The sequence below is a fragment of the Melanaphis sacchari genome, unplaced genomic scaffold (assembly GCF_002803265.2).
Source record: "Melanaphis sacchari strain LSU unplaced genomic scaffold, SCAv2.0 Contig64_pilon_pilon, whole genome shotgun sequence".
Classification (NCBI taxonomy): Eukaryota; Metazoa; Arthropoda; class Insecta; order Hemiptera; family Aphididae; genus Melanaphis; species Melanaphis sacchari.
In genome coordinates this window covers 1,724,890-1,869,068 of record NW_020271462.1, presented here as the reverse complement: position 1 = coordinate 1,869,068, position 144,179 = coordinate 1,724,890, and the positions used below count along the sequence as shown (strand labels likewise).

The 144,179-nt window shown below is 25.1% G+C and overlaps 10 protein-coding genes across 15 annotated transcripts; 5 read left to right on the top strand and 5 right to left on the bottom strand.

The window, feature by feature from the left end:
* The first annotated feature begins 2,560 nt into the window (after window positions 1–2,560).
* Window positions 2,561–8,527, top strand: LOC112600410 (D-glucuronyl C5-epimerase). 2 transcript variants are annotated; one of them, XM_025347611.1, is made up of 10 exons: window positions 2,561–3,220; window positions 4,046–4,217; window positions 5,012–5,134; window positions 5,305–5,479; window positions 5,571–5,798; window positions 6,455–6,627; window positions 7,118–7,258; window positions 7,357–7,544; window positions 7,782–8,055; window positions 8,115–8,527. In XM_025347611.1, the coding sequence occupies exons 2-10, from the start codon at window positions 4,086–4,088 to the stop codon at window positions 8,379–8,381; spliced, it is 1,701 nt and encodes a 566-aa protein (XP_025203396.1). In that variant the 5' UTR covers window positions 2,561–3,220; window positions 4,046–4,085; the 3' UTR covers window positions 8,382–8,527. The 2 variants fall into 2 exon arrangements, with proteins under 2 accessions (XP_025203396.1, XP_025203395.1); XM_025347610.1 differs by having other exon boundaries at window positions 2,562–3,224.
* A 3,273-nt stretch (window positions 8,528–11,800) lies between these two features.
* LOC112600448 (mitochondrial thiamine pyrophosphate carrier-like) lies at window positions 11,801–16,082 on the top strand. Of its 3 annotated transcripts, none has more exons than XM_025347673.1 (7): window positions 11,801–11,997; window positions 12,400–12,553; window positions 12,703–12,858; window positions 14,043–14,213; window positions 15,276–15,450; window positions 15,527–15,678; window positions 15,843–16,081. In XM_025347673.1, the coding sequence occupies exons 2-7, from the start codon at window positions 12,425–12,427 to the stop codon at window positions 16,020–16,022; spliced, it is 963 nt and encodes a 320-aa protein (XP_025203458.1). In that variant the 5' UTR covers window positions 11,801–11,997; window positions 12,400–12,424; the 3' UTR covers window positions 16,023–16,081. The 3 variants fall into 3 exon arrangements, with proteins under 3 accessions (XP_025203458.1, XP_025203457.1, XP_025203459.1); XM_025347672.1 differs by having other exon boundaries at window positions 11,801–12,289; XM_025347674.1 differs by having other exon boundaries at window positions 11,801–12,553; window positions 15,276–15,381; window positions 15,843–16,082.
* Window positions 16,083–16,134: 52 nt separating this feature from the next.
* LOC112600447 (astacin-like) lies at window positions 16,135–29,232 on the bottom strand. The gene is made up of 7 exons (XM_025347671.1): window positions 28,670–29,232; window positions 20,094–20,197; window positions 19,923–20,019; window positions 19,614–19,743; window positions 17,736–17,932; window positions 17,554–17,653; window positions 16,135–16,332 (listed from the first exon to the last, which is right to left on the bottom strand). The coding sequence occupies exons 1-7, from the start codon at window positions 28,797–28,799 to the stop codon at window positions 16,158–16,160; spliced, it is 933 nt and encodes a 310-aa protein (XP_025203456.1). The 5' UTR covers window positions 28,800–29,232; the 3' UTR covers window positions 16,135–16,157.
* A 10,294-nt stretch (window positions 29,233–39,526) lies between these two features.
* Window positions 39,527–75,481, bottom strand: LOC112600424 (DNA ligase 3). Of its 3 annotated transcripts, none has more exons than XM_025347633.1 (21): window positions 75,397–75,481; window positions 58,237–58,540; window positions 57,924–58,145; window positions 57,295–57,413; window positions 56,887–57,104; window positions 56,735–56,812; window positions 52,236–52,395; window positions 52,021–52,176; window positions 51,669–51,800; window positions 51,521–51,600; window positions 50,313–50,400; window positions 50,157–50,234; window positions 48,602–48,725; window positions 48,425–48,537; window positions 47,275–47,379; window positions 45,317–45,463; window positions 45,118–45,237; window positions 44,673–44,768; window positions 44,434–44,516; window positions 40,900–40,987; window positions 39,527–39,643 (listed from the first exon to the last, which is right to left on the bottom strand). In XM_025347633.1, the coding sequence occupies exons 2-21, from the start codon at window positions 58,529–58,531 to the stop codon at window positions 39,527–39,529; spliced, it is 2,619 nt and encodes an 872-aa protein (XP_025203418.1). In that variant the 5' UTR covers window positions 58,532–58,540; window positions 75,397–75,481. The 3 variants fall into 3 exon arrangements, with proteins under 3 accessions (XP_025203418.1, XP_025203416.1, XP_025203417.1); XM_025347631.1 differs by having other exon boundaries at window positions 75,203–75,442; XM_025347632.1 differs by having other exon boundaries at window positions 75,271–75,442.
* LOC112600392 lies at window positions 63,069–74,477 on the top strand. Its single transcript, XM_025347586.1, has 5 exons — window positions 63,069–63,366; window positions 73,058–73,206; window positions 73,293–73,497; window positions 74,124–74,228; window positions 74,425–74,477. The coding sequence occupies exons 2-5, from the start codon at window positions 73,069–73,071 to the stop codon at window positions 74,475–74,477; spliced, it is 501 nt and encodes a 166-aa protein (XP_025203371.1). The 5' UTR covers window positions 63,069–63,366; window positions 73,058–73,068.
* Window positions 75,482–82,860: 7,379 nt separating the features above from the next.
* LOC112600391 (protein cereblon-like) lies at window positions 82,861–90,621 on the bottom strand. The gene is made up of 11 exons (XM_025347585.1): window positions 90,539–90,621; window positions 87,791–87,855; window positions 87,629–87,684; window positions 86,150–86,352; window positions 85,928–86,074; window positions 85,235–85,351; window positions 85,044–85,150; window positions 84,646–84,797; window positions 84,384–84,589; window positions 84,077–84,311; window positions 82,861–82,884 (listed from the first exon to the last, which is right to left on the bottom strand). The coding sequence occupies exons 1-11, from the start codon at window positions 90,619–90,621 to the stop codon at window positions 82,861–82,863; spliced, it is 1,395 nt and encodes a 464-aa protein (XP_025203370.1).
* Window positions 90,622–97,772: 7,151 nt separating this feature from the next.
* On the top strand, window positions 97,773–103,306 carry LOC112600469. Its single transcript, XM_025347705.1, has 4 exons — window positions 97,773–97,950; window positions 99,214–99,287; window positions 99,690–100,754; window positions 102,013–103,306. Exons 2-4 carry the CDS (start codon window positions 99,258–99,260, stop codon window positions 102,988–102,990), a joined length of 2,073 nt encoding a protein of 690 aa, XP_025203490.1. The 5' UTR covers window positions 97,773–97,950; window positions 99,214–99,257; the 3' UTR covers window positions 102,991–103,306.
* Window positions 103,307–109,693: 6,387 nt separating this feature from the next.
* LOC112600390 (eukaryotic translation initiation factor 4E1-like) lies at window positions 109,694–116,698 on the top strand. The gene is made up of 5 exons (XM_025347584.1): window positions 109,694–110,037; window positions 113,452–113,639; window positions 113,858–114,035; window positions 114,093–114,232; window positions 116,587–116,698. The coding sequence occupies exons 1-5, from the start codon at window positions 109,993–109,995 to the stop codon at window positions 116,696–116,698; spliced, it is 663 nt and encodes a 220-aa protein (XP_025203369.1). The 5' UTR covers window positions 109,694–109,992.
* A 1,809-nt stretch (window positions 116,699–118,507) lies between these two features.
* Window positions 118,508–123,029, bottom strand: LOC112600416. The gene is made up of 7 exons (XM_025347622.1): window positions 122,297–123,029; window positions 121,612–121,905; window positions 120,086–120,157; window positions 119,738–119,962; window positions 119,323–119,633; window positions 119,027–119,250; window positions 118,508–118,963 (listed from the first exon to the last, which is right to left on the bottom strand). Exons 2-7 carry the CDS (start codon window positions 121,903–121,905, stop codon window positions 118,731–118,733), a joined length of 1,359 nt encoding a protein of 452 aa, XP_025203407.1. The 5' UTR covers window positions 122,297–123,029; the 3' UTR covers window positions 118,508–118,730.
* Window positions 123,030–134,210: 11,181 nt separating this feature from the next.
* LOC112600428 (chitobiosyldiphosphodolichol beta-mannosyltransferase) lies at window positions 134,211–136,402 on the bottom strand. The gene is made up of 6 exons (XM_025347642.1): window positions 136,020–136,402; window positions 135,463–135,805; window positions 135,171–135,385; window positions 134,794–134,955; window positions 134,610–134,724; window positions 134,211–134,517 (listed from the first exon to the last, which is right to left on the bottom strand). Exons 1-6 carry the CDS (start codon window positions 136,213–136,215, stop codon window positions 134,304–134,306), a joined length of 1,245 nt encoding a protein of 414 aa, XP_025203427.1. The 5' UTR covers window positions 136,216–136,402; the 3' UTR covers window positions 134,211–134,303.
* Between the last annotated feature and the right edge of the window lie 7,777 nt (window positions 136,403–144,179).

The following is a 144,179-nucleotide window of genomic DNA, read 5'->3' as shown; positions in this document are numbered from 1 at the left end:
TTATCGCGAAATAAATAATCATCGTATTTTTGTAATTTAAATGTTGAGTTTACAGAATTTAATATTATTTTTAAATTATAATTTAATACTTAAGCCTGACAGTCAAATATTTAAATGAAGTAGAGTACCAATACCTACGTAAATGATTAAAAGATGTAAATTATATTTTTTTTAGAGCTTTCGTCGATCGGATCGAATCTATTGATTCGTGTCCTATGTAGCTATGTATCCTTAAGGTAAAAAGGGAACTGCTCATATTTAAGCAACATACCTTTTTTAATAGAAAAAATTATTATGATAACAAAGTCATATACCTATAAATTATATGTTATAACATTTTTGTTTATAAAATTGTAATTAATTTTCAAATCACGGTCAAAATATCACCACATTAGTAATTAAAATTTATTGTCTATCCCTTGTTCTCCTATAAAATACACGCGCATAAATCAATGTCTAAATTACTAAAAATAAAAAAAACACAAGAAAAGCGATATTATTTATAATTTTTTGATAAAATAATTTTGTTTTATTAGTTGTGTTTAATGTTATAAATCGTGATTTATTATGATACGTTTGATTAGTAATTTAGTATTAAATTAAACAAATAAAATATTATTCTGAGAAACTTGACACTTTATGATCTTTACAAATTTTACCATTATGACATTATGTATAAAGTATAATACTAACTATTTACTAACGTTACCATATAAAATATATTTAAATAAAATTTAAGTAACTTATACTACGAACCCATTCACACCGTTCTACAAAATATCAGTAATGGCATATTGTAATATTGTAATATAAGACAAACTTAAAATCGATTTTCGGAGTTTTTGATTTAAATTAAATAAACCACATATAATTCAATGATCTTTCCTGATTTTTTTTATATTATCATCACTAGTTGGTTATACATATTTTAATACAATATACGTTAATACATTTTTTACAGCTTTTTTTTTTTTTTTGCTTGGAGGATTTTTGTTTTGATATAGTATAAAATATTTTGTACCTATACAGAGTGATAGTATACGTACATTTATAAATTATAATATAGTATTGCAGTACTATCCCTGATCAGTATTATAATAATTAATTTTATCGTATTTTATTTTTTATTCGAGCGCGAGTCGTCTAATATAATATTGTAAGTAGAATACAGCTCTGTAAGAATAAGGTAACGATGAAGCGCGTCGTGGTTGCATGGGATCCTGGTTGTTTGGGACGGAAAAAAAACAGACTACATACAATTTTTTTTTAATATTTTTTATTTACACCAGCGTATTTTATTCACATTTTATAATAAAAATGTCCTTAAAAAAAAACAAAAGAAATGACGAAATATAAGAATCAGGCAATATTAAACAATTGATAAATACATGGGTGTTCCTATAAGAACAATTTTTTTAACGTGATTTTTGAAAAATACTGATTAGTTTATTGAAATCAAAAAAAAAAAACCTGTGAATAGCGAATTTAATAGTGTATTATAAAAAAAAGAAAAGTCCATTTTAGTCATTTAGTGATTATTAAAAAAAAATGCAATAAGTATAATTATATTTAATAGAATCCTACATACATTTTTCTGAGACTGGTATATTTAAATTAGTTATACTATAAATATTAAAAGTTGTTATAGCGATTTTGTTGATCACCAATACCACTAATACCAGTGTTTATTAACTCCTAAATATCAAATAGCTTTAACTCATCTTAGTAAAACATAAAAGGTATAATTTTTCTTAAAGGATAAGATTTCTTTTATTGATCATTTTTAGAGCCTACAGGTAAAAAATAAATAATTATTTATTATATACTCGATGAAAATATTTCAATCGTAAAAATAATTTTATAAACACGGCCGAATAAACAAATAAAATAAAATAAATATGCTTCACTTATTTCTTAAATGCTTTAATTTTTTTATAATGCTTAACTGGAATACATTGTAATTTTTTAGTTTTTTACACCTATTTATAATAAAGAATCGAGAAGATTTTTGTGTTTAATTCTGTGTAAAAGTAAATTTGTTTATCAAGTTTAATACTTATAAGAACAAAATCTTTTGGAATGATGAAATAAAATTGATAAAAATAATTTTCATACACCCACTTACACGCGGAAATAATATATTGATTCCCAGGCATGTCTGAAAATAAATAAATAGGATCACGCACATTCAAATTTCTAAACATCTAGAATTTTAATGAAAACAATAATAAATTATAAATAATAGATAAAATATTTAAATTCATATAACAACGAATGAACACTGGAGTGTTATAGCAATATTAATTCAAAAATCGGCGTTCAATGCACCGACAATATTACGAGATATTAGGTATACCTATAGTGTACTGCTGTGTAATCGATATTCGGCAATTAGTTAGGTAGGTAGCATTTACTAATAACTATGTTATTGTAATTTATCAAACATGAGATAATTAAATTTGAATTTTCATAAATCCGTGACATTCGCACCGCAGTACCTTACGATTTATTACTAATTACTATTATTTATTATCTACACGAGTAGATGAAGATTTAGAGAGCCCGAGACTTTTTATCGGCCGATAGTATCATCATATTACGTCAAAGGTGCGAATGCCGAACGCGTACCGCTCTAGCACTCAGACGGACAATTACATTGCTATATAGATGACACATTGACACCAGAAGACAGGAAGACGTGTATTATTCGCAAGCGCCGTGAGTAATTTCAGTGGTTATCAAAACCCAGTATCGTTATCACTTATCAATTACGAGCAAGTGCACCGACACAAAATAATATTATTCATAATATATTATTACACATAGACACATAGTAACAAGTGACAATAATAAATGTCGTTCATCGTCGCGATTTTCAATTATGACCGGCTGGCCGAAATAATATTAACAAGACAATCGTAGTTGTCGGTTTTTAGCCATCGTGATAAGATCCAAGAGGTAACAGTTATTTGACAGCAAGCACTGACGAGAATTATCTTCTTTTTTTTTTAACGATTGTGCACCTCGACGATTTCGTACCGTATTATCCGACGCCTGCTGTCTTGATGATGGACGGCATTTTGTTGCGAGACAGTTATCGTAGAAATAATCATAATCATCATCGTATGTCGACGACCATCTAAAATGATTGGACCACCGCCACATTTTGCCCTACCGTCCGGTATTGTATGGCGCAAATGACACATGTACGACGGACATAGTAGGTAATACGTTTACACAATTATAATGTAGCATTTGTCTACATCAGGTCTACTCATACTTTGTTTGACCATAGTGATTGAACTAAATAAATTTTTATAATTTGAGTATCATAATATGATTCATATTTTATGTAAAATTATCATTGCAAGATTCTAGGTAATATTGAAGTTGCTTTTGAGCACTCATCATTTCTACTGAAAATAATTATATTTTGACTAAGTTTACAATATTGCATTACCTACTAAATATATTGAACATGAATAACAAAAATAATATCTCATAAACGTTTATCGGCCGCTGTCATAATTTAGAATTTTTTATTATTCAATAAGCCAATGGCTTGACACACTAATGCACTTTTAGATTTTCCTTTCTTTGGATTAATTATTATAACATGGTAAATTTTTATGTATTTATGTTTTAATTTTTTTAAATGTATGAGTATGATATATAATAATCAATTCAGATTGCATATGCTACAATTTTAAATATATAAGATTATCAATTAATTCTTTTTTGAATAATAAGTTAATTAAATTCAATAAGGTATAAAATATAATACTGTAAGCATCTAAAAAACAACATACTTTTATCATAGTTTTTTAATGAATGTCTAATTTTTTTTTTTTTTAATCTCATTCAATTAGTATATCTACCTGCATCTTCAATAAACATTTATTTGATATGATTATTATTGATTTATTAATAGTAAAATAGTCATTAAATTACAAATAACATACCTATTTATCTATAAAATATAAACTATAACACAGTATTTTAAAAATAACAAGTATATAAGAATATTATTTAAATTTTTTTTCAGCTATTCATCGTTCAATTATTCAAATGATTATTAAACCAGTATGAGATTAAACATAAGAACCCTCTTTTTAACTATTTCTACTTTTATTATAATATGCACGGTGTCATTATGGTCCAATTGCTCAAATCAAACATTTGATAAATTTTCAAAGAATATCAAATCTGACTATGAAGTAAGTAATAAATTATTCTAATATTTATTGAATAAAATACTAATAAAAATGTAAACAGTATCAAGTATTTTAAAAATATTTAATATGCTTAAATTTTCTTTTTATTCAATGTCACAGTTAATTTTAAATTTTGAACAGTGCGATAAATATATTAATTTTAAAATAATGTGTATGTGTGGGTGTCGAAAAATAAACAAAATTTGAGGGAAAAGATCATTTTTAGCAAAACCAGTTTTTAATGAAAATAAATTTTTTTATTTTGATTTAATTCAAAAATAGATAGCTCTCAATTTTCACCAAGCTTATAATATTATACTTTTCTCTACTTAGTTAAATTTTTGAAATATTTTGTAACATGAATGGCATTCAAGTAAAAAAATTTGAAACTGAATGTGCTAAAATTATTCGTTTTTTTTTTCAATTCTAAATATTGTTGAAAATTAACAATCTTTTACCTTATGTTATTACATTAATTTAAAAAAATAAATATAAATAAATAGCTTTGATTGATTAATTTATTTATAATTTATATTATAGTACTTATTGTATAATTAAATTGTGATAAGGTAGTACAGATAAGAATTATAAAAGGAAAAAAAATGACATTTATGTAAAATTATCTTATCATACTTCTTCCTAAAATACATCCTTTAATAGCAAAAATATTTTAAAGACAATCTCAATCACGATATTGTAAAATATTGTTAAATACAGTATTTAAATATTATAAATTAATAAAATTCTGTTTAAATTGGATAAATGAATCAAACTTATTATACTCATTTTTTTTTCAGTCATTAGTTCAAAATATAAAGCCAATAGACTGTCTTATTAATGGAAATAAAATTCATGTGGATTGCCTTTTAAAAAATAATACAGTTTATATTCCATTTTCATTTCTAAAAAATTATTTTGAGGTTTGTACTTTCATTATTTTATTTCTGGAATTTACACAAATATTTATATATATTTATATATATAATAATAGCATGTACCAAATGAAAGTTATATGTACAACACATTTATGTTTAACGATTTGTTTAAAAAATTGCTATCTTAAACAAAGTTAATTCTATTATCTGTTTAGATTTATGGAAAAATTATTGAAACTGGTGAAAACAAAAAAAAGTTCCATTGGTCACATAGTTATTCCAAAATATATCAACAAAATGGAAAATATGATTCTCGGGGTGTGTTTACAAATTTCCAAAATTATAAAGTTGAAGAAAGAGATCGTGTGAAGTGTGTTAGTGCTTCTGAAGGTAAGTTTCAAGTTATAATTATATGTATTAATAAACAATGAAATATTTGAATATTTTTAATTATAAAAGAATTTATATTTAATAATTATAGGAGTACCAGTGTCAACTCAGTGGAATCCTCATGGTTATTATTATCCAACACAAATAGCTCAATTTGGGTTATCTCATTATAGTAAAAATCTTACTTTACCATCACCAAAAATAACTGTTTTGGAAAATGGTCAGTTAAACCCTTTGTGGAATGTTCCTGAAACTTCAAAAATACAAATAGTATTCAATGCTCAAGCCAATAGTAATGTTATTGATTTTTTCAGTACTGGTAAATTAAATAAATATTTATCTATATTTTAACATGACAACTTAATATATATCAAGACCTGGGTTCACCAACTAGTTTTGAAACTTTCTAAACTTTCCACAGACCAAAGCACAGTTAATAATTTTTTTAACACTAAAGTTAAAAAAAAATATTACATATTGTATTTATATAATATTTAGTCTTAAAATATTATATTTTACTGTGAAAAAAAAAAACATTCTTTAGTTCTTATGAGCAACTTAATATTTGAGTTTAGTCAGTGCAACTGATTTGTATGAAGTTGCTAAGAATGTTTAAATTGTTATTAATTATGTTTTAAAAAAAGCAGCTTTACACTTTACAATACATTTATTGAACCAAACATTACACAGTGTTTTGTAACAAGATTTTTAATTTACTTCAAAACTGTTTTCACTTTTAGATTACACTTTTCCTTTATAACTAAATTTTCCTAGAAATCCATCTACAAGACAGTTCAATTAAAGTTTAAATCAATTACAATAATACAATTGTATCATACATTAAAACTATATAAGAAAATATTAAAAATACTGAACACACAATATCGAAAAATAAATGTATTAAAAATTGGCTAGTTGGTAGCTCTTGTTCCAGATTATTAAAAACTAATGCTATTTCAAAATTATTTTATTTAGATAAACCAATTTCATTGAAAATTGATAGCAAAGAAGAATTTTTCATTAGTTTTGATGTGGCTTTATCTTTATCAACAAGTAGTAGTATTGTTGTTACTATAAAAGATATGAAGGAAAAGAACGAAGTATGGAATCTACATTACATATGTTCAAGAACATTTATATTTGCAAAGGTAAAATTCATTATTTTACATAAAATGTATTCTTGTTAAGAGAACACTGTACTCTCATAAGTTTTCTACGATCTTACTAAGGTACAAGTGTACAGCATATGCAAAATTGCATAAAATTTTAATTTTAAAATGAGGTATAGTTACGGAAAGTATTACTTATTGTAATGCTCATAATTCACTTTATAATATTAAAAAAATAAATAAATATTTATATTTCTTGTATTTTATTTTTATGCCAATACAACATCCTCTAAATATTATCCGATACTGAAATATTTTCTTAAAAAACATTCAAATTTATATTAATTATCTTTAAATAATAATTATATTTTATTTACTATTATTGACATAACTTAAATACATTAAAAAAAAAAAATCAAATTGTTTTAATTTTATTATTATTTAATTAATAATTAAAATAGTAGGTACAAATAACATGATTATAATTATGCATTTACACCATAATTATTTATAACTATTTTTTTAATAGGGTCATAATATTTATCATGGAATGCATTGCAGTAGAGAGTTTGGTTGGAAAAAATTGACAAGAAATGTATTAATTGATTTACAAAAGGGGTTACATGTATTAAAAAAAACAACAACAAAAATGTTTCGTTCAAAATATAAGGTACTGTAGTTTCCCTTAATTATTATCAAAATATTTTTTTTTATAATTATTATTTAATGCTAATCATGTATTGAATTTTCAACTATGATTATATTTAGTTATGTGATTTTAAACTGTATGGAGTTGGATTCTTGGACAACCTAACACTTAGTTCTAGTGATCATATTAGTCAATTTTATGCTGCTGCACATTGGTTCAATAAACATCAAAATAAAGAGTCTGGTGGTTGGATTAATCCTGTTACTCGTAAAATATCTCCTTTTATTAAACCATTAAAGCCAGGATGGTAAGTTTACTAACTATATATATATATTTTTTTCTATTTATATTAAAACATTTTCAATATAAAAGTTAATATAGTTATATATATTTTATTTTTTTTTTTAATTGATTAGAAGAAAATTTATTTCATAAACTATGTAATATTATTTTTAACATTTAAGAAAATATAGTTTGTAAATTCTCAACATTTTTCAGTAGTTAAAAACACAAATATTATTGATGATTAAATTTTACTCTATAGGTTATCTGCAATGGGTCAGGGTCAAGCAATATCATTGCTCTCCCGGGCATTTTACCATTCTGGTGGCAATGAAGTATATTTAAATACAGCTTACACCGCTCTAAAACCATTTAAAATCTCGAGTAAAGATGGTGGTGTTTTGTCTAAATTTATGAATTTACACCCATGGTATGATGAATATCCTACAGTTCCACCAATATTTATTTTAAATGGTTTTATGTACTCCTTGATTGGATTATATGATTTATTTTCATTGGCTCCTAATGGTTCGGAGGTAATTTAAAATGTCCCACTCTTTATGATTCTATATTTTATACAATACTATAATTTTAGGTTTCACAAGAAGCTTATTCACTATGGAAACAAGGTATGATATCATTAAAAAATTTGTTACCATTGTTTGATATGGGTTCAAGATCAGCGTATGATCTAAGACATGTAACACTAGATATAGCACCAAATATTGCTCGATGGGATTATCACGCTACACATATCAACCAACTATTATTGTTGGCAACGCTAGACAATGCTACAGTTATACAAACTACAGCCAAAAGATGGATTGGTTATATGAATGGTGCTCGTGCATCGCATAATTAAGTTATTTAAACTAAGAGTATTGAACAAAAACTAGTAAAACGTAACTAAGAAAATGTTGGGGAAAAAGTATGGCTGTGACAATTTTTTTTTCCTAAATATATTACATTTTTAATTAATTTTGTATTTTTAGAGGAAATGTGCATTAATTAACTATAATTTTTAATTTTAATGAAAAACTATAATTTGAACATTAAAATCAAGATTTAACAGATAATTTAACATTTAGTTTCAATGAAGTGATTTTTTTTTTTTAAATAAAAACTGTAGTGTTTAACACTATATCATTAAAGTATGTGGGATTTGTCACTTTAAATATCAAATATTCAATAATTAAATTCTGAAGTCAGGTTTATCATATACCTTCATATTTAAACTAAATATTTTAATCTTTTTTGGATAAGATAAAAGTTTTGTTTACACTAGAAAACTTAGTTATTGATATTTTCCTGAATAATATTAAAAATAACATACTACTAAAAACAATTTATAAAATATTAAATAGATTTTTTTTTTAACAACAATTAATTAAATTAAATATTTTCATAGGTGCTGTTTTAAAATAATTTAATTCAGGTTTGAAAAGTTTTAAAATATAATTATTCTATTAAGATTATAAGGTATATGAAATATTCTTGTTTAAACTAAATATTTGGATGTAGCTTGTGTATATTATATATACAATTCTGATATGTAATTATTAATAATCATTGAATTTTAATTAACTCTGTTTAATAAATTATATTTTGTTAAAACAAAAAAAAAAAGCATAAATAGTGGTTCAAATGGTTATTAATTAATAGGTAAAGTAATAACTAAATAAAAGAGTTTGATAAAAAACAAAAATACTCCTCGTTTTGAAATCATATTTACTTAACTGATAAATTGAATATGTATTTATGAAAATGTTTAGATAAATTATAATTTAAATAACATTAAATTATATTATTCTTAAAGAAAAAAACTAGTGTAGTTGATTTAAAATATATATATTTATATAGCATGTTTTAATTTATAAATAGACTATAAAAAGAAAAAGTATTATTGTTAAAAAGTATTTACTTTTGTATTATTTTTATTTTAATAGTTATATTTTAGTTTTAATTTACTTTCATTGAAAAATTTGTACTGTTATTTTATGTAGTCTACCTGTGTAACTGTTCTGTTTTTAGTATTTATTTTAAATTTAAATTTTGCTGTTATAAATTTATTTGTCATATGATTATCATATAGTGTTACAATTTATAAACAGAACCATTACAAGTAAATTTATAAATACACTCCATTAGAATTATAGCGACAATCAAAATTTATAATAACATCTTATTTTTATACAGTTTATATTATTAACTTCAAAAATATACACTATATGATTCCCATTGCTCTTACTTGCCTATTACTGCACTAGTGATCTCATAAGTTATTATAAAATTATTTATGTTTAACTATAGTTATAACAATTATTAATTTTAGAAATTATTATGTGCTCTATAACTATACGTAATTATATTATAAACTGCTAAAATCATAATGATATGTAATAAATATTTATATCCAAATTTAAATTGTTTGCACATTTTAAAATGCTCTTGGCTCACTTAAAAAAAAAAAGAACTGTGAGGTTCATTAAGTAATTTTTTTACTTTTAAATTTGATAATGGATTTCACTGTTATAAACATGCCATAGTTAAATACATTATTCAAAATCAACAATCTGCTATAGTATGTGTTTGTAAGACAAATACACCATATGTGGGTATGGAGTGCTCTTAATAGCTACATAAAAAATATGAATTATTTGATAATATAGATTGATAGATCTTTCCACTCAGAATTTTTTTTCATATACAATGATGTATCATTGAATTAAAATTTAACAGACTTATGTTAGTAACTCACTCGATATCTAATACATAAAAGAGTAAAACACGTATCGATTACTATAATTTTTTGTTTTTATTTCCTCAATTCATATATTTATAAATACACGTAATATTACTGTTCTTACCATTAAATTTAAAACTTTCATAAATAGCTTTAAAGATATTGAATATGGTTTTTGTGCTAATATATTTATGTGAATATAATTCAAATTATTCTGAATAGATTATTATTTTCATTTTTTATTGAAAAAAATGCTTCAACAACTATTGGTTAAATTGTACACAATGAATCACAAAATTCATCAAGTATACATAACTTATCTAACCTATTTTTATACTATAATATTTAACAGAACACCATCTAAACAAGTAATTATAATAGCAGTACAACAGGTAATAAATACAGTTTCACATAAATAGTAACTATTCAATTTGACGACAATTACTTAAGTATTGGAATAGAAATTGTTGACTGTTGTAGCTTATCATTTATGTCAATGCCAAAAATAAATTAATTTCATTGCAAATGTATAATACATGTTTGATTAGATTGAATTTTCGTATGTACTAATATATAATTATTTCAGATATCTAGTATTCGTTTAAATATCAATACAATATAGGTAAGAAATTATAAAATACCCTCAAATTTCAAACAATTGTTTGAACTTTGAAGTATATATTTAAAAAAACTGGTTGTCAATAAAATATTGATAAAAATAAATTTCAAAAGCATAAATCATATCATTTCTACCTAAAATTAAATTTTGATATAATCTACGTTAATGTACAGAATAGGTAATTTGTCGGAAAATACTTATCAAATAAATCAACATCATTTTAAATCAATCACCATATTTACAAACTTACAAAAATGGACAGCATCAACATACTAAAAGTATAAAAAGAATAATGCCACTAAAGACTTTCACAAAATACTAACTATAAAAATTTGACATTAATTTACAAATGTATTACAAGACCTTCAATAAACCAATTCAGAATTCTCTCTTATATTTCATCATTAAGAACGATGCCCAGACAATTTAAACAAATACTATCACAAAAGAAGTATTCTTCATACTAAAAAAAAAAAAAATGTTTTCTTATGTGAACACACAAATATTCAATAATTTGAATATTGATGACAAAATACAACTTTCCTTCATTTATATTGATACACGGTTTGTTTTTAAAATAGAAAAAGTTATAATATCAATAATAATATGTTGTTTTGTATTTGTATATTTATTATACAATTTTTTTTTATGAAATTATATTAACAGGTTTCATTTAATTTCCAATAAGATTATCTTTTTTAATATAAGCGATATGATTAATGATCATAATAAATACCCGCTAAATTTTGTACGACGGGTGACGTCACTAGATAGGGGACGGAGCGGTGGGTTTTGATTTGTTTACACGACTTTGAGGCAACCACAGATATATAAAAATACATATATATCTGTGGAGGCAACCTCTATTATCTATAAGCCTTGGTGGTAGTTACCGCTTTATCAGAAGTGATAAGCGGTAAATTTACAGTATAAATAAATAATATTATTATGGTTTAGTCTGGTTTAGTATTTTATTTTGAAGCACCGCTGTCTTCCCAGACGACCGTATAAAATAAATAGTAAATACCATAAATTGTACTGGTAAGGACGCGTTCCTTATCATTTATCAGAGATCGAAGTAACGATTGATCCTCAAAAAGTCATGTCAAGTTAATCGTAAGCTGCCGAGATTTTTATTTTCAATTTTTTATTATTAATAATCATTATAATTCTCCGACCATGACTTATATCATCTCTGGATAATGCACGCCCGCTCGTATTCGGCCGCGATTTCACAAACGTTTATTCATCACTCAACTTAACTACTGTTGTTAATCGTTGTTGCTGCGCACCTAACGTGTGTCTAAAAAAACGATCGTCGATAAGAAGTTGCGTCGTATTCGCGATTGTGGCAACCATTTTATCGTCGTTTGAAATGTTTTCCAAATAACAGTAGACTGTGAGCTATGTGCGTTTCAGAGTTTTGTGCACTAAAAGTGCTCGTATTCGATTTGTATTGACTTATTGAAAATTATTTTTTATGATATACGTGATGTTTTAAAGAATTACTACTTTTAGCTGTTTGAACTAAAAGACTTCATTAATGTCGCAAGATATTAGCAATACTGATAAAAAACCAACATGGATATTACATAGCACAGCTGGTGCGTGTAGTGGAGCTTTTACACGTTTGATTTGTCAACCATTTGATGTACTCAAAATACGATTTCAGGTAAATTTAAATTGTTTCTCTAAGAATAGTTATCTTTAACTGTTATGAAGTTATAGTTATAGTTATAGTATGACTTTGACCGTGACACAAGTCTTGTTTTGATAATTATTAGTTTCATTATGAGACTCATGAGTACATTTTATTTTTAGTTGCAAGTCGAGCCTTTATCGAGAAATTCGAATAACTCTAAGTACAAATCTATTCACCAATCAATTAGTCTCATATATAAAGAAGAAGGTTTTAAGGCGTTATGGAAAGGTCTTTTACCTGGACAGTTCTTATCAACTACCTATGGATTAACACAAGTAATTAGATTTTTTTAAATTATAATTTATAAAGTTAAATTTTATTAAATTTTTTTTTTTTTTGTTATTCACTATATGCTTTTGTTACAAATGATTCTTTAAATTCACTATAATATACAACAAAATACTAAGTTAACTAAGTAATAGATACTAAAATTAGATTAAATTTCACTATTTATTATGTTTAGCAGTTTATTTATTATTATTCTACAAATAATAAAACTGTAAAATGATCATTAATTACTCAAGTTGTGTACATAAGTTGCTTATTATTATATTAAAGTATTCAACAAGATTAATATCATTCTACAATCAAGTTTAGTTTTAGCATCTGGTTGTGTAACACCACAAATGAGTAAATTAGATATCATTATAAAGAATGTTAAATTTATTAAAAAAAACTACTATACCATAAATATAAAATTAAAAAAAAAAAAAAAAGAAATGTTTTTATTATATATAATTATATAAAATAATGTAATATACCTATTCCATAATAAATTTATCATTATTGATGAGAACTTAATACAAGAATAATTAATTGAGATGATAATAATTTATATCACTGCTTATTAAGCTGCAATTTTTTTTTATCCATAATTGCGTGTAATGCCAAAAACTAATTATTATTTTTAATTTTTAAGTTAGGTACAATAAATATATATTTTTTTTAATATTAATATTTATAAAAGATAATTTTTAAATTATGAGTTTATAACTAAAAATTTTGAATTTAATATTTAATTTTTTTTTTTTTCTTAAAAACCAAATCTACCTTAAAATTTCTTTACTTGTATCTCCACACCGTAATTATCATTTGCAAAAATGTAAACTTAAAAACTGTTTTAAATATAATTTTGTATTTTCTTTTTTTAATTAAAAAAATATGAAACTTTATTATATTACATTATTCATTGTATACATTTTAAATTTAATATATTTAATATGTATTAATATTTTAAATTTGGATATGATGATTATTCATTATATAATTTTACACAAAATTAAATATTATTATACTTTGACAAATGGGAATCTATTTATTTTTTTAAACTAAGAATTTGTTATTTATTACGTGTATTTAGTGGATTGGAAGTATATTTTAATATTACTTATAGAGTAACACCTATAGTACCTATTTATTATTGTCTATTGTATATAGTATATTTAATCAATGGTTTTAGTTTCTAGTCTTTCAAAAAACTTTGGCATTGCTATCAATAACAGAAAAAGAATTAAATCAGACCTCTAGTGTTCATTTTCTGTGTGGGGTTACATCCGCTACTACTGCTACTTTGGTGTCATATCCATTTGATGTCGTGCGCACTCGACTGGTTGCTCAAAAATCTAATCAGGTAATGTATATTGTAATGGGTGTGATAAAATGCCTTCCCTAGTATTAAAGGCAAATAAAAAAAAATTTAGCTTATTTTTTTCATATGTTTATTGTTTTATGTAAGAAATTTTAGTTTTTGTAGTTTTAAATAAAATTTTATTGACATCAACAATTAAATGCTCTAAGTGAAATGAAAAGCTTTACACAACTTTTTCAAGCATTTCTTGAAGTATACGATGAATTTCTGTTATAATTTCTTCCTTCAAACCTTTCAGATTCCTTGGATGGTATTTATAAATCTGAAATTTGACATAAATCTAAAGAAAAAATTACACTCATTTAATTTAATAAATTTCTATAACAAACATGCGTTACTGGTTTGACCACTAAATGTTTATAACTGAAACTAATTGTAACATAAATTTCTCGTCCTCCTACATAAATAGACTAGATTCCCACCATTCTACGATTTTAAATAATTGTAGAAACTTGGGAGGATGTTTTTCCGGACTTTGTTTAACTATAAAGCACAATTTTGTAAACAATTCAAATTAAATATAGTTAACAATTTCAAAGAAAAACAATGTTCTATCTCTCAAGTAAATAAAATTTTAAAAATTATGTGTTTAGCTTAATATTTAATTGTTACCAAGTTTTGATGTAGCCATATAGGAACATAATAATGTGTTTACTATATATTATAATGCAGTGGTAGGCGGGCCAGCGGGCCAAATCCGGACCTCGAAGGAAAAATAATTGGACCACAAAAAATATTTTTTTTTAATAATGCTGGTTTTCTTCATATAATATATATTTTATCTTTTTATGATGTATTTAGAGATTACGATGGTGTTTATCATATATTGCTATTTACAATAATAGTTGCAATAACACAACAATTATTAACTAATATCTGAGTTTTTAGTTTTTACTAGCCCTCAACAATTTTTTTTTTGATTTTCTGGACCTTCATAGAATTTAATTGCCGACCCCTGATATAATGCATAGGGACTATACAAATTATAATACGTTTTTAAAGAAGGAAACAAATTGCAAAACAAATATTATATTTATGTTGTAGATCTATGCAAATATGAGAAGTGTGGCCATATCTATGTTTAGGACAGAAGGTGTATCTGCATACTACAGAGGGTTTTTTCCTACTATAATGCAAAATGCATTGCAAGGCGGGTTCTTGTTCATGTTTTATAACACATTTTCAAAGTTTTCTTCTACTAATACTAGTACTAATACAAGTACATGATTTGATCAATTCTAATCGTATTCATTTTAAAAAATGTATGTATTTAACTTTATTTATTTTCCAAATAGTTGCTCACGACAACCGCATAAACAGTGTGAAACAATTTAGTTCTGGATTTTTAGCGGGTGTATCAGCAAAAATAATTGTGTATCCACTAGATGTAATAAAAAAACGGCTACAATTACAAGATTTTATTCATTCAAGGGATGGTTTCGGCAAGGTAAACTAGTTGTGTTTTATTATCTTATCATATACTTTTGATTAAATGCGAGTATTTTATTGCTTACCATACCTTGTACAGTTATCTTACAAGACAATTTTACTGAGTGTACATCTTGCATTTTGATTTATACTCGTTTAATTGTATATCAATCTTTTTTTTAGAAATTTATATGCAATGGATTATTGAATTGTATCTATGTGACAGTTAAAGAAGAGTCTATTCGTGGTTTTTTTAAAGGGCTCTCTCCATCATTGATAAAAGCTGGATTTACAACTGCGTTACATCTAACCCTTTATGAACAAACCTTTAAGTTACTTCAATCTTTAGTCAACAATTTCTAGTTATTAGCTATTAAGTATTTTAATAACCATTTTTTTTTTTTTTTTTTTCAGAAACATAGTTTGGAAATAAATAACTAAATGTCTGATTTTTTTATTTTAACATTTATTTGTTTAGTTTTTAAATACATTTGCCAATTAAAGACCCATATAATTACATAATGTGTAATATTTATAATTGTAATTTGGAGGAGTCCCTAGACATCCATACAAATCGTTTATTTTCAAGCAGTCTGTTTTGCTCATCATTTTTCTTTGACCGATTGTTTTACCTTCAAACTTTGGCACAATGGTTTGCTTTCCTTTACCAACACTGCAGAAAAAAAATTGTGTTATAACTCATAATTTATTTGATTAAATTACATATAAAAATAATAACAACTAATGATAGTGACGACACCTCTCCTTACTCCTTTAATATTAATTCTAATCATAAAAAAATTACCATTTTAAAGTTTTTTTTTTTTTATATATAATTTTAAGTTATTAGCTATTTTTTCGTAACTGTGTTACCAAGCACAATGTACGTTTAAAAAATATTTTTGTGAAAACCCTATTTATTTATTAGAATTTTTCAATTGTAAGATGATAGATTACTAAGAACAATTTTTGATCATTGTAATTTATAATTTGAAAATAATATTTTATCATAACAATTTTGGTTGTTTTGGAAAGTGTTCAAAACAAAATCTAAAAATAACTTCTCAACAAAAATAAATTTTAAGTATACTGACTTGATCTGTCTACTTGTGAATATAATATTTTATTGTCAAATTAATAAAACAAAATTCTTGAATAGTGTGATAACTTCTAAGGCTTAATAGCAAATTTCAAATTTGACCATAGTCTGTACTTAAGTATTTTATTAATATCATAATTAATAATTACTTAAGTTCGGAACTTGTTGGTTTTGGATATTAATTATAAATCATTGTATAAAAATTTGAATGAGCTGCAATATTCTTTAGGATTAAATAATACTAAATTAACAAAAAAAAATTGTTGTGAAATGTATACCAAATTTTCTTCTTCATTTAATAACATTCTAGTATTTATGAAATAAAACTTAACAGATATTGACGATTTTCGTTGTGTACTAGTTAAACTATTATGTTTATTCTTTATAAACTAGTAGTGAGTAACCGGTATATTTTTATTAACTATAATATAATTAGATATTAATTACATTTCATCCTATAACATTTCTTTTCTTAATTTAATATTTGCTCGGAATTCAAAAACAAAATGTTTTATTTAGTTTAAAATATATATTTGCGATTTCTGAGATCAAGATATAGCGACTTACAATGTATTTACTTGTATTATATGATACATATTATGTCGGTTTTCACAAACAATTACTGAACATTAAATCAATAAATAGTGAGTTATGTAATCATCCCTTAAAAATTATTTAGTAACGTATAGGTCACGATTAATTTATTAAATTTTAAATACATAATAGTATAAACGAATAAATTTTTAATGAAACTCAGCTACAGACATTAACATTTAAAGTGATGCATTGACTTACCTGAAAAAGTTTTTGCCATAGTGCATAACACTGTCGTAATCATATTCAAACTGATACGTGGTGTTTTTCAAACTTTGTTTATCAAAATTAGAACGATATTCTAAAACAATAATTAGGTACGTTAATACATACTTACAAGCCCGACGTTAATAAATTAATAATAGTATTGTTTAACTACGTACGTGGTATAACGTTTTCAAAATTAATCTTAACAAATTTATCGCGGTCTGATCTAGATTGCTCGTGGAAAATGCCTAAAGCGTGTAATAATTCGTGAATAGGTCGTCCGTCGGTACCTAAGCAATTGGCTCCAGTGTCATCTGGAGGCTGCAGAGACACAACTTGCGGTCCCCCGTAACGGCCCACGTACGACCAACACCTGTAATGTTAAAATATCAAAAACAGCCGTATCAATATTTGTCATCAGTATATTAAAATATCTATGTTAATTGAACAAAAATCGAGTTGGTTTTTCTTTAAAATGCATCTTAACATTTTAGTAGATTATATCGTTAAATTATTATTTTACGATTGCCAAATATAATTTTTATACTTGGTTTGTTTTATTTTATCTATTATATTTATATGTTAAAGTAATAAACTTATAAAGTGTAAGCAACCTACGTGTTATTACAAGTTTAATAGATTGATAATTCTAATACCTACTTATATATATATAATATATTTATGCACATCGTATCAACAATAGTTAAGATAGCTCAACCTGCAAACGCTGAATTTCCGATTTTTCTACTTATTTTAATAATGTTACGTGATTAAACAATTTTATACAACTTTATTGCAGAATAGAAAACAAATGGTATAAGTATTGTACACTTTATCGGAAAAAAGAATATCAATGACATTTATTTGTTCCGATGTAGTGATTTCAAACGTTCAATATTTTTCCTATTGATCATTCAAATCTCAGTCCTTAATATTTATTGTTGTGAAACTTTTTATTATAATATATACTTAAAGGATAACTACGGATAATAAGTAATTTTCTTAATATCAACAATAATAATTTAATAGTTTAGTACAAGCAATCAAATTCGTAACTATCTATCTACTGATAACTAACGAACGGTCACAACGTGGATAAAAGGTGTTTTAAACTTATGTTTAGAAACCTAAATTGATTGTGCAAGTATTCGGTAATATCGGAAACTATACTATAGTACTGAATCAATTGATATCAAATTTTATGTGCATAATCTTTGAGACTTGGAAGTTAGGTAATTCACGAAAATCAAATGTTTTGTTTATATAATACAGAGTTGCCGTTGTATAGAGAAATTAAGAGATCTGTATACCTACCTAACATATTATACCTATTATATATATATTTCTATGTTTGTAGGCTTGAATCCTATACAACTACTCGATCAACTTTGTCAAAATGTTTAGATATTGTTTTTAGTGATACTAATAGCAGAAAAGCAAAGGTTTTTTCAAAATAGAGTATAGTTTTAATCACACTCGAGAAAAATATACAAACTACTGTATCCAGTTCACCACAGGCTCCTATCTAGGTGAAATTTGTTACCGAAATGAGGTATTGTATCGACGTCGATTTGTCAGAGATACCTACATCAAAACTAAGGTATACCGTGCACCTATTGATTATATTTAACACAGTATTTTATATTTATTGATTTTTTTTGTCACAGTCAAAGATGGATTATACAGTAACTATACATTTAATACATACGATAAAAAGTGCGTGAAAGTATTATTCATTATCGCCGTAAGCCCGTAAATATATTTAGTATAAACAACTAAAAAAAATAACAGCATAAACCCGAAAAATCAATTAAAATAATATATATACACATTTAAAATCTTAAAAACGATGTCGATATTTGCTCTGCTAACTTGACGTCTTGTCCGTTGATAATTTATCTGTCGCCACTATACCTATTGATGCCTTATGGCCTACACGAGCTACACGTAATACTTACAAGTTATTCTAAAAGACTATGTATATTATATAATTATTCGTAGAACAGCTCTCTTAATATTTTGAATAACGTATTATATTAGGTATATATAATTACCCAGAAGGATATTTCACTGGCCATATCAATAAATAATCCTTTTCTTTGCCGGTCCACGGCACGAATTTGACGCAAGTCATAAAATTGATCGTCCTGATGGCTTGGTATATCAGTATTCGGTGTTCGGTTTCTGAAATAGAAAACATAAGAATGTTATTTCGATATAAAAATAAAAACAGGCGTCGATTGATCGTGAAATCGCATCAATCACACCTCGGTTCGAAATAATTTTCAAACATAATAATCTAATAATGATAAAAATAATTAAACTTATAAATATGATGATTATTGAAATAATTGTATGCATACCATAAAGTGGACTGATCAAATATGGTACGGTGCGGTTAAGCCAAAGTTTCTCCGGGAAAATGTCCCATCGCAGGCCGACCCGCCAATAATCGAAAATCTGTAAATTCATGTACAAAGCGCATAAACCTTAAACTTAATAAAACCTAACCAACAGTAATGTGGTGTGCTTACTTCGTTGTTCATCGCCATATCACCTTGAAACAAGCCCGGCGATACCTCTGGATCGATATCCTCCACGGATAGGAGATCATCCACATCTCCTTTTATGTATCCGGCTGTAAATCATAATTTTGAAAACACGTTTACGTAAGTTATTTTACATAATATAGTAATTCTTTATTGATTCACTACAAGTATTGGATTATATCATTTGGTGGCATATCCATTAATGAAAGGGGAGGGTCAAGTCTTTTTTTGACCTCACTATCACATAAATACGGCCCCAACATAAAAACACTTGGAAAATTGCATAAACAAATTTTTGTTTAAATCTTTTTTTATCAGATTTCTGACTTGAAAATCATGTATTAAGTTTATGCAACCATAATAAATTGATATTAATTTAAAATACACGGATGAGCATATAAATCGGTGTGAGTCATTTGATTAATGATCGAATTACTTTTTAGTCGAAAAACATATAATCGAATATTTTATTAGTATAGTCGAAATACTTTGTGACTGAATGGTTTATTTTTGGTTAAAGTAAAATAGTTGAGGTAAAAGAAAAAAAAAGAAACAAGTTAATAATTATATTTTCGTTTACTTTATCTAGTATTTTTTTTTTAACTGTAGTCGGTGTAAACAGTATTTATCGACTGTTCAATATACGTGGACTTTTAAATTGATTTGCTTATATTTTATTCGTCATATTTTTGCAATAACAATTCAATATTTTTTTTTTATTTTATTATGAATATTTATATATTGTATATTTATCCGTAGAGAAATGTTATTAAATATAAATAATTTCTTATAAAAAAAAAAAAAACAAAGCTAAGTGGTGTTTAACTGATGACAAACATGTATTATATTGGATTTGTATTAATAAGTGTAATGCAAATATTGAAATTTCAAAGACAAATGAAAAAAAAACATGAACTAAATGAAAATTGACAGAAAATTGACATTGTAAGCTATTCCCAATCCTGTATAAGCTCGGAAGTATGAAAATTAAAATCAATGTGAAAATTTTCAAGTGAAAATGAAATCATTATATAAGTACTTATCAAAATCTATTAACGAATATTCGAAAATTGTTGCCTCACGCATAAGAAAGTATTCTGATAAGCAATTAATAAAACGTTAAAGATGCAGTGTTGAAATCTATAAAGAACCAAAATATATTAGATAATGAAATATACCTAGCCTCAACGATGTGTTAAACTCTTTCAAAAAATAAATTATTTTAAATTTTTAAAAAAATGAAAATTTAATATTATTTACATCAAACGAGAATAGTAAACATTTAAGTGAATCTATCAGCTGGTTAATAGATGCTACTTACATTCAAGAGGTTTGCCTATTTTTTAATATTATAGTATTATATATTATATAAACATGTAATGTGCATCACAATTAAAGGGTATTTATCATTGTTTTACATTATCTTTAAAGTATAAGTAAGATTAAATAGAACATTATGCATATTAAAATTTATATATTTGATAGAAATGAAAAATAGTCTATTATTATTTTTTTCATTTACCTATAACATAAAAATGTAGGTAAGTGATATATGTACAAATTGAAATATTAATATTTTTAAGGACTCATAATACACGTCTTGAAACCTTCAATTAATTTAATGTACAAAACACCTCAACGATCTTTACATACGTAATATAGAACGTAAACGTATAAATAATAAACTATGTAGATAGATATATAAACTACAGACTAAAAACGAACAACTTCATAATCAGTGCTGACTGCTGGTATTAGCGTGGTATTTGGGTCTATTGCCGCCGGGACCAAATTATATTAATAGCAAGTATCAACAAACTACTAAAATTTCAAACAACAAAAAAGGAACAAAATAATTCAACGATTATAAACTGCGTTCAAGGTATCTACAAGTAAACTGCGCTCGAGTTCTTATTAAATTTAAAAAGGTGATAATAATCTAAACTACGTACGGGTAAAATTTTAAAAATGTATGACTTTATTTTAGTAAAATAAAACAAAATTACAATCTCTAATTTATACTTAATTCGTAACAGCCACATAATATGAATAATTATTAGAATAAAATAAAAATTAAAAACAATTTATAATTTTAAAAAGTGCAATTAGAACAAATAATAACATATTATTGATGAATATCATCAATTGGAGTTTAACCACTATATTATTTATTTATTAATTAAACTTCGTAACTTTTCGAGTTTTTTTTTAAGAATTTTGATATAAAAAGGGTTGTTTATATTATACAATCTAATATATTATGTTTCTATTTGAATTTCTTTTAACTTTTCTACAAACAAAAAAATATTTGGATGAGTTGTATAAAAGGTAGAATTAAAAAAAATTATTTCTGTGATATTATTTAAAAAAATATGCAATCATAATTATAATATATTACAAGCTGGACACGACTTACGTTATACCTTTTTAACATAGATAAAAATTCGGGCGCGGTTTACATAAGTCTAAATAATTATAGTTCATTATTATATAGCAAATTACGATTTTTTTTTTTTTTATGAAAAATGTCCAATAATGGATTTTTACACCATTAGTCGTTTCATTAAAATTGTAAACTGATTGAAGTTTCTAATTTTTTACCTAGATATTATTCAAATCAAATGCAAACATCTATACGATAGGTACATACCTATGCAATTTGATAAATTTGCCATTTCCCTACAATTGTTGATAGATATTTGTAGACTTGTTGACTTATAGTAAACTTTAGTCATGTAAATGTATAATACATCAATATATATCTTTATAGTAAATAAATAAAATATAATATATATAGATTTATAATATGCATAAAAAGGGAAAATTAGGTAACCGCTCTGCTGTATCTACAGAAAGTTTTAAGTGTAATGTAATACTCGCAGTGGCGAAGCGTCATAGGAGACAATGAGACAACGTCTCCCCACTTAAAAATTAAAACACGGGACAAATAATTATATTTTATAATATAATATTTATAAATTTTAACGTCTTTTTATTATAAATATAATGTATGTACTATGTTTTAATATTTATTAAAATCAGTTTTCCTTTGTACAGTTAAGTTATGATAGTCATTAGTCTAACAGAATTCTTAAAATAGATTAGATGCGCTCGATACGACCGTCTGTACGAATTGGCGATGCGGGTCATTCTAAATATCAATATGGTATTAAATCAAAGAGACGTTCCAATGCAACGTCTCATAATCATTGACGCGCGGGTACAAGGGAAATTTGAATGTGAGTGGGATTTACCATGTATGTGATGAGACGCGTCTCATTCGTCTCGCCGTTCGTATTTCATCGATTATTGTCGTTCTGTCGCGTTGTCACGCCATCGTCAATAAAATTGCGATAGCCGATAGTTATACATAGGTACGTGTTTATTAATATTTTTTAATTTTAAATTATAAATTATGGCTGATGATTTAATTAATGCTATTTTGAACGATGGAATTAGTAATTATTCATACGAAAAAAAATTTGAACTAAAAAATAAAAAACCTTGTCCTTTATTAAATTTAACGACAACTGACGGAAAATCCATTCGAAAATTTCAATTTGTGTGGTATTCAAAATATAAGTGGCTTACTGGTAGTCAAGTTAGAAATAAATTATATTGTTATTATTGTCTATTATTAAGAGGAGAGAAAACCTGGAGCCAAGAAGGTGTATCAACAATTAAAAATTTTGAACGAAAAGCAAACAAGCATGCTATTTCTGAAAGGCATCTTGTTTGTCAAGAACAATTCAAGTTACTCGGGGAAAATATGATTTTTTTTCAATGTCTCCCCAACTAAAAACTCCAGCCTCGCTACTGAATACTCGTATATGTTATATTTGAATTTTATGATAAATCATTACATACGAAATACAATTTTGAAATATGAACGAAGACTGTATCAATCTATATTGTTATATAATGCTATTAATGTAATATATTTTGTTATTAGTAATACGTTAGATTGAATTAATTTTTACCCAAATCTTCAAATTCAAATATCATACATTTAAATTATATCAATATTCATTAAGAGTTGTTTGTAGCCACGAATAATACTTTAAGGTTAAAACAAAATAATTAAAATCGTTATTCTCCGTTTAATTATAAATTTTGTTAGGGTAGGCCGTTGGGTAGTATTATGTCATTTTTTGCTAATCGAATAATTTGATCAATCGCCATTTACTGAAATGAAACTACTAAGGTATACATATCTAAACCATTTTTTTAACACAATTTTACCACTATCTTCTCCACTTTTCAAATATTGATTTAAATATCCTGAGTAGGTATTGTAAAAGCAAATAATATTTTAAATATTTAATGATACCTAAATATATTATCTTCTTATTTAATTCTTGCATGTTGCGTAAATGTAAATAACTTTTCATTACCCACGGACCAAAATTATGATATAATTAATTCACTGTATGTTTTATAATAAAATATAAATATAAAATACAGTAATGTACTATAGTGTGTACTATGAAGGTGTGTATTAGACATATGTAAGTATGAGTGTGAGCGTAATGAATGACTAATGTGTACCTACCTAGTAATTAGCCAGTAGCAACCTGGGTACGTTTTACTTATAACTTAATGTATAATAGACAGTAAAACTGAGGTCCTTATTTTTCTTCACGATATACCCACCCACTCACCCACTTATTTACCTATGATAAATGTGATAGGAAAAACCAACAATAGGCGCCTCTGTATTATTTATACGTATTACAAACCAATTACTTAAAACAACAAATAATAATATATTAGGTATTTTATTAATTTGTTAATTGAATATTATATAAGTGGATCGGCTTTGTTGTTATGGCACTATATATGTATAATGTTACATACAATTTTACTATAATTCATTGTGTTTATTATTTAAATAGTATTAAAAAAGTGGGCCGTCATAAATTTAATTCTCCATAATATTTCCTTTTACTAAGACCTTAAATACGTCACTGGGTAGTTAAATATTGCACTCGTTTGGCGAATCTTTAACCGTACTTGTCTGTCTGCAGTTATTATAATATTATTTTATTAATTATCTACGTCAAAAGCCTAAAACACGGTATATTTATAATTTCAGTTTCGAAACTGCATTAATAAACACTATATATTGAAATATTGGACTGCGTTTGATAATATTATTATATATTTCCAATAATCACATTCCGAACCATTTTTGCGACGCAGTCAGTTGACTTTCTTTCGAGTTGTCACACTTTTTTTTTAGCGCAGTGCTCGCAGTTATGTCTTGTTATGTTGACTGTAAGTTTCGTAAATCGTATTATGATAGTACAATATATTATGAGAAACATTTAGTTATGTAGATCATCAAACGAAATACATGGACTGATTACCACACTTATAAAATAATATATAATAAACGATGTTTTGGCTAAAGTTGGTTCAAAATTCCTAATGTTACTAATTAAAAAACAAATAACTGAAATTATAATAAAATATATTCTTAAAAATAGAGAATTGACTCCACATCGGTTTTCCTAAAATTCGTTTTTCGCATAGATACAATTGTGACGAACAGTAAAGGAGAACGAATGCTAAGAAGGATCGTTTTCAATTATACGACGTATACATTTCAATTGATTCTAAATTGTTTTTATTTTTGAGAATAATAATTTAATTTCTACAAGATATACCACAACAAAGGAGCGAATCAACAATCTTTAGAATTCTATAAATGTAATAAAAGATTTATTAATTTACACGGCACATACTATTTTATAATAAGTAGGTAATTACTAATTAGTAATATTAGTAATTAATAATAAATTTATTATAATCAATAACGTCGTAGTAATCCAGGTAGAAAAATTGAATAGAAAGAAAAGTTCATATTTTGAAATTACATATCTCGGGATAAAGAGGGATTAATTAAACTAATTAAAAGGTATTTTTCCTTCTGTAAAAACTTCCCAATATGTGTTGATATATAAGGTAGGTATTATATTGTTATTATGTAAAATTTTGAGTGTATGCGCGGTCTACAATATACGTTGTTGATATAGATAATATACGCTAGTACTACCGAAAAACGATTTCATATCACCACAAACACGTCACCAAATAAATACAACTATGGAAGTGCGACACATATATTATGCATACATTATAAATTATATACTTTTGGCATGTTTCAAAAATTTGCAGACTTATATACAATATTTTAATGTATATACTCGTGTATACACACGTGCGTCCTCGAAACCACCTTTCCCTCAACTCGTGCCGCACAACCACTCTTGTTATAATTTGCTAAATGCACTTTCTCCGAGTTCAATATAGTATATAAATTATAATGACAATCATATATTCCACAAATTATCAAGATTCATAACCTCATAAGACACATATTCTAATGAATCGTACCAGTTATAAAACGTGATCGATCGGTTTACTGACCACTTTTCTTTAATAATGTCAATGCCTAAATATAATACTTTTAAACAAAAATGTTAAGTTTTAAGAACTGTTAATTAATTATAATATTATGTTGAGTGATTTTTTAAAATAAAAAAAATAGGAGAACGTGTATACTTCAGTATTGTATTACAAATATAAATTATTATGTTGATAATTTTCATGAGTAAATATTTAATACAATTGAGAGATCGAGTAATTTGAAGCTAAAAAAGACGCGAGGAATGGATGGTTTTAAGTTAACGTAAGTCAACTCGGATAAAATATGAGTTGTCTAAAAAAGATTAGAAAACACCCTCTAAGTATAAATTTACTTACATGTTATAAAAAAATAAACAAATAAACTAACTGGCCTAATTAGAGCAGCAAAATATAATTTTTATGAGCATATATTTTCAACAACTTTTGAAAATCCAAAATTAACTTGGAACTTGGTTAATGAAATTACTGAAGCGAAAAATAGTTATTAATCTATAAATCGTATTAATAATAATAATCAGATTGTTAATATACAAAAAGATCCGGTACTTGCCAAGGAACAATTTCAATGAGTTCTTCATGAATGTTGAAAAGAATATCCAGACAAACTTAAACAAACGCCGTTAGAATCAAGTAATATAACACGTAATTATTCATTTAACGAATGATTTTTAATACCTCTTGAGACAAATGAAGTGTTAAGTATAATAAAAAACTTTAAAAATGAATTAGCTTCTGGCTTTAATGGAGTGCAGTTAAAATATTAAAAACAGTTCAAAATCATGTTGTAGAACCGTTAACGTTTATATTAAATAATTATGTTTAAGACAAGGTTTTTTCCTAAATAAATTTAAAATAGTCATAGTTATCATATAAGTTAGGGAATAAAGAAAATGTTTAAAACTACAAACTAATATCCATGTTACGTATTTTTTTTTTTTAAATCATTGAAAAAATAGTTAAATTTAGGCTTTATCATACTTACAAAAAAATGATTTATTTTCAGTATAGTTTTTGACTAGGTACTATTTTTATTTTTAATTGTATTTACATTTTTACTTTATATTTTTACCTATTGATTTATTTACTTGAATAATTTTATTTTTAATATTTCTATTTTAATTCCACTCTTTTGTCCCATTACAAACAATGTTTATTGAGATTCAAAATTAATCAAAAATTAGTTTTTTTATTTAATTGTACATTATTGCAAATTTTTGATTTGATAAAAATGTTGTCCTCTATATTAAAAAATAAAAAGTAAAAAAAAATAAAAAATGAAAAGTTAAAAAGTAATAGTAACTAGTGGTAATAGCCTCCTCGGTATTAGAGTACTCAGTGATCGAGAAGGGAGGGGGAGGGTTTGTGAGCGAAATAATAATAACGCAATATGCATACTATTTTCGTTAGATTAGCATCGCAAACCACTCGTATCTATAGTACATATGAAAATATAATACTATGTGCACTTTCGGTTATCGTTCTCCAAACAGCCAAACAGTTAAAATATTTATTTCGACTTAAACAAATATGCTGGAAAACCACAAAATATATTATTCTGCTGATCCGATTAGGTGAGTACAAACTTAAAGTATTGAACGTTTATCATCGTTTATGGAGATCCACTAATACGGATAAAATAAACGAACGCTCGAGAAATTATCAGTCTATAATAAACTAGATTCCAATATCCACACGTATTTTTTTGGCATTAACAATACAAAAGTGCTGTTCCTAACTGTTTATTTATTCGAATAATAAATGACATACCTACCTATTTGTTAAATACACGAATCGCGTACGTCTCTTTTATAAATAAATTTATATCAATTATAATTGTTTACATTTTTATTTTCATATTCTTTAAATTCATCATTATAATCAATTAACAAGTATCCAACGATACTAAATTCGCCGCGTGTATGTTCGTAATAAATAACGAATAGGGTATAAACCTAAAATAAACATACTAAATTGCAGTTCCGCGGAGTACCTGCGTGTATACATGTATTATACGACAACGGAATTGAGATTTTCCCCGGCAATCGTTTCTCTGCCGCCGGAATACAATGTACCAAAAAAGTACCGTGATAAGAAGAAAAATAATAAATTATTTAACACAGAAAACGGACCTTGGGAGGACGGCACCGGGGGGTGTAGACGGTCCGGAACGCTGGGCAATATCAGATTGATGTTCCTGCACTGGACGACTGTTCCGGTCAACAGCTGCAGCAGCGCCCCCATCAACAGTAGCCGGCACATGTTACACGATTGTCGCCGTCGTCGTCCCTACATGCAATTTCGGGCGCGGAAGTACCTCTATATAGTTATAATGCGGGTGCTTCCTGTGTGCAAACGAATGGTCTTCGGCGCGGCACTCTACCGTCGTCTCTGCAGGGCGGCGCGAGGAGGTCCGGCGCGGCCGTGCAGCATCACTGCGGCGGGCGGTGAACCGCCGATATATGCGTACACAAATATATTAGGTATGTTATGGTGTTATGTATTTACTGTTAAGTGCTGTAAGGTATTGTAATGATATTTTGTTATAGAATAATATTATCGATTTAAAGTTATTACGCGAGCGGTGGCGGCGGCGGCGGCGGCGGCAACGACCCGTGCGTGCGGTGAGTGTATCTAGACGCGCGCGCGAGACGGAACGGTCGGAAGACGGAAGACTACTAACGGGCTCGTTAGAGGTTTAACGATTGATATATAAACGCGAACGCTCGCGTGCGTCTACCTATATAATATTGATGTGTGGTGTGCGCGTGGTGCGATCGAATCGACCAGGATGTGCAGCGTGTCGATTTCGACGTACACACACACACACACACACACACGTATGTATATACAGGGTGATTCCAGTATTGGGAAGTGACCTAACTTGAGTTTTAAGTCGTTGCGGGGAAAATAATTGCTTTTTAAGTAACTTGTGTTGTTTGTTCGGAGTAAAATTACAAAACTATACGTCATCTTATTTTTTGCTTTAATTCATTTTAAGATCAAAGTGAAAATATACATGTAAATATGCCACACGAATGCGATTTTCCGACAAAAAAATTTGAAACTAGCAAATAGAAAACTTATCATTATTTGAAACAAATTAAAAAAATTGAGAATATGTTATCACGCGTTAAACAATTATTGTCTCTCCTTTGGTTTTTTCAAATATACACATTACATAATTTCATACAGTTGATTGTTGTTACTTTGTTAACGTATGTACATTGATAACATAATTATTAAACTCCAGTAATATTAATAAAAATAAAATATGAAACTAACTTTAGTTGGTCGAAGTTACTTTTTTTAATTTAAGAGTAATGCAATTTGACCAAATACAAACAAAGCAACTTGAGAATAATTTAATTACAATTTTGAAAGGTAATTCATTATATAATTTTAATTACAAAAAACAAAAAATTCCCCGTAACTGGATAATTTATCGTGCATGATCATCCCCATAATTTTCCGCTTTAATAATGTATTTATTCAAACTGTTATTTTTCTGAATTTTAAACACTTTATAGGTACTTTTAAAAGCCACCGTATTTTAAAATGATCGAATTTTTTATACCGTTCAAGGTTTTTATTCGACTTCATTTTTTTTTTTTTTTAATGAATCTCACCTATTTTTTACTTTACAAATAGTTAAATATAGATTTTTTTTAAACTTTTTTATGTTTAAATTTTAAATTGAAATGCGAATAAGTATACAGTTTTCGAATCATTACACTATTTATATATATTAAGGATAATAGTTCTTGATATAATAGGTTTGCCTAAAATATAAAATCAATCTAATTTTTTTTAGTCTGGTATATATATGTATTATGTTTGCCGTTTAGACAGTTTTAATCTATAATTAAACTGTAATAAATTAAATAAATAAATATTAAATAGGAGGTACTACCTACTACCTATTATAATTTCTAAACCATCAAAACCCCCATATCTTCATACTATTTTATTATAGGCTCAAGTATATTATCCTTACACTGCACAAAGTTTAATAATTCAAAAATTACTAGTTCGAATTTCGATTTGAATATACCTAAAATTAAGAAAAATAATTATCTGCTAAACAATTTAGTGTGAAAAAGACACAGTGGGACAATCCTCAGTGTTTAAAAATATGTTTTGATTCTTCAGTATAATGGTTACAGGTATTTAAAAATTCTTTTATTCAGAATTTGAATAAATTCATTGTTATTACCGAAAAAATCGGAGTAACCATAACAAGTGAATCACTCTGTATATATCGTGTTTGGGCTTGTCTGTCATCGACTGCATTGATTTATAATAACATAATAATATCTTTATTATCATATACACTGCTGCCGTAGCCGTTGCCGATGCGGTCTCAGTGGTTGGCAAATACTATTTTGATTTAATATGTCGATCGCCACCGCCGACAACGACGACCAATATTGTGCGTGCGTATAGTTTGTAAATGAAAGTTTGAGCGCGTACCTATATATTTAGCCGTTATCGATCATTTCGTTTTGTCGAATTAGGTTCGGCGGCTTCATTGTATCGATATATACATATAGGTACGAAGACGACGACGACAGCATACAGAATAATTCACCAAGCATGCTCATCCCCATTTATTTCTCCATTCATTCATTCAAATTCTTATTTCTGGACGCATTTTACGCATTTTGTACCTACCTATAATAATAACTTATAGAAAATCATATTATTTTCAAACGCATATAGATTTATAGAATATTTAACGAATGTCCTATGTCGATACAATGTTTTTTTTTTTTTTAGACAAGAAATGACCAATTTACTTTTAATTATTAAGCAGATGATTTTTTTTTTTTTATGAACTATTAGTAAGTTCCCAATATCCGATTTATTAGAATGCATTAATCTACCGAGAATTATAGTCCTCAAAATAGTTTTCCATAAATTTAAAATATGAGTACCTAATACATATTGGATTTAGTGTGTACTAAACTCAGAAAATAAAATATATTTACTTAAAAATATCTAGTAAAAATGAGAATTTGAATAAATAAATAAATTTGTTAAATAAATACATAATACTTAAATAAATTTTTTTTTAAAAATGGGGGTGAGCTTGCTGGATGAATCACACTGTATAATAGAAATGTGTAAGCGGGTATTGTTCATACGTTGATAAATGATAATCATATAGTATAGACTGTATAGGAGGTACGCGCGTGACATGCCTAATGTATGTATTTGCGCGTAGCACCGTTGATTATCTCGCTGACGGATCCCGATCATTTCTCGCGGCAGCAAATTTACAAAATGTTCCACATCGTTTCCTGATGTAGATATAGTAGGAATATCAATGAATCATATTATCTAAAAATCAAAGTCGGTACCACTATAATAATAGTTCAACCTTTGAAAATCCCGCGGAATACATAGGTACCTAAGCGAATAGGTTTATCCAACACATATAAGTATGCACACCAATAGGCAATATTACTATTCTATAATTATTAAATTATACAAGTACCTACCATCTATTTTCATTGAAATTATATGCGTTTAAAATAAATTACACGTAGGTACACAGTATTATAATATTAAAATAATATACCTATGTTTAATAGAAATGTTGTTTGCGTGCCATTTGTCTGTAAAATAATTATCTATACCTACCTATATGTCGATAAATTTAACTAGTGTACTCGATTGTTTTTTAATAGATAGAATTCCAATTCCGCTTTATCTTTTTTCACACATCGTGTTTCGTAAATAATTCTTGATTAAGCTTTAATTTGGAAAATGTATAGAATTTTTGATATAATTATATTATTTTACCCATATTTTGATAACTGCTACAGGTATAGAGAGCTTGCTGTCAAGTGAATAATCGTGTTATGTACTTTTATAAAAAGCAATATGTGTATAGTAACTATCAAAAATTTAATTTATTTTTTAGTGTATTTACATTGACGGTGACAGGGTACTATTATTGTGACGCACAATTTTGGAGACCATCCAATTATTGTGTTTTGTCAACACGATAAAGTGGCTTTAAAATCGAATTAGCATTTTTCGATTTTAATTTCAATTTCGCTTATCGAAATTAGGTTTTGTGATTTCTTATTCAATTTTTATACAACTTTGAATATCATAACATAAAAATTTCATTTTTCATATTAGTTTTGATTTCTTGTAGATAATTTTTAACGATTTTTGTAGATGTATAAAATTGATTTTGAAATTCATTCGAAATCCCGATGAAAATATCTACGTATTCAAAGTTCACGTAATCAAGAAAATTTTAACATGAACAAGTATATATTTACTAGCATAATACGAGTAGTTTCGGTAATTTGTTCTTCCAAATTATTTAATTATTGTATAGAAAAATAAATAAGAAAATAAAAACGTTTAACTGCACAATCGTTTACTTATAAATTTATAACATACGCTGAAATCACTTGGATCGCACATAAAATAACGCATACCTACCTACTTATTGCCTACTATAAAGTATGATGATATATAATGTCACACAGTATGGTCATTAGTATATCTCTATTTAAATATAAATATAAATTTTCTTTTTTAATTCTAGACGTATTTTTTGTGTAAACACATTAAAACGGATACCAATCTTATGATTTTAACGATGATGAGTTTACATCGTCTTTTAAACTTAAGGGAAAACAATAGAAAGATAATTTTAACCTTGGAAAAATCGGTTATGATACAGCTGATATTATTATATTCCTATTTAAATGAAAATTATGTAATAGGTATAATAGCCAATAGGTGTAAACTGTACATCGAACATTGTAGTTAGGTACTAAGCGTAAAACCTTACCATTTTTTTTTTAAGTTTTGAACCGATCCAGTGTACACGAGTAGCACTTAATAGACAGGTGATTGCTTTTAGAGTGTTTTTAAACTAAAAATTATGAATTCATACACTTATAAATTACATAAACGAAAAAAAAAAAATTAAACATTACTTAAAGAATACATTAATGTACCTACTTTGTTATACCTAATTACTATTAGCTGCAGTACCTATCCGTTATTTTTTATTAAACTTATTATAACTATTATATTAATAGAGCATACTAAGTTAACCAATTAACATACAAAATCATGATACATTCAAAACACTATGAAACATTACAAATGAATATCTAAATTCGATATACATAAATATTCAACATTATATTATACTTGCGAACTAATAAAAGTATTACATTTTTGTTACACGTTGCAATTTTAAAATATTATGATCGTCAACTTTTTTATTTGACAACAGATAAAATATTGTCATTATTTTTCTCTTGCTTATTTGGTTTTCTCGTTAACCGTATCTGCAACTTAAACAACTTAAATTTATATAAATAGAATAGAGTAATAAATGATGATCGTGGTTTCAGTTTGATTTTTTTTTACTCTAATAACGTTATGCTGAAATCATTTGTAATATATAAATATTTTTTTCTACTAATATTTTTTCTGGTTTAGGGGGCGAAATTCGAATATACACTTTTAATTTTTATCACTATAGCTCCGATATAAATGTACCTAATCCTAAATAAATCTTTGCTTACATGTAAGATACTACTCAAATCATGTGGGCCCGTTATCAACGATGCATTTAGAAGGACCTCCCATTCTAATCCTCGGGACCTGGGTGACTTGAGCGAATGCCTTGGGCCCCAATTTTAGGAGAGGGAAAAATTAAATATATACGTAAACTTAATGACAAAAATTTATCAGCGGTTAAGCAAATATTTTTTTGGCGAACAATTTATTGATCAGCTCCCCTAACCCACAGTAACAAACACTTAATTAAATATATTGTTGATGTAGGTACCTATTAATTTATTTTTGGGACAGGTCCACTTGTAGTAGGTGACCTCTTGCTTGTTTTTCACAAATATGTAACGAAAGTACAACTAAAATTTACTTACTTGCCATAAAATGGATTTTTAGTAAATATTTATACCTTTATAAAAAAATGTATGCACGCTATGATTCATTTTAATTTAGAAACACAGTTTTTTACAAAAAACAAACACTAACAGAATACGTTTCATATAATGGCTATGATTTCTTATTTATATATACTAGTATAAATAGTAATTTATATTCCCATTATTATTTTATTTAAGTATTACCTATGTGATTGTTATACACTGGTACAAACAAAAAGCATTCTGCATTATCAATATATGTATATTGTATAATGTATATTATATAAATATGAATTTTATATCGGTATTCATATTATTACGAGAATACATTTCGACGTAACTATAGCTTAAAAATCTAACCTAGGTCACATATTATAATAAACAAAATTTTATGTTAAGTCAAATTAAATGACATAAAACATGTTGCAAGTCATATTCATTATTTTTTTGTACAACATAGCTTATGTGATAAAATAAAAATATTATCTGTTTTTTCTGACAAAAATAAAAAATATAGTACTTAAACGGGTTTCATATTTTTCCGTTAATAATATAATAATGTAGCGCGGTATTGTGGCAATCTATTAGTCATTAAATACAATCTAAAAATAACATTAAAAAATATGAGTACTTGCTCTGCTGTATTGGAGATTATGAGTGTACCTCGCCATTGATTATGTCATTGTCCGTGTTCAATTTGAATTCAATTATATGTCACAATATATCTACCTAAAAAGCAATTCTTAGTGGAGGCGTATCGCAGATGATATTCCTAAGAATATTTTATTTCACTTGCAATATTAAACATGCACCTATAATCAATAGTTTTTGTTTAAATATTAGAATTATTTTAAAATGTATAATACATTATTATTCACTTTCTACAAAATACAATCAATATATTACATGTACCTATTAAATAAGGATTAATCATACACTGAAGTTCGTAATGCTGATCCCTCGTGAAAGGAGAGGGAGTGCCAAGAAAATGTTGACTCGGGGCACACAGACACAGCACATAAATACGCCAGTGTCTGTCGCCGCAAGTTTAGTAGACACTTGTTGATGCAGGCAACTGTTACCGCTGTCGCTGCATATACGTCACACGACCTCGGCGACGGCTCACGATCAAGATCAAGAGATCTTGGATCACGCCACACTGAACCAGTACCTTCAACTTGACCTGCTCACCGTACGGGTGACCTACTTATCATGTCGTTAGCACGTAGAAAACAAATTTACTCGTCTGGAATTCCGATTGTGGTCCGCCTGCTGGTTGAATTGTGGTGTGTGAGCGAGTGTGTGTCGCATATTAGATAGGTACTCTACCAGATTTATACACATATTCATACGTTATATACATGTATCGTTTGTGTGTACAATTTTCTTCTTGTCAGTAGATATATGCGCGACTATATACAAGCACGCAAATGATTATTTATCTAAGTAAATACTGCTTGTAGCCACAGAGTAATTTTTTTCTCAAAACCTGGTTTCATTAAGCTAATGAACTCCGAGCAACAATAAAAAGTGAGGAAATACAGAAAATAGAACAAAAATTTTTGATATTAAATTTGGATGTACCTACGTTAAAAACGTATACATTTTTTCAAAATATAATATAAAATTTTTTATTTTGATTTTAAAAAAATAACCCAACTCTTAATTAATATCCCAAGTCATTTATTTTTAATGATGAGTTGCTTGGCACCCATTTATTTTTTAAGTGTTTTATACAGAAGTTTAAAAGGTCAAAATAAATTAAAAAATTTTATTGAGCATAAGTACCATAATAACTGCATATTGGTCTATTGCACTCGTGAACTTTATTTCTAAAGGCTATCCTGGACTATGATATACATATAGATTATAAGTCCGTAGACGAGAATTGCAGGTTTATTATATAACCATGATTCATTACTATTTTGAATTGCGTTTTATTTGTAGATTAGAAAAACTTTCAATATATAATATAATGCGTAAAAAAGTACATTATGACATTATCTATCTACACTAACACTCTACAGTATGTCCTAAAAGTTCTATATTAGCCTTAGTATTTCCATAGAAAATCAATAAATTGGATTGTGCTTTTTTTACAATAATTAATAAGACAGTTGTACCTATTAAATTACATCAATTTCAACGTATCTTTTTTCAGAAATTAAAAAACAAATCACACACTTAAGCTTTTAAAATTTTAAAAATAACCATTTATTGGACATATTTTTTTTTAAATTTATTAAATTTAAGAGAAAATTTACCATGTAAGTTATAGTAAATTAAGTTTTTAATTTCATAAAAATACGTTATATTTTAGTGAAGTACGAATAAATCTCGATTGAAACACAGATGTACTATCGTACATTTCTTATAAAAGTATAGATTCATTGGTTAAAATTAATTTAACTACAAATGCTTTTTTTCAATCACCTACATGGAACTATTGAACAAATTTTGTTTTGTTTAGCATTATTTTACCTTTTGTAAAATTCTATGAACGTATATTTTTACGACAATTATTTTAGACAATTTACTTACTACTCTATGTGTTCCATAATTTTGTGCACCGATGACATATTTTCAATGGAGTTTGAAAATCAATGAGATAACTCAATACTATACGTTGTTAAAGTATATGCGCTAATATAGATATAGATCACAGAGTAATATACTCTATGATATAAATACACGATTTGGTCACTTTGTTTTAAAATTTTAATTTTTAAGCTATTTTTTAAAAATATTATGTGAAAAATAGCCTTTAAAATTAAAAAAAAAACTTAAATGCATAAAAATTACTTTTCGAAAATTTGGAAAAAAATTACAACTTATACCTACATACTTTTCAATTAAAATTTTTTAACACTTTACTACAAAAAATCCGCATTTAAATAGGTATATTGATTTATACTTATAAATGTCACATAAGTGTCAAGAAGCCTGGAAATCGCAGAGTACGCAGAGATAATAGGCCACTGTAAACATTTTAATCGTATTTCCGGCACGGTTCTTTGCAGTGTAGTAAAAAATTTTTTTTAAGCTAACGTGGTCAATCCCGAGAGTAATAAAAGAGTTGCAGTAATTTTATTATTATAACATTAACGATGTGGAGCTGGGTGGAAGTAATATGAAAACAATACTTATCCTTCGCGTGTTTATGCTCGTAACAAAAAGGAAGTATGAGTATAGTGTCTCGGCCCTTTTGCAAAAAAAACACAAGATCATTAATATATCTTATATAGCAGACTATAAAACATAAAACTGAATTACTGATCCCATGCTCTGATCTTAAGGTTTATTTATTTATATCAACAAGTAATTTTAAGAAATTTTTTACAAGTTTCAAGCATTCCAATCAATAGGTGTTCTTTTAAATGCCTCCAGGTATGTCAGTAATCCTACTCAATATCACGACCTCAACTTACCAACAATATCTACACTTGCTTCTTGCCATTATAGTAAATTTTATAAAAATATCTTCAATCACACTAATCACCTTATATCTAAACTGGCCTCCCGCACATTAACTGACAACTAGCCCCGTCGTTTCAAACTTAAATGGCCACGTGATAATATATTAAAAAATATTCAATAATCAATAATACATATGTATTAGTAACCCACCCTCTAGGTTCATAATTTGAGAGTATAGTGTCGATGAACGCTCCCTTCCTTCACATCGTCACACTTACGTCTAGAAATCATTGTCAACTTATTTACTTATACTGAATAATAGTATATACACTATACAGATTATATATATACATACAGTAGACGCCGCTTATAAGACTCACTGATATAAGGTCCAGTCGCTTATTAGACTCAAAATCGTCTGGAACGATCCGGACGTATCCAAATACATTAAAAAAAATCGGTTTTAAGACTCAATACTTCGGTTATAAGACTTAAATTTCGTAAAATAAATAGTAGAAAATAAACTTTTTTGGTTATAATTTAGAAATAAATTGGTTTTGAAAAATGAAATAATATTCGTGTTGATTATTTCTAGTTTCTGTTGGTACCTTATAACGTATAATAATTTTTATCGCAGATAAAAGTTCACATTTATCGCAACGATAATTATAACGATTATAATTTTAGTTTTTTTTATCAGAATTATTAAATTTATTCAATAATAAAGTATGTAATATGTAATATGTGTTAATGTATTAAAATCAAAGCAAAATATGTAGTAAAATAAAATTTATAAATACGTAATTAATTTTTTTTTCCACTTATAAGATTCATTCGGTTACAAGACTCACTTTGTGCTGGTCCCAAAGTGAGTCTTATAAGCGGCGTCTACTGTATAAAGATAATTGCTTATGATAGGAAAAATGCGAATTATAGTTTTATGTTTGCAAATGTTTTTAAATATGTATTTGGAAACGTGTTACTCCGTTAGTTTTCAACTCGCAAAGTAATACGATGCTTGGGAAATTATCGTTGCTATACTTAAAAAAATATGCATTTTTTTTGTGACACAATTATTTTTTTGATCTCCAATTCCCAGAATTAAGATATATTAATATCGAAACAAACAACTGTAAACACTTTTGAAAATTTAAAAATTTCGTGACATGACGGAAACCCTATAGTTTATCGATAGTATAACGGGTACGACAATTTTTCTATAAAAACAAATATATTACTATTATTATTATTATTGCCATGTCGTCTGCAGTCGATAACTGGTTCAAATATATATTGCTTATAATATTTGTTTTTCGATTATTACACGCCGTCGCTCTGGCGTGTAAACTTGGCATCATAATGTGTATAGTGTATATACTCGTATATACTTCACATAATTATTTTACGGGTACTCCGCACCTGTCGATACAAGTATAATATTAAATTATAATTGTTCTGTAGTGCGTATATAATAAGTTATAAGTTATAACTATAATATAGTATGGTTGACGTATATTAAGCTCGACAATAGTATAATAATATTATATTGGCCAAAAATCCGACACAATCTTGGTATACGAAACAATAATAATAAAAAAATAATAGTACACTGTCGTAAGTAATGCAGTATACGATTTATTATTGATATTTTTCTATGGGCAACAGTTTTCCATTTCGTATGCTATCCCAAAACCACTGTGCGCACACAGCGATGGCTCTTGAACCCTTCTTTTCTTCATCCACCGCCGTCGGTTTCTGTTTCAACACACGTGAAATTTTTCATTTTAATACGACCGAGCGCTATGTGTATCTTACAATATAATATTGTTCTCATAAATAATATAATTATACAACTGGTACATAATGTAGGTAAATATACAAATTATACTAGTCTCTTCAAAGGTGGTTTGAGTATATTATACTGTAGTTTTGGTGCAAAGCATACTGCCATTTTATTAGGAAGGACAAGCAATTTGTTGAATAATTAACTTTTAATAAAGAAATTTGCAATAATAATTGATTAATTGAGTTACCGTAGTTAACAATGATTACTCTTGTCAATTATTCTAATGAATAGATGGGTTGATGTATAAAGTATTTTGTAAGACGATGGTGTTAAATTCTTCCGATTTTTAAAACTAGCTAACTCTTACGGGTTAACATTATGTTTACTCGAAGAAAATATTTAAATTCTCCCAAATTGTTTTAAATTTGTATATTCATATTATATAAAAATTAAATTAAAATGTTAATCCCCATTTAATATAATATTTATTCAAACCACCTTTGTCGAGTACCTACTTAAACTACAACCTATTTATGAGTATTAGCACACTGTTTTATATGAATTAAATATTATTATATTTAATTTTTCTGAACAATTTCCATTTTGAAATAAGAGTACTAAAGCTGCAACTCGCAAGTAAGTACACGAAACTAACGAACAGCTATACAAAATATATTAGAACTCGATGTATAAAAAAGTTTTTACTATTCCTATACCATTTGACAGTTAAAATATCACAATTTTTGATGAAAAAAATAATGATGTAAGACCTCAGTTTATACACTGTAACAGCATCTTGGCTTAAATTAAAATTTTTCAAAATTAATAAGATTTGTTCATATAGATATGCAGTTTGTACGGATTTGTAAAATAGAATTTTTTTAAATTTTTTTAACTACAGATATTGGTTATTTAAACCCGTTACGTAAGCTTGCATTCACACATATAGTATTTGTAATATAGACTGAGAAAATTAAAATGTATAAATAACTTGATGTTTGACAATGCTTTTAACAGCCCTTAATTTACCAAAAACCGTATAAATAAATGTATTATTATTTTGATTTGTACGTTAAAATTGTACATACCAATTTTCTCTAAACGTATTACATATGTAATATATATTTAATACTTCTTAAATTAAAACTTTCTATTTTTAATAATTGAAAACATCTGAGTATTAGTAAAACATGCATTTTAAAACTAACTATATAGGAGTACTTACTTCAAATGATCTATTGTGTTCTTTTTTTGGAACTATGACATGTGTAGGTAACAATTTGTCTGTTGTATTTAAAGATGTACCTCCATAGCTAAACGTTTATATTAAGAAAACTTTAATTCAAACAAAATAGTGAAAGTCATTATTAGTATCTAAAATTAATAGTAAAGATCAACTAACCCCACATATCATAATATTAGTAATATAATATGTTTGAAATTTTAAAATATAATCATCTTTCAATAATAAATGAACTATAGAGTATGTAGACTATAATACACTTCTATAGTAATTAGTAGTAAGTAATCTCATTTGTACTATACAAAAACAATACTTTAAATTCTAATTGAGAAGTTATAAATTATATGTGTTTATAATAAAAAACATTTTGTAAAAAGTCAGAGATAAATAATTAAATATATCATTTAAGTGAAATATTAAATAAAACTATACAAAATAATTAACTAATTTTCTTATACTGACGTTACAGACTAGAAACTATTATCGATATACAAATAAATGCACAATTATTATCACAGAAAACTTGGTCTACTAAATGGTCTGTAATGTACTTGTAGTTATATCAAAATAAATATTTAAAATACAGTCAAAGTTTATTTGACAAACTTAAAAAGATTTTTTGAAAAAAATTTCTTTTCACTTCAAAACACGTATTTACTATACGAAATGTATATTACATATTAATATGTAATATGTATAATCAGGGCCAGCTTTAAATACAATTAACGTGTGCGACGACACAAGGGCGCCAAAATCTGAGTAGTGGACGAGAGGTGTTAAAATTTAAAAAAAAAAAGGGTTAAGGGCGCCGAAATAATTCTTGCACTGGGCGTTGAAAAACCTGATAAATAATTATTTTTATTATAATAGTAATATTTTTGAGTAATAAATAAATAAATAATACATGGGTATTATTAATAATTGTAATAATAGTATGTTATTATATAGTTGTACAGAGTACTGAATAGGTAATACAAATCACAATTTAATAAAATATTATAATACGGACACGGTATGTATACTCTCTCGTATGCCGGATTGACAAGGATGTACTGTATAAATAAAAATAGTTCAAAATTTATTTAAAATAATAATTCAAAATCATTCATTTAGAGGACACTACACAAAAATGTGTTGTCTCCGTCTTACAAGTGCGTATCATAGTACGAGGGTGGTTCAAATATGATCGAGACAAACGCTGTAGATGGCGAGCATGTATGTTTCGACGGTAGTGGCTTAATTATGTGATAGCTGGGTCTCTTACAAATAGTGTGGCATTGTTTTCGTCGGACCACGTGTTTCACGCGTGTGCTACGACCATGAGTGAACGTCAAGTGCCGACTGCCGTTGCGCAACGTATTATCATTCGTTTTTTAGTGGTAGAAGACGTTAAAAACACGGATATTTTTGTGCGTTTGCAAAAGCAGTTCGGTAGTGAGTGCCTGAGTAGGGCTGCCGTGTTTAAATGGGCCAAAGCATTCAAGGATGGCCGCAAAACCGTCGAGAATGAACCACATGATCGTCGACCGCGAACCAGCGTCACACCAGACAACATTCGCCGCGTAGAACAACTCATTTTGGAGGACCGTAGGATGAATGTTCGAGACATTTCGGTTGAAGTCGGCATCAGCATTGGTAGTGTAGAGTCTATCATCCACGAACACCTTCAATATCGCAAAATAACGGCGCGATGGGTTCCTAAACTGTTGAACTTTGAGCAAAAATTCACGCGGTTGGAAGTTTGTCGCCGCTTACTGACGCGATACGAGGCGGAGGGGGACGATTTTTTAACGCAAATCTTCACTACAGACGAAACATGGGTACATTATTACACTCCCGAAACTAAGGTGTCAAGTAAAGAGTGGAGGAAGAAGGAGGAAGGGGCGCCAGTCAAAGCGAAGAAAACCTGGTCCGCGGGTAAGGTAATGTGTACTGTGTTTTGGGACCGGCAGGGCGTGCTGTACGTCGATTTCTTGCGCACTCAACGTACCATTAATGCTGTATACTACTCTAACCTTCTGAAAACACACGTGAAACCCGCTTATCGGTCGAAACGGAGGAGCATTCCAGCACGAAGTGCGATTCTTCTCCAGGATAACGCACGCCCTCATACCGCGCGTCTCACGCTCGATACAATATCGAAATTGGGGTGGAAGGTACTGGAACATCCCCCCTACAGTCCGGATTTATCGCCCTGTGACTACCATATGTTTGGACCACTGAAAGAGGCCCTCGGAGGTCAAAAGTTCAACACCGACGACGAGGTAGAGGGGTTCGTGCGCACATGGCTGTCCGAGTTGCCCAAGGAATTTTTCGATACCGGCATCAAAAAACTTCCGGAAAGATGGACAAAATGTATAAATATTGAGGGGAATTACCTAGAAAAAATGTGATTTTTTGTAAATTTTTTCGATAATAAATAAACATGTTACAGCATTTGTCTCGATCATATTTGAACCACCCTCGTAAATTTACACTCAGAAAAACAGATTTAGTTTCTTTAGTTTAAAAATTAGGGTGAATCGACCTATAATGAAACTTGATGCTAAGAACATTTTCTATGTTTGTAATTGGGTTTTTACGATAATTAAATTTATTAAGTGAGCTATGAGCATTTTTAATTTATACTATATTTTATTATTTTACATACACCAAAATTGCTAAGAAATTAAACTATCGTAAACTTACATACAAACACAAATAATGTTCTTACCATCTAGTTTCATTATAGGTCGATTCACTCTAATTTTTAAACTAACGAAGCTAAACTTAATCTGCTGAACGTAAATTTGTTATGTTACGTATTTGTAAGATGGATATAAAAAATGTCCGTGTAGCTTCCTCTGAAATAGAAATTTATTTTCGTTAACTAATAGAAACATCTTTTTTAAAGAAAATATTATTATTCTATAAAAAATATAGTTATGTAGAGTTTATGTTGTATTTAATAAACTGAAGTTTATATACGTGAGTAATGAATATTGTGTACCTATATATAAACAATAATTATTATTGTTATAAATTTACATATATTACGATATATTATTTATTTAAACTGGTTTTTTAAATTGAAATGATAAATTCACAAGTCTTGGGAGTGGTTCTTCGTTGAAACTACAATTGTTTATACAAAATAACAACTTTAAGTACTAAAAATAAAAATAGACACAATTTATTGTATAAATAAAAAAAAAATTAATTTAATTAATCTTATTCACGCTCGTAACTCAATTGGATTATTGTGTATAGAAACACGTTTTGAGAACTTTATTCAGAGTGAATACAAATATAAAAGTGACTATTAATAACTTTACCTACTAAATGTACATACTGTGACCGATACGCAATTATAAGATTTTTGTAGTTCCGGATACTAACATGCTATACATAAATACATAGAGAACCACGTATATTATGCATCTAGATCTTACATATAAAAGGTATGTAATCGTTAATGTAAACCTACGTACAAGATGAATGTAACAGGTATAAGTAGGTAACGTTTAAAAAGGATACGCAATAAAATATCGTAAAAACGTATTTTTAGAAATCGAATCTGGCACAACAACACGGATCCCAGTAAATAAATCAGGTAAACGCTAAAAATAATAAAATACAAACATACATTTAAACGTAAATTTTGTGTGGGTTAAGAATAATTATGATTTTAATTATTTAATTATTTGGTTTATTAACCAAAACATACTTTAGTGTATAATTAGGTATATAAAATAAAAATTAACGAGAAATCTTACCCGCAATTGTCTTTCAGAAAGTTTAGCTTTTTTGGCAGGAGTTTCATTATTCATTTCTAACGGAGAAACTTCTGTAGTATCTGTTTTTAAAGTTCTCTAGAAGAAAAAAAGCTATTATGTTTTGTTTTAGAAATAAAAATAAAATGTTTGGTGTTTCTTATTGCACGACTTTTTTAATTGTGGCTACAATACCTATATACTACAATATAATACATAATCAGAACTTTATTATATTCCTACTTTCCAGCGCTCATTGAAAAACTATAACAGTTAAAAGTAGGTATACATATAATCTAACTATTCAAAGAATACTTTATTTTTCATATATGTTTGTATTTATTATAACAAAACTTAACTAAATTAAAGTTTTACTAACTAACGAGGAACTTTTTAAAAATAAAATGACAACTATTTAATTTAATTAACTAATCGTAATTTACTATACCTTAATTTTTTTTTTAACTGGTGATACTTGTAAATCATTATCAGAACTAGTATTCTTTTCTGGGCTTAGGTTCGAAAAAATACTTAAATTGCTAGTTTCTTTAGATAATTCATATAATTTCTAAAAAAAAATTAGTTTAGAAAAAAATCGAATTAAATTAACTTAAATTATAAAAAATTTTAAAATTATATTGACTTACTTGCAATTCACTTAATGATGTAGCAGTTTTCCAATTTTTATCATTTCTAATTTTAGTCACTCTAGGGAATCTAATTGATATACCATTAGCAGTATGCACTTCAGCTTGAGAGAATTCTGCTCCAGAAATTTCCCAAACTGGCATTTTCTACAAATAATAAACTTTTTAAAAAAATATATTGTTTTATAGTTAAATTAACATATTTTTACACAGATGCAAATTCAATATTTTATCTACCACTAAAATTTTAGCACAAAACAAAATTAATTAACTAAAAACAATTATTGAATATAATTAATGTTTATAACAATTTTCAGTTTTTATTAATCAAAAAAGTAGGTAGTTAGGTACCTAAATTGTAATTAATTTTTTGTTGTTATGACAGGATTTTGTTTTTATATATAAGACTATTTATTTAAGACATGCATTATTCCAAAAATTCTTAACACTGTTGAATATATTTTTTTTTTTAATAGAATAACATCATTCAAAACCAAATAAATTTTTCCTATTTTATATTATCATTAATTTTTGACTATTAAAAATATTTTTCGCAATATTTATATTTATAAAATAGAATCTATTTTATTATTAACTATTAAATAGGTATTATAATATACAGATTTATTCAAAATTTAGGAACTGGGTTTCCTATGTAACTGTTACATTTGTAACATTGTAATACCATTATTATCAATGATAGAAGATCTAAATAATTAAAAAAAGTAATTAAAACAGGTATGCTTGGAATAAATTTGAGTTTTGATAAGATGTTATGTGTAGACCAAGGGAAGTCACCTAGAATATTCATAGGTACTACTAAATACTTTTTAAATATTATTTTTAAATTTAATGCATCATTACTCTAAACTAAAAAACTAAATATATACATGGATTATATTTTATTTTGAATAACTCTGTACATTTATTACATGCCTATAATGTTATGAATAAAATGATTAAAATATGCAAATACCAATGTACTTTCTGAAAAATGCAATTTAGTTTTTATGACTATCAGATAGAACAAATAATCGAAGGAGACAATTTTGATCTTCACAAATGTTGACTGATTTTAAATTTTAAATCCTCTTAAGACAATTACAAATGATAAAACGCCATTGACTATTAAGTAAATAAAATTTGAACTCAATGATAAATCATTGCATACAAAAACCAATAATGGTTGAAAATGGTATGTCATTTTTATTTCTAAGGATATTTTATAATTAATTTATATTACTCCAAGTAACACAATTGATTGAACTAATTTTTACAAATACTTAGAAATCGTAATTTATTATAAAACAATTACTATAATATATATTAAAATAATAAATTATATATTATTGTAATTAACTTTATATCAATATTGAATATTGATGCACAATACCATCATGTAGAGTAGAACAAAACAAATAAGTTCATGATATAAATAGTTTAAAATTAATATCAAATCTTTTAAAAATATCATTGTATATAAAATCTTAAGTAAATATAATGTCAAAAACAAAAAAAATGTTAAGCTTCTTCAATTAATATCTTTTGAATTACAATAAAATACCTTATAATGAAAACAGTTAAAGGAAAGATAGTGTAAGTTTTCATTTAATATTCTATTTTTTCAAAAACAAATAATTGTATAAAAATGCATTCAGTTTGATATTTTAAGATTTCTGTAAGAACAACCCAAATTCTCAAACTTTTTGTGAAAACTTTTATCAAAATTAATAAAAAGAACAAATTAAAAGAATTCAAACATTTTAAATGTCTATAAATACCTTAAAATTAATTTTAACAATTAGGAACTTTTATTCTGTGTATAGAAAGATGATAATTTTAGTAATAGTGTAGTCATTTCTACAGTAAATAGAATTTTAAAAAAAGTTCAAGAAATCAAAATGTTTTTTTTTTAATTAATATAATATCATAATTCTCAATGTTTTTATCATACATACTTTAGGATCTTCTGCTACAAAATCAGGAATCATTGTTTTAGTACATTTTAACCACTCTGGAACTTTTTCTGGATCTTTACTGATTTTGATCATTTTTAATTCATCCTAAAATAACCAAGTTAAATATATTTAGCAATATACAATTATATATCAAGTTCATCAATCATGATATAATGAAAATATAATTGAAACACTTTACCATAATATAGAAAAGTGGTAAAATTAATTTTTCATATTGTTATCAAAATTAAGTGACCTTATTCAATATTCAATTGAATAAATGGTTAACATAAATTTTTCAATAAATATATATTTTACAATGTGATTTGCAGACAAAAATAATAAGCAATAAATAATAATACTAATAATAAATATTATGTAATTTTTTTTGAGGCATGAGCTTTTTGAGCAGATATGTATCATATTTTACGAAGTAAGACCTGCTTTGCATTTTGATAACATTGCTTCTACTTCTGAGTGGCTAGTTGGCAGTTTTAGGACTGTTTTTCAACAGTAACCGAAGATGGATAAAGAGAGTGACGGTAAATCGAATGACAGTTAAATTAGTTTCTACTGTATAACCAAGCGCATATTTATTTTTTTTTGCACATTTACAATTTATGAATTTCAAAAATTTACCCCTTCTGAATAGAGGGTGTCGTTATTTAGAAATTTTACTATATCCAAAAATATAAAGGATTACTGAATTATGTATATTTATATAATATATAGCATAGGTATTCTTTTTTTGAACATTTTTTATCAGTGAAATCCACATCTATGTAAAAACTTATCCTAAATTAATATAATAATAAATTTTGATATTATTATTATCTTTTACTCTGAATAAAGCTATTCTAATATTAAAAGGTTCTAAGAGTATTTTAAAATTACAAGACCCATTAAGTATCAAATTAATAAGTTTAAATTTTCCCGGAAATAAATTTTTCAGCTAATTAATATATTTTTGGTAATATTAATATATAATATTGGTATCTCTACTAAGTGTAAAATTAATAAAAATACACAATAATATTTCAAAGTGACTATAATGAAATTATTGGTATAAATGTTTAAAATTTATTCTAATAATTAATTGGTATTATAATAATAAGTATATATTTAAATTTTAAGTATAATTATACATTACCTGTAATCTTTCTAGTGTTTTATCATCATGACCACCATGTACTTTAGTTACCGTACACCACTTATTTTTGGCTTCATTATAGCAACCCATTAAAAATATAGACATCATACCACCTATTTATTAAATACAGTACAAATCTCAGTGATTCAATTTAAGCATTGTGTCATGATATAATACCTTTATTTCCAGTACCAAACCAAGCACCAAGAACTACAAGATCTGCGCTATCAGCCATTGATCCATCAAATAAGTAGTCTTTTTTAATTTTTTTCCAATGTCGCTTTCCAGGCTCATAAATTCCCTGAAATTAAAATAAATATATACAATATCTATATACACAAAGAACACATATTAATAAATTAGTTATGATTTAAGGTTTTATAAATTTTAGTATTTGAACTAGATACTTAAAATTATATTTAACAATCTTAATATTGACAAGTTTAATATATTATTTATCTTTTAATTATTAGAATCTAGAAAATATGAAAATTGTCCCCTTAAAAGTTCTTAGGTACTATCATAAAAACTAGATACGGTAAAATAATTTAATTAAAAAAGAATTTTAATTAACACTAATTAAATATTTTTCATTGTTATTAGCAACTTGTATTTATATTTAAATATCTTGAAATATTATTATCTATTTTTAATAGAAGATAAATAAACTAATGTAGTATACATTAAAAATCCACTAAGTTCTTAAAAAATGTTATTAATTTCTCAATGAAATTTAAGAGTTAAGTAATACTATCCATACTGTCAGTGGCGAAATGAACCTAAAATAACCCATAAGTGAACTAAAATTTATACACCTACCCGCCTACTTACCAACTAGGTATACCCATCTTATACTTAAAATATTTTTTTTCTATTAACGTTTTTACCAATAAAATTATGTAGGTGAATTTATGTACTGTAAATATTATTGTAAATATATTATTATTATTATTATTATTGCTGGAAAAACTAAAGAAAAAAAACATAATAATGAAATAATTGCATTTTATAAAACTAGGCTGTTTCTTTGTTCGTATAGTAGTATATTTATTAACATATTTTAACAGTAACTTAGTATACACAGTAATATTATATTATTATGTCAATTAAAAACAAAGTTAAAAATATGAAATTAATTATTTATACATCAACTGTTTTTTTTTTTTTTTTTAAACACTTGAAATCATGGCAAACTTATCTATGGCATAATATATGAATTTATTCAATAGTTCTATTACCACCGTCTGCCGTTACTGTCAATTGTTATTACTTATAATATATTTATATATATAAATTGTAATAAATACTAGTATTAGTAGTACTACTATTTAGTTATTGTTTGTCACTTTTATATTGGCACCCACCAACCCCTAAATCTTAAAAAAAATCGAGAAGCAACCGTTTCTCAAACACCACATTCGTTTTGCCACTGCATACTATTCAATTAAAATTGTTAATAATAAAAAAAAAAAAAAAAAATGAGGACAGATAATTGAGTTAAAACATTTTCAATGTAATATGAATTATTTATACAGTAAAAATGTTTTAAATAAAATGATTTATCATTGATTTCAGGTATCTTTGTATCCACAGACTATTCTTTAAAAATATATTATATTATATTATACTATATACTTATACTTGAAAGTTTTAAAACCAATTTAAAAAGGAAAAAAATCAGATTTTTAATTAAAATAAGTTATATTTATATTTAAATCATCAATACACTTACTGTTAAGTCCTTTAATACTAATCCTTCTAGACCTTGTTTCAATACATATTCTACCATAGTCTTAAGCTCTTTAGTGTTCTAAAATAAATTTTTAATAATTTTTAATTATAATTAATTATATTGTTGTTATTGTGCGTTTTAAAATATTATACAGACATGCAACTCTTTAACTTCTGAAAACATTATATGTCCCTTGATTGGAGTCATATTCTGCATCAAAATTTTTTTTCGTTCAACAATTGATCTGAAATTCATTAATTTGTTCCATACAAATTATACAATTACATACTTAGTATTGTAAACCTCCCCAACCCCATCCTTATATAATCAAATATTACTATAATACTTTTGTGTATTAATTATTATCAAATCATATTAAACTGAAATCTGACTTAACAAACATCAGACATTTCTCTCAACAAACAAAATGCTCAAGTCCCGACAAAAAAATAAATATTCTAATGTAGGTATTTCAACCTGACCTTAATAGATTCTTTCTATTACAGATACAAATGGAAATATCCCCTCTCCATATTTTGATTATGAACAATATCTTTAATTTTAACTCTAATATAATTTCAAATGTATGTATATATTACGTCATAACACCAATAATCATGATGCCAAGGCACATGTCAAGGTATAACTTAATATAACTAAGTTGAATACTCCAGTAAATATGTATGATATATGTTTAATTATGTGTAGTATATATATTATCAGTTTTTTCCATAAAAATACAATATTTATATTAAATATATATCTATTTTGAATTTGACTAAAAAATACTAAAGCTTATCTACAATATATACTTTATATAGTCATGTAGCTGTTTATTATTTACAGTATATTCGTTGTCGACAATTGTAGAAAAGGCACTAAGCAATAGGTAAACCTCAGAAATGTCTGAACATAATGTATACAGACAATAAGTTACATTTGACCATAAAAAACTACAGACATTTTATACTGAAAAAAATAATGATAAACATTAACAACATATTCATCACTCTAATTAAATAAACCAATAAACCACTTTTAATTTAATAATTAGCCAGTGCTGAAATATTTAAAAAAATATTTTTAACACAAGAAATTTTTATGTAAAAATAATAGAAAGTACAAATATGCAGTATTCTGAGTATTCTAAATTATTTTTATAAATTATCATAATTTAACTTATTGTATTGTTTAAAGTCAATAGTATCTTTCTCGTAAACATTCACATGAATGCATTTTAGATAAATATAAGTATTTAAGTATCAGAAAATGATTTATAGGATAATAAATTGTTATAAAATGAAATAATTAACTGTAGACATTAATTTCATATGTATAAGTATTTGTCATTCTTACAATCTTACCTATCTAATAATGATACACCATTGTAATACAAGCAGTCAAATACAAACAGACAAGGATTAGCATCTTCAAATTTACTTTTCTATGAAAAAAAAAAAATAACTGTATTAGTTAAACTTGTAATTGTCTCATTATAAGAGTTAAAAATACCTTATGAATTCCTAAGGTGCCAAATGGTAATGGTTTATTAGTTTTATGGTCATACATTAGTACTTCACAATCTAAAATAATCTCTTTTCCGTGCTGAAAAGCTTTAGGAATATACTGTTTAAATATATCAACCTGAAATTCAAATTGATAATCATCAATATTTGATAATATTTAATAATTAAAATTTTGACAAACATAATTATTAATGTATGGAATAATAAATATATACATTAAATAATTTAAATAGGTATTATAAATTATATCTACATAGGTAATAGATAACAGTTTTTAATATATTTATATATATATATATACATATATAAATATATGAGTATAAGTTGAAGATAGTTACTTTATGTCCCAAGACAGGTTTAAGACTTCTAGAAAAAAATTTAAATTCTTTTTCACATTTATGCAGTTGAACACGCTCACCGTCATATTTAATTTCTGAGTAAACACCATTAGGACACTTTTTAAAAAAATCATCCAAATTTTTGCATGGTTCAGCCTAAAACAATGAAATATATAAAAGACAAAAGTTTATTAGTTCAATAAAAAGCAACTTACCAACATTGGTAAAATCGGTGTTAACAAAGATAATTTAATGTTCATTTTTCCATTGCTGGCTACCTTAGATGAATCGCATGAACATGCTTTTTGTACAACAGATTTTAAATCATGTGATGTTTGGTATGCTTCATATGCATCAACATGAAGTGCCCCTAAACTGAAAATATAACATAAGTACATATAATATGTATGAATCTAAAAAAATGTTCTTACAAGTTATATATATTTAAACACAATATACACTGAGCATATTTTAATAACCTATTATTATTTATTCATTTATTTTATACTTTTTATAGCGACTATTTGTTACAGTAGTTCTATTTTTGGTTTAATAAAATAATGCCAAATATAAACAAATATTAAACAGACTAAACTAAATTGACTTTTATTATAAAAATATTTTTATTGTGTAATTATTGAGCAAAGGGGTCGACAACTGTAATTAAGAATCTTGGACTTTAACAGACAAAAAACAACTAAGATTCGTTTTAGCCATTCAAAACAAAACAACATTTAGTCATACAAATCCAAAAAGTTCTTTGTTCATTTTGTCTAATGAAGAATAAAATTTGAATCAGCTAGGTTTAATTAATTAAACTATTTTTCATAACTATGAATAAATTGAGTATTTTAAATGTATTTTACCAAAAGTTTGAAATTGTGAATTTTATTTTTAACGTTAATACAACACGTGGAGAATGAGTATGCTTTAAAACTTAAGTAGTCTAACTCTAATGTCTTAGTAAATAATAGTTATACACATTTATACAATATCCATCTTGTCCATTTTCTATAGATTTATAATAGCTATATATTCTTCAGAATTTAAACGATTTCGAACATACAGTAGAGCCTTAATATCCAGTGAACGCGGTAATCTGAACGGCATAAGTCCATTGTTCGTAAATACATTTGTAGTTTGTTCGGAATTTTTCAAAAAAAAAATACTGACTACTATAAGTTCTAATATTATAAACATTTTTTTTTTGTAATTCATTATGTTAAAGTCATTTATTATTTTTGAAATTTAAAGTGCAATAAATATAAAGTTGGTGGGATTTAAAATAAAAATCCTAGTCGTTTGAGTAGGTAATCTTGAAAATCCTTCAGTAATCCGGACGATTCTCGGTCTGAATTCATCTAGACTACCGAAACTCTACGGTATAATTTATTCTAACATCGTAAATATTAATACTACACACTTATTTTATTTACGAAAGGAAATAAACAGAAAACAAAGATATTATAATTTTCAAAAAGTTTTTTCTCACATCTTATATCCTTGCAACATTTATTAATTTAGTGCATATTGTTTTAAATTTATAGATTTTTAATTTTAAGAGGATATACAATTTCTAAGAGCATAATTCCTAATCTTCATTTGAAAATCAATAGGTAAAGCTTCTAATAATAATATGCATTCTTGCATCATATTAAAAATATCGTAAATAAAAAAAAAATAAAATATAGTTTTCAAGATTTTAAACTTTTAGAGCCGTATTTTGAATTTTATTCATGACCAATAACATATACACTTTAAAACCCATAAAGCTGTACTAATGTTTTATAACACATAGTATGTATTTATTGTAATTTTTAAAATACCATTATATTTAATAGTAGGTATTTATAGAAAATCATATTAATATTATACATCGGAGGTCGCTAATTCAAATGATCTTGCGGGTTACTTTAGAAATACATTAAATAAAATTACCCTAGGCGAGTCGTGGGCTTACTTCTATTGTAGGATATAGGTATATAGTTTAAAATGAATCTACTATAATTTTCAATTTAAAAAAAAAGCAAATTCAAGCATAAAAAATAATAATAAATTAATATTTTATGTTTTTAAGTGCATTCTTTTAACAGCATCCACATCAATTACATATTTACAATATTTAAATTCGAGCCCTAATCATAACATCCTTTAGATAAAATTATAAAAAAATATTTATACTGTAACAGTACAAATAAGAAACTTATATAAGTTTGAACTTTAAACATCTTTTAAACTAATTTTCTTAAATGTTTTTAGATGTCACCGGAAATTTGACCACCCTTCTCTTACCCTTAAATACGGTTTTCACATCACTACTGAATTATTATAAAGTTGCAATAAACCAAAAATAATCGATCAACTGAAATAACAGTACAAATTATGTCCAACTAAGTCACGTTCATAAAATATAATATATAAATCAATTTTAAAACGATATCACAAACTTAACTTCAAGAATACTCTCAACAAAAGAGTTGTATTGAAAAATATGATCGATTCTCTGCAGAGGACCTAATATTTCAAATTAAAACATGCAATGACTTATTCATGTATTATTCTATTTTTAATATCGTATATCTATAAATCTATTAGATTAGAATAGAATCTATATATTATAAGTGCAATATATGATCTATCGTTTCGATAAAAATAAAAAAACAAAAATAATTGTCAATAACATAGGTAGTAACAGAACCAATGTATAAATTACTTATGTAGCAGTTTAACTTGTCTGACAAGCAATGATAAACGGCTTGAATCCACTTATTCATATGCTACACATCATACCTAATGAATAACAATCGACATTATAAATTCTAAATGCATGCTTACGTTTATAATACTTCATCATTTTCGACTTGTTAGATTATTATTATTTTTTGTAGTTGTAAACATTGAACTAGATAACCAATTATTGAGTTCACTTGTTAAGAATGAGTAAAATAGATGTAACTCAAAAACAAATAAACGGTAATCGTTAATACTTAAAATTTTTCACAAAATATTAATTTTTTAATGATTCGGATGAAATAACTTATTAAAACGATAAATATTGATATAATGTAAATTTAGTTATAATTTAAAAACATTATTTGTGGGAACTAAAACTTTTTTGTATTTTATATTGATATGAATTTTACTATACGCAATATTTATTTTAAATTATTATCTATTTTTAATGTTTTACGGTATTTACAGAAAGATGTTATTAAGTTTTGAGTTATACACTTATACTTAAGTAAGTTGATGTAGTATGGTATAAATATATATTATTATAATAATTAAATACTAGTAATAAAATAAATACAATATTTTCGGAAAAAATGATATCAACCTACTAAAATACCAAAAATAAAATAAATTATCCTAATAAGTATATCAAAAGAAAACATTATCACTTAGTGATATAGGCTGATAGACTGTTTCCGCTCAGAATCGTTTTTCATGTACAATGATGTATCATTGAATTCAAATTTAACAGATCAATAATAATAACCCAATCAACACCTAATATACAGTAGAATGTACTCATTTACCTACCTTTTTTTTCTTTGTATATACGATATATAGTTGAAAAAATTTAATCTTTGACTTTTAGAGTAGTTTTTGATAGCAAATTGAATCTAGTTTGTATTTCAAAAGGGTAAAATTCAAAATAACCAGAAAAAACAAACAAAAAATTAACGAGAAACGAGAATTTTCTTGCAAAAATTGTATTTGATAAAATAAATTTTATTTTTTGGTGTAGCACAAATGTTCACCAAATTTCAATATTACTACTACTTATACATTTTATAATTTTTTATATATTTTGACTATTTTTGAGCTATTTATAGGCATGATAAATTTTTGATTATTTTTTCCTAAAATATCGATAAAACAATTTTTCTTAGGTCTAAAGGTTTGAAAATTTAATAAAAGGTTTCTTATAAATGTTTCAATTATAAATTAAAAAATATTGAAAATACATAGTCAGAATATTTTTTATAAGCGTTTAAAATTATAACAGTTTAATCAAAACAAGAACTATAGTTAAATTTATTTAAGTTTTCGAAGTTTAAATGATCAGAGTGATGATATGGTATCATCGTTTATTGATAGTCTAAAAACTCATATATTAACTTAAAATACTTATTAAGTTATTATTTATGTATATTTATAGGTAAAAATGTTAAAACAAATGTATTACTTGTTAAAATGTTGATATTTTCTAAAAAATATTTTGCTTAACATTATAAAACAAAAATGTATGCTATCATTGAAAAAATTGAATATCTTACAGAATTATATTAAAAATATTACTTTTTTTAGAAATGTATTAATTTTTAATAACTATAATAACACTTTTCGAATTAAAGAATATTTACTATTAAAGTAATCTCGAAAAATTATTAAAATAAAAATTGTATATTTAATATTTTTGAAGTGAAATAATTTTAAGAAAAAGAACTATTTATAAACATTGTTTCATTTTAGAAGTGTAACTTTAAAAATTGTCACGGTTATAAAAAATGTTATGATTGGTTGCTTAATTTATTACGTAATGGTTAATAGCGATGATTATAGGTAAAACCTATCTTAGCCACGCCGCCTATAAATTACACACTATTTTTTGTAGATAAGTGCAGTAGTTTTTTTAGACGTATCAAACGCCAATGTAATTTTTATGCATAAAATAGTGTTTAACTTTCATCATATTATAGTAACTCACATAAATTTTGGTCCACAATTAATTCTGAGATCATGCATCACCAGCCGAATTATCATTTTTAAATCATTTCCAGTACATCTGTAAAATAAATTATATTTAATCTAAAATTTAAGTTATTCTAATCTAGTATTGATAAAGGTAGCTTAACTTACAACTTCGCGATTGATTTAAATAGTGCCATTTGTGCAATTTCTGTAGTTTCCATTGATAATTGATCAAGAAAACTGTTCACTTTAGCTAATGTTAAAGTTGATTTTGATGCTGGTTTCACATCAGTATCGTTACTTTTTTCAAAAAATATTCTTATTGTTTCAGCAACATCCCCTTTTTCCAAATCTTCCAGCATTAAGTTTACATTTTGTTTAAACAACTTTTAACAATTAAAATATATAACGGAAATTAATAAAAACAATTACACGTATCTTATTATTGTTCATTAAATATATTATATGTGCAATGAAAAAATTAATTTTTATGAAAAAATAAGTGTAATAATTTTTATAATAATGTATTTATGAAGTAGTAATGAATAAAATAAAATAATTTTTTTTTTTTTTTACTTGACTAAATAATTTAATAAGTTGTTTTGAATGTAGATTGTAAATTCTTTTTTCTGAATTGGGTAACAACATTTTACACCACAAAAACATACTTTCTGCACGGGTATCATCTGAATGTTCTGTATAAAAATCATGAGTAATTAATTAAAATTTAAAAAATATACAAGTTAATATACCAATACAATTTATATTACTATCAGACCAGAATTAAGTACTATTCAATTTAAAATTATAACGTGGATATTAAATTAACTCCAAAGTACATTTTAATTAACTATAAAAAATTATTTATCAAAATATAAGATTTAAATTTATAATATCCGAGATTCTAATTAAGCATATAAGATCATATATCTTAAACCATTAACAGTTTTAATTGTATTTTATAATTAAGTAATTAACTAATGAATTACTAACTCATTTTCTCTGTATGAGTTCTTCCGAATATAGAAAAATAATGACAAAATTTTAAATGTCTATAACAACTTTTTAAGATAGAGAACAAATTAAAAACAAATAATAACGACAAAAATATATAACGGCAGAAATTAATTTTGAATAATTAAATTATTTAAATATACATCATAACAAATAACGTACATACATACATAATAATTTATAGAATATACCTTTAGATAAAATATTGTGGATAAATTCTTTAAAAATTGACGTTTTTTGAAGATGACTGTTTTCCTGAGAGAGACTCAAACACAGTTTTCGAAAGTCCTTAAAATAATAATCTTGGGTTTGTGGCAGCGACAGCACAGGTTTTGTTTTTGGTTTCTTTTTATTGGGTGTGTCTTTTTTACCAGGCTCTTCGTCATCGTGTGTTTTAAGTTTCTCCTTAGGAACTAAAATATAAAAAAATACTTATACTCACATTTCTATTCGTAGTTGCTGATACAAATTATACGTTTAAAATTAATTATTTTCATTTCTTACTATCGGGGAACGTCGTAAATATTTCGTTTTGATGTTCCATGGATAATCCATCCCATCCACCGATATCGTCCACACAAGTAATTTTTGCCGTCGATGCTCTCTGCTTAGAAAATACAGCTACTAAGCACTGTGGATGATGCCAAGCCATCATTTTTCCATCGCCAAATGGATTCGCCATAACTTTGGCTATTCTTAACGTTCCTTGATTTAAAATTTCTTTACACTTTTTACATTTTGCCCTGTTACTCTTAGATTTTTCGGCAACAAAAAGTTTGTCCTCGGAAAGTCCTTCCATATTGTCAAACTATAAAATAAATAACTATATTGAATGAGAATAATTTAATTTGAGCGCATGAAAATGTAAAAGGAAAATAACGATACTAATGTGAGGAATAAAAATAACCTATATAATATTGGCTGAACCGTTCAGCAAAATTAAATTAGCTAAGCAGTCACCAAAGGGATTTCATCGTTTAGGTTTGAAAATAAAAATCCGATAAAAAAAAATCCAGACACAATACGGAGACGGACACTTGTCTCACTTTACATTATAATTATATAAAAATATATATATATAAAAAAAAAACCCGTCAGTTTTTTAATAGTATTAAGTCTTCACGTAGTCATTTTTAACAATACAACGAAATAAACAAATACCGTTTTCGTTTAATACACGTGTTCGTCGTAAATAAAATTGCTCTAGTTTTCAGTATATTCTGTAATTTTATCAAAAACTATTAGGCAACTTCATTTTAATCATTTTCTGTTTACCATATCGATCAATTGAAAAGTTAAACTAAGAAATTTTTCGTTTAATTCTCCTGTAGTTTATCATAAATGTAACAACCAATTATATTTTCGAAATTTTTCAAAATTGTCTCAAATATTATAAAAAAAAGTCAATGAAACAGTATAAGTATTTATATTAAATATATATACAATTTTTTGAGTCTATAATAATGTACTTAATTCAATAATATATTATTAAAATTTAAAACTATAACAAATCACCATAATAACAGCTAAAATATTCCTGAACATTTAAATTTTTTGTACTTAACATACGTTTATTAGAATACTTATCAATAAACAAATTAATTGTTGTTAAATAAAAGTAATACTGTAATATAGTACTGTAGTATAAAATTATTCAAGAAAAATATTTAAAATAAATACGTACATAAATTGCATTTATAAATTTAATCATTATTGTAATTTCGTACGAAATGCTTGTTAGTTCTTAAACAAATAAATAATTATTAAAACAACACCACCCGAGACCGATTTTAAAATTTGACAAAAATAGTTTATTGGAAATAATAACATATTAAGTGGCCAATCAAAACAATCACAAGCCTAACCACTCAGCATGCGTTATACTTAAATTACCATTATTTTGTTATTTTATTTCATTCACTATTAATCCATTAATTTAATCATCAAAAATTTTATAATAACACTACGCAACAAACAATGTTTTCACAAAATAATTGTTTATACCTTATAACTGGTATTGTAAATATGATATAAAATATATTTTTTTTAGCATAAATAATAAAATGCTCCAACTAAAAACTAAAACCTTTTTTTTTATATATAATGTATTCTATTATATATTACAGTAAAAATTCTTATAACGAACCCATTTAATCAAATTTTCTGTTTAATGAAATGTTTTTAAGAAGTATGGCTTACATTATTTTTAATTATAAGTAGATTAATTATCTATAAATAACAAATCTAATATTTCTAAACAACTGCAAATACATTATTCGATAACAAATCTATTCATTTTTAAATATTGTTCTAAAACGAAAATGAATATTATGCAGAACTACCCAAACTTACAGAAGAGAAGATTTTAAACGCTTTTTCTGTTGTAAAAAATAGTTTTTGATAGTTAAAAAACATCTTTGATGAAGTTTTTTTAAGTTTAATAAAATTATAACTTTTTACAAAAAAAATATAATTTATAAAAATAATAAGCAAATAAAATTCACTTTCTTTTAAATAAAAATAAATAAATAATTTATATAAATATGATATTTGTATGTACATGCAATTAAATAATAAATAAAATAAAAAAAAAAAATCATATAATTTTATTTAACAAATTTCTCTGTATAATATTTATTTATTTTTTTTTTTGTTCTTGACTTTGAACATGGAAGTTTTTTTACGTTTATTGAATTTAATAAATAAACATTTCTTTATAATACGTATGCATAGATACATTTATTATTATTTATCACGTATATATTTTTGTTTATATTAATCTTATAAAAACAAATCTTTAGGGAAATTTCAATTCAATATTTCCGGCTAACATGCAAATTGAATGATTTATGTTACAACTCCTTTATATAACATTATTCATACAAAACACTATAAAGCTATATGTATATATACAGTGTATACACATAGGTAAAATTACAAAATTACATAATTCAAAAAAGTATTATATTTGTATTTGATAGAGGTTTTTTTTTATTTATCACGAATACTTAATAATTTACTATGAACGTGCGGTTCATTATTGCTTTTATAAAAATGTTATAATCGCTATATATCGCAAATAAAAGCTTGCTATTTTAAACTTGTGTGAGAAATAATATTTAAAAACATCATATTTTACTCTGAAAATGAAATTATTATATTTTATCGGAGATGATATTGACATTTTAGAGATGAAATACGTTTTTAAATCAAAAATAGTAATCATAATTAAATACCATTTGCTTTTTTAATAATTATTTACTATTAACCACTTTCGTCTTACAATTAAGTCTCGCTGGTAGGTTTATTATTTCGTATAGTAAAAGTAATACACGTAAAAATTTTAAGCCCTTACGAATGTTTTTGAATTATAAAAATAATTAAGATCGTTGATTATTGTTAAAATATATAATTTTGTCTCAATTTGAACATGTCTATTCATAATGTCTATATACAATAAGTGTAAGTATAAATCTGATGAATTTAAATTGTTATAAATAACTCAAAATAAGTCAAAATATTTTGAAAATGTTATCTTGTACTCGTATTAAAAGTTCGGACAAAAAAATTTGGTGAAAATTTAAAATATGCACAGTTATGTGTTTTTAAATTACAATAAAAAAACTAAATTGATTTAGTCGAATACTAATTTTGTGTAAATACATTGAATATAACATAAAGTAAAAACTTTATAAAGTCTGAAATACATTCCATTGCACTTAGAATAACAAAATCTAAAACATAAATATATATATTTAATTCAACAGAAGTTATTTATAATACATTTCAATCTTTGTGTTATACCCAAATACATAAAGTTAATTGTTAATCTTAATGTGCTAATGGTTCTTATTTAAATAAGTAATATATAGGTACATGTAGAAAATCACTAATGCGTCGATATATACACATCTTCAGAGTATTAATAAACATATATAATATATATATTTATATTATATTTAAGTACAATGTAAAGTATATAATAGTATACCTAATACACGGTCTCGAAAACTTTAAACTAGGTTCTTTGATGCGGCAGCACAGCCATTCAGTCTTACGTCGAAGAGCGCCCACCAACCCCTACCTAACCACACATCACAACAAACCAACAAGCTACCACTAATACCACTGCTCACACACCGCGGTATTACGCGTATTATGTATATTGTATAATAATTGAACACCGTCGCTGTGGCGTTAACAACAAACAGAGTGTACATCATTAATATAAGACTAGGAACTTATATATTATGTATAAGAATTTGCATATTTTCTAATATTCATTCAAAACATAGCTTATTGATATAGAAATGTATTTTTACTATTAACAAACCAACCAGAAATCTATAATATTTTAGTGATTTCTTGCATATATAACTCTTTTTCACGTGTTTATATATATATATATATATTTTATTACATTCACATCGCATATTTTACATACATTTTTAAAGTAGTATATAATTTTTCTTCAAATAGGTTGAAAAAAAAGATTTAAATATATATCAGACGATATTCATTTATATCCATTTATAATTTAAATTATAAACCACTCATGTAATTTTATTCCATTCTTACATTGCATGATTTTTACATAAGTCACGGGATATTTTTATTAGTCGATGGTAGGTCATCTTACGTGTTTCATTATTTCAAATCTTAATTGTTGTGACGTTGTGAAAAGTGCCTAAAGTAAACAAGATCGACTATATATGCCAATGTTTATGAGTAATTTTAACTGATTAATTAGTTTATCGTTTTTAAACTTAATGAAATTAAAGATATCGTGACGAAAAACGTTTTACTACTCAGTTTTACAAAATATTAAAACCGTTTAATGCATATTTAAGTGATTCATTACAATGACTCGTATAGTCGTTTATAACAATGTAATATTAAATGTAAACATATATATTATAAAATTATTGTATTGCGTGTGTGACGATTAATACCTCGATATACCTAGGTACACAAAATTATATAATAATGATTACAATGAGCTCATAATTATCTGGGGAACGCGTATAAGAACGACGGCCGTTTGGCGTCTGTAACTATATTTATTAATTAATATTATACACCGTCGTCGCGCGTCTTTTAATAGAAAACTTATTCACCGGGGGACGCGGATAATACTATAATATAGTTGTCGGCAACAGGTAAGCCGTAATAGCTGGAATGAGGGTCGTGAATCGAGGGGCGTCCAGCGGGAATAGAAACGACTTTTCGGGCTTGTCGGCGCTGCCATCGCCTCGCCGTAACAACCGTTTTTAACGGTACGATAGGCTGCGGCTGCTATTATAAAAGCTACGACAACCGCATTTCCAGCGGACATTTTGACTTTGACCGTCCAACCCTCTCCGTATTTTACAATAATTTAATAAAGTATCATAATATATTATACACGACCAACGGTTGTAATTTAATATCATTATTACATTTTTTCAAATTGTTAAAATCACGTTATATAAACGCGTTTTTAGCAATTACATTTTCTCCTCATTTTTCTTTTGCTCCTTTTTCGAATACTATACATTATAAAAATTATAAAAGCGATAGAATATATCACTACAACAATACACATTCCGTGACAAGAGCAACCAAATCAATCAATTCATACAGATATACAATAAGGTAAATATATAATACATCATAATTAATAAACCCAATTCTTGATTACTATATACATTTATTTTAATTTTAAGATGTGAATGAAGATCTATACAGTATGATATGCATTTTTTTAAGTAACAGTCCTACCCATCTGTCTAAATTTTAAAAATAAATTATTTTGTTCGTCACATTTTTTAACATTATATTAATATTACTTATTTCATACCTAGTATCCCTACCTAATTGATTATCAATTTTTCATTAAATAATATAAAAACAAAAAAAAACATTCATAAATTGTAAACAAATAACATGTACTGTTAAGTAATATTTAAAACAATTATTTTTTAATGTCAAATAAAATATATACAATTTTAAGTTATCACTAAAACAGAAAGTTTTAAAAAAATTTAAAATTGATGTGGACTTTATTAGTACTTATCAATTAAGATAGAAAAAATTATCCAAGAATTTTATACGTTTTGTCTGTATATATAATACTACTTTTTTTAGTAAATTATAAACTCTTTACACAATAGTTTATCGATAAATTGTCCAAAAATTTTCCCTAAAATTGTTTAAATTTAAAATTTAAACAAATTTTACGAGATGCAAAAGCGACTTAAATTTATCAGTAGATATAAATTGTCATCAATTATCTAACTAAAGATAAAATATAAACTTTTAACAATGTATTATAAATTTAAATATTAAAAATAAATTGTTAAATTTTTTTACAATATATTTAATATTCTGCGTATGATTTAAAGAATTACTAATTCTGCAAGATTAGCATTATTTTAATTCAATTTTAATAATATTTATGTTTATATTTTAAAAATCTTAACCTATAGTTTTTTTTATACACGTCTCAAAAGTTTGAAAACCAAAATATAAATTTTCTATAATTAATTGTTTGAGCTAAATTAAATAGGTCTTAGGTTAAGTTAAGAATACAATTATTTGATATAATAAAGTAGGGTAATATAATTTTTAATTTTAATTTTTTTAGCAAAATTATTATGTTGTTTTAATAGTTTATATGATTTGTTTAAAAAAATTATCAAACTTTAGTTTTAAAATATCATAGTTATATTACAAGTATTTAAATATTTCAAATATATACGTATGTTATATGATGCACAGTGTATATTATACATTTATACATCATACAATTTGGATAACTTATGAAAAAAAAACATTTAACAGAATACTTATAATTTTGTGAATTGGTGGTCAAGTAGTTTTTAAAATAAATTATGTTACACAAGCGCGAATCCTGAATTATAAAGAAGCATACGACTATACGACTATACGAAAAATACAAAGCAAGTTTGCTATAATAATACGAATAAGTGATGGGTAAATATTGCATACATTTTGATATGGTACATACTACAACATACTGTATTTGTTAAAGTTCACTGAGTTTATTTCAAAAATATAATATATTTTTTTAATACATTTATGGACGTATATAAATACGTAGTTTAATAATGTAACTATAATTATAATAATAATTAATTACATCTTTGAAATAGGTAATTATATTAATATTACTGCCACAAATTCGTAAACACTTTTGCTATTATTAATCCAAACTTATCTAAAAAAATCATTTAATTATTATGTTGTATACATACGATAATCACACATAGCATATTATAATGGAAAAACTTTCTTTGATTGAACTAATGGTACGATGAGTTAAATAGTTAAATATGCCTATATTAGAGTTAATTGAATAACTTAGAGTTTTAAAATTAAAATTCAAGATATTTATAGTATTAAATTAATTTAAAAATTAAACATAAATATTTCAAATTAACGATAAATATATAATACAATTTTTTATATTCCATTTCTAAATTAAGATATTTTCAAATGTAACACCAATGTTAATTTTGTACGACTGACAAATCTACTTGTGAATCTAATTAACTGATAAGTTAATAGATATTCTTTAATATATTTCAATTTAATTCCTCATTCGAATCAATATAAATTTTACAATCCCAGATATTAGAAATTATGTGTTATACTTTATCATTGTTATTATTTTTATATTCTGTTGTTAAATATCGAGATGTATTATCATTTCATCTCATAACTTACAAAAACACGATTGTTTTAAATGGATAATTGAACAATGTTGTTCAACTGAATATAATAAGTGAGTAGCAGGTTTAATGGTATCTAGGGACTCGTCCCCTCCTTCTACCACAAATGGTTAAAATAAAACACTTTCAAATTATTTCAATATCAATACTTTTAATAATAATAATATTTTTTTTCATTTTTACTAGGTTTTATTAATAAATATATTTAAAGTGAAAATTTACATACTTCTATAAAACTCTTAAAACTGATAGTTAAGCTAATATAAACAATACAAATTAAAATTAAATAGTTAGTAGACACTATTAGAAATGTACACTCTACAACATGCGATGATATGTAGGTTATTAGAAAAAAAAGGTAGATACGCAGTACTGACCATCAATATATTTTTCTAAAGACCATTCTAACAATTTACACGACTTAACACAGTAAGTATTGATACATTTTTCATTTAAAAACGAAATCAAGTAAAATATGTTTTCATTATTCTAAAATTATGAATTTGGGTTAATATTGATAAGTTTTCTCACGAGGTTTTTAATATTTAAAAGCTAAGACATGTAACTTGAGTTTATAATATGGTGTATTTATTTTATATTACTTTAAAAAGTTTAATATTAAATAAAATCAAATTTAAACTTAAATAACGTTCTGTTTGAAGAATTTTATACCCAATAAAATAAAATTGTACCACATAATATAGAAATAACATTTAAATTACAAAAAAAAATTTTAAATTCCTATTAGAGTGAGAAAAACTGCTATTAGTATCACAATGACATAATTATTTGAGTTCGTTATCATACATTTCAGAACCACAAGATTGGTTTTTATCTTTAACTTTGAAGAAGGTTTTAGGTAGAAAATTTAATCTTGTTGAGACCTAGAGGAGTCAACGAAACAAATCTCCAATACCTTTTAAAATAATTTAAAAAATCATGTTTCATGATATTATGTTTTTTCGATATAGCTATTAAAGTCATTAATTTTACTTTAAGTATACCTAACGGTAATTTGACAAATTTTTAGTTTCAGTATAAAATATTTATAAAAAACATTATTAAATTTTCATACCTTTTCTGTTAACATACCTAACTTAACCTAACCTTGAAAATTTTATAAAATTTTTAATATAAAATACTTGTAGTTTTTAAATTTTTGTGATTTTGGCAAATTTTGTAAGAATTTTAAGTTTAAATGCATATAAAAAAATTAATTATGCCTATTTTTTTTAAAAATTTTATACAAATATAAGAATCTTTCATGTAGAATTTTGTTGTATACACTTTTTACTAACATTTATAGAACAAAAAAATCGAAAATTCCTCATTATAAGCTTTATAGTTTAAATGAGTCAAAAATATTTTGATAATAAGAATAAAATCTAAGAACTTCGTATAACATTTTAAAATTTTTAATAATAAAATATTTTTTTATAGAAGATAAATATGTAGTCAAAAATTATAGAATAATTTATAATTATCGAGATTTTGACGAACTCAAATTCTTAGTAACAACATTTGTTATTAATAAACATGATTCCATAATTTCTCTGATCTTAAGAATTAAATATATTTAATATAAGTTATGCGACAATACATTATCTTATATTTACTTAACAGTAATATACATATTACCATTAGCTAAAAACATTTGAATCATAAAAATGTATTATAACAAAACAAATAAGAAATTTCAATTTCAAATAACAAATTGTTTTTTTTATCAGCTAATACTTTTTAAATAAAAATCACACGCTACTCATGCGGAAAATAGAAAGTATAAGACAAGGCCAAGTCCTTGTTTCGAACTGTAAATGTCAATCTGCAATTGCAATTTTTTTAAATGGAAAACATGTACCAATAAAGGTACTTTACATTTTATATGGAATCCGGTAAAAAAATAATTGGTTATTTGGCGCCAACACAGAATTGGGACCACGTTACATTCGGATTTCGAACAGCATGACGCTAAGTGATTATTCATCGCTTCTCGAATAATTTGTTTTTTTCCACTTCTGTTCTAACATTTTCGTGTATCTAATTTTGAGAATAAGTAATGTTATACCTTTGGACAAATTGATTGACTAGCGTAACATTGGTAACAATTCAATAAATTTTATTCAAAAACCAATTGTATTAAAATAAAAGGTGTTTCATAAAGTACGTAATTTTTAAAATGCATGGGATTTTTTTGTTTGAAGGTTGTCAACCATATTTTAATTATTTTTGTCATCTACTATCACTCCGATTGAAAGATAATTCGTTTTTATTGAACTTAATTGTCATGGAGCGATTCAGTAACCATTAGCGTATATTCATACTAAAAACCTATTACAAGAACGACGAGTGCTCAGCCGTGATTGTTCGTAAACTTAGCACAACTTTTGTACGTGTATAAGCTCCTACTGCATTAACAATTTTCAAATTAGTACGAAAACTTGAACAAATTGGTTCAGTTGAAACACAAAAAAAAAATTAAGGTCGAAAACGAGTAAATCTTAACGACCAAACATTGCGCGGTAGTGCAAGATAGTATGAATATGAGTCGACCTGCAGATAGTAGAGGTGGGCATAATATAGTGGATATAATTTTTAAACATTAAATCGAAATGTGTTTTAAGTATAATAAAATAAAAAGTTTAAATATATTTATGATTTTGGCTGATTTATTTCATGTTCAATAATTGCGCACTTTATGAAACATTCTATATACTTATATTATACGTGATATAAAAAACATGGTATAAAATAGATAAAAAAAATCAAAAAACTTCAGAACTTTTACTATTCTTTACATAATATGCATTTCATTTTCTTTTATTATTATTATTATTATAAAATAACTCTTTTATTGACTACAAATTATTTTTCCCGTATTTTCAATTAATTTTAGAGGTTAAGTCAATTTCTAAGTCCAAAATAAACAAATTTTATTTTAAATTACAATTATAACATTATATTCTATATAGTTATTATTAACTTATAATAAATCAATACCAACGCTCAGCGTACAAAAACAAAGTAAATATTGTAATTATTCGTCTTCTTAGATATTAAAAAATTTAATTGTGAATAGAAAATAATAATATGGATATATAAACATTATATTAAAAACTGAAGTTTTTATGTTCGTACAACTAAAAGTTTTTGAATTGAAATAAAATAAATAAAACCATTATTTACTAAACATTTTGCGTAAATTCCCGTTTTATAGTAAGCAATTTATTTTTTATTTTTCCAGGCCACTGATTTTCAAAATCCAACTAGATCAAATTTATTAGTGGAAACGATCCTTAAAATTAAAGATTTTTACTGTTCCTAAAAATATGACGTCATACAAAAAAACCACACACATTGTAACAAATATTCCTAAAAATTAATTTTTTTTTTAAGTCCTTAAAAACTACAAATTTTGCGAAAATAAAGACAGTAAATAAATCAAAAACACAGTAGACATTTCTCAAGTTAAATAATTAAGAAAATTATATTTTTAATACATCAAATATTAAGATAATACTGAATTTATGTACAATACATAACCAAATATAACTTAATAAAGTTAAAAATTACTAAATTATTTAATAACTTTTCATTGTATACAAACCTAGTTAATCTACCTACTTATGTATGTCAGACGAAACTTGTTATTTATATTCATATTCTTGTAAAAAACCTACAGTTTTTATAAACTAAATAAAAAAAAAAATTTAAAAAAAGCGTTTACAATAATAAATAGTTAATGGAGAAATTTAAGATTTAATTTTTAACAATTTCCGTTTTTACATAATAAAATAACAATAAATTCCAAATTAATATCCTTTTTTAATTTTTCTATAGACAGCAGGAGTAGAATATAAAAAAATTTAGCAGGATGAAAAATTAAATAACCATACAACGTGCTTAAACTCAATTGCTTAACATAATTAAAATTGTATTGTACTTCCACTTTTTTTTGTATTTTTAATAAATTGGTATATAGAATTTATTTTACAATAATAAATAATATAAATAAAAGAACAGTTTTATATCATAAAATATTAACCAAAACAGAAGCAAACAGAACAATAGAACATGCAACACTTATATACTAGCATTGTAACGATATTTCCTCTAAGTAGTTTAAATAAAAAAAACTTTCAAATAATTACATTGCTGGAAAAATATTTTATATAGATAATATATAGAATCTCTAATCTACTAAAAATATCTGATAATATTTTCAAACTTATTGTTTTTGTTATTGAGTATTTTACCAACTTCACTACATAGATAATTCAAGTTATGTTAGAATTAATTGTTAAAGTATAATTATTAACAAATACATTTAAGATGGAAGTGTTTTATTTATGAAATAAAACATCTGTTAGGCTTTTGCTAAATTAAATATTCAGTAATTAGATTCAGATCCTTAGGAAAGATAAGTTTTTATTTTCAAAAATAATGTAATTCTTAAGAAAAATAAAAATAAACATTTCAAATTTTATAACAAAAATATGAAACATAAACAACACAATATTTTCAAAATCCCAAAAATTTTCAAATTAAAAAATATAAATAAATATACTTTACATTATTTGCATAAAAAAAATAGTAAATTTATTTATGTATAAAGAAAAAACTGATAAAACAACTGCGTTATTTCAATCTATTTTTGTAATGTTAAACATTTTATCAATTTGATCCATTATTATCATATAAAATATTACTTTTTTTATTATTAAAATAATAATTAAAATTACAGTTATCTACATCAGAAGATAATAGTGATCAAATTTATCTTAAAATGTATATAACTATAAATCAAAATTTTCTCCCATGCTTTAATCAGAAATTATTATCTTGAATAGAAAAATGAGGCAAACATTCTTAATCGTAAAAACTTAAATGTTAAATAACTTATTTAAAAAAATTAGGAGACAACATTTTACTATCCTTCTACCAACTCATTCAAGCACAAATTTAAAATATAAATTATATCTAATGTTTAAAAACATTAAATACATAAAGCTATTAACTTAATATAATTTCAGTATGTTTCTACCATTTGATTATATTCATAATTGAAAAAAATAAAAGTACGGTAGGGTTTTATTCAGGGGGGGGGGGCAGTTATTAACTTTTTTTTTGCTTTTTTGATTTCATAAAAAAACTTATAAGTTTGGTATGAGAAATAGAATTTAGTTTAAAGTTTAAAGACTTTAAAGCATAGAGGAAGGAGTGACCCCCTACACCCATGTACTTGAGTGAATAAGATTAAAACTATTGTAAGAAAAAAAAAAGTAGTTAATAAATGACAAAAAAAAACAAATGAACTATTCTCCGTGATTAATATTATGCTAAGAACAATGCAAAGCCACATAAATGTTAATAAATTGTAAATATTATAATTAACTTATAAATATTAAAAAAATTGTAAATATTTGGAATAATTATTCATGATTATTTTTTAGTAAATAAATACATTTACGTTAATATGATTTGAAAGCATATTAAAGCTATAAAAAAGACATAAACTGGAAAACTACAGTAATGAGAACAAGATTAAAGATAAAGTTTTTGCAATCTATTTTATGTAACTTTGTCATTAACTATAAAAACATCTTAAAACAACATAAACATATTACTATCTATTACTATTATATATATATATATATACAGTAAGTCCTCGTTTAACGTCGAGATTAGGTTCCTGGAAAACACAACGTTAATTGAAACACTTTTTAAATACATTTTATTATAATGGGTTCCTGCCAATAAATAAATACATTTTTAAAAGCTTGTGGATTTTCAGCTGTGTGAATTAGTAATGGTTTTAATTTAAAATCACCAAAAGCATTCCCGCCTAACAACACTATTATTCGACTTTTAGCTGCTTTGAATCCTGGAGCTATTTTTGCTTTTTGGGCAATGTAAGTTATAAAAGGCATATGTTTCCAAAAAAGTCCCATTTCGTCAACATTAAATATTTGTTTCGGTGTGTATCCAGTATCCACCTTCTTCAATAATTTTTTTTAATTTGGGAATAAAAGCATTTGCCACAGATTGATCAGCATTTGCAGCTTCACCAGTTACTTTTATATTATGAAAATTAAAACAGTTTTTGAAACGCTCAAACCAACCTCTACTAGCATTGAATTCAATATTATTAGACTCTTCACCAATTTCTTCTTTTAATTTACTAAATAGCAATTTAGCTTTGAACTGAATTATACTTAAACTCACTGATACTCGATGTTGATTTTGGTCCTCAATCCACAAACATAACATTTTTTCCATATTCTCCATTAAAAGATTACGAGTTCGATTGATTTTATTTGAACTAGTAACTGATGTATTTTGGATACTTGCCTTAATTTTTTCAGCATTGCTTTTAGTAGTTCAGATGGTAGTTGGCGTAAGATAATAATGATTAGCAATTTCCACCGCTCGCTCACCGGATTCAAAACGTTTAATGTCAATTTTTGTAGGAAGAGTAATAGTTTTCCGATTTTTTTCAATATTTTCGACTAAAGGCGAACCTGGATGTTTTATTGCCATATTAATTTATTGATTAACAAATACTATGCAACACTAAAATAATTCATATTTGTACAGATAGCATATAAGACCAAAAAAAGTGTCGTTGAACAACTGACTATCAAAAAAAAAAAAACGATAACATTATGTATTATCTGAAAAAGGTCGGCTATATTAAATTACAAACTTTTATATGAAATTTATATAAATATAACAATAATTTGATGAACACATGTATTACAAATGACGTTATACTAAAACCATTGCAGTGTTAAACAAAACATGAGGACTTAAACTTCTACAACGCAATAACAAAACAACGCTAAATGAGGCGACGTTAAACAAGGACTTACTGTATTTATTAGTACTTTATGAAAATGAAATAATACCCTTTACTTTTAATGGCTTTTATTAAATTAATTGTAAATTCATACTACCAAGTACTATTAAATCAATCAAATAATAGTATACAAATGTTAACAACAACTTATCAATAACAAAATAATTAATATTTAAAAGAACAAATAAAAAAATTCATATATAGATAGAGAGAAACTTTATCAATTGATTAAGTAATAAATTTATTGATTTTTTTCTTTTGTTTTTAGCACTTAACATTTATAATATTTCCAAATAATAGATTAGTAACTATAACTGCCAAAAATATTGATCACTCAACAATTATTACATTTATTGGAAAAAATATGGTTATACTGTACAGTCAATTTCTATTCTTAAAACTATTATAAAGATATAGAATTATACATATTTTGATTATTCCTTTTTAATCAATTAATTTAATTTGATTTAAATAATATAAACACATAAGACTAAAATAAATTTTAATTATTTTTTATTTTAATTGTCACATAGCCATCTCAAAATTGTATTATTTTTTGCAATAGGTAATTTAAGCATACATTATAACAATATTCAATATAAATTATTGTTTTAATTAATTTGAAAACATGATGTACATTTTTACACATAAAACTATAATTATATCAATGTATATATAATCAAGAATGATAAATTAATAATACTTATAAGTTATAACAATAATATATTTACAGACGATAAAAATATGGCAACAAATTGGTGGAAAATAATGGTCTTACAAATATTGATAACTACTGTAATTTGTTCAGCTGGATTGGAGCTTGGTGATGACTCAAAATCATCAAATGAAAATATGATTTTGTTATTCAAACAGTTTTTAGAGGTAACATTAAGTAATAAAATTAAAATAAACCAATAATTATATCTGCTACTTTTTATTTATTTATTGAATCATTATTACATAAATAGGATATAAATAACCAACATGCCATTAAAGATAATGATAAAATAGAGAAAATAAAAGATTTATATCAACCATTGCCGTTGACATCATTAAATGGCAAATATTTTGACAAATTCACAGAAAATGAATTAAAAAATGAGGATTTACAGCAATCAATATTTGAAAACCTTAAAAATATGAGAAGTATTGAACATTTTAAAAAGAAAAGTGGTAAGAAAAACTGTAAGTTATAAATCTTCAATATACTATATATATATATATATATAGTATCAGGCGCATCATTTGAATAAGCAGGGTATGCATTTATACCTATTTTTGTTTTTGTAAAACACTTTTTTTGGCATACCAAAAATAAAACAACACCACTATATATTTTTCATTTTTCATTGAATCATATTTTAAATTTTGAATTTTTTTCAATACATTTTTAACATGGTTCAACAATTAACTAACTACTAAGACAGAACGTAGAACAACAATATACTATAAAGATCAAATAATAAAAAAAAATTGAACAAATTACAACCATAAGAAATTAATGAAAAGTCCTTATTATTGAATTAAATTTAATAAATCACAAACATTTTTCATAATTTCTAATTAAACGTCAAAAATAATAAGAAAGTAAAAAATTGCATTCCTAGTTTTTATTTTATATACAAGATATACATAGTATTATAATCTATATCTATATGCATGGTAGTGATTTAAAAATGGCATGCAAATATAGTGACATCAACGACTAAAAACTTAAATGACACGCCTGTATAAAATATATTTATGAATATATTATTAATTTATTGTGTTATATTATAATGTATAATTCACTTTTACAGATAAATCAAATTTATGTTATTTTAAGATTTGCAACAAAAAAAAATCTATAGACGACTATGACAATTTCATCCGTTACGTAACAAAAAGATATTATAATCCACAAGGTTTTAATTATTAATTTTTGATTTTATTGGAAAAATAAATTCTTAGTAAATACCTATATTATTTCAATAGAATAATAATAATAATAATACGTAGTTTGATACTGTGAAAATTAATTAATCATAAGTCATTAATTATATCATTATTATTCTTATTTATATATAAATAATAAAACATAGTAAACATTTAATGTATTAGTTATGTCATTTAGATATTTAGATGTAATCAATGTCATTGATGCACAAAATTAAAAATATCTAATAAAGTTTAAATAGTTTTTATTAGAAAATTATATTTAAATTTTAAATTTTAATCATTTTTAATCAATATACTTGAAATAATATATATAGGTATTTGTTTATTTATTACTTAATATAAAATATATCAAAATGTGTTGACACTAACCATGGGACAAATTGAGAACAAAAAGAAAGAAAATATTACTTAAAAATAATAGGTATAGGTACATTTACCTATAAATAATCTATTCTTACTTTCAGATAACTTTCATATACATTGATTTTAAGATCGTCTAAATAATAATAACGAATAGATATCTTTAATCCTGTTCAATATAAATAAGTTTTATCAAAACTTAGCAGGTAATTAAGTTATGTAGCAATAACAAATAAGTTATATCACTAATTATAACTGTATTTCATAACTAGATCATTTTTACTACTAACTTAGAACAAAATACAAATAATTAGCATCTGTATCATATAATTTTACATGAATCAATCACAGTATTCTGGTAGAGAATAAGAAAATGTATCTAATCACTAAAATATAATCTTGTACATTTTTATACCTACCAATTATATCATGTAATATTTATGTTTAATTGTTTAGAAGAAATTTTTAGCCTAAAATTGTATAATACAGAAAGCTTTTTAAAATAGCTTTTCATAAAAGCTTGTACAAACAGGTAAAGGTTAAATTTTAAATTATAATTTAAGTAGTGTGTTAATGTTACCTATTCGTTCTTCTTATAAAATATAGAATTGAAAGTGCAATATAATTATTGAGGTTTGAGGTACATACTATTCACATCCACACAGGTAAGTAGGAATGTTTAAAAACGTGTAAGAAATTTTAAATGTTAAAGACTGAGCACGAGTATGCGAGAAAATTTGAAATCATACTATATACTAAATAGTAAGTACTCACAAATCACGATCACAATATCAGTCTACCGGCTACTACTACTGGTGTTTACTTCCTTGGCTATGACACTCACTAGTTACATGCCGCTGTTATCATGTAATGACATTATTAGTATTATCAATCTTTACATGATAAATTGATAAAGATATCAGACCAAATAAATAATAATTTTAATATTAAATTACAACATTTTAAAATAATTTTACTCATTAATAATTATAAATTATAAATAATAAAATATAGTAGTTATTGAAGTATTGCTACATTCTTCTAATGAGTAATTGAATAACAGCAAACAGATCTGTCGTCTAATTGATAATTTCCTTAATAACCAAGTCAACCACAATAAAAATATGTAGGCATTATTTATTTCTATACAGTCTACCATCAATTTTCAACAATGGATGTAAGAAAGAGGTATGCTTTATAAATTTACGATTGGCTGATCACGGTTAATATAAGTATTTTCTTTATGTACAATTTTTTATAATTAAGTACAAGTTTATTGTGATAATATTTATCATGTGTTTATATTTTAAACAACTTAAAAAAAGGTACCTAGGCAAGTAGGTTACTGTAATGGGTGGGTTAATTTGAATTTAATGACATAAGTAGATAGGTATCACCTTATATATATAAAAAAATGATTCTGACGATCTGTCAGCGTATATCACAATTTCACCAAGTATATTTCATGATATGTTTTGTGTATACCTAGCTATCATAAAGTCATTTATTCAACTTTTAGTACTAGGTCAGGTAATTTAATCGATAGATTTTTTCCAGAAAATATTGCATTTATGGTAATATTAATATTTAGTTATTTTTTATAATATATATTTATACCATAGTATAATATCAATTTTAAGTAACACCATATTTAGTATTATCTGTTTGTTAAATATTTGAAAATTAACAATAGATAGGTATATAGGTACCTAATACATGATAGGTATTAGGTAATATCATTATATAAGAAAAACGATTTTGAGCATAAAATATTTTACATCATATTTATGTTGTTTGTTAACCTTTTTTCTATTAGTAAATAGTATTACGGTAGGTTAAACTAATTTTTGTCAAAAATATTGCATTAAGAACATATAATTATGCAAATTTCATATCAGCTAAAATTGTAAGTAATAGCTGATAAATAATATATAAATATTATGTATGCAAAATCGGACTGTTTTTAATATTTTCAAATTACAATAAGAAAATAATCTGTTGGATCTTGTATTAAAATGTCAAGCAGGCCCGGCGCGAGGGTAAGGCGACTCAGGCGGTCGCCTAGGGCGCCATTTTCAGGGGAGCGCCGAAATTGCTTTTTACAATTTTGCACACTTTTGTTAGTAATTTTTTTTATTAAATATAAAATTCCTAAAACTTTGTATTGAAATATAGATAATTATTATTATGGTTATTCTGTTTAGCGTACTAACGTAAAATGTTTATCTTATGTATTGTTCTACAAATATAAAAATTCCCGAATATTTGTTATCGTTTAATCGGGATCGCGTCAAGCCATTGTGACTCATGACTACGTCTCGTCCGTCCATCACTTATCAGCTTATTCTGTGTGTTTAAAAATACACGTTAATTTTATTATAGTATTATACCTATATTATTATTTTACTGATTGACGATCGTACTATACGGGTCAGTGATCATACTTTTATTGTCATTTTGTTTTTGCTCTTTGAAACGAGTACTTACGCCATCGCCTAGTTGACGATTAAATTTCACTAGTTATTAGGTAAGTTATAACTTTAACAGAAAATAGAAAGTAAATAATATAATATATTTTAATTTATTATTTATTAACACGTTTGCTGCTGCATCTGTTGGAATACTATATTTATTTTATGTTTAATATACCTTATATTAGTATATTAGTATAATTTATACTTGATAAGAATTAATTAATAATATTATACAAATTATTACAATTAATTTAGGAAACGCTTTAGTTAGAATGGCACCGAAAAAGAAATTATCTGGAGCAGAAAACTTAAAAAAAAAGATTAAGAGGGAATTAGAAATCAAGAAAAGTGTTGATCGATAACAAATTTAAATAAATATTTTATTTATGTTATGTTTTATTGTACTCTCTATTTCCATTTATTATTAATTTCTGTATTATTATTTATTTTTTTTTTTTTTTGTAGTATGTAGGTATTTTATATTTATATGTGAATACTATACCTATTACATTATATTTCTTTATACGTTATTTTTTTTTTAATTAAGACGATAACAAATAATGTACAAACTACAAGTTAAGAATTATACATCATTTTTCCGTATTTTTATCCATGAATAACATTTTTTCCGAGTATTATAATATTATGGGTTGTATGTAAAAGGCGCCAATTGGCATTTTGGCCTGGGGCGTCATTTAGCCTTGCGCCGGGCCTGATGTCAAGTGTTTTGATCAAGCCTAAATTTACTAATAAATACTTTAAAATTAAAACTAAAAAGGTTTAAAATTTAAAATGTCTAAAACTAACTTAAAATTTGTTCAAATATTTTGAAATATTGATGTTTAAAATTTCTAAGATCATCATTTTTTGAATTACGACAAAATAACTAAAATTGTTTGATGAGTTATCATTATTTTACATATAAATATATCCAATTTCATAAAAATTTAAACTTTATAGACTCATAAATAATAATTTGTAAAATTACATTAGGTAAATTGTTTTCATTATTCTTTTAAGTAGAACTTATATGAAATCGTGTTTTAAATTTTTTAATTTTAGGGATGAATATTAAAATGTTTAAACATTTTTAACTATGAACTAATTATTTAAATTTTGATTTTAATAACTTTTGAAAGAATTTGAATTTTAACGATCATTAAAAAAATTTGTAACCAAGTATTTTCGTTATTATTTAATTGGTAATTTAACAACTTATATGGAACCTTTATATTAAATTGTCAAATTTTTTCACTCAAATACCAAAACCAAAAAATCATAATTTTAAATATTTATTATAAAATACCAACATCATCGTAAAATCAATATATGCATAACTCCACTAGGAGTCTTAAATGAAAATTTCCGATAATTTGGAAAGTTGTAACTTGTTATTTACATTATTTTATAAATTAATTTACAAAAAATGAAACAAGTTTAATAAAATATTTCTTCGTAATGAATACTTACCATTTTCGTAGTTGGTCAATAATAAACTCCATCACACAAAACAAAACTTAAAAATTAAAATGAATTTTTTGGAAAATATTGATAAATGGGGAAATTTGAATTTCCATAATATTAGTATCATAATGTTAAATTTTCGTCTATTGTAGAACCTTGCCTACTTTACGTCCTGGATGGACTGCCACAGCTTTTATGATGAAATCCCTGTCAAATGCCAATAATCAGGATAGTCGATTAACATTATTTTTAAAATAAGAATAACCTGATTAATTTCGGGGTGACCTGTGTGAGGAGAGGTACTAAATGTATGACATAACTACGTAAACTACATGTGATACGATATGTGAAATGAGTTATCAGTCAATTATACCTAACTAATTTTTTGCATCACAGTTGAAAATAAAATTAATACAATAATTTGTTGGGTATTACCTTTCTGTATGCCAATAATCAATATTACCTAATGAATACCTACTGATAATAATCGTAATTATATTCATGGCATACATACCAGAACTTACGTTCAATAGTTACTAGAACTCATTTCGTATTATTATTAATTGTTGACTTAAAAAATTCAATGAGTCAAGATCGACTATTAAACCTTGCCATTTTGAACATTGAAAAAAAACTAAGAAGTTAAATTTAAATAAAATTATAGAAAATATTTCCAACATAAATTTTAGAAAAGTTATGTTAACATATAGGTACCAATTTATTTATTTTTTTTTAATATTAATTAAAAAACTATAATAATATAATTTGTATTATTTTCAATAAAAAGACAAACAGTAATAATTATTTGTAAATTATGTAAATTATTTATAAACAACTTTATTCATGTTACTTACCTATATTTAATTACACATTATGTAAATAGTTGAAGTATTTTAATATATATATATATTTATACTAATACATCCTTGTATGTATAAAAGAACAAGCCTTTTTTATGTTAGGTTTATGATATTAACTGCGTGTAGATATCAGTTGTTCTAAGAAATTTATCGATGATATATACGTATATAAATGAAAAAATATAAATCTGTGTCACACATGTTTTCTAAAATTACTTATCTGATTATTTTGATTTTTTTTTTATTTTTTTGTAAAGAATGAATACATAGTAGTATAGATTTTAAGTACCTATATTTCCAATTCCATAAATTAATTTTTATGCAATCGGCAAGTACGCACATAGAAATTTTTTTTTCAACCGAGTTATCAATTATTAATTATTGTAAGAAATTAGTACTTTAGTGAATAGTTGATGTCGTATAATAGAACAAAACGTTTTCATTGTTTTTGGTTAATACTATTGGAACTTTATGAGTTGTTGGTTTTTGATCCAGAACGAAAAGTAAATCAAATTAGAATTATTCAATAAAAAAGAAAAGGAAAAAAAAATTTAAAATATTGCTTCTATTAAATGATCAAAAAGAGCAAAGCTGGGCAAAATAACATGTACCTAAAGTTGATATGTCAGAAATACCATCTACTTGTATATACTAATCAAAAAACCTTTTAGACACTGTTTAAATCATTTTTTGTCATTTTTAAGTCTTATTTTTTTTTAATTCAATTTCTTGTATTTATAATTATATTTTGTCAATTAACATCTTTACACGCATATTTTTGGTTTTACATAGACTGTATATAAGTACCAACATCAAATTTATATTTTACACAAGTTGTAAACGGGTTGTGTACGGGTTAGGTAAAAATAAAGATTCGATAAAATAAGGCAAATGCTAGCTGTCGTTTTTACTTTTAAGTTTTAATAATATAAATTATGCTTAAATAGTGCCAGTGGCGTATTATTTTTTAATTTTATTTTTTGGGAGGGGGTGTCTACGGTATCTGGACACCCCCCAAACAAAAAAAAAAAACAAAAAAAAATTCAATAAGTATTTAATTTTGATAAATTTTGTAAGGAATTTGGCAAACAATAATAATATATAATTCGTTATGAACTAATTTAATATCAAGTCATATACTAATTCGGAAAGAAAATAAATTTAGTTTTAAATAATGTACTTATTATCCTATTATATTTTTAATTATTTATAAAACTATTATTCTTATAGCACCACTGGTATCGAATATAACAAACAAAATATATAGTAATAATTAGTAAATTATTGTGACTGATTATGGTAACAAATGTGTAATAATTTTATATTATTATTATCCTATTAGTTATTACAGTAAACATACAATTTATATTTTTATCTTGCGGTTCCGTGCCTTCATGTGCCTGTGTTACTTGTTTTTTCCAGCGGAAATTTGTGTATATTTAAATATTAATTACTATGATGTTTTTTTTTTTTTTTTTATATATAAATACATTGGATCTTAAATGTCTATATATATATTTATTTTAAAACATTATTTGCTTTTATTTTTTAATTAAAATTATGTTTACAGTAGGTATTTTATATCCGTATGATTTAAATTATATAAAAATTTCTACTTTTAATTAAATAAATAAAAAATATTTCATTACAATATTTTATGAGTATATTATGAGCTTAGTGGTAGTAGATTTATAACAGAGATATATTGTAACCAATTAACAAAAAGTTTAAACTTATATTATCTGGACACCCCCCCCCCTAAGAAAAAAACATTCAAAATACGCCACTGAATAGTACAATGTAATAATTTCGAGAAATTTTTATTATTATTACTATTCTTTTATTAAAAAAAAAAATGTATTTTTACTAATTTTAAACAAATATTTATAATTTTTTAGGACATTATTGTCATTTTTAAGTTATATTTGCATATTCTTTTAGGTCATTTTTTAATGTTTTTAAGGTCATCAACTTCCAAACCCTAATAATACATAATTGAACTAATGGCCTTAACTTGATGAAAAATTGGAAAAAAAATTAAAAAATACTTTCGAACAAATTTTTTTACGGTAGGCAATTTTATTATACTCGTATACCTATAAACAAATTATAAATATTCAAAGTCCCCATTTTTATAATGAGTACATCAGCTAACTTTATTTCTGCCAAACTTCTACTGTAGGTACAATAATTTCTCATAGTAAGTTTGGTTATCATATTAAACATTTGATTCAAGCGCTAAAACATTAGTATTTGATTTGATTATTAAAATTGCCAGACAATTTGACAGTTAAGAATCTCCCAAAACCATCCGCTGTACGGTGATTAATAATCACTGATTATTATCAATTATAATTTATTAGCAATATTTTGCTATAAGTTTGTAATTATTTAATGATATTAGTAGTTCTACAGTTCATTATTATTTTTGTAGTCAGGTAGTCTTATACTCATGTAACATAATATCAATATTAAATTAAATTACATTATTCAATTTTTATAACCGTGTGATCATTTGATTATTCCTTAAAAGAGGTGATCCAGGAACCGAAAATAGTGTGGTTACATATCACTTGAGCAAAGTCGTCAAACACGAACCGAGACCTTAAAGAGTCGGAGTGCAGTGGATTTGATAACAAATAAATATAAGAATAACACCTATATAATAAGCAGGAAAAAAAAGAACAATAATGAAATAAAACTAGTAACACAAAAACTATGGGTATAAAGAAAATTAGCTATATTAAATTTAAGTGAGGACTAAGAAAGCTCTGGTGAACAGTAAAACTTGATTAAAAGTATGGTATAAGATAGAACTAAAAATGAATACTGATGGACGAGACAAACAAACGCCTCCTGTCAATCGGCTTAAAAGATCGTTAATATATACATGCATAATAAATAATAATTATAGTGATGATAATAGTAAGTAATACAATCACATATTCACACGTGTATCTTACGTCACATTGCAACGATAACCGAGATTATGATAATAATTAATAATATTTATAACGTAATTAAGTGTTTTGACCAGATAGATACATTATGTCCTAGCGACTATAATGATAATAATTACAATACGTACTTACATGATTACTAAGTATGCTATACATACTAACTAAGAACTAAGGGACTATACACTCGTCGGAGTTAAATGATCACTCGTATCATCATTCTTTCCACCTGGCATCGCCTGGGAAAATTTTAGCTAGTGTGCTACTTCACGATGATGAAAATTGAAATCTGTTTACATGGTATATGTCCGCGAGGTGTTTTCTCGTGGACGGCAGGAGAGATAGAACGGAGTATAGCAGACAGGCCGGTCATCGACCGTTGAAAAGCAGGTAGGAACTAAAAATAATTACTATTATATACATTAGGTGTCCGCAAACAGAGATGGATGACATTCTGGGTGTGCGAATGGTGGTGACACGAGATTATTGTATACTGGCATGCGGCATCTAAAATGGATATATATTTATGTCTAATAAATGAGTTAACAATATCCATAAAAAATAACAAATGTATCTCACTATCTCCACTTGCATTAAACGTTACAATTTTATATAGGTATTATATATTATTCTTATATATATGTATATTTTACTACTCATGTTTATACTTAAGATAAATATTAAAATCGCAATTACAAGTAAAATCAGATTTGAAAATTCAACTATCCAATATGGATCGTAATTCATACTGTGTATCGTAAAAACAATACCAATGATTATTTAACCTTTTTTTTTTTTTTAATAATTATACAAATTATATATATTTTACCCATTTATTTTTTTTATTAATTTAATTTTATACCATTAAAATATCTATACTTAGTTAAGAAATTAAATCAATTAAATTATTATTATTGTCTTTAAATGGGTCCGCAATCATTTTTACTTTTTAAAAAAAGCTTGAGGAACACTGAATAGTATACCTATTAAGTAATTTTTAATAATAACAATAATGTCTAAATTGTATCAAATTTTTTTTTTATTATTATTAAGAGCTCCTTTATAGAAAATCTTGGCTATACCACTAATCTGTCAGTATTATACATAATTATTATATACTTAGATTAAATATTTTAAATAATTAATCACTCAGTAATATTTTTGTTGTTTACATAAATGTTAAATACATCAATCAAATAGATGAGAATAGCTTGTTATAGTTTGCTTATTGTGTAATTAAATATAATTATGTTAAAATATTACTTTTTTTGATATAGTATAAATCATGTTATTATGAATAATTTTATTGAATATACATATAATTTACTAATTTCTAATTTTTGTAAGAAATACTTTCATGCAAAATTAGTTAAAAATATAAATTAAAACAATATAAAAACGTTCAATAGATAAATAATATTATTCATAAAAAAATTGTAATTTTATTATTTTCCTATTTTTTAAATTTATTTTCTGAATTAATATATAATAATATTATGTACTATTTGTTAACTCAGTAATAATTTAAAACTATTTAAAAATTATTAAATATGTAGAATATTTAAAAATGTACTTTAATTATTTTTTTCAAAACCAAACATTTATTTAAAAGTTGTATAGCAGCAAATATGAGATATATTTATGAATCAGTTACATTATTCATGTAAAGAAAATTTAAAAAAATTTCTTAAAATCTTACCAAGATGTCTGTATCATTGATGGCATCGAATATTATTTCTGCATCACTGTTTTCCTCTAGTGGTGTTACATCATATGAGGAAGCTAAGGGCAATATGTATTCATTTATACTTGTTATGGCCTGTATAGCTAATCCGTAGAATGATTTTGGCAATGATGATGAATTATCATCAATTGAAAAACTCCAGCCTAGATAGCCAGTACAGTTTGGGCAAAAAATTATAGCACTATTATACCTATAAAAATTAATTATTACAGTAACAAATAATGATTAATAACAAAAAAACAAAAAAATGCATTTATTATACCCAGGGAAGTATTCTGATAAATTTTTAACTGTTATCACGTTTAAACCATTTTCTAAGTCAGTTACTGTAACCATGGCATGAAATTCTCCCCAAGAACCGAAATAACTATCCTCTAGTCCTTCAGGAGATATTGGAAGCACATAACTCATATTGGTAATTGGAATATCACAATTTAGTCCAGTACACTTTAATTTTTGCATTGATTGCTAGAATAAAAAAGTAATAAGTCAATGTAGTGGCTTTAATTCAAAAAATTTCTTACATTTTTATTAAAATATTGTAGTCCATATTGAAGTCGTAGGTTGGTTGACTCAATACCAAGCAATTCGTTTACTTCTTCATGAGTGAATATACCAAGTTTTGTCACTTGAAATGATAATACACTTGGAATATTTGAGAATTTTATATCCTTATCTTTGAAATATAAAACATTAAAATGTTTCATTATTAGTTGTAAATTTGTCCAAATATTTTTTTTTATTCAATATAGTGCATGAAATGTCTCGATATAATTTATATACAAAATGATACGATATGCATTATTTACTTTTTAAACATAATTAATTATTTTAAAATCTAAAATTTAATTTAAGAGATGCAACAAATATTATGTAAATGGATTTTAAGATAAAAACAAATTATTCAATAATTAAGCCTTACATAATATCTTAATTTTTTTGAAAATGCGAGATGCCAATTCATGTACATCAAATTGCTTATAAACCCAAGATGGCCACTGATTTTGCCATATGTTTTTATTACGAAATCTAACAAAAACAAATACACAGTAAATATAATTATGTTAATTTGACGTAATTCAGAATTTGTTTAATAGTATGTAAATTTATTACAATTCACTACGACTCAAATTATGTTTCTTTGGACGTAAGCACAGTTCATTATATGGATGATTTATTATAAAATTTGGTATGATTTTGATTCGAGCCAAAGCAAGTGTTTGATTATCACTAAAAAAAAAAAAGAACATTTTAAATACTCTTCATTTAATATTTATAATTAAAGCAATCCAAATAAAAATAAGCTCCTTCGTACTTCTCCTCAACCTATTTATAAAATTGTGTTATGTGCAAGTCAGTTTTCAGACCAAAGTATAAATATATTAAAGTACATAAATAAAATAATTTTTTTAATATATTATCAAATAATCATTAAATAACTGAAAATTAATAATTTTAATGTCTTAGAAAAGCTAATTTTTTTCTTTGTTTTATTAATTTCAGCCTTAAAATGTTTTTCAAATATAAAATTTTTTACTAGATCATGTACTAACATTGTCCTTTAACTAAAAATAAAATAATTTTTAGTTAACTGTTTTGGTTGCTATTAACAGGTAACATAATTTAAGAACTAAATTTAGTAAATAATGTATATTTTTATGTATTTATTACACTATTTAAATATCTCCAATAAAATATATATCTCTACAGAAAAATATTTCATAGTACCATCAACTGTGGTCTGAAAACACACTACATAACTTATGCAATTAAATATTTTTTAAATAATTAACAATTATTAGTTACTTATCAGGAAATGATTTGACATGTAAAATTTCAAATAGCTGTAAGCCTCTAATTTTAAGTTCATATGAGTCCAGTTCAGTAGATTCCTTGGCTAAAGAATGGTCATAAATCATAGCTAGTACACCATATGTACGCATATTTTCATTACTAATAACAAATATTGATATTTTATTATTAGTTTGAGTAATTATAATATTTAACTAATTATATAACATGGTTTACATTTTGTGGCAAATTCCAAATGGACGATTACGGTGGTTGGCATATTGCAATATAAATTTGATATCTGAAGAATTAGCTATAATTGGCGCAATTTCTCCAGGCATCAAATTCAATTTCATAAAAGCAAGTGGTACTGTATTAACAACAACACCTGATTTATAATTTATGGATCCAGCAAGTTTATGGAGATCATTTCCTAAATACTAAAATACACACAATAAGTTATAGTATTATACAATACTAATATGTTAATTTTAGAATTTCTTAAAATCAAATTAATTGTTTTTTTAGATTAAATATGATACGTGGCTACTCAATATAGGTAATTATATTAAACTAACATATTCACTGTATATACTTGTAAAGTATAGGTATGCCGAAAAATATTATGCTAAAATCTTGGAAACTAAGTAATTTAAATATTGATATAAAACTTGCACATACATGGAAAATTAAAATTATAGGATCAAAAAACTTATACTTTATCGTAGTGTAAACCAAATAATTACATTACATTGAATACAAAGATACATAACACTAATAATTGCAATCATTCAGTAAATATTGTGAATGATGTTAAATTACAACCATTGACATTGTACACAGTAAACATGTTTATAATAAGAAGCATAAGTATATATCTTAGTTTATGATAGAAAGTAGCATGGCATTGAAGGTAAAAATAATAAATGATAACTTTGTAAGGCGACTAAAATACATGTAAAATCTTAGAAAATAATAGCATAGAATATAGGATGTTAAAATATATTGAAATAATTTAATACCTTAATGTAGTATGTCTCAAAAAGTGTAAAAGTAAAAAATTTTAAAGTCTTTTTATAAAATTAAAAATTTGTACAACTACATATTTATATATATATATATAGTAAACCAATAACACATTGACTAAATTTCTATGCTGTCGTGCAAAACGTAATCAAGTAAAAACAAAAATTATTTACATTTAAAATGTAAGAATTTAATTATAAAAATGTTCACTTCAAATACTTTTTGAATGACAACAGTTTAAGACAGAAAAAAAAATATAATCAGCATAATTTCCAAAATTATTCAATCTATTTGAATATATTCATGCTGTTTCAAAAAGATAACTTAGTAAGATAACTAGAAGAAGTTGATTAAAGATTTGTTATTCTTAATTTAGAGCTCATCAACTGTAATATAGTTATACATTAACTGACTATGGTGAATGGAATAGTGAAGGAATTAGTTTTTTTGAGTGACTTTTAAAGTGACATAAGTATAATAATTATAATTTACAAATACTAAGCTACCACAAAATAACTGAAAAATCAATATAGTTCTTTTTTTTACCTATTAGTTGATTTTTATTATATATAATAAAAAAGAAAGGTAGCTATTAATTTTTAAAAACATTTTAAGCTTATAACATTATATTTTACCATTTTTTAATTAATTTTTACTGTTTTTAATTATAAACAATGAAATTTAAATTACCTGATAGAGTACTTGTGGACTTTGGTTGTAGTATGTATTTATTTGAAGTTCTGTGGCTAAATTTAACCAGAAATATGAATAATTTTATATTTTTATGGAGTTTAGATGCATAAAATAATTTTATGTTGAAAAAATATTAGAGTAAATATATTTTGTACTTACAAATAACATTCCTTCTTAAAAGTGAAATAGGTTCTGGATGAGATTCATTTTCTTCTGAACTTGTTCTAGAATAAAAATTTGAGTTGAATTAAAAATAATTGCAAATTAATATTTGATGAGTAATTTAAAAAATGATAATTAACATAATAATAATTTCAGCATAAATTAAAACAGAAATTAAAAATTTTAGTAATAATATTAACAAATTAAACCTTTATAAACGTAAATACCACTAAACATAGGAAGGTATGTTTACAGGTAGGCCATTTTGGCTCAAACTTAAAAGCATTTTTTTTTCTTGTAGGTGAAGTAAAGTAACTTTTTTTTAAAAGAGACTTCCTAGACATTTATTTTTGATCAGTTTTTCAAAACAGTTCAATATCCAAAAGTACTCAATGCCTACGCAATTCTTAAATGTTCTACCATTAATTTTATAATATTAGATTTATTAAATTTAAAATAGATATAACTTCAAAAAACACCTAATTTTGGATTTAAGACCTCTATTGATGGATTAAAATTAATTGGAAAAAGTCAAAGTCATTTTTTATTTACCTACTTTATAATAAATTAGTGTACTTTATTATTTAATTATATAGAAACACAGTATCAGTATTAAATATTTTTATTTTTTTTAATATCCATTAGTATTAAATGTGTGATAACAATTACAAAAGGTTAAAGCAGGGAATATTAATTGCAGTATATTATAAAATAAAGGCAGCATTCAGCAAGTATTTAATATATTTAGTATATTTAATAAAAATTATTAAAATAGTAAATAATTTGATAATATTCTTAAATAATAAATGTTAAAAAGCATGAGATATTATATTTCACAGCAGTAATGACCACTGTTATGAGTTATGACCAAACAACGCATAACGTTGCTAGATCTTATATGGTGGATTCCTATGTTTCTAAATGACGAAACACTAACATACATAATATGAGAACGTGTATTTCAAAAATTTATCATAACAAAAAAAAAAAACACTGCAGCTAATAATTTTTATTGTCGAAAATAAATAAATTAATATAATATAATATATTATAAACATAATATTTTATTATAGGGAATAAAATTATTATTTTTAAAATACAAAGTTAAAATTACAAAATTAATGTTTATAAAAATTGTAACAGCTGAATAAATTGGATTCATAAAGTTGAGCAGAGAACTTAGAATTTGATGAAAAATTTTTTAAGTAATTGAGTATTTAAAGTAAATTCCAACATCAATATTCACAAGAGTTAAAAAAATTAATGTTTATTTTTAATTATGTATTTAACCAGGATCAAAAATGAAATATTAACTATCAAAAATTAATATAAAAAATAAGTCTTTAGAACACACTCGCCACTACAAAGGGATTCCAGGGAAGAGTAATTCTCCCACCATGTAAGAAATATACAATTTAGACGATTAGTAATTTTCAGTCGACAAAAATTGTCTAAATACCAATCCAATGTCTATTAGCAATATCACTTACCTGCTATCATTTGAATCGGACATAATATTGACATCAGACACAAAACAACGAAAAGAATCTCCGTCCGGTTAATATTTAAAACGTAAACAAGTATTAGAGATCCCGAATTGTAAAATTAATAAAATATTATATAACAATATTATTATTGTCGTCGTCGTCGTGTACACTGTACACGTTAATAAAGGATAATATCGACACTCAATAAACAACAATCAATATAAATATAAAATAAATTCAAAGTGATTACGAATAATAAAGGAGTATGAAAATAATATTAGAAAACAATTAGTTTAGAATACAGAATATTTCTAAAACCAACCTAACGACGAGTGTTAGGCAACATAGTCTTGATGAGAGAGTGGTGGGATGATTTGCATAAATCGTAGACATCTAGCGCTACCTGGGTAAGCAAAAATATTCAGAAATTTTTATAGAGTAAAATTTTCTTCACACATTTACAATATACAGTTACGAATTATATTGAAAAAATAAAAAGTCGAATAGTTATATTTTACCAACTAGATAGCGCTGCACGACTTTCGCTGTCTACCAATTTGAGGAACATTAAAGGAATATTTTGTAGCAGGATTCCTGCTATTCACCCTCACCATTGTTTCTACCCTCCTAGTCCTCCTTATCAAAAATTAACAACGAACGAACCAAATAATACTACAAAAATACGAATTCAAGTACATACTATTGATTTTTATAATATTTTTACAACTGCGCACAGCGTACATGACTTCTCTATTATATATGCCATTATATGCCATTAGCTGTATTCTAGGTATACTGATGTCTGATAATATCATGGATTTAGGACTTCAATTATTTACTCATAAGTCATAACAAAATGGATGTAAATATTTATTTTTCAACGTTTACCAGCATTAAGTGTGGAGTTGGTGACATAATGAAATATAACAATATTTTTAATATTATATGGCTATAGTTCTATAGACCAGGTGAATATATAGAGGTAACAACAGTGCATAAATTATATGATAGTGAGACGAATAAAAATTGCATCAATTGTACTTGTTACTACCATCGATAATAGTGATAGAGTTTTATCATGTGAGTAGTCTTAGGAAACCGATTACGGTGACAAAACGTCTTTGAAATGTTGACTATTTATATATATATCTGTTCATATTAGTTTTTGTTAGGGTTGTTGTAGCGAGACACCTCCCGTCTACATTTCATTATTTAAACATAGTTAGGGCGGATATAGTGGGGTGCTTTTCCCATTCACCTCACTTCTGTACTCCATCCAACAAGGGAATACAACTCAGTAGCAACCAAAACTCGTATTTGTTCACGCATTTCCACCGACATTTTATTGATTTTTGAGGGAGAACTTGGACCACGAGACAGTGACACTAGTTCATTTGGAATTAGGACGCGTGAGCGAGTTACAATCTCTTGTTGGATAGAGACAACGGAGTGTAGTATGTTATTAATTATTATAATATGTTTCATCTTAGATATTTTTTTAATAAATGATGCTGCATGTATGCCAAACCTTGTGAATACAATACAGTCCCCATAAAGCGGTGCCAATGGTGTCATTCTTAATAAATATACGTAGTATGAATTTAAAAACTGAAATAAATTAGGATAGATACTTTAGTTTCAATTTTTTTTATTTGATTACAGTACATATTACTAAACGTCTTCGGTAGTTGTTTTATCGATAATTATTATACTTATTATGAGTTTAAGAAATTAAAGATAATTAAGTAGGACTAAATTAATTGTTTACCAAACTATTTTATAATATTTTTTTAACAATCATAGTCAAAATTTAACTGAGATGGGTATTTTCATGGAAAACATATTACTATACTATCAAAACTGTTGTTTTTGAAAATAACTAGACAACGTTACAGGTTTTCTCTAGAAACAATTTACACTCATTATTCACTTAAAATTCAGTGTTTCTTAAGCTATGATGTCTGTATCTAGACTACACGTGTATTATAGCCGTTATAGAATGCAGTAAATATAGACGTACACATACAAGTGTGCCATAATGGCTTAGAGTTTTATGATTTATGTTAATTGTAAGTAAATTGTGCTAATATTGGCTGAATCTGCAATACGATTGATAATTAAAATCTATAAAACATTCAGTACTATGAACTATTTGATATAATTTATTGATGTAAAATCATGCTATCGTTTCTGAAAATGATTTTATGAAAATATCTATATTATAATTTACTAAAATTACTTCTTATAATTTTGTAACTACGTCCATTATGACCAAACAGTATTTATTTTTAAATGGTCAAATAAATTACAATGCACTCTAGTCCATGGTTCTCGGCTAATTCTAATGAGATATAATACATAATTGAAACTGATTAACATATTCAATACATCTTATTAAGTTTATTATTTACACTGTTTTTTGTTTAGAATAATTTTACATGATGAGTTAGCCAAACCTTGAACCTAGACTGGCTTTTTCACTCGGGAAAATGGATTTTTTGCAATTCAAAACCATTTTCCCTCGATCACATTTAATTGTCCTTAAAATTTAAACTTAAAGAAACTTATATTATTATTTTACCATTATTAGAACACAAAAAATTTTAAGTTACTTATAACTAGGGAACAGATTTAAGTGCTCTAAAAAACAAGAAAAATGCCTTAAAAAATTACGATTTAATGCATTCATAACAATATTTTTTCAAATACACCAAAAAAAAAAAATGCTTTTAAAATTATTTTTAATAATTTAATATGAAAATTTCTTTAAAAATAGTTAACTTTGTGAAACAAATCTACAATAATCACTTGAAAACGTTAACGATGAGACTACACGCACGATTCTAAACTCATGAAAGTAATGATTAAAATCAATGGTTCAATACGAAATAAGGATTTAGGTAAATAGATTATCTTATTTTTATCCAATTGCATGTATGTATGTACATAGCTACAAACCTAAGTGTCTATACTTGTCAACAATATTTTTTCTGGCGTCGCATTTATCTGATCGTTATTAACTAAAAACATAGGTAATAAATAACAAAAAATAGAAGTATGACATATATGATAAATAATATTTAATTTTATTCTTTTGGAATGAATATTAACTCAATCTTTATCGAATTTTATCCATTACTATATAAAAATAACTTAAAATCATATAAATGTCAAAAAATTTTCTAAAAAGCAAAAAAATCTTAAAAATGTAAAATTTAAGTAGGTAACATTTCTTAATTTCTTGATGTATGGAATGAACACTGTGCTTGGAAAGCAATGTTTTTGGATATTTAGAAAAAAATGCAATTTACATTTAAATCCGTTTCCTACTTATAACAAATAGTTTTGGAACTAATAGAGATTATACCCTTGCCCACCACAATTCAGCATTTAGTGTGACACGGTATGCAACGATCGCCAGTACAAACTACAAAGTATAGATACTGCAGCAACCGGTCTACACTGTCACAGCCGCCACCACGCCACCACGGATAAAGACGCGATATAAAAATATAGACATTTGACGGTGTAGCGTCAAAATGTCGCAGATAGTAATGTATCATCGTAGTCACCGACGTGGTTTGTAGTTCCGGTTTTCATTATTAGGAATACATTAAATTAGAATAGATTAAAGTACCATAGCTGGAAATAATATAATAACATATACCTACGAAAGTAAAGTTCAGAGTATATATTTCTAGTTAACATTTAGTTCAATATTAAGTTCTTATCATCCTTCTATCTGGATTTTTCATCAATTCACTGAAAAAGGAAAAAACCTTAAACCGTTTAAAAGTTGAACAGTAAACTATTACTGACATCAAACCGCCAACAAAGAAAAAATATAAAAATTCTACAATTCTACTTAAAGCCACATGTGATGATTAGAACAAGGACTTTCATGCACTAAAAAATTATCAAATATGCACTTATGCATCAAAAAATTTAAAATATGCAGTTAATATGCCCTCAAAAAAATTAATACACTAAAATTTATAGCTCTAAAAATTATGTATATTTTTTAAATATTTAATGTTAATAATTTTATATTATCTCTCTATAAGTTTTTACTGGATTTGATATCACTTTAATCCATAGATACGCAACTGTGATAAAATGAGTCTCTTTCATCTTAATGAGAATATATAGAAACAGTTAAATATAATAATTTGTTGAAAAATATTCACTAAAAAACATGATTTTCGAAAAACCTTCAAAATATGCACTAAAAACTTTGAGATTTTGATCACAAACGTTTTGAAATGTATTGTGTTCTTACTCTGCATACGAAAAAGTAAATCAGAAAAAAATATGCGAATGCATGAAAGTCCTTGCTCTAGTGATGATTATGGAAATCGATCAATTAACGACTATCTGCGTAGAATTTCGTATAACTTTCAATATCAATTAATATAAAAATATAATTTATTGTTTTGTTTATAACAATATATTTAATTGTTATTTTTCATTACCTATTTTAATTTAATTTATTAAGTATTATTGTGTAGATACTTCGTAAGATTAAAATAAAAATAAAAATAAAATTATACTATACATAGATATATTATAAATTAAAATGTATTTTTTATATTTTTAACATCGTGATATTTTTGTGTTCATAACATTTTTGCAGCGACATAATTACCATGACATTATAACGTGGATTCGTAGCTGATACCCTTGGTACTATTATTTACATTCTAAAATAATTTATTATATAACAATAAAAACCAAATTTACTTATATGTAGCAGTATTATTTAATAGGGAAGTAAATTTTACTAATATGTACACTTCAAAGAATATAATTAGGCACTACCTACTTATATTTTATGTATTCTTTTAAGAATGCCCATTATTCTGTACAGATATTTAATTCTTCAACTAAAATAAACCTTTTTAAATAATATTTTTTGTAAAATAGGCAGTAAAAAATAAGTATAATTTATATATAAAACATTAACTTTTAGTGAGGAACAAAAGTAATTGATAACTTCAAATGGGAAGATACAATAGTGTCAAATAGTATTAATAAATAACTATTAACAAAAAGAAAAACAAATATGAAGTACCTAAGTTTATATACCTACACATCATATTTTAAGTATTAAAAACTAACTAAAGACGTAAAATCTAAACAATAATCTTTTATAATAAAATGTAGGTACCAACCTACATATTATAAATGTACCACGACAAAATTTAAAAATTATTATTTAGTATAAAATGTTGATAAAAATACAACTAATCAATGCTCAAGAACTAATATGATGTGCCGTGGCGAACATAATATAGTAACACGAAATGTACCTTTATATCACAATACCACTAATCACCAGATATTTACCTTATCGTGTATACTCTATACAACGTTTACATACCTAACTAATTTATATAATATAATAATATTTAGAGGCTGGTGAAAATCATTTTAAGTAAATACCCTAGGTCGGAGACGGGACTCAAAGAAAAACTCTGTTAAAAAAATTTCGAAGTTAAAAATATAGACTTGTGACGTAGCGAATGAGAATAATGTTTTTACTACTGATTTGATGGCTCTATACTTTGGCGGTGTTGTTTCGAATGCGTAAAAATCTATGAAAGCCAAATTCAAGTATCTAGTGGTCACCGGTGTAATACTAATACACCTTGTACCGTCGCTGTTTTGTACATGTAAAATACATAGGTATATAAATACATTAAGATAACAGTAATGGAGTGCCTAGCTATCATTCATTATTTGGTGAAAATCAGTAACTGGCTGGGCAATCCGCTTACAACGGATTGTTAATTTTTATATCTCAAAAAAAAAAATTATGAACGTCTGATGCTATTTGGTGCGTGAAAAGGGTTAAAGTCGAATCAAGTCTTTGAGTTATAATTGATCAGTTATCACTAGAAAAAATCAAAATAACATACATATACACGCATAATTTAGCATTGTGAAGGTGTATGAAGTTCGAAATTCGGAAACTGCCGGGATTGTATACTTTTTAGTGCAAATATTAAATATTAGCATCAATATTATAGAAGTTTAAAATGTATGCGTCCATAGCGGATATTCCTTTGAATTTCAAACTGTCAGAATACTACTCACATTCAAACCAAATCTACCTGTTTACATCCTGTTCATCACTAAAATCGCAATTTTAGTTTAACATAAAAAAAATTCACAGTCGTTTAAATATTTGTTGAATAAAGTAAATACATTTATGAACTATAAAAAATGAATTACCAAAATTAAATTCCAAAGGTGTGCTAGCCATAAGTTTCTTATGTGTTGATACATGTATATGACGAGAAGAATGAGTTTTTGTAATAAAAGATAAAGCTTGTCAAATACTATTATATTGTTGCGTGCCAATATCAGATCCAGATCCAGGGTGTTATTTAAATGAAATTTACAACTCTTAAGAACAATAATGTTTTATTACGTATAAATAAAGTTCATGTAACTGATACAAAAAGTGGCTGAGTGTTGTGAAGTTGCTCAGGTCTTCGTGGCTCTGGTACATCTGCCTTTGTTGGTCTCTGGACTCCCTTATATACAAAGAAGTCTCTTGTTATTGTAGTCGACAACCTTCCAATTCATATTAATTCTTAGAATTGTTTTCATACTTGAAAACAACAATCTCCAGGATGTCATCTGTTCTTAATTGGCAATTCGTGAAAATGCAATTAACACAATATATTTAAACGATCTCGTCACACTACTGCTATTTTGATATATTTATTATGATGCTTTTTAAAAAAAAGATTCATAGAAATATGAATCTACTACCTCGTATATATTATAGTTTTTAGGCTACATATATATATATATCATATACATATATATTGCTAATACTTCTAGCAATATTACATATTATATTATTAACATATCTCGTAGCCCATAACAATATTATTATTATTTTAAGTGCGTATACCCATACATTTATTTACCAATACCTACACCACTGATTACGTCAATACACCTAGTAAATAAGACAAGTGACAACCAATTCACTTATTGTATCACATTGAATACAGATTGTAAATATAAATAAAAGAAAAAAAATTATTATCTGCATTTATTTTTTATACATATAAATGTATTATATTATATGATATACTGTTGAGTATACGTAGACAGTACTCTGCGACAGAAACACTATTATGCTGATAAGCACGAACCATGGTTGAAGATGTGTCTAAAGGTTAAGCTACCAAGAACAAAACAATATATAAATACAAAGAAATAATTTGATTTATTGAATCAAAAACAGCAGTATAAATGAAAAATGAATATTGTGCGTTGAAACAGATGTCACTGCTCTACGGTTACCTGCAACACTTTCAGAAATATTATTTAAAATTTAATGAACGACATGAGAGGAAATCATGAAATATGTACTACAATGGTTCTTTCATTGACGTCAAAGATCTAGATACGACTAATGTTCACGAATAAGTCTAAAACAGATTAATTGTTTAATATACACGTCAAAGGCAAATAAATTTAAGAATACATATCTCGTACACGGTTCGTAATCACATGAAGAAAATTGTGAACGGCACACAGAAGTATTTTAAACAATGCGTAGAATGCGAATACGAACCGATAGCGGTGGAAAAAGATCGGAAAACTAAAAATTCGGCAAAAAGTCAAAAAATCACGATAATAAAAATAATAATAATAATAATAATATTAATATACAGTAGACGCCGCTTACAAGCCTCACGGATATAAGGTTCAGTCGCTTATTAGACTCAAAATCGTCTGGAACGGTCCGGACGTATCCAAATACATTAAAAAAAAATCGGTTTTAAGACTCAACACTTCGGTTATAAGACTCAAATTTCGTAAAATAAATAGTAGAAAATAAAATTTTTTGGTTATAATTTAGAAATAAATTGGTTTTGAAAAATGAAATAATATTCGTGTTGATTATTTCTAGTTTCTGTTGGTATCTTATAACGTATTTTTATCGCAGATAAAAGTTCACATTTATCGCAACGATAATAAAATTATAACAATTATAATTTTAGTTTTTTTTTTATCGGGATTATTAAATTTATTCAATAATAAAGTATGTAATATGTAATATGTGTTAATGTATTAAAATCAAAGCAAAATATGTAGTAAAATAAAATTTATAAATACGTAATTAATTTTTTTTTTCCACTTCGCCTATAAGATTCATTCGGTTATAAGACTCACTTTGTGCTGGTCCCAAAGTGAGTCTTATAAGCGGCGTCTACTGTATTTAATATTTATTATTAAATTGTTTTAATTTGATAACAATAATTTTTGCGACCGTAGCCGCCCAGGCCCAGCTGATGATAGCAAGAGCCTGGTTATTATCACAGATGTGATAAACATCCGTGGTTAAATTATCATTTATCACATAATACACGTTTTCAATATTTTCATTATTTTTCTTATTAGTTATTTGTGAACTTTAGTAAACTATCAGCTACGATTGTAATTATAATATATTAATTATTGTTATAAATCCTTATAATTTGTTGTAAATAATTAATTATTCATTATCATTTGTTAAACTGTTAAAATTGTGAAATATGAATTAATATTAACAAATATCAATTGACAATAAGTTAGATGATCTTGTCAGGAATACTTCATAATAAAACAAACAAAGAAAAAAAAAATTGGGTGTGGTTGTAATTTGTAAGTTAATTATGACACTAGCTATATAAATAATTAATAGTTTTATTATTTAAAAATATTTATTAGCTATCATAAGCTGTTTTATAGTTATTATTATATAAAAATAAACACCAGAAAGTAAAAACTGTGATATTGCACTATTTCCCAGTGAAAATACATTGATGTGTTAAGTAATGTATTTTTTGAAGTTTAAAATCAATGATAAATCTGTTTTACATATGAAAAACGATTCTATATATAGATGGTCTATTTGTCTATATTACTAAGAATATTGTGATATTTTTATTGATATTGCTATTTAAGTAATTTATTTTACTATTAGTATTATAATAGGTTGAATTAATTTTTGTCAAAAACTGTATTTTACTATTAAAATGTTTATTAGTAAAATATGAATATGAACATTAAATAAAATATAAATAAAATTACTTTCTCTAAAATGTATAATATAACTTGAATAAAAATAAAGGAACAAATCTAGTTTAGTGGCCACGCTAATTTTTAATTTTTTTTTTTTTAAGACCTATGTAGTTAAGTATGCTGAAAATGATGGCGAAGTCAGAATTTTGTGGACGGACTTAGTTTCAGAGTTATAGCTATTTGAATTTAATTAATATATGTGTGTTATGTTAATAGCTTAATTTGTTACTCAGTAATGTAATGTATATTCGTAGTCTAATGGTACCGAGGGCCATGTAATGCACGACATTGGTTTGACTTTGGTGAGCACCAATAAAATTTTTTCACTTTTTTAATCGTTTTTTTGATAACTGATACAACAAGTAGTAATTATCCTATGACCTGTTTGACAAAAATATATCCCTCAACTTGCTATGCAACACCATCTCAAGTAGGTTACAGGATAATTACTAGTATCAGTTACCATAAAAACAATTAGAAAAAGTGCAAAAATGTTATTAGTGCTCACTGAGTGTCGAACCCAAGGGACCTGTTACGCATTACATGGCACTCAGTACCATTAGACTACGAGTATACATTACACTATGACTATTGAGTAACATAAGCTTATTAAGCTATTAACATAACACAAATATATTAATTAAATTCAAATCGATATAATTCTGAAACTAAGTCCGTCCGCAAATTTTTGACTTCACCATCATTTTCAGCATACTTAACTACATAAGTCTTAAAAAAATTAAAAATTAGCATGACCGATAAACTAGATTTATGCAAAAATAAAGTTTTGAAATATTAGTAAAATTTTTAAATACTAAGGTTAATATCGTTCATATTTTTAAGGAAAATAACTGGCAGTAGATGAAAATATTTGATTGATTTTCAATATGGACAAGAGTTTTGAAGAAAAACTTAAAGTAAGTACAAAAATAAATTTATATAACTCTTTCAATATTTTCTTATTTATTCATATTTGTATTTTGTTTATTTAGTTAATAATTAAAAGTAAATTTTTAAATTTTCTGTTTGATATTTTTTAGCTATCATTGTATTCTACTATTTCTATGTAATATATTTATTGTAAAATAGCTAACTTGAGTTTAATTTCATTAAAAAAAAAAGACAAACAAACTTAATTTATTATTATTTATTACTTATACTTTACACATTTTAAAATATATTACTTAAGCCTACATTAATATTATTAATTTTTTAATTATTTCAAAACTACTTTTTTCATTTGCAACACTTTTAAATTTATTTGATTAAGAAAATGTATCCACAAATTATTAAATAGCCAATTGTTTTTTTTTTTTTAGAGAGGACGTTTGTTAATTAAGCATTTAGAAGAATTACAATATTCTTATTTTAATGCTCGACCAGAATGGTTAACCATACAGAAGAATGAACTAAAATTGTTTATGGCATGCTTGTATTATGATTACCCATCTCGTGATAAAATTGAATTAAAAAGTTGTAGTGATATTAACAATGCAGATAAATTATTTATATTATATGGAAATGAAATCCAAAAGAAAATTTTAAATATGACCAAAAAAGTAGAGGAATTAATTGAACTTGATTCTTGTAATAATATTAAAGTGGGTGTAACTATAACACATAGTATTTGCAAAACAAAGTGTAATGTCTGCCAAAATTTTCCTGATGAAGATATACACAAATGGACAATACTCAGATTAAAATCAATCAAAAGTAAATGTATTTTTATTGATTTTGAACGGAATAGAACATACTCTGACTGGGAAGAATATTTAAATAATAATAATCTTCCTGAAGGATATATGTTCTACCCAATTTCAGGGTTCTATGATGCATCAAAATCGTTGTATCAAAATATAACGCCAGCTTCCAAACAAATCGAAAAAATTTTAAAAACAACTGATTTGGCTGCACATTTTTTAAATTGGGTTGGCTGTATTACATTGGGGGCTGGTTTAATATTTCCATTAGCAATGCCTATTACACTTACAACCTATGGAATATTAACAATTTCCTCAATGTATCAAGGTGGTAGAGAAATTAATCAACTAATAAACATATACAAATATGAAAATGAAATATCAGCCACACAATGCAGTCAAGCATGGATTAATGTTGCGATTGCTGCAGTTGGTTCTATAGCGGGACCATTTCATGCATATGCTACAGTAACTTCAGAAGTTCAAACCACAGGAAGAACTCTGAATATTTTTCGAAGAAGTGCTTATATTACTCAGTGTACATTGGAAGTCTTCCGTTTTACCTTAAATACCATCAATAATAATTTTGAAATAACACCGATAAATGTGTTATATCTATCTTTGGATTTATTCATGGCCACAGGAATATTAATGTCTTCGATTGATATTAAAGAAATTTTAAAGGTAAAAACTATGTCTTCTATTAAATTAATATGTATATATTTTTATATTATTACTAAGAGTATGCAGTTTAATGGGAGTAAAAAATGACTAACAATTTATATGGTGGAAAATGCATAACAAAAAATGTCTTAAAGCATACAAATCTAGACTTAACTTATAAATAAGTTAAACTGATGATTTTCATTAATTATAAATTGTAGTAATATATATATAAAATTCTTTTAAGGCTACAAATAATTTATTTTATTAATTTTCAAAAGTTATTAGTTTTAAAGTTTTACAATAATAGTAACAATCTTACAATTTTAAAATGATTACATTATTATACATAACTTTTTTGTTCTATATTGAATTTGATTTAAAACTATGTTTTTAAAATAGTTAGTCATATTTGTGGTGTTTTCTATACTAGAACCTAGTGGCTAATGGGTCTATATTGAATTGAATTATGTATTTTCTGAGGTCTTCTATATGTAAAAATAACCTTTTGGTGGCATTCTGTTCAATTATTTTTTACTGTTAAGTTAATATCACATATCCTTTACAAGGTCTAATCAAAGATGTTTAACTACAGTTTTTCACTTCTATTTAAACTTGGTTAGGTCAATCATAAAATGCATTTTTTATTTCTCCGAGTTTTTTTGTTGCCTTAACTAGTAAGTTTGATATTATTTGTATGAAGTATTTAATTTGGGTTAAATGTCGAATTAAGATATGATTTTTAGAAACTGTTAATTATAGTTTGAGTATGCTTCTTATGCTACTTTTTCATTACCTAGTATGCTTGTGTGTCCAAGACTATTTAACAATTTTTTCTCATGCATAATTCATTATTTCTTGCATTGATTAGTTCTTTTATTGTCTAGTTTTATTCTATTTCCAACTGTTTGGTTTAATACAAAATATAGTATTGCTAAAAGTATATCTTAATTATTAAATCTTTATTTTCATATATTAATAGTATTAAATTTAAAATGAAATTTTTTAAATTCTAAAGTTTGTTTTTATAATTTAGTTCTGCTGTAATTTTAAAAAGTATGTTTTATCTAAAATGTAATTTAGCTATATTTTGTTTTTTATTTTACATGATATAAGTTGAATTTGTGTTTAAAATTTCATTGACTAATTTTAACTAATTCAAGTTATTTATTTTTTTTTATTGACTTACCCACCTTAAATTACTGACATAGATTTTATAGTCTATTTTCAAATGAATATTGTAATGTGTCTAATTGCATGTTTATTGACATTTCTTTAGATACTGCCTCTACAAGCTGCGTGGATGCCGATTTACAAAACCCTAGAGAAAATTCCTTACTGTTTTGCTCAACAAATCTGGAACTGCAGTGTTTACTTTTTCAAACACCATTTAATCGTGTTTGTGGAACGAATCACAATGTTTCTGGGAAATAACCTCACTGTGCATAATTTGTTGTTTGCTTGGCAAATGATTCAACGTGTATTTGACATCTATCAGAAACAAACGGCTAAACTGGACGTCGATAACCTGTTGTGGCACTTGGTGGACAACATTGCAGAGAAAGAGAGCGTGAAGTTTGTGTTGCGTGGTCAACGGATGGTGAAGTTGTTGGAAAGTCTACCCGAAGACATGGCGAATGGACTAAACCGTCGATCGCTTTTCAAGTATTGCGTGGACCACGTTCTGCTGGAGGCTAAAAAGCTGTCCGAATTGCGCGACAGTTGCATGGCCGAACTCACCAGGCTCGGCGAGAACCGTGCTTCGGAGTTGGACAGGCAGTTTTGCGCCATGTACGGGCTCGAGAGTTGCTCCATGGACCAGTACGTGCTGTGGGCCATCGAAGAGGTTGGCAAGCACACGGTTACTTTGATGGCCGAGTACCAGGAGTACATGTCTCGCCCGGAAAATATGTTCAACAACGAAATGGTGGTTAACGAGACTGGTGGCGCTGGACCGTCAGTCAAAGGGTTTACATTGAATCTGCCGTGCAGCGTGCTGGACGTAGAAATGTGCTTGCAGATCGTAGGAAAAATCAATCCGCAGTATGACTGCACCAATCACAAATTCGTTCAGCCCGAGCCCGACGCGTCTCTGCTAATCAAGTTTTCCGCTTATTCGATCGATATCGTCTTCTTCGGCATCGACCTGATAAACGGCGTTCCGAGTATGAACATCTGTTTCTTCAAGGAAAATAATGATTCGGCCATGTTCGTCAACAACTGCAAGAGTTTGAAAAAATTGCAAATAGCTCATTAGATACACGCCCCCGATACATCAATCATCATCGTCACATTTTGTTGATCTGTTTAACTGTGCAACTTCACGGTTTGCTCTCGTCTGTTGGGCGGTGATTTTGTCGTTTTACTGGCTCTACTTCTTGATGAGATCTGTTATCCAAAACATAATTGAATCTTTAAATATAAAAGTTAACATCGTTTTCAAATACAAAATATTATTTTAATTATATATATATATATTTTGTTTATCATACATAATAATGGGTTACTAATATCACTCATATCAGTAATATTATTTTTTTGGAATCATATCATAACATACATATTTTTTTAACATAAAGTACTTTTTGATTATTTTTGTGATAGATGTACTTATGCTATAATATTTTTTAAACTGAATAGAATTATAATCTTGATTGTTAAAATTTTATTTTTATTAATAGTATTTGTAGATATTTATTAAGTATATAGTTATCTTGTGAATATTTTACATTAAATTACTAACATTTATGTTTGTGATTTATTATATTATTTATTTGAAAAATATGAAATTAAATTTAAATACAAAATATATATTATGTATTACCTTCTTAAATTTATACACAGTTATAACAAGTATGTCTGTAAGCCTATATTTATCTGATTTTTATTAAAAGTTGTATTAAATGATTTTTAAACCATAACATTTTTTATTATCTATTTTAGACTTAGTCACACATAACAATATTACATAATTAAATTATTAATAATTGATCTATCTTTTTAGGTATATAATATATCGTTTTTTATTTAATTATGTATTTAAATACAAAAAATAAGTAGGTATTGCAAAGCAATGATACTTTCACGGTTACAAAAATCAAAAAAATATGCATTTAACTTGAAAAAATTATAAATGTATTAGAAAAAAAAATTAATGTAATTTTACAATTTTATAATTTACAGTAAAAAAATACACAAATTTCCAAGAATTCAAATATTTTAAAAATATAACTAAATAAATCATTATTTTCAACAAAATGCTAATATTTCATTTATTATGTGAAAATATACTCAAAAATAGTACTAAAAACACTAAATTGGAAAAATAGCAATAAAAACTGTAAATATGCAAAAAATAGCAAAATTAAATTTCATGTATGACATTAGAGAAGGGTGAAACATGATTGTATCTTACTTAATACTTTGGATGTTCTAGGATGAACAAAAAAAAACATGCATTTGCTACAACTTTCGAGCCCTAGCAATTACCATATTACCTATTGTCACTGATTTGTAATGACGTGAAAATAAAATAAAAAGGGTGGTATATTAGAATTATTATAAACACGGAATCCTAAACAGAGCCTTAAGAATAGTTAGATCTAAAATAGGAATACCTGGATCTGGGAGACTTCCCTATATATATATAAGTGCTAGAAAATATAATCACTTGTCAGATATAAATATGACATTTATGTTATTGCTTTACTCCTGATCTTCGGAGATCTCTAAAAGTCATTTAGTTAAGAATTTGATCAAGTACACCATAATATAAATTTAATATATAAAGTATATTATGGTCATACACCTTACCTCAATCGCATCAGTGTATACTATATATGTCTGGCTTGTCAGAAAAAGTTAAAAAGCACAAATAAGACTAAACATAGGTATGAATCTAAATAAAATAATAACACTGGTTTAACTTTTTCAAAAGTGAAGTCTAATTTTCACTCGCAGAATCTGGTATTAAGAGGTGTTGCTCGAATGATTGATGTATAATGTGCATGCACTGGTTAAAGAGACATGGTCTAGCCGGCCGGAGTGGCTAGCGACTTCATCAAAGGCCTCCGTGTTCCCACGGAACTAGCTTTTTTCTTGGTGGTAGAGACCCTTACTCGGCTTTCCCCAGTCTATGTTGGCAAACAAGAAAGTCACTCGTGTCAATTTCTATGTGAACTTTACAACATTGAGTAAAATAGAACATTTTTAACTCAATGCTCTACAATACAAGTTGTCCCTTTCATCAGTGATGAAAGAGTTGTATAATATATTGGAACATTTGGAAGTACCTAACATTTATTTTAGTAAGTAGTAACCGTTATCTTCGTATGAAAACTTGATCGTTATTTATTTATTATCTTTAAGTTTTAAGCTATACAATGATAATAATTAATAATATGTCAGCATATCATTCATAGATATCATTATTCATTCTAGAATATAGATTAATGTGTGTAGTTGATGATCTAAAATATGTATGGTTTTTTTTTCTTAGATCAGGAAGAATTATTCATTATTAAGACAAGGATTTTAATGCAATCCATTTTTTCTGGTGTTTTGAAACGTTGGTCCGTAAGCATGAAATGTGTTGTGGACAATACAGGCTATTTTAAAGTAATACATTTTTTGCATTTTCTTATTTTTTAGAGCACTTTTCACAATTTGTTCTAAAAATGAACGAATATTTTTGCGATTAATAAGAAACTTTTGGCGAACTGCCGACGGTACGAATAATAAATTATACAACACGATTAGTATCGTTGATAACATTTTTTTTTTAATTATTATTTTAGAACGAATGATTAAAGAAACAGAAGTATAACAGAACTAAGCATGTAACAACGAAAAATACTATAAAAAAAAAAAATACACTATTGTAGTAGCAAAAAAATTTTTTTCCAATTTTTAAGCTATAATAAATATAATTTAAGTGCATTTTTTTGAGTTTTTTAAGTCATTTTTGCATCTTTTCATGGGCATTTTTTGAAATTTCCCAGCCCTATTCATTATAGTTAATTCTTTAAAATACTTCGGTTTTGATAATCAAAAACAATAAAAATTACATAAATCTAATTGCCAAGGTATGTGCAAAGAGACAAGAGTATGAGCATTTAGTATGTAGTAGTAATCTACTGCACTATGTAAACAATGCAATTTATTACTATTACCTATGTTATATTGTTATTAACTTAGAAGTCAATATCAACATACCTTAGACTTTAAATGTTGAGAGGTTCTTGGTATAATAAACTTAAAATTAATATAAATATTTTAAAAATTTCTTTGTGTAAAGAAAGTTATAATTTAAGTAGGTAATCTTTCAAATTTTTATGAATAATATTTTTTGAATTACAACTAAATAACAATAACATTAAAGCTGTTAGAGGATACATTGTTATTTTACTTTTGAATAATCAGTTTTATCAGAATTTTAACTTCAATTCTAGTATGAAATAATGTAGATCATGAGTACAGTAAATTAATTTATTTTTTTGAGTTCCAGTTAAAGTGACTTATATTTTATGAATTATGATGATCCTTGAATTTATTTTTCAATGTGTTAAAATTAAAATTATTATGAATTTTTAATTATAAAATAAGTTTTAAATATTTGTGATTTTATCAAAAATAGAACTTATATTTTTTATAAAAATAATTTTGATAATACATTTTCTTTTTTAAATTTTGAGTAAACTTATTTCAATGTACCTACCTATTGATTTTAGAATGATCTGTATTTTTGTTTTGAGTGGGTATACACAATAAGTAGGTAGTGAAAAAAATAATATGCTTTGGTTTTTAACACTGAGAGTGATTTCAAGTAGAAAATTGGACTTACATTATGCTTTAAAGAAATCAAAATTAAAAATTTTCAACATTTAAAAAAATACTATAAATAAAAAAAAAAAAATGGGGAAACATTTGCATTTTTATAGTGTACCTAACCGTAACAAATTACTATAAATACTTGAAAACTTTACAAAATGACTATATATATATATATATAATATGACCATTTTCTATAGGTACATAACAGTATTTTTAAATTATATTGACTTTATTTGGGTTATTTACAAACATTTGAAATTAATTTTTTTTAGTTTTACTTTTCTATAAATGTTAAAAAAATTTTTTTCCAAAAAGCTTGAAAATTTTACAGTGTCTTACATGAGTTGGTCTTATAGATACGTAAAAATATTTAAAATACATAGGACTTAAGTTTTTGAGACTCTGATTGTAAAATCAACTGAATGTGACTTATTGCTGGTATCTTAACATAGGCATGAAATCTGATGTACTGGAACCTCCTAAAATCTTGTGATTTTGACTCTAAAACATAAGTTCCTCTAAATTAGGAGGTTGTATCTTTTCTGATAATAGTATAAAAAAAATAAAAAATAAAAATATTTAAGTAATATTTTTTCAAAAATATGTAATAAAAAGGGGGGAAAATTAGGGAAATTCGCTTTGTTGTACAGTAGGTGTTAAAAATAGAAATTAGTAGAATTTTCGTACGATATATCAATAACTATTTTAAATGATTCAGCAGCGCTGGTAGAAGGTGTTGCGGGTAAATAATACTGCAGAAGTATTTGCATTAAAAGAATGGTTTATGAATGGAATCAAGTGTTTAACAATAAATAATAATATAACTTATAAGTAACAAAAAAGACCAATTAAACATTTATAAATAAAATAAAATTAAGTACATTTTTATTAATTTTTTAGTATATTTGGGAAAATATTTTAAGACCTTTAAATATTATTTGTCTATATCTAATATATTTTATTAAGTACAACTATTTCATTAAAAAATGCCTCTTTGCTTTTGAATAAAATTATTAAAATTTTGCAAAATTACTGTACCTAGTACAAGAAGTTGACTGTAACTAAAGATTCAATATTTCTCGAAATATTTTTTTATGTTGTTAATTATTTTGTTCTGTTTAATTATTAATCATAAACACTATAAAATGAAAACTACAAAAACATCATGCATGTACTTAATTTAGAGATGACATTAATAAATTGGTTTTGGTATAAAATTTAATCTACATATTTAATAATAAGTTACACTTCTTATCTTATTATTTATTAGTAAAATATATGTATAAATTCAGAAATGATTACATGTAAGTAAAATACTAAAAAAGTGTTTATAAAATTTATATAAATACTTAATTGCTGTAGTAATATAAGAATCAAGTAAAAAATATCATATTAATTTGGGGCTTTCAAATACAATTTGCACACAGGCTTCAATTTAATAGTTAACCACACCTGCTACACAAATACCAATTTTTATAATATTAATAATATTAAATATTTGTAACTAATGAATGATTAAAAATCTATAAAATCATAAAAAAAGTAATTAAAAATGTAACTATAAGAATTGATTAAGAACATAATATCTGTAATTGTTAGACATATTATCTACAACAGAGCATTTAAATGTATAAAATTGTTATTATATTTTAATGTGTTATACATATATATGTTTGATAAAGTTATCTTTTTTTGTTTCAACACTTTTCGTTTATAAAAATTGCTTAAATAATTAGCCATGCTAAAATTGAAAAAAATGTATACTTATTATAATTTTATATTTAATACATATTTACTTAACATTAATAAGAATTAATAAGAAATATTATAATGAATATTGATTCTACAAATTTTGGAGTTGTCAATGAATTATTTAAATTTTTAATTTATTCTTGAAGATTTGAAGCTATTGGTGGAGCCTGGAAGTGAAACTTAACCTAAACGCAGGACGCAGGTGATTTATCAAATATTAAGTTGTATCTACTTCATTTCTATCTGGTTTTGTGATTTTATAAAAAAATTACAACTAAATAGATAATAGGTTTACTTACTTACTATTTATGAAAAAAAGAAATAGTTAACACTAATTAAAAGTAAATTTACTTACAGATTCTGAGTTACTGATTTACTGATTGAATGTCAAAATTAAACGATTCATTAGTTTATTGTATTGTTAAATATATCAATTGGGTACAACTTAAGGCACTTTTTTTATTCTGTTATAGATTAAGTAGGTATGTAATTAACCTTTCTCGTCGTCATTGATGCTTAAATAATGTTTATTTACATTTATTAATAAAATGCTTAAGATAATTACCAGGTTCTTTATTATAATTGTCACTTGTCAGCTATAGTCCACCTTTAGTTATCATAAATCTAAATGTCAGTTACCTATATTAGTTATAATAGTTATAATATTTAACTTTTTTGAAAATTGGAAGGAGGGGGGCTAGCGGTTAAGATTTGTTGTGACAATCAGACAATTTAGTTAAAAATTATATAATACTGTGGTAGTATCGATGTCAAAGGATTGAGTCTGATTTTCAGTTTTAAACTTACATATTAGGTCATCAGACACCACGTCATAATATCGTACGTCTATTCTATAAAATTTATTAAGTTTTTAATATTAGTTATTACTATTAATAAATAAGTTTTGATGTATAAATATATATATGTATATATTTTAAAATCGGTTCATCAAAATCATAAAATATTTAAATATTTTAATTGTGTATCCTGTTAAATTTTAAAAGTATTTTATTTTGTCTTAACGTGTGTCATATTATTTACAGTACGGTAAAAACTATATAGAAACTAGAAACCTGAAACAGTAATATAAATATATTATAGTAAATTAGTCAGCAATAAACAATAAACATTAAGGCTTAATTAAGATTTAAGACATAAATGATTAAGCAATAAGCATGGCTAAAGGACTTCGAATACTGTGGCGTTCTCGGTGGAATTTATTCCAACTAAAATGTTTTTGTCAAAACGACTAACGAGCGACCGTTTTTTCACCAAGTGTTATCAGTTCATCTTCATCTACTTCGTGATTCGTGGGTCCAAGCACAGTGTAACCATGAGTAAAATGAAATTTTTTTTTGTAAACTGAACAAGTCACACATAACTACATACGCTTTTGCGTTTCGCGGTGTGGACCAATTGGCAATTACCGAATCTTTGTTTCATTGATCGGTTGAACCAGGCTTGCAGCTTTGAAAGATCCAAGATCGGCGTGCTCGTTCGATAGCGAAATACAGAAACGTAAGGCGTGCGGACGCCGGACTTTGTTTAGTAGTAGACGTATTTTGATACCTTGCCGGTCGTTGGGTAGTGGCTACCGCAAAATTTAATCAATTTTGTGTTTATTGTTTGCGCGTTCGTATTTTAATTTTAAAATTCACTCCTTTTTAATATTAGGATGAGCGAAGAACAAGGGGAAAATACGCGCATGAATGTGGCTAAGGTGAGAAATACATTTTTTAATAATTTGAAATTTCTAAACTTTAAGCTATACAAGCTATACAATTTCAAGACTTAAATGTATGTTTCGACCTTTGTAATGATCGCTGTGTAGAATATTGCTTATTAATAATTACTTTAACGTAACGACCATAGACGATTATGAGATAGATATTTGTATTTGTTACAAACAAAAAACTTGTTAATTATTTTTAATAAAATAAAGTGTAATTACTTTTTTGAACACGAAATAGATATAGCAATAATAGGTATAATTATCTAAGCTCTAAGACTAAGAATAGCTGAGTATTTGCATCTATGTAGTTGGACAGTCTACGACAAGTATTAGTCTTAATCCTGATTCAGGCTAGACTGATATGACATGGCAAAATTGAATCCCAAGTTAAAGGAATTGTTTTCTATATAACTTAGATGTATTAAATAAAAATAATATATCCAAATAAAGATTGTGTTAAATGTAGGTAGTTTAACAATTACCTACAAAAATTGATTTAAATATTTGAAATTTATTCATCATAAAAAAATATAAACCAAATAATTAAAACTAGATTTAATAAGCTACATCCAAAGAAAACAAGAAAAAATAATACCAAAATCATATAAAGTTTTTAACTTTAATAAAAATTATTTGATTTTGATAAGAAAGATATTCGATCAATTTTTAAATTTAAAGAAACAACTTAATAACTTATATTGTTGAAAATAATAATGGGTTTTAAGATATACAATTTTTTTTAAATTATTTCAATATTTCAATAATCTGAATAATTGGTCTTCATACAGAACCATTCTTGATAAAATTTTCAGATTTTTATTAAATATAAATAAATAGGTATACCTTTAAAATAGAGTTCATAATATATTCCATTATAAAAATATATTGCATATAAAAAAGCTATTATAAATATTCAAAATAAAGATAATAAATGTTTTCTTTGGTGAATAATCAATACCTTCTGTTTTACATTCTGTTGATAGAAATAAAAAATAAAACAGTTAAAAAATATAGAAAATGGGAGAATGAATTCAAAGAAGAATTTAAAAATATTTAATTTCCAATAAAAACATGTATATATTAAAATGTGTGAACATGATGGAGGATGTTTTTATTAACATTTATTATTTAGAAAGTAGTATAGTTGTACCTTTAGAAGTAATTTAAATTTAAAAAACTAAATATATAGACTTATTTTATCTAAAAGATGAGATTAAAATAAATTATTGTTAGATTGAAGATTTGTGAAAACTTGTAGGAAATCAACTTTCAAAAGATGGACATAACAATTTTGTGTAAAATATATTAAGTTATCCTGCACAAGATTAGTTAATAATATATTAAAGTTATTGTGGTTATAATAAATTTGGTAAAATAATACTACCAACACCTTACAATAAAACTTAACTATTTAAAAATTAAAACCATTCTTTAAAAATCCCTCCTACAATTTATTTTGATTTTTAATGTACCAATCTATACTTGCAAACTAAGTGATACAGAGTATTTTACTAATTGTTATCAGAAACATATACTTAATAATTTTTGTCATGATATTAAATATAGTAATGGAGATTATAAACCACCTGTCTAGTATACTGATTCAAACATAGCTAAAAAATTTTTAAAATGTATATAAAATAAAGAAATGTTTATTTTAGAAATATAATTCCAATAAGTCCAATATGTGCAATAAAAGGATTAAATTATAACCAATCGATTAAATGTCATGTTTGTAAAAGATATTTAAAAAAAATTATTCCTAATTTTAGAAGAAAAAAATTTTAAATGCTATTTAATATTATAAACAAAATGATATGACATGAAAAAATATTTAAAATTTTAAACACAATTGAATGAAAAAGATTATTCTGAGAATAAAATAAAATGTGATCATGACCATCTGCTTAGAGAATATAGAGGAGCTGCACATTATTTGTGTAATCTTACTTATAAAAATCCTATTTGTATCTCAATTGTTTTGTCATTATCTTTCTGATTACATTGCTCTTTTATTTATACAAGAATTTGGGAATAATAAAAATGAAATAAAATTAATTCCAAATAATGAGGAAAAATATAAATCTTTTTCAAAAATTATAAAATGTTAAGTACATATACCTGATGAAGATAATATGATTATATTAAAAACAGAATTAAGATTTATTGATTCTTTTAAATTTTTATTTAGTTCTTTAGATAAATTATCAAATAATCTTAAAAAAGATCAATTTAAAGAACTCTCTAAATATTTTCTTAAACAACATTTAAATTTAATTACTAAAAAATTAGTTTATCCTTATAAGTAAATGAATTGTTATGAAACATGTTTTTGTAGTGTTTTTGTGTATAAACAGAATTTATAGAACTAAGATCAAAATTATATTCATATGGAATCTTAAATAGTGAAAAATAAATTTAAAAATTTAAAGGTATTAAAAAAAAATATAGTTGACGTATAATCTATGTTTCAATGATTTTTAAAATTGTTTATTAACTAAAAATCAGTTTATGTGTACTAAAGAAATTTACTTAGAACAAAGAAACATGATATTTTTTCAGTAGAATAAAATAAAAAAAAGCTTTAATTATTTATGATGATAAAAGATTTATTTAAAAAAATATTATTATATTCTTGATATATTAGCTTGGGAATATTATAAAACAAATATAGATAAAAAATAATTTTATTATTAATAAAAAAAATATTATTAATTATATTATTTTATATTTTATATTTATTATAATTTATAAGAAATAATTTTGTAAACCATCTCAAAAAGTTAATTAAAAATTAAAATACTATATTATAATATAATATTTAAATTTCAGTCCCCTCCTTAGTCTGTAAGTGTAATTTATATTTATACTTGTTTATGAAAAAAATAACTTAATTTAGAACGCTAATAACCTATATTAAAGTCAAACAGTTTTATCATTAGACATTATTTTTATTTTTAATTAGCTACATGGTATGATTGATTAAAAACCAAGGATATGACTAATATATTTTATGAGCTTATTAGTAATTTAAACACACATGTAAAATTATAAATTAGTTAATTAATATAAACTTAAAAAATAATCTAAAGTATCTTCAATTCTGGTGTTGTAAAAATAAATTAAAATCTAATTTATTTTGATAATATTATATTATAGGTAAATCTAAAACAAAAATCTTTATGTATTATAAACAAAATATTTAGAAATATAAACAATGGCTCCAAACTCTGGGTATATGTTGAGAAATCAGATTAATTGAGATTAAAAATGTTAGATATATAAATTAATTCAGAAAGTTTGAAATTAGTAAGTCATTAAGATAACTATAATTTATCTTTTTAGCGTTTGTAAGTAACTAATTTTATTTTTTTCAAATATAATTATGTTATGTTAATTTAGGATGAATCACCAGAAGTCGAAAACAAAGAATTAAATGAAACTGAAAAAGATGTTGCGATAATGCAATCAGATGATAAACATTTATTAGAGAATAAATGGACATTTTGGTATTATGAACCAAAAGGTAAAATTTCGGCAGAAAATCTACATAAAGTTACTAGTTTTGATACTGTTGAAGATTTTTGGTGGTAAGTTTTCTTTTAAATAATAAAAAATTAAGATGTAAAATATCTATAAATAATACGTATATGTTATGCATTTAAAAAGTGCCAACATTTGATTTTTGAAACTTCAACTTAGTAAGTATAGATTTATTTAATTTTTATTACGTAAATTATTTTAAAAATATAAACCCCTTTGATAAAAAACAAACAGTAATACTAATCAGTAATCATAAACATTTTAGCTTATTTAATCACATTAAAAAACCAAGTCAACTTTCGTTACAAAGCCATTACAGCTATTTTAAATACGGAATCAAACCTAATTGGGATGATGATAAGAATAGTGCTGGTGGACGTTGGATATTGGAGATTCCATTATCAAATAAAATCCATCTTATAGATGAATATTGGATGAAAATAGTGAGAACTAATTTTTTTTTCTATTTTATTTTAATTTATAAATATTATTACTTTTAGTTATTGAGTATGATTGGTGAAGTGTATGATAGTTCTGAAATTAATGGAGCTATAATTAGCATACAAAGCAAAATAACTAAACTATCAGTGTGGACAAACAATGCATCTAAAGATAATAAGAATAACATTCTGGCCATTGGGTTTGTAATAAAAATTATTTTTTCTAATATCGACTAATAGTAAATTATGACAAAATTTACCAAAGGAATAATTTTATATTTTGATCTAATCGATATTCTTATTTTGTATTTAATTTTCATTAAATATTTATACAAATATTTTTTATAATTGATAAAGTTTAAATGTAAAATATTATTATTCTTTTTTAGCTATTTAAATGTATTACCTACATTTTTAGTTTTGTTTTTTTTAATAAATATGATAAAACAGTTTTGCCTTATTATAAAACTTAAAAATTTAATTAAAAGTTTCTTGTAAGGTGTTATTCTAGAGTTAAAAAAAAAAAATTTGAATTTATTTCCATAAATATTTTTATGAGTGACTAAAATTCTAGAAAGTTTTAACTTTGACAAAATTGTGAATTAACATGTAAAATAACTTTCAAAAATGAATAAGTTTTTGATACTTAATTCACCAAATGTTTATAGTATAATTTTTAAAATATTTTGATTCTTTTCAAGCTATTTATAAACATTTGACATTTTTGATTATTTTTTTTACTATAAATACAACTGAAAAAAAAAGTTACAAAGTATAATACAAAGTTCATCATAAATTGTTATTATAATCATTTAAGAATATTAATGATATATTTGCACAACATTTTTGAAAGAAAATGTAGTAATGCATTTAAATTTTTTTGTATCAGGTTAAAATTTAAATTTAATTCTAATTTATTAGTATGATATATTTTATGTATTAGAAATTAGTAATTATAAATCTACATACTTAGTCAATAAATTCAAATAATCAATATTTTTTAGATTTTGATTAGAGTGATGAATGTATTGATTTTACAATGATATAGTTTTTTTGTAAATTATGTATATACAATAAGTAGGCTATAAAATATTAAATTTTAAACTTGAGGATGGTTTAAAATAATAAACTGAATCTAGTTAGGACTTCGAAAAGGTCAAAGTTAAAAATTCCCAATACTTGATTTTGTATAGCTTTTAAAAACAAAGAAAAAAAATTAAGAAAAATCAAAAATTTTTACACAAATTAAGTTTTTAACAAAATCATTTTTTTTTTTTTTGTTAACTCAAGAAAAAATAACGTTAAAAACTTGAATACATTTTCACCAAATGTTTATTTTATATATTTCTATTTATGATAAAATGTTTAAAATATTTTAACTATCTTTGTATTAGTTATGACCTTGAGAAATTTTTTACTATAAACGTCGATTATAAATTATTCACTGGGTAAAAATACTTGAAAATTTTACATAAAGCTGGCAAAACTAAAAATTAATACTAAGTGGTTTTAAAAAATAATAAAAATGTATAGATATAATACTTTTTTTTATAAGGATTTAAAATTAGAACCTTGACAAAATCTTGAAAATGTACAGATTATCATGTAGTTAGGAATTCATAAAAAAATTTAATTTTATACCTAAGAATCAAAAAATATATACTAGGTTAATTTATTATAAGTTTTTCTATTTAATAATAAAACAAAAATTTCTACCAGAATGCCAAATTAATTTTTTATAAGAGTTTGAAGTTTAAATTTTTATAATTTGAATATTACTAGTAAAATAATTATGTTTACTCAAACAATTTTGATACTTAGTGTTTCAAAAAAAAGTAAAATAACAGCAGGTACTTGAGATTTTCATAAAATGCTTATATTATCAATTTTCTATGTATGAAAAAATTTTCAAATGTTTTCAACTCTAAGCTTTTTATGTGCGCGATCAATTTTAATTTTTTTACACTTTTTTCTATAAATATCAAATAAAAATTATTTGCTTGATTAAAATTTTTAAAAATTAAACACAAATTCTTTTTACATCTGTATAAAAATATTAAAAACACATAAGCACAATTTTTTGCTATGCATTTTAAGTTAAAACTTTGATTAAATTTATCAAAATTACAAAAACGTGTTAACTAATTTGTAGTTAGGAATTTACAATAACTTTGTTTTACATTTAAATTGTTAAAATTTAATATAAGATTTATCATAAGTAGTTCATATTGTAACTATAAAATCTAAAAATCATATAAAGAATATTATTTCTATAGACATTTTAAACCTGCTTTAATATTAAATGTTAAATAAATGACTTTAATTGCTATTTATAATATACTTAGTGTTATAGACTGACAGACTGTTACTGTCTAGAATGATTTTTCGTAATAAACATACTATTTATGTCATAAAATTCAAATTCAATCTACTCATAATAGTCGCCCACTTTACATCTAATATACATCAAATCAATGTCCACTTCTATCTTTTTAAATGTTGAGTTTATTATTATTGAAATTTGCATTAAAACATAATTTTATTTAAATTTCAGAAGTAAAATAAAAGAAGTTTTGGATACACGAGATATAAAAATGGTTTACGAGTCTTTCAAACGTACAGAAAATAAACAAAATTCATTTATAAAACGCATGTATAGCTTGTGAATTATTTAAGTTTGGAAAAAAAAATTTCTTCATTGTTAAAAATAAGTGAAGATTAAAATACATTTTTTTTTTTAATATTTCTTTGTAATTATTTATACAACAACAAATTTTGGTTTGGTTCCTTAGCTACCATGTAGTTGATTATTGTTTTTTTCGTGAATTTTCTGTATTGAAGTTTGACTTAATTGTTAAGATCTAAATTAAGAATAAGCAGATATTTATACTTGATTTAGGTTGAGTTTGAATCGCTTTTGCGTACGCAGACTGCAGCATGGATCACCGTCTAACCCTCTAAAATAACGCTATGCGTTTTATCATTGGTGACAATCATTTATCATGAATATGGTGCAAAATGCCAGGTATATAACAAATTATAAATCACTATATAGGTCATTAAGTAGTGGGAATGCGATGATTCAACAAGGGGGTTGATATCTGAGTGGTTAAACTTAAACTTTATCTTAAACTTAATAGATTATAGTAATAACTAATATCATAGATTAAAGAACATTATTGATATGCAACTCACTAGTGTCACCGATCACAATATATATGTATTGCAGATGTAGGTGTGAGATACCATGGCAGACGTCGGTAGTCCTCAAGACATCCATACTCAACCTTTTTTTATTTGGGCCACAAAATATTTTAAACTATTATGCGGGTAAAGGTTAGGTTATTATTGTGTATAAATTTAAAAATTTATTGTAAAAAAATAAAATATTTATCTTAAATTAGTGTGAATTTTGATATTGAAATTGTTTTATCTGGTTTGTAGTTGCTGCATACTACTTTTACTAAGTTGTCAAGATGTGAATCAGTATGCTCATTTTAATACACATTATTCACACATTTCAAAATCATTAGAAATAGTGAAAATACTAAAAATATAATCATCTTTATTGCAATCAACTACAACACCCTTAGATCATTTTTTTATACCTATTTCATATTTATAATATTAGTTATAAAATTTATATTTTTTATCAATTCATTAAGTTCTGTTTGAGTCGCATAAAAACTATTAGTAGGTGGAGTATTACTGCCATAGGATATTAGTGTACGAGTCATAAATTATACAATACTATTTGAAATTGGCATTGGTAAAATTCAGACTCAAACACAGAATTATTTCCAAATCGTTTTTGTTTCTTTACTTTTAAATATTTGGAATTTTCAACTTTTTATTTGAACAAAAAAACCTTGGACATTAATTGATACAAGGATCTTCATAAATTATCTATATTCCATTTAAAAATTATCAAAAACTGCACAAATTTTCAACTTAAAAGGTAATTTTTTGTAATAAATAAAATCTATAATTGGTATAGCTTGGGAGTAAAAATTTAAAGTGTATAAAAGTTTAAAACTAATCAAATAATCAAAAAATATGAGAAAAAAATTGATTTGATTTTTGCTGCAATTCAATAACAACTGTAAACGTGAAGTTTTCATCAAATATTAAAATTAAAAAGTCATGAAATAATTTCAAGATTTTATTTTTTATAATTGTTTGACTTTCTTTATTTATGTATGATAAATGCTTAAATTTAAAAGTCAAAAGGCAACAGCTTAATAGAAGTAACAATTTTGTTTTACAAGCGTTTAAAGTTAATATTATAACAAAATTTGTCAAATTTACAAAAATGTATAAATTAATAATTAAATTTAAGCTAAAATGGCGTTATAAATATTAAAATATATTAAGTGTGCAAGTTTGTAGAAGAAAATAATAAAGAAAACATAAAATAATTTTTATTTTTACTAAATTCATACTTGTTATTAAATCATTTATTTTATGAAATCAGTAAAATCAATCTACTTAAAGTAACTTTAAAAATATCAAATTTTATTTACCTTACCTAACAAATATTTACAATCAAGTTTGTTTAATGGATTATATTTTTAATAGCTGGTGACCGTAATGGCCACTCTATCACAATTAAAATGTTAAAAATATAAATCAGTCTCATACAAATAATTAACAAAGTGCATATTTGTTATTTATGAACATGTCAAATAACTAAATAATTTAACTTATACAACATCGATTATGCTTTAGTTTCTTATTAGATTTTTCAGCAGTTTTATTGGAAGTTGCTATGTAATGAGAATATTCATGGTCCAGTCTCTCTGCTCCTGCAAGTTGTAATTTTTTTGCAGGTCCTTCAATAGCAAGAACACATTCTTTTGAACAGGCCCAATGTTGAAATGGAACACAAGTATTTCCCAGATAAGGAGTTAAAAATGTTACTGTACTATAACCTATAATTGAAAACAAAATATTAGTTTTTTACTATGTATTTCAAAATATTTATATAAAATAACCTGGTTTTGAACAGTCAGTTGCAATATTACAGAAGTTACATATATTGTAATTAAGGTAAGTCAAAGACATATAATGTTTTAAGGATTCTGGAATTTCTTCATTAAAAAAATTAATTCCACTTGAAAATATTTGCTCAACACAAATGTCTAAAAGGGATGAAACAGCTGGTCTTGAACCTATTCCTCCTCTTATCCAATAATTTTTCCAAATCTCTTTACGAGCTCTATAATTACAAATAAATATGTAATATTAGAATATCATAATAATTAAATATTTTTCTTAAAGCTACAATTACCTATGATCATAATCAGTGTGATACCACAAAAAAAATGACTTAAAGTAATTTCGATTTCCCAGTCTATAAACTAATTCTAAATGATTCATGCTTGTTAAAAATCCAGGTAATGCTTCAAGTTGGTTATCATCAACATATAGCTCCTTTAGATTCACACAAAACTTAAGAGTAAAAGGAATTGATTGGACAGTTAATAAGTTGTCAGTGAGTATAAGCACTTCAAGCTTAGATAGTCGGCCAATCGCACTTGGTATTTGCCGTAAATGATTGTGTTTGAGAGATAAAACTTTAACATTCTGACATAAAAAAATCTAAAAAAAAAAAATATGAACATAAAATTAATTTATCATTTAAAACATAAATTAAAATATACAGAAAAACTATATTTTTTGTAAATTTTGAACAATGAAATTATCTCAGGTGGAAGCTTGCTGTCATCTATACTTTTTAGAATATTGTCCAAATACATTTCAACAATATTATATCTTTGTAGATACCTTGATAATGGAGTGCAATAAGGAATATTCAATGATCTGCGATACTGATTTAATTCAATTTTCAAAAATGTCAGTAATCGTAGTGGATAATTTTCTATAGTTTCTTCTATGTAACTTGGACCATCTAATAATGGATTACCTAACTACAAATAATAAGTAAAAATTAAATTATGGTATTATTTACAGAAATACTAAATTACTCAACAAGAAAAAATTTTTTTTGCTAAAATATTAGAATATCTGTCCAATGATTAGCTTTTACTTACATTTAATGGAACATTTGAGCTCACTATATGACCCTCATTACCCCGTATCACAGCTTTTAATTTTCGTTTTATCTAAAAAATGCACAATTTGTTACTTTTATATACATTATTAATACATTTGTTTGTGAACTATTTTAGAGGACGCTACACAAACATTTGTTGTTTCTACTTTATAAGTGCATATAACATAGCAAATTAGGTTTATCTTTATTGGTTTAATAATTAGAGTGAATAGACTTCTAATGAAACTTGATGGTAAGAAGATTATCTGTGTTTGTATGTGGGGTTTTTTTTTACAATAGTTCAATTTTATAGCAAGTTTTGCATATGTAAAATATAGTAAATTAAAAATACTCATAACTCATTTAAAAAATTAAATTATCGTAAAAAACCACATACAAACAAATGATCTTCTAACCATTAAGTTTCATTAGAAGCCGATTTACTCAAATTTTTAAACCAACGAAGCTAAACCTAATCTGCTGAACATAAATTTGCTATATTACACACTTGTAATAGAGAGAAAACTAAAGTCTGTATAGCGTCCTTTTAAAAAGTATTATTTTAAAATGCTCAATGTTATATTATTTAAACAATGACATGCATTACGCATATTGTGATATTTATTATTTTATTTACAACTACTCAAACAAAAATATTTTTTCTTTTGTAAAAACATATGTATTTAATTTAAATAGGTTAGGTAATAATATTATTATACGTTTTATATAAATTCATAAATAAATGAATATGTAATTGATATGTAAGAAATGAATTAGCCTCATAAATAGCCAACTTAATTTAAAAAAAATAGTTAAGCAAGGTAAGCATGGTTACTTGGTAAATCATTAATATTTTTTAATCTAATCCAGGAGTATAAAATAATGAATTAATATAAAAGTTAATAAAATAATAAATAGTTAATAACATTAACTATTTAACATATTACAATAAATACTTCATTATTTTTAAAAACTTTATTTTAAACAACACGTCAAAGAATACTAATTCATACAAATACTTTAAAATGGATTATGATCGATTGTTTTAATATTTTGAATAAAAACAATAAAAACTATTTACTAGTATGTAAATATTGTAAAAATTATTTATTATTGAGATAAATAGTATTTACATCTGCTGTCAGTTAAATAAAGAAACAATAGAATAACACTAACTAAATATATGGTAAATACCTACAGTATAGAGCAGAGGTTAGCTAGCAAAATATATGTTAAATAATTTTACACAAAATAAATTTGTTAATTTAATTAATTAATATTTGTGTTGGATCTAATATTATTTCATATTTTATGTACATAAATCATAATTATTATCCTAAATCATGAAAATAAGACACTTTGATAATTTAAAAACTTTTATTATAATTTTGTTTTGCTTTTAGATTGTCAAAACTATATTGACATTTTCAACTGTTTAAAGGCATATGAGTGGTATACAGAAAAAATGTTTAGAAAACTGTTTAAGTTATGTTAAATAAGCATTAAATAAAATAAAGGTCTTACCACATAATTTGGTGGCGAGTCAGATGTCATGAAGTCGTTATTCTCACCTGGTGTACATTCAACCTTATAAATTTTGAGAACGCCATCAGGTGATAATAAGTATGTCAATATTTCATGCCATACACTTATCTTGTTGCGTATTTTTATCCTGTCAATGAGATTACATCTACTACCATAACACATGGAAGTAAACTTCCTGATCATATGGTATTCATAACCATTGAACTTGATGTCCATTGGATCTGCACTTTTATTTTGTACATTGCAAATTATATTGCTATGTTGTGGTGACATCTGGGAAAATAAAGGCTATGTGTTAATCAATAGTTCTATCCAAAGATATAATTTAAGACACCTAACATGGCTTGTCATCAATTTATGACCAGGCAAAGGACACACAAGTTATAAATTAAGTTTTTGAACAGGCAACAATAATGGAAAGTAACTGCCCATATCTAAAAACTCTGAAATTGTTATCAATGGATTGGGTTTTGAACAATTTTCAAGCAGTATTTATAATGTGATAGATTCATATCTAAGCACTAGATTCCATGTGTTTGTGAGTAGGTATGTTTAAATAAGAAATTTCGAGTAAGAAAAAAATGTAAAAATATGCTGCACCGTGTCTGGTGTCTGACTAAACGATTTGAAAAGTCATAAAAATATTATAAATAAGTATACTTACTTTAACACTATGCAAATTTCGTAAAGCAATTTACTTTCGCCGCCGTTGGTTGGGTGTACGATCGCACTGGTGAGTGGTGAATGGTGATAGATAATTAAATTAATTGTTAAATATCAACCGACACAATAACGCACCGTCGGACGCGAATCGTCCATCAAGACGTTGTGTTTTCCGCGTGGACTGTCTCCGATGCTCGTCCGACAAACGGTGTGCGAAATTAACAGCGAAGGGGGCGCGGAAGAATCGAGAGATACTCGACAAGGGTAATAAATCGACTATGAAAAGAAATCACAATTTTATTATAACCGATCACTAAATTATTGAAATTGTTGTATAACGTTCAGTAATCGCGGCGACGAACAGAAACAATCGAAGTGTTGCGCCGTTGCGCGCTGGACGCTATGTGGTGAGGTTGTGATTTGCGATACAAATCAGAGACCACCGACACCGCCACCACCATCGACATTCGACACATGCTACTCGCACGACGACGACGACGACGACGATGACTATGGTCTATGACAATAATCGACGGCTGATAAGATAAAATAAATTATATGATAGCGATGTCGCGAACATGTAGACATGTAGTTGTACGACGGTCGACGATTAAAGATATTTTCTTTACTGTACGGTTTCTTTGTACGCGGTGGCGTGACGGATGTTTTATCCGTAAGAGCGAACATTAAGGATATCCATTCCGCTTAGACATAAAATTAAAATCGTTTATGTTTAACTTTTTTTTTTTTTTATCATATTAAAAAATATTGATATTAGGTAGGTATTTTACAATATTATCAATTAACAGTACCTAATTAATGTGACCTGCTATGACTCCGCTGTTCCGTCTCGCAATTAAATAAAATAAATAATATCCTATACGGTTATACGCGTAGATATTATCCGTGCTGGGGAGTAACTTAACCGAGTTACAAATAACACTGTAACAAAATTATTTTTTAAATAATTTGATGATATTTGAATTACATTTTAATTTTAATATTTATTGAAATTACGCTTTTTATTAGGTACAGTTAACATAAAATTACTAAATCATTAGTTCCTTTCCTTATCTTTTTATTTTAATAAATGTTAAAAACTAATCTGAGATATAGTAGTATCAACTATCAATTATCATGTATAAATATAACTGTCATACAAGTAGGTACAAATTCTGAAAGAGACATTTTCGTTTTATAGCTATTTCACTATTTGACAAAAAAATTGTATTTTTAATAAGTAGATGGGTAGAATACATTTTATATTAGTTTAATTTGGAAAATGCATTGTCATTCAAAAACTGAAAAATAATGTCTGCTATGGTTCTTAGACGAACATTTTACTTAATAAATAAAATAGGTATGCCTCACTTTATGATGGTAACGATGACCAAATAAAAAAAAAGGGACTTAAGAATAATTTAATTACTATATTTTGAAAGGTAATTCATAGTGTAGGTAGTTCAATCACCAAAAAAAAAAAAAAAACTAGCTTCCCAAATATTAAATAGGTATAACAAATTCCCAGTTTTTCTATTCCAAACTATACGCATAGAACAATGACATCAGACATGTGTTTTTGTCTTTTGATACCTATCAGCGCTGAGTCATTCTAGTGTAATATATCAGTAATAATAATCAGTAAAATATACTTATTGTATAATGCTAACTTATCACACTGAATTAAAATTAACACAAATTTTTTTGATGATAAATACTTAAAATAATTGTTTGGGACAATCGCTCCAAAAAAATATGTCCATGACGTCACTGATTCTATGCGTACACGACATGCGGCGCCGGTTTGAACGGAAGTTGTGAATGCGTACAGAATTCAGATAATATTTATTATGTAGATAATAAAGATATAATGAACATATTCTTAAAACATATCTTTTAAGACTGTGTTTTAGAATTATAGATAATGTTTATTATCCGTACATGATAAAATGTCAAAACTCAATTTTATAAATTTAATATGGGTATATATATTTTGTTTATCTGTAGTTTAATATTTAAATCCATCCCGTGTGAATACTCAATAGATAGGTACGTAGTTATTGCCATCTGCTGTTTAATAGTAAGTCATAATGACGCACAAACATTATGTAAAAATATGGGTTGGTTAAAATTTTAAATCTAACCATCTCTAAACAAATTTGTATTTGTAATTGATCAGATTTTTCCTAATTATTGTTAAGTAAGAGCCGTGCCCTGAGAGGGGGCTAAAAGGGAGCCTGTGCCACCGGCGCACATTTTAAGGGAGCGCCAAAAAGTTCATTGTCTGATTGAATTGTATTATTCAGCGATAATTTTGAATCATATAGTTTATAATATAATCATACTTAAATAACGTTTACAGATGATCATATATTTTAATATGACAATAACAAATAAGTTGAAAAAGATTAAATAGTAAATTAATAGAAGAGGTAGTACGAATACTTTTAATTTTTCTCTAGACGCCAAATCATATCGGCATGGCTTTGGTTACACGTGCCTTTAAAGTTTCATATTTTACAGTAGAAAAAAGTTTAGGGTACCTACATTAGTTAATCTCATAAACATGTCCTGTTTAATTTTTTTAATTTAATAATTAATTTAACAGAATACCAAAGAAATAATTTCAAAATTTTAAATTATTTAATATATTTGAAATACCTATAGTTACCACATTTTAAAAATGCAAAAGTTTTTTTTTCATTATTTAATCCTATCATTATATATACACCATAATAATTGGTGAAAATATTTATAAGTACTTAAGTATCTATTTTGTATTGATGGTTTAAAATTATAATATTTCTGTTTTATGAAAAACAGGTATATCTTATATTAAAGCATAATTTCTTTATTATAATATAAAAACGATAAAAAAGTTATCTTTGAAGTAGAACCTATTTCAATTACATCCAATTATTCCAATTTATTACCAAGAATCAGATGTATAATAAAATATATTATATAGCCATATGTTACAGTCGTTTCAAATAATAATTAAAATATTATTAATTGCCAGTTTTGTACGTGTATGGTGTATCCGTTAAATACACGTCACAAGAACTCACGAGTATAGGTACACATTAATGGTTTGTTTTTGTTTATGAAGCCGTAGAATACAAAGTGCAAAGTGCCAAAGAGTCATTGACTTTACAACTATATTTAAATATTTTATCATTAATTTTAATATATAAATGTACTATGCAAGTACCCTGAATATTGTACAATTATATTAGACAATAAATATCATTTAGCTACCGAATTACGACCGATGATCTACTCGTTAGGTATAAAAATAAGGTGAGTAAGAGGGTATTACATTGCTGTACTTAAAATATTGAATGTGTCGCTGTTGTTAAATTATATTTAATGATAAATTATAATAAACGAAAAACGATTCTTAGCGGAAACGGTCTATATCACTTATATTTTATGATATTATATTTTTGATGTTACTATTAAAATAATTTTTAAAATATTATAACATTATGGTTAGTTAATTTGTTTTTTCCAAAAATATTGCTTTTATTCTATTATTAATATTTAATTATTTTATAATATATAGTTGTATCATAATATATTATAGTAATTAACAATATTAACTTTTGTTTCAATACTAGCTTACCATAAACAGTTTGAATAGGTTCTCGGAATAAATAGGCAGTATATCTTAAGAGTAATGTACATATTTTGAAAATATCATAGCGTATAATAGTTAAGTTATAAATCTTCACAAATAATATTATTGAATTATAACAGAACAATTAACATAGTTACTCATTGTTTAAATACCTATGTAATTTCGTCTATGTTTGAATTTCAAATTATCATAAAAAAAAATTGTGTGTGCTTAAATATTATTAATATTTTTAAAAATTTATAATAAGAACTTATAAAAAACTTTATTATAAGATTTTCTAGCTTTTTGACCTAGTAAACAATTTTTATCTACAATAATTGAAAGAAAACTAAAACTTGCTTATAATACCTCAAAAAGAATCAGAATACTTTAACGTTTATATTATAAGATAAATAGACAATCATTAAAAATTTGAAGTATCTATATGACTATAATATAGTTATTTGTTATTCGTTTTTTATAGTTACACTCAAAAAATAACAATTTTTTATTTTTAAGTTTTGGAATTTTTAACTTTGATTGAAATCAACTAGATCCATTTTGCTACCAAAAATCATAAATTAAGTTGAAAATTGTAATATTTTTACTGCCCCAAAAAGAGATGACAGATAGAAAAAAAACTCACATCATTGTATAATCAATAAATATTCATCGCTCTGCTGAGAATCTAAAATAATAATCGCTTGTGTAAAAAGTATAGCTGAGTATAGGTGGCGTATATATACGATTTTTAAATGCTCTTTATTGTAATAATTATTGTTTAATGCAAAAAATGCAAAATATCATTAAAATGTATAGCCTATAATAAGGCTGTAATAGAAATAGGTTTATTAATTGTTAGTTGTTACCTATACAGGCTATAGCCTTCCAAATTTTAATTTTATTCAATACTTATATATTGTATAAAGATTATTATGATAACAATCGTTTTAATCTAAAAAAATTCAATGTTCGTAAAGTTCATTTAAAATTTGAATTCTTTCATGTTCATGTTGAAAGTACAATATTTCAATAAATGCACTACATTTTATAAGATAACCTAAGGATGACAAAAATGCTCAAAACATAGAAAACGTCGAAAAATGTTGAAAAAATTCAGAGTAAAAGTGTCTTAAGTATCAGTGTTAAAGCATCTGTTATATGAAATTAATTTTGTACCATTTGAAAAGCACTTAAAAAATAGTGTACCTACTACATACGCATTGATATCCAGGTCCTGATATAATTACATGATATACAATATATACATATTATGTCATATATATTAAAACAGAGAATAAAAACTTTGATAGATCTTCAAAAATCGATAATCTTTTCTTGATGATCGTTCATTTCACAACTAAGGACTGGAGCTATTGGCATTCAGAGTGTATAGAACAGGACGTCCGCCTTGCAGTACATTATTATTTGTAATATCTACTATTGTTCCGTTTGTACCTAATAATACGAGACATGAGTAGCTATAATAGGTAGGTACCTAGTACCTACGCACATTGTTTGGCATCTGCAGGGTCACCTATAACTCATGTTATGTATCTATCTATCGAGTCTATAATAATATGATGATCTAGCAAAGGTTTGAATATCGTGAGTATGCAGTATCCTAGATACTAATTTAGAGCTTTAAAACTGTATCGCTGTATTTCGTGCTTTTCTATAATTAAAAATACATACTTAACTTGTATAGTTGTATCTATAAGGTGCAATACATTATTATAAAGTGTTATCGAAGTTTGTTGAATATTTAATATTTATACAAAAAGACTCACAAAAATACACATAAATCAAATAAATCATATAATATACCTACTGTATATCTGTTTAAAGGGCAAAGAGCAGAGACTCCTTTGTTATAATAATATTGGTACCTATACAGATATATCATACAATAATTGGTATACTCAACACTGTGTATTATGCTCGATATATATACATTAAACTGTTTGAAATTAAAATAATTGTATATAATTATAATAGATTTATATAATTATTGTAATTATAATTATTTTGTGAATTGTGGAGTGATTAATGTTATATTTAATATGATGATATTATATCTATTTGTTGTGCGATTTAATTGTTATGTACTGAAAACCAATTAACATAATATTTTTTTAAATTTTCAAGAAAAAAATCATATCGTTTAAAAGTTTTAATCGTGTCTATAAGCCAAAAACTCACTAGCTAATCAGACATAAAATTTATTTCTATAGGTATAGGAATTATAGGATCTAAATAATCTAATTATACATAGAGAACTCAAATCAAATAATTATTCATTAACCATTTCGTTTTAATTATTAATTAATTAGCTATGAAAATGTGATCGCTTTTTCATTACCTATCGGCTATTTTGCATAATTATTTCTGTTTTTAAAAAATAATTTTTATTAAATGTAAAAGCAAAGAATTAATAATAATAAAAAAAAATCGAATCGTTTGATAAATAATATTTATTTTGTATGTAATCAGATAATTTTCTGAAATGATTAATTTAATCTTAGAACAGCATAGTTTTTTTTTTTTTTTTTTTTTTTTAATTCCAATTTTATAATCAATGTTATAATAAAATAGTTCACTATATAGCATAGTAATAATATGATTTATCAACTATTTAATTTCACATGTGTAGATAAATATTAGTTTAGTAATTAATTGACTACGCAAACAATATAATCCATGCTTAAAAAAATAATAAATTCTTATTATAAAATATTACAACAGTGGATCTACGAAATAGTCCCAGTTTTAATGATGTCAGCCTCTCGCCTATCACGTCCACCACGTATACACAAAGACTGAATTTATATCTCCTTATAAATAAATAATTAAGTAATATTTTGATCGAATTGCATCAAACTATATAGTTATATAGGTATAAGAAAATAAAACTGATAAGTTATGCTATATAATATATTGTATTCTATGATGCGTGTAACTGTTTAAGTCTGACTTAGACATAATAAAATGATCTATTAGTTAATATACGATATTATTATATATTGTAATATAATTCATGATAAGTATTTATTAATAAGTAATAACTACCTAATAGTTTAATAGGATTCATAACTTTTATACGAAATATGTATACATATATGATATATATATGCAATACATGCTATTAAATGTACCTACTGTATATCATTCAAATAAAATGGCATGTATTTAAAAATATTCATTTATTTATAATACTGTTAAATGTTAAAAGTACTTAAATTTGTCAAATATGCGCTTTGCAGGTAAAGATAATGATTTAGGTGCATAGAAACATGGAATTTCAAACTTAATGTTTAATTTCACCATTTCGCAAACAAACTTATGTCTAATTGAACATTCTTAAACCATCACAATAAAACAAAATGCAAATGCAAGAAAAGTAGTCCAAACCAAAAAATACTAAAACTAAACAAATAAGTCGTTCAAGACACGCAAAAAATTGACATATAATATTGTATACTCTACGATAGTTTTATAAGCTACTTTATAGAAGTACCTATGTCTACTTCCTTAAGCCCTAAGTTTAATGACTTAATATTATTGCCTAAACTTGGTATTTGGTAATAACTAATATGTAATTATAATTACAATCATTACAGACATGTTATATACGGCCTGTGACCTGCATTTAAATATTAAAATTAAAATCACTTACATATCTTAATAAGTTCAATTGAGGTACATTTTCAAAAAATTAAATGAATAAAAACTATAATAGTATGATAATTATATTATATTTTGTATTTATCAATTCATGAGCGTTAAAGAACATTTTTTAAATTTAGTATAATTTTGCCCACATTACCTATGTGTTAATAAACTTATTTATGTATAGGTATACTTATATTTAGGTATGTGGGTATAATATTATTTCAATCAATACCTCACAAACAATATAACATGACGTATCTATCTAAAATCATTTGTTATTACTTATTATTATAAGTCATAGTTGCTAATTTAAAACCGTTAATATTTATCTACGACAGTATAAATTGTAAACAGATACGCAACCGATTACAAAATTAAATCATAATCAAAAATACCAAGCCATACAGCGATTTTTGTAGTAGGTACTAATTACTAGGTACCTACCTATACGGGCATACGGCTATACGTGTTTATGTCATTTAAACGTATATCTTATAAGTTATAACGTACTTGAGTATATATTATACTTCTATATAATAAAGAGTTTAAACGTAAATACGGTAGCCGGTAATATAAAATAAGTATTAATTAAACGGTTTTAAGTTTATAATAATAATATGAAATTTGAAAATATCATTTATTTAATATATTATATTTGCTATCATAATTTATTGAAATCAATCACGAAACTGTATTAATCTTATTTTAATAAATATTATATAATATTAAATTATTTTAGTAGGTATATTTTTACACAACCGATATTCCTCGTCATTAGTGCATGAACGTGCGTTTTGTTTATGTATATACTCATAATATAATATAAATAATACAATAATTCATTATAATATATTTTACAGACCTTATCGGGAAATAAGTACAATAATAAATAATAATAATAATATATTATCACTATTATAGTGATGAATGGCAGTGGTTCAATGTTCAGTGATCTTATTATGTGTGCTATATAAAGTGTGTGTGTGTGTCTAAGTCTATTAGGTATCTAATCATTCTAATCTAATAATTATTGAACAAAGAACGTAGGTATATAATAATATTAATAATATATTTACTTATCGATTCTCATCGTTATAAGCGAAGTAGATAGTCGTTAATGTGGGTATACGTACAGTCAATAATAATTTCATTTATACTTTATTTTGCCAACGTGAATCATTAAAATTGCAGATAGTCAACGTGTTTATAATACTTCTATGTGTATGATCCGCTAGTTCCGGTGAACCATGTACCGAACGCACTACAGTCTGTATATGACCTATAGGTACTCCCATAACATGGCCAGGTGTCCATGTGTATACATTGTAAATGTACTCACCTACCTTTCAAAATAGTTTATTTGTAATTTTTAATAATATCTCGACTTGTAACGTACACGGGCTAAACTATATTACACACATATAAGTACTTTAAACTATATAGGTACGTAGAAGTGTGTTAACCATGATAGATTTAAGAACTATAACGGACATTTAATGTGATATAAATTATTAGCATAGGTACAAGCTCGAAATTAAACGCTTGATCAGAAGAATTAGTGCATGGATATAATACCTACCTAGGTATAATATTATAGTATTGTTGTGATCCAGTTGTGGAACACGGTTGACGAAGGTCGATTCAAAATAAGTTAACACGTTGATTGATTAACTATTATTGTAAGTTTATTAATATTTGATTAGTATTTTAACACTTTTAAACACTCAGAGTAAATAGTAATGATACAACTTAAGACGAAAACTTCTAGCATGGGCACTGTCAACTAGTCGTCGTGCAAAAGTAATGTGTCTAGGTCGCTCTAAGAGCGCCCTTATATATTAAACAACTGCCGGATCCTATAGTCTCTCACAAGGTCTCGTTTAAGTATTCATTAAGCATTTATTAATTTTAGAAATCTGCTTTTCCTTGTGATAATCATTAATAGCTATTTAAGCACTGCAACACGTAGGTATTCGATATGTAATACCTATATGTAATACCTGTCTATATGTGTGGTCTTACGTGCTGCAGCTATCGCAACAGTATGCCATTTTCATAGGAAATGTGTATCATAATGTCTACACAAATTCTATTTTAATTCCGAATTTATTTTATAACGAAAAATATAAATAGTAGAAATTAAATAAACAAAAACAAAATGATAAAGAGTGCTTAAAGACAGTCAATATATTCCACGGTGGAAAATTTAAAAAGTAATAGTTACTTATAAGTAGGTACCTAAAAATCCGGGAAATATCATGATGTGAAATACCACTACAGCATTTACATTTTTCTATTACAATATACCTAGACAATAGACATTAGATAAATGATACACTTGTACATACATTCATTCTATATTATCACGGAGTTCCATCATATAGGTATACTTTGATTACTAAACAATATTTATGATAATTATAATAATATAATCCTTCGGCAGTTTAGCGTGCTACGTATTTGTGGGTCGATTCCTAGCTGTCTCGATTTATCGCTCACTCCGTGGGCCATCGCCCATTGGTAAAGTAAAATATATTAAATTAACATTTTGTTTCAATATACGTTAAACTTACACACGTACACAGGTAGACGGTATAACTTGTCTTGTCTAATATTATTAAGATCTAAATCCTTCCATATTTGGTGTTTGGTATTGTTTTATTATTGTTAGATAGGTACACTGTATCAGACAACGTTTAAAATGCTTAAATCGTTACTTATCAGTGGAATTATCACGTAACAATAGGTAATATCATACATTGCTGTCAATAATTGTCATACAGCTAAATGGTTTTTATAATTATTTTGAATTTTATTACTTTAATTATTTATTTGCAATTTTAATTAAAAATAATTAACAGTCGACATAATAAGCTATGTAAATAAAAAACTATATGACGTATATCTAACAATAAAATAATCTAGGTATTGAATTTGTCCTATAAACGGCACAAACCATATACCTATTGTAACACAGCAATCAGAAAAATACATAAAATTGTATGTGTTTAGTATACAAATAGTGTTACATATTCAGATGATAAATAAATTATTAAAACTAATAGCTATTAATAGACAAACAGGTAGTATTCCATTCAATTATTTATTTAGGTCAGATGTTCTTAAACTTCTTTTTTGCACATCACTCATGTGTATTATGGATAAGTTATACACCATTAATGATTAAAAATAGAATTATTTAATTAAAATATATTTATTTAACAATAAAAATCTATAAAATATGCAGATTCATATTATAAATGTGTAAAAAGTATGCAGAATTAAAAAAAAAAAAATAGAATTATTTATTTAACAATTTAAATACAGTTGTAACAATAATAATCTATACAAATAATAATGCAGAGGTACATTTAGAATGTATTTATAGAAAATATAAAATAACATTACAAACATTAGAAATGGTTATATTAAAGATTAATATCCATGTTATGTATGAATAATTCATTTATAAATATTTGATCCTACCTCAACACAGTTTTCTAAGTACCACTATTTTAGTTTTAAATGTATGACAGTTCTCAAACCTGAACTTTGGGTTATTGATGTTATTATAATATATAACTACTAACCAGGGCTCGGATTTGTATGCAATAAAAATCTATACAATTAAGCAGATTCATATTATTAATATGTAAAAAAAAAGTAAAATTATTTTTTTTTACAATTTAAGAAACTATATGGTTATGTGTAAAAGTATTACACGATCTGAATATATGCATAAAAAAAAAAAAAAAAATGCAAAATAACATTTCTATTTTGACATGTGTTTATTATATTTTAAAGAATTATACTATCTATATTAAATTATTATGTGACGAGTACCAGAATGAGATAATAAAAAATGGTTTCAAGTTTTCGAATTGAAAACTCCTATGGTTATCTCAAAGAATACTTTTAAGAGCAATAGACAATCTTTTAAGGTAATATTTAATTTTTATAGTTTTGTTATTGTATTTATTAAATACTAAAAGCGTGTAATACAACAGCAAGCTCATTTTTTAACTCTTTATTATGAAATAAACTATTACGAAACATTGATATTTATAACCAAAATTATTTTATGTGAATTGTAGAAGAATATTTGCATAATTGCATATAAACCTAGGCTTGAGTCATTAATGTTAAAAAATGTTACAATTATTAACAAAATAATAAAATATTATAATTGTACAGAAAAATAAGATAATAGTCATATACTTGTATGTTATCTATGTGGAATTAACTATTAAAATTAAATATGCGAAAGCCAAAAATATATAAAAAATTTAATAATACATAAACCCATTAAAATACATTTAAAAGTTATAAAGCTATTAAATTTATAAGTGTGTAAATATGTATAACATAAAACAAATTTGTATTGATTATAAATTGTATTATTTTAATTTTAAATATTCACTGTTATATTATTAATCTAATAACAATTTAATATTTTCTACTAAGTATTCAATAAATTAAAGATAATATGAAGTAACATTTTATCTCTGTAATTAATTCTAATTTATAAAAAGAAACAGATTTCAAGAATAATATTATTTTCAGAAATACTGCTTAGGAAAAAATTCAATTTTTTTTTAAAGAAAATAATTGTATGAATGTATGATTAAAAATAAATATCTTTATAATATCACATTATATAAAGGAATTCAAATTTATTTAAGTTTTTAAATATAAATAGCCATAAAAATAGAAGCTATTAATCTTCATTAGAAAATATTGGATATGCATTATTCATCCAGTTAGTATGCCAATCAACTGTCCTAAAATTATCAATTTCTTTGCAAAATCTACTTTGTTTCTCACAGATTTGTAAAGGGAAGTTTTTAAACCATGCCATAATATGCATTGCAAGTTGATGTTCATTAGAGAATACAAGACCATTTTCGTTGTGTCGAACTAATTCATTTAAGCTGAAACAAATAAACATTTATTAAAATCTTAGAAAAAATTGGTTTAATTCATTGCACAAGACTAGAATTTGCTATCAATCAATAATTATTACCATTTAAAATCATATGCACAAACAGGTAAACCAACACCATACATATCAATCACTTTCATGGGCAAGTCTAAACCGCTTGAGGATGCATGCAAGCACACTCCAAGATCAGCACATGCTGAAATCATTCAAAAAATATTCTATATGAAAAATAATTTATTTTAATTTAATAATCTTGCAATTTTACCTAAAAGAAGTGGATAATCATTATTCTCAAGCCAAGGTGTAATGATTGAAACTTTATTCCACTTTAATTTTGAAATAATATGTTGATAGTGACACTTTAATGGACCTCGACCAGTAATAACACAAATGAGTTTTGGATAAATATCATCACTTTCATCATATTCTGAAACAGAAAATGTATATTATAATACTGTGGTGATCTAGTTATCTTTTAATATAAATAGAGTTTTAGACGTACACATATAGTAAAATATTTCTCAACAATTACCCAGAACCACTTCCATAGTATAATAGCAAGATAAACTTAAGAATAACAAATAAATTTAAACACTGTGATTATAATAAATCAGTAATATATGTAGGTAATTTTGTGTGTACTTTGTAGAGCTTTCAATAGAATTGAAAAATCTTCATCTGGAGTCCAGCTAGTACTGGATACAAGTAGACTAGGCCGGTTGTATTTTAATCGCACTTCTCCAGATTCTGATAACTCAGTGAAATCTTTTAAATTCATTTTTTCTAGTAGATAATGTTTTTCAATTAAAGGTATTGTTTTAAACTGTGGTCCTGGACGATCATATAGAGTTGTAGCTCTGAAATAAATACACAACATAGATGCTTTGTTGATAAATTAAATATATATATATATTGTAATTGCAAAAATACTTGCTCAATATTCCATTTTTCATGTAAGTCTTCTTTCATTGCTTTGGTTACACAAAGATTAGAATCAGCTAATTTACCAAAAAAGTGTTCATATAATAAGGACAGTTTTACCAGAGGTGCATTAGAACCCAAAGTTAGAGCAAGAATTGAGTATGCATAATTATGCCAGTCGATTATGAATTTTGCATTGACAAGTAGACAGTAAAACCAGCAAACAGCGAGTGTTGGAATTGCAGGCGGATTTTGAACAAGAACGATATCAGATTTGCGTTTCACCAATATGGCCCAAAATAATGTCAGTGTTTGCCATACAACTTTAAACAAGAATGCTATCAATCGTGGAACATCTGTGGAATACAAACAGAATGTACAGTCTGTCACAACCTATATAAGAAACTATTATTTATGATCCATGATAATGCAAGGATGGGGTCAAATGATAAACGTAGTCACATTTAACAGATTTTTTTTGAAGAATTCAACTGAAATTCTAATGGATAATTGGAATTTTTAAACAAGTATGGGGTAGCACTAAACATTGAGTAAAGCTGACATACTCACATTTGTCAAACGGAAACGGTTTCCGTACACCGATAATCGTGGCGTTCTCCTTCAAGTCGTCCAGCACGGGGCTATCCGTGTACCCGACGATATCAACGTTGAAACCTTGGCGTATCAAAGACTGCGCATGATATTGCATCCTTGGGCTTCGGCCTATGTCGCCCAAGACCACCACGCAGACGTTCTTTTTTCCCATTTCACAGTATCCGGAGGAATCGTAATCGGTTATGACGATCGCATATGTCCACGAATGGTGTCCTGTGAAAACGACGGACGATCGAAGCCAAAGCACTTCGACAGTTCAAGGCACCAGAACGTAGCAAGGATTTATGACTTTGCGGCTTGTTGGCTGTTACATTTGTTGCAAGCGGTTCGGTTTTCAGTTATCGCTTATCGTTTCGCGTCCACGCACGCATGATAATGATGTTGCCGTTATCTCAAACTGTTATCACAAAAATGAAATATACGGTTTATCATTTAGAATTCATAATATTAATAATAATATATTATATTTAATAATAAAAAAAAAAGATCATTAAATGATCTATGTAATAATGTCATGCAGGATAAAGACTCAGATGCCTTTTAAAGTGAAACTTTTTTTGTTGAAAAAAACACATTTATATATGATTGACTTTTCAAGTTCTCTTTCTAAACCAAATAATACAATATAGAACATGGCCAAAAAATTTTCTGCACCAGGTGCACTAATGTAATATAATATTATTATGTTCCTTTAAATATATTATGAAAAATGTACTGTAAACATAAAAAGGTTAAAAATCAGAATAGTGTAAATAAATATGAATTATGAAAGGAAATTTGTTATGATAAGATTTTGAAGAATTTAAATATTAATAATTAAATAATTGTAATGTTTTTTGCAAAAATTAAATCAATCTAATGTAATAATTAGGGTTCGGAAGTTGATGCATTTCGTATTTTACCTGAGTCCCTCCTTATAAAAATAATTTTAATAGTCATGTTTAGAGTAGCAAAAAGTTAAAAACAAACAACAAATATAGGCTAATATTGATATTAATATTATAAATTTTTTTTTAATAAAATGCATTTTTTATAAAAGATTTTAATTAATCGGTAAATTTTATATTATTACGAACATTTCCGAATTTTTTTTTTGTCTTACCAATGCAGTGTTGATTTTTAAAATTTTCTTGCATCCCCCTTATAAAGCTTTCGCGCCCCCCCCACACTTTAAGAACCTCTGTATTAGATGATGCTTTCCTAGTCACAAATGTGTTTTATAAGTATGTGAATTTAAATAACTAAATTTAATTTCGCATTTTTTTGGCCTTTTTTTTACCTTTTAAGTCATTTTTTGTCATTTATAGGTCCTATTTTCCTTTTTAGTTCAATTTATTCTATTTATAATATGATTTTACGAGTATCAATTAACATCTTTATACGCATAGTTTTTGTTTTACACAGACTTTATATAAGTACCTACATTAAATTTGTATTTTACACAAGTTGCGCACGGGTTAGGTTAGATTTGATAGAATTTGTCATTTTTACATTTGAAAATATAAAATATGTTTTAATAGTATAATGTAATAATTTTGAGTAATTTTATTATTACTATTCTTCAAAAAAAAAAATAATGTATTTTTATTAATTTTAAACAAATATCTATAATTTTTTAGGTCATTTTTTGTGATTTTTAAGTCATATTTGCATATTTTTTTTAGGTTATTTTTTTAATGTTTTTAAGGTCATAAACTTTCAATCCTTAGTTATAATAATAATAAAATAAATTATTTTCATAGCTACATTAAAAAACAAATCATGAAAATATGAAATATGCTTAGTACTTAGGCTGATGGACAGAATCAGTTTAGTCTTCACTCAGAATGATTTTAATATGCAATGAATTATTTTTGAGTTTTAATTTAATTTACATATTATAGTGAATTACTGATTAATGTTTACCTACTTTCACCCTTTTTTAATATACTATTTAGAAAAATAGAACTAATTCATAGCAAACTGTTTGAATCTTCTATATATTTTTAAATTAATACAATTAATCTTTTTTAAAGTTATTAATTTAGTATAACTAATCATTTAGTTAGATATTCTTTATGAGGTACGTATTATAAATTGGTAAGCAACATAATATATGTTATATTAAACAAGTTACAATTCACAGAAACTGAATTATTATTATAAGAAAATAGTTATTAATTGATAGCTATTAGCTACCTATATTTTAGGTTTTTTATATAATATTTCAGTAACGCACAAAATAATGAACAGACTGTTTTGCTTACTTGGTATGCAAAGTAAAAACTTTGTTGGATGTCTATGGTTTAGCTTCAAATCACATATATTAAAAAAATAACATTTTTCTCAATGTTTCTACATTTACTTTAACATAGCAAAGCATAAGTGAGTACCTAGTTAAATATAGATTCTGTTCACAAAATATGTTAATTACGCTATACTATAACTTTAGTAAAGTGTAATTTAGAAATTGATAGAGGTTTCTGTCTCTATAATAACAACTCAAAAATGTTATGTAAAAGTATGCCTTAAAAAACAAAACCATTGTTTATTTATTTTCTAACAATTTACGTGTTAAATAAATTCATGAAATAATAATTCTAAATACATTTTTACGGAATTAAAAAAAAGAAAATACTAAAATACTAATAATAGATTGTTGAATAGTAAATAATATATAAAACACCAACACAAAATGATTAAAGTTTAAAAACCTTAATTAATAAGAATATTATGAATAATTTTTACAATTTGTTGATTTTTGAATACAAGTATTTTCTCATATGTTTCTGTTAACAGTTTATAATAATATGAAAATTATATTATAATCATAGTTGTTTTTAAAATTTAATAAATTAATAGTTTGTTCAATCATTACAGAAGGTAAAACCTCTTTTTGAAGGGGTTTATATAGGCAATTTTAATGAAATCTAAAAAAGTTTCATACGTAATAGGTAATTGACAAAAAAAGTAAAATATCTATGAATATGTCAAAATATTTTGAAAATTTTTATATTCATTAAATGTTAACATGATTATTTGTTGAAATTTAAAATTTCTACATCTATTTTTTTTAAGTTACATGTTACAAAAAAAAAAAAAAAAAAAAATAAATAGATTTTTTCAAAAATCTGTTGTATATAAGAATTATTTTTTCCTATTTTCTTTTTTTCGTATTTCTTGTTTATTAAAAAAAAGTATTTATAGTTCAATATTAAATAAAATTCATGAATTCGATTTTAAAATCCGCCCATTTTGCGTACCTACTCCGTAGTCATGTGCACGGCGGTAGCACATGCAGCAAATACTGCTCTTAATAATTTGTTGAAGGTCGACTGATTTAAATCACTAGTTATTTTAAGGGGCAACTATTCGTATATTTTACCTACGTAAATAAAAATTATTTTCAAAAAACAGGCTGTTACTTATTGACACAGTTGGGTTAGTATTTCAAACATAGTATTAAATACATAAATATTATACATTTTTAGAAGGTGCTTATAAAAATAAGTGTGAATTTCAATGAAAAAGAAAAATTTTTTTCGGATAAATTTAATTAGGCATATCTAATAACAAGAATACAATTGAAATCACGCCACGATTATTCAATTTTAAATTTCAAATTTGTATATAAATAGCAAGATCATTACGGTAGGGCTAGGATATCTATGCAATTTAAAATCGTAAAATATGCAGTAAAGATATAATATATTTATCAGTGTTTTTGAAACAATTATTACGCATAAAAAAGTTTCTAATAATTTTAAAACAAATATATTCACTGTTTGTTTAAGGTAAATTTTTTTGTTATTTTTTCTATTTTTAAATAAATTTTCATCATTTTAATTTTTTTTGTCAGACTGATTTTTTCATGAAAAATGAGTATTTAATAAAAACATTAAAATAAAAAAAATAAGCAATCTCATAGTTAGTTACCAGAAGTATTTTTAAATAGGTATAATAAAAACTAAATAAGAAACTTTATATTACATAGATTTTTTATCTATGAATGTCTTTACTCATATGTATGCGCGTGAACGCACTTAATTGTTATATTTATCACTTCGCTCAATTTTAAAATATTGTTAGATACTTAGAAATTAATAGCTTAAATATTACTACCTATACCATTTGGATAAATGTAATTATTGAAATGAACCACGTAAAAATTCTAAAAACCATGCTTGATCCCAATACAGAAATATTAAACAACAACTCCAATATAACAATTAACAAATATTTATTTATTGTTTTGCCAATCGATACATTTATTTTATTTCTTTCAATTATTTTAGTATTCTAAAATATAAAAAGTAGAATAAATTTAATTACAAACGCATGAACTTTAATTATTACTTAATTAGCTGTATGACAGAATATGATGATAACATTTAAGTTTTTAGATATATATATATATTATTATATTAAATATATTTAAATTCTTTTAAATTTGATTTTCACGAGATAATTTAAATAAAAATAATTTATCAACGACTTATTTAAGAATACTTCAGTTAGATTTAACTAATGTATTTTAAAAACGCATTAGGTATATACTTTAAAAAAACACCATTGTGTTATTGAGTGTTCAAGTATTCATTCTTAATAGTATTCACGATAAAATAGTGAAAAAATATGACAATCTATCAATTTGTTTTTGATAGAAAATTAAATGACATAATCATGTATATTATATAATTATAATATGTTCTTACCTATTACTGTTATTGTATCTATTAGTTGTGCTGTTGTGATGTATTTTTTATTGATAATTATTCGATGTTAAAATTTAAATTAACTATGAAATAATAATAACTTAAAAATATAATACTATTATTGTTATATATTTTAATAAGTGTTAAAAATATGTAATTCTGTTAGAAATAAGTTAAAATGACAATGTCAGGGAAACTTTAATTAATAACAAAAAATAAAATAAAAAATAAAATACAAGTATAATTTTGTATAAATTAATTTAATTTAACCAATAACCAATAATTTTTATTTTGTATAAGATATCGTTGTTATTGTAGGTTCTAAATTAAAGTAAAAAGGTGGTTTTAGGTTAATTGTTATTTTAGAAAAAAAATAGGAAATGGGCTGGTTTAATTTCGCCCGTTGCACCTTTTACCAACGCCTGTGTGGCTATGTACCCACTCGTATTTTATTTTCAATAATGAAGCATAGTGTAGGTAATATAATTATACAATAAATATTGCTCTAATTTTAGAGAATTTTAGAGTGATTTTATTAATCACTTGTCAGTTTCTAAAATGTTTTACATTTTATAATGTGTTTATATTACAAAATGTATACAAAATTATTCACGGAGCTTATAATAATAATTAATAATAATCAATTTTAATAGAATAACTTTTTTTAATGTAGTTTATTTTTCATTTAATTCCACATAGTAATATTACACTTATTGTACAGTGTTGTAAGTAAAATGTAGAACGTTTTGAAGTGCATACAATTTTAGATCTCGGTTTGAAGGAATTGCAAAATTGAAAGAGAAAAATGCACTTGAGCATTATTTGTAGCAATGATTGCACACGGCAAAATAAAAATTTTCGTGCATTTTATTACAGTAGGTACATAATAATATAATTTCTATAATAATTGATTGAATTAAAATTGTGTTTTTATAACTATTCATCTTGTATTGCATTATTAGTGTCACGTACGTCGTCTAGTTATTTTATACAACTTTAGGACATGAATATGTGATGTAATTTTTATGTATTTATTATTATATATAAAGTATACACACCTGAACTGTGTTAGCAGAAGTGAATTGGCATATCTAAATATTATATACCTATGCATAACTTATAAAACTATTTAATTATTCATGTTTAATTATACGAGTATATGCAATGTTTAATACAGCAGTATAGCGATATAGATAGATATTAGAGTATCTACTAAACGAATAGGAGGTATCGAGGTATTTAAAATTTTTTTTTTTTTTAAAGGAACTATGGATAGGTTTATATAAATTAAAGATGTTAGTGATACCTATCTATATAAAGTTGTTAATTAGTATACTAGAAAAATACTGTGTGTTATGATTTATGTTAGATTATAAATTATAATTTACGATGTAATTGTATTATTGTGGTTTAATATTTGAAAAACTAGTGTGGTAGATATGCAAAACGAATAAACTTTTATTTTAAATAGACATCGTATACATTTTTTTTTTTTTTGAAATAATATATTTTATATGATTATGTGTGTGTAATGAGTAATGATGTAATGTGTATGAACTTCATGATCATTTTAAGTTTTATTTACCTATAAGATATTTGGTTAAGCCTTTTTGTGAGAAATTATATGTAATTTGTATTTTATAACGAATATTATATTGTCTATAAATAATATATGCAAATGTTAGATATACATACATGTACGGCGATATGAATATATTTATATATATGTGTGTTTATATGTGTATGTATGTATGTATCGTGTATGTATATATGCATATATTTTGAATAATTAAGGAATTGTTATTCAGGAACATGAATATTCACCAAAATGTTTTTTTAACTAGACTGCAATATGGTTAACTATACACGAAGTATGTATATAATATAATACATAATATACCTTCCTATATAGTATTGTATTTAATGTAAAAACATCGAATACGTTGAAAAACAACATAATAAAATTATTAAAATGTATATAAATAATATCATTTTTTAATTATTATACTCATTAAAAATAACTTGTTGAACACAACGATAATTCGGAAACGTTAAAAAACCAGTTTACCTACAACTACACATACAATAATAACATAAGACTTGAGTACATCCGAAAGGCAAAAAAGATGGTTTTTTTCAAAATACAATATACATGTATAAATTATTATTGAAAGTATAAAAATTTCCTTTTGTATTTAGAATTAAATAAACCATAATATAACAATAGTTTTATTTGGTCAATTGGTCGTATATATGCGTACTTTCTGCGTAAATGATTAGCATCTACAAATCAAACGTAAAATTGATAAAAAGCCAAGCGGGTTTTTCGTTTAAACTTTCAAGGTACATATTTTGAACTAGAGTATTTAAATTGTATCTCTAAAAAAAGTTCACAGCTATACACCGCGTTAATTGAGTCTCGAAAAAAAAATATGAAACACTTATGTTAGTTTGAAAATTAGGGAATGTAAAATAGTAATAAAAGGATAGAAAAAAATATATGAATTATGTTTAAGAAAAAAAGAAAGAAAAATGATTTGAATAGATTTTGTACGGGAATTATCATACATTCATATAATATGTTTTCACTTTACCAGTTACTTAATTACTAATTTTTAAATATATATTTTTCAGTTATAAACAACATAAATAGTAAAACAAATATTTTTAGTAAAATCAATATAAATACAATTATTTTACCGTCCTAAGTCTAAATGAAAGGAAAATATTGTTTTTTCAAAAATATTCTTAGACGTAATTAACGTATGAATAAACAAATTAAAAATAGGACGCAATTTGAAATAATATATATAAGATATCTTAAGATTTTCCGTTCTTGCAAAATTAACGCTACCAGCAAAACTGCTAACACTATCAGACCTTTGTTTTTAGCACCCCTCCTCACAATAAACTAGTTTCCGATATATTGTTACCTATATAAAAACAAGCTGTAAACAAGACCTTATTCGTATAAGGTCTATGATTCAAACATACATCATATATATGTGTAGAAACAGTGAAAATCAGTACTTTCGAGTATCAAAAAAATTTGTCTTTATAGGTGGTAAGACGTAAAAGAAGTAACTACTTTGAAAATATACAAACTAACATTACATGGTTACTTTAAAATTTATTTTATTAAAAGTTATACGTTTTCGTATCATAATGAATATTAAGTGATAAATAAAATAAATAAAATAAATATCTTACTTATATACGTATATACTATTCAGTCATAAATTTATAAAAAAATATATTTTTAATTTATATTTATTTATAAAAAATCATAAAATTTTGAATTATTTTTTGTTTTTATATATTTTTTCTTCTATAATTCAGGTATTTTTTTAAACTTATTTATTCAGTGACCTATGATTAGTCAAAAGATATATGTTTGTAATTTTTCATACTATGCTTCGTA

Bases quoted from the DNA above. Each gene is read 5' to 3' on its own strand.
- LOC112600410 (XM_025347611.1), top strand. From the start codon at position 4,086: ATGAGATTAAACATAAGAACCCTCTTTTTAACTATTTCTACTTTTATT. The intron at 5,480-5,570 runs GTAAGTTTCAAG...TAATAATTATAG, and splicing joins GTGTGTTAGTGCTTCTGAAG to GAGTACCAGTGTCAACTCAG. The intron at 6,628-7,117 runs GTAAAATTCATT...TTTTTTTAATAG, and splicing joins GAACATTTATATTTGCAAAG to GGTCATAATATTTATCATGG.
- LOC112600448 (XM_025347673.1), top strand. From the start codon at position 12,425: ATGTCGCAAGATATTAGCAATACTGATAAAAAACCAACATGGATATTA. The intron at 14,214-15,275 runs GTAATGTATATT...TTTATGTTGTAG, and splicing joins TTGCTCAAAAATCTAATCAG to ATCTATGCAAATATGAGAAG. The intron at 15,451-15,526 runs GTACATGATTTG...TTTTCCAAATAG, and splicing joins TAATACTAGTACTAATACAA to TTGCTCACGACAACCGCATA.
- LOC112600447 (XM_025347671.1), bottom strand. From the start codon at position 28,799: ATGTGCCGGCTACTGTTGATGGGGGCGCTGCTGCAGCTGTTGACCGGA. The intron at 19,744-19,922 runs GTATGCATACAA...TTTCTATTTCAG, and splicing joins TTTGATCAGTCCACTTTATG to AAACCGAACACCGAATACTG. The intron at 17,654-17,735 runs GTACGTAGTTAA...TTATTGTTTTAG, and splicing joins TTTTGAAAACGTTATACCAC to AATATCGTTCTAATTTTGAT.
- LOC112600424 (XM_025347633.1), bottom strand. From the start codon at position 58,531: ATGGAAGGACTTTCCGAGGACAAACTTTTTGTTGCCGAAAAATCTAAG. The intron at 45,464-47,274 runs GTATGTATGATA...TATTATTTGTAG, and splicing joins TTGTAGCAGAAGATCCTAAA to AAAATGCCAGTTTGGGAAAT. The intron at 39,644-40,899 runs GTAAGTACTCCT...GTGTTGAAACAG, and splicing joins AACACAATAGATCATTTGAA to AAACCGACGGCGGTGGATGA.
- LOC112600392 (XM_025347586.1), top strand. From the start codon at position 73,069: ATGGCAACAAATTGGTGGAAAATAATGGTCTTACAAATATTGATAACT. The intron at 73,207-73,292 runs GTAACATTAAGT...TTACATAAATAG, and splicing joins TATTCAAACAGTTTTTAGAG to GATATAAATAACCAACATGC. The intron at 74,229-74,424 runs GTTTTAATTATT...TTAATGTATTAG, and splicing joins AAGATATTATAATCCACAAG to TTATGTCATTTAGATATTTA.
- LOC112600391 (XM_025347585.1), bottom strand. From the start codon at position 90,621: ATGTCGGTGGAAATGCGTGAACAAATACGAGTTTTGGTTGCTACTGAG. The intron at 84,798-85,043 runs GTAAGGCTTAAT...TATATTTCAAAG, and splicing joins CAAAAAAATTAAGATATTAT to ATAAGGATATAAAATTCTCA. The intron at 84,312-84,383 runs GTATAATAAATG...TAATTTTTATAG, and splicing joins TTATCAGAATACTTCCCTGG to GTATAATAGTGCTATAATTT.
- LOC112600469 (XM_025347705.1), top strand. From the start codon at position 99,258: ATGGACAAGAGTTTTGAAGAAAAACTTAAA. The intron at 99,288-99,689 runs GTAAGTACAAAA...TTTTTTTTTTAG, and splicing joins GTTTTGAAGAAAAACTTAAA to AGAGGACGTTTGTTAATTAA. The intron at 100,755-102,012 runs GTAAAAACTATG...ACATTTCTTTAG, and splicing joins ATATTAAAGAAATTTTAAAG to ATACTGCCTCTACAAGCTGC.
- LOC112600390 (XM_025347584.1), top strand. From the start codon at position 109,993: ATGAGCGAAGAACAAGGGGAAAATACGCGCATGAATGTGGCTAAG. The intron at 110,038-113,451 runs GTGAGAAATACA...ATGTTAATTTAG, and splicing joins CGCGCATGAATGTGGCTAAG to GATGAATCACCAGAAGTCGA. The intron at 114,233-116,586 runs GTTTGTAATAAA...TTTAAATTTCAG, and splicing joins AATAACATTCTGGCCATTGG to AAGTAAAATAAAAGAAGTTT.
- LOC112600416 (XM_025347622.1), bottom strand. From the start codon at position 121,905: ATGTCACCACAACATAGCAATATAATTTGCAATGTACAAAATAAAAGT. The intron at 120,158-121,611 runs GTAAGACCTTTA...TGCATTTTTTAG, and splicing joins ACTCGCCACCAAATTATGTG to ATAAAACGAAAATTAAAAGC. The intron at 119,963-120,085 runs GTAAGTAAAAGC...TATTATTTGTAG, and splicing joins GCTCAAATGTTCCATTAAAT to TTAGGTAATCCATTATTAGA.
- LOC112600428 (XM_025347642.1), bottom strand. From the start codon at position 136,215: ATGGGAAAAAAGAACGTCTGCGTGGTGGTCTTGGGCGACATAGGCCGA. The intron at 135,806-136,019 runs GTGAGTATGTCA...TGTATTCCACAG, and splicing joins ACCGTTTCCGTTTGACAAAT to ATGTTCCACGATTGATAGCA. The intron at 134,518-134,609 runs GTAATAATTATT...TATTTGTTTCAG, and splicing joins TGTGCATATGATTTTAAATG to CTTAAATGAATTAGTTCGAC.